This window comes from Corylus avellana, chromosome ca3, assembly GCF_901000735.1.
Source record: "Corylus avellana chromosome ca3, CavTom2PMs-1.0".
NCBI lineage: Eukaryota > Viridiplantae > Streptophyta > Magnoliopsida > Fagales > Betulaceae > Corylus > Corylus avellana.
Window position 1 is genome coordinate 2,339,044 of NC_081543.1, and position 114,168 is coordinate 2,453,211.

General features: G+C 35.3%; 16 protein-coding genes and 3 non-coding genes across 19 annotated transcripts; 8 read left to right on the forward strand and 11 right to left on the reverse strand.

The window, feature by feature from the left end:
* Positions 1-1,493: 1,493 nt before the first annotated feature.
* Positions 1,494-1,567, forward strand: LOC132176790 (small nucleolar RNA Z267). Its single transcript, XR_009439649.1, has one exon. It is a non-coding gene; the product is annotated as a small nucleolar RNA Z267 (small nucleolar RNA).
* Positions 1,568-1,985: 418 nt separating this feature from the next.
* LOC132176793 (small nucleolar RNA R44/J54/Z268 family) lies at positions 1,986-2,070 on the forward strand. The gene has a single exon (XR_009439653.1). It is a non-coding gene; the product is annotated as a small nucleolar RNA R44/J54/Z268 family (small nucleolar RNA).
* A 539-nt stretch (positions 2,071-2,609) lies between these two features.
* Positions 2,610-2,685, forward strand: LOC132176816 (small nucleolar RNA snoR122). Its single transcript, XR_009439677.1, has one exon. It is a non-coding gene; the product is annotated as a small nucleolar RNA snoR122 (small nucleolar RNA).
* A 4,638-nt stretch (positions 2,686-7,323) lies between these two features.
* Positions 7,324-9,129, reverse strand: LOC132175051 (thioredoxin-like 1-2, chloroplastic). The gene is made up of 4 exons (XM_059586858.1): positions 8,603-9,129; positions 8,322-8,507; positions 8,022-8,186; positions 7,324-7,933 (listed from the first exon to the last, which is right to left on the reverse strand). The coding sequence occupies exons 1-4, from the start codon at positions 8,831-8,833 to the stop codon at positions 7,688-7,690; spliced, it is 828 nt and encodes a 275-aa protein (XP_059442841.1). The 5' UTR covers positions 8,834-9,129; the 3' UTR covers positions 7,324-7,687.
* Positions 9,130-11,968: 2,839 nt separating this feature from the next.
* Positions 11,969-15,475, reverse strand: LOC132174996 (uncharacterized). The gene is made up of 4 exons (XM_059586784.1): positions 15,251-15,475; positions 14,268-14,506; positions 13,068-13,216; positions 11,969-12,404 (listed from the first exon to the last, which is right to left on the reverse strand). Exons 1-4 carry the CDS (start codon positions 15,427-15,429, stop codon positions 12,159-12,161), a joined length of 813 nt encoding a protein of 270 aa, XP_059442767.1. The 5' UTR covers positions 15,430-15,475; the 3' UTR covers positions 11,969-12,158.
* Positions 15,476-17,363: 1,888 nt separating this feature from the next.
* Positions 17,364-17,939, reverse strand: LOC132173511 (probable calcium-binding protein CML46). Its single transcript, XM_059585026.1, has one exon. It carries the CDS (start codon positions 17,937-17,939, stop codon positions 17,364-17,366), a length of 576 nt encoding a protein of 191 aa, XP_059441009.1.
* Positions 17,940-22,481: 4,542 nt separating this feature from the next.
* Positions 22,482-27,341, forward strand: LOC132173358 (uncharacterized). The gene is made up of 4 exons (XM_059584832.1): positions 22,482-22,938; positions 24,706-24,744; positions 26,815-26,899; positions 27,001-27,341. The coding sequence occupies exons 1-4, from the start codon at positions 22,546-22,548 to the stop codon at positions 27,081-27,083; spliced, it is 600 nt and encodes a 199-aa protein (XP_059440815.1). The 5' UTR covers positions 22,482-22,545; the 3' UTR covers positions 27,084-27,341.
* A 4,152-nt stretch (positions 27,342-31,493) lies between these two features.
* Positions 31,494-34,490, reverse strand: LOC132176100 (cyclic dof factor 3). Its single transcript, XM_059588225.1, has 2 exons — positions 34,191-34,490; positions 31,494-33,036 (listed from the first exon to the last, which is right to left on the reverse strand). The coding sequence occupies exons 1-2, from the start codon at positions 34,440-34,442 to the stop codon at positions 31,798-31,800; spliced, it is 1,491 nt and encodes a 496-aa protein (XP_059444208.1). The 5' UTR covers positions 34,443-34,490; the 3' UTR covers positions 31,494-31,797.
* An 8,110-nt stretch (positions 34,491-42,600) lies between these two features.
* LOC132175779 (uncharacterized) lies at positions 42,601-43,673 on the forward strand. The gene is made up of 3 exons (XM_059587831.1): positions 42,601-42,904; positions 43,015-43,073; positions 43,190-43,673. Exons 1-3 carry the CDS (start codon positions 42,808-42,810, stop codon positions 43,331-43,333), a joined length of 300 nt encoding a protein of 99 aa, XP_059443814.1. The 5' UTR covers positions 42,601-42,807; the 3' UTR covers positions 43,334-43,673.
* Positions 43,674-47,067: 3,394 nt separating this feature from the next.
* Positions 47,068-49,161, reverse strand: LOC132175896 (GDSL esterase/lipase At1g74460). The gene is made up of 5 exons (XM_059587988.1): positions 48,893-49,161; positions 48,567-48,697; positions 48,212-48,451; positions 47,865-48,114; positions 47,068-47,481 (listed from the first exon to the last, which is right to left on the reverse strand). Exons 1-5 carry the CDS (start codon positions 49,128-49,130, stop codon positions 47,216-47,218), a joined length of 1,125 nt encoding a protein of 374 aa, XP_059443971.1. The 5' UTR covers positions 49,131-49,161; the 3' UTR covers positions 47,068-47,215.
* A 2,344-nt stretch (positions 49,162-51,505) lies between these two features.
* Positions 51,506-53,895, forward strand: LOC132176034 (geranylgeranyl diphosphate reductase, chloroplastic). Its single transcript, XM_059588146.1, has 2 exons — positions 51,506-52,312; positions 53,029-53,895. Exons 1-2 carry the CDS (start codon positions 51,620-51,622, stop codon positions 53,728-53,730), a joined length of 1,395 nt encoding a protein of 464 aa, XP_059444129.1. The 5' UTR covers positions 51,506-51,619; the 3' UTR covers positions 53,731-53,895.
* Positions 53,896-55,180: 1,285 nt separating this feature from the next.
* LOC132175571 (malate dehydrogenase, chloroplastic) lies at positions 55,181-58,074 on the forward strand. The gene is made up of 2 exons (XM_059587546.1): positions 55,181-55,313; positions 56,546-58,074. Exon 2 carries the CDS (start codon positions 56,554-56,556, stop codon positions 57,790-57,792), a length of 1,239 nt encoding a protein of 412 aa, XP_059443529.1. The 5' UTR covers positions 55,181-55,313; positions 56,546-56,553; the 3' UTR covers positions 57,793-58,074.
* Positions 58,075-58,326: 252 nt separating this feature from the next.
* LOC132173516 (pentatricopeptide repeat-containing protein At3g47530) lies at positions 58,327-60,993 on the reverse strand. Its single transcript, XM_059585029.1, has one exon. It carries the CDS (start codon positions 60,991-60,993, stop codon positions 59,101-59,103), a length of 1,893 nt encoding a protein of 630 aa, XP_059441012.1. The 3' UTR covers positions 58,327-59,100.
* Positions 60,994-62,337: 1,344 nt separating this feature from the next.
* LOC132175285 (protein RKD2-like) lies at positions 62,338-65,812 on the reverse strand. Its single transcript, XM_059587171.1, has 5 exons — positions 65,809-65,812; positions 63,468-63,559; positions 63,244-63,386; positions 62,819-63,141; positions 62,338-62,719 (listed from the first exon to the last, which is right to left on the reverse strand). Exons 2-5 carry the CDS (start codon positions 63,485-63,487, stop codon positions 62,405-62,407), a joined length of 801 nt encoding a protein of 266 aa, XP_059443154.1. The 5' UTR covers positions 63,488-63,559; positions 65,809-65,812; the 3' UTR covers positions 62,338-62,404.
* Positions 65,795-68,947, reverse strand: LOC132175286 (protein EMBRYO DEFECTIVE 514). Its single transcript, XM_059587172.1, has 2 exons — positions 68,467-68,947; positions 65,795-66,455 (listed from the first exon to the last, which is right to left on the reverse strand). The coding sequence occupies exons 1-2, from the start codon at positions 68,857-68,859 to the stop codon at positions 66,120-66,122; spliced, it is 729 nt and encodes a 242-aa protein (XP_059443155.1). The 5' UTR covers positions 68,860-68,947; the 3' UTR covers positions 65,795-66,119.
* Positions 68,948-76,366: 7,419 nt separating this feature from the next.
* On the forward strand, positions 76,367-80,870 carry LOC132175645 (uncharacterized). Its single transcript, XM_059587653.1, has 8 exons — positions 76,367-76,505; positions 77,310-77,602; positions 78,359-78,430; positions 79,028-79,095; positions 79,208-79,364; positions 79,764-79,844; positions 79,921-80,010; positions 80,463-80,870. Exons 2-8 carry the CDS (start codon positions 77,330-77,332, stop codon positions 80,583-80,585), a joined length of 864 nt encoding a protein of 287 aa, XP_059443636.1. The 5' UTR covers positions 76,367-76,505; positions 77,310-77,329; the 3' UTR covers positions 80,586-80,870.
* A 4,124-nt stretch (positions 80,871-84,994) lies between these two features.
* Positions 84,995-88,743, reverse strand: LOC132176659 (probable arabinosyltransferase ARAD1). Its single transcript, XM_059588928.1, has 3 exons — positions 88,499-88,743; positions 86,919-88,296; positions 84,995-85,671 (listed from the first exon to the last, which is right to left on the reverse strand). The coding sequence occupies exons 2-3, from the start codon at positions 87,894-87,896 to the stop codon at positions 85,150-85,152; spliced, it is 1,500 nt and encodes a 499-aa protein (XP_059444911.1). The 5' UTR covers positions 87,897-88,296; positions 88,499-88,743; the 3' UTR covers positions 84,995-85,149.
* Positions 88,744-91,733: 2,990 nt separating this feature from the next.
* On the reverse strand, positions 91,734-92,825 carry LOC132175824 (gibberellin-regulated protein 6). The gene is made up of 4 exons (XM_059587884.1): positions 92,616-92,825; positions 92,478-92,513; positions 92,356-92,389; positions 91,734-92,208 (listed from the first exon to the last, which is right to left on the reverse strand). The coding sequence occupies exons 1-4, from the start codon at positions 92,694-92,696 to the stop codon at positions 92,027-92,029; spliced, it is 333 nt and encodes a 110-aa protein (XP_059443867.1). The 5' UTR covers positions 92,697-92,825; the 3' UTR covers positions 91,734-92,026.
* A 5,758-nt stretch (positions 92,826-98,583) lies between these two features.
* Positions 98,584-98,874, reverse strand: LOC132173518 (mini zinc finger protein 3-like). The gene has a single exon (XM_059585033.1). The coding sequence runs from the start codon at positions 98,872-98,874 to the stop codon at positions 98,584-98,586; it is 291 nt and encodes a 96-aa protein (XP_059441016.1).
* Between the last annotated feature and the right edge of the window lie 15,294 nt (positions 98,875-114,168).

Genomic DNA, 114,168 nt, shown 5'->3' on the forward strand with positions numbered 1-114,168 from the left:
AAAAAAAAAAAAAAAAAAAAAAAAAAAAACTCAACACATCCTCATGCGTTTCACGTATACACCACCACCACTAGCTAGCCAGGCGCAGCTAGAAATCACACTGAGGACCATTGAAACACACTCTGGTCAATCTACGGTGAATGCGGGAAAAAGGAGGGGAAATGAGAAAGGGGGCGAAGAGGAGAGAGTCATTACTCAAAATTTGGCCCTAATATAGATATTATAAGATCACTTTATGTTTCTTTAGCAAGAAGAAAGCAATCGTAAGCCGATAATAAAAATGTGATTTTTTTTAAAAAAAATGTAGTTAAATGTTTAGTAAACTTACATATGACCATTAAAATTGTGCGTCTTTTAAAAATACATCTCCTTACCTATGGTTTAGAAACATGACTTTTTTTTTTTTTTTTTTTTTGTAACGTTTCTTAATCGTCATTCTTTTTCAAATAAAACTTTTTTTTTTTTTTTTACAATTTTGTTTAAAAATACGCGTTTGACCTCCAAAATCATTGGACCAAATGAACTCTAAGTTCTGTAATTAAGGAAAATTAAGTTTTTAATTTGTATTTTATTTTTATTTTCACCTATAATGATTAGTTTTTAATTTCAACGTTGTACCTTACTTTTACTTCTCTTGCTATTTGTGCCCTAAAAAAGAAAACCCAAAGAAACCATATCCAGGCCTTTATCAATGAAACCATGGGTTGGTTGTTGAATGGGCCGGTTTGCCATATCCTGTAAGACAAACATCCCATCCCATCCCATACGAATAAATAATCGAAGATTATGGGCTAAACGGAAAAGGCAAAGAATATATATATATATATATATTGGGTTGTAAATTTGTAATAGAGCGGATAACATTTTACACGACTTGAGATTTCAACACGAAATTAAAGATGAGTGATTATGTTAGGCACAATTAATAAACAAGTTAAATTTGTGTCAATCCCGCTTCATATGCATAATCCATATAATTAAATTAAAAATTGATTATTAATTTTAATTATAAATAATGATTATCAAATTGATTTGGTCAGGAATGAATGTGTATAATTATAATAGATTTAATTTTATGAACCTAAATGGCAAGAAGCTTGGGCCCTAATAAGAAAGAGCCAGAACCTTCCATTACCAAGTCGAACATTCCCACGTGTCATCTGAGCCCATGAGTTTTCACGTGCCAATATTTGAATGCGGCGCCGTATCAGTCTTTGGCTTTCTTTTGCTAAAAATCGACGGTTCTGATTTCGTATTGTCTCCGTTTTGCCCTAATAGCTGCGTCTCTCGCTCTATATAAACACCATAAACCCAACTCCAAACCCTAACCCTAGTTCATTTTCATCACCAAGGAGAAGTGCTCAGTGGCCGTAAATCGAGTTTGATATCTCAAGCCTTAGATTAAACTTTCAATTTCATTTCATTGCTTCCTATTTGTTTATCGTGATTTTCCTTTTTGGTGTTTTATGTGAAGGATTCCGTGAAGGAATATGCCTGTGCCTGTGATGGTGTTAAATATACTATGAGAGAGTATTCTCTGTGAAATTATTTTAATCTGAGGCTTAGGCTTTTATATTGTCTGAGTTTTACACTTGTTTGGCTGCCTAGAAAGTTCGGTAAAGGACTTATCACTTGTCATTACCCAACATTTTTTCAGCAACCAAGCTTCTGTCAATGATAAACAATTTTCTAATGCTCAAAGATTAGTTTTTTTTTTTTTTTTTATAGGGCACATTGGTCTATTGTTATCATCAAATGGTAGTTTCTCTATATGCTCTGAAGATTTATTTTTTGTTCAGTAATTCTGTGTTTGTCCCATAGGCTTGCAATTTTAGGCACCGTAGTAATTTGGGTTTTTGATATATTGGTTTTTTACTTGAAGATATGATAATAGTACTCACCCTTTTATAGGTCTCTTATTGAAATCATGTTCCTTGAAAACATTTTTGCTACTCCGATCGTGTGAAAAAATTAGAACTACTTACACTGCAAGTGATGATAGAACAGACAGGGACATCAGCACTCCTTTGGAGAATGTTGACTCGTCTTTGGGAATCTCTCTGATGCATTGTATACGATTACTTTCATATGTTAATCTTTAGCTCTTTCTCAAGTTGTAATGCTGCACGCACTTCCACTCCTAATTTCCATTGGATATATGTATTTTGATTTATTCATGATTTTAAAAGCCATGTAAGATAGCATGACAGTGTGAGTGAAAGTGTGATTGCGTATATTAAAATTTCCAAACAATATTATATGTATCCATATCTATTTCTTTCATTCTGTGTTCTCTATTTTCAAATCTGCATATATTGTATTATATGTATAATGGTTTTACTTTTTTATTGGATTCCTATTCCTTTTAATGAAATTATTCTGTTTTTTGGTTTTTCTTTCCTCTTTTCATTTATAATCCTATCATAGCTGTGCAAAAAAAGGATTGGTATCCATTACTTAACAGGTCCTACTTGGTACTGTATAGGTGCATGAGCATCCACTTGATAGAGATAGAGTGAGTGTACTTGTGCCCTTATATGTACAAGTTTGGATCTATTCGCTGGTGGATTGCATTATTTATTTAAGTATGATACAAACATTCTACTGTTTGCCAATGATGCATTTAAATGCACGTATTATCAGATACAAGTATGATGATATGTGATTGTCACTACCTCTGAGGCAACATACTCTGGAAATGAAATGTTTTTTGATATTTTTTCTATGTTTACTTCTCTTGCTATTTGTGCACTTTTAAAGTTTAAACTTAGGAAAACCTGTCCGGACCCTTTTTCAAAGAAACCATGCTTTGTTTGTTGAATTGTTCGGTTTTGCCATATCCAGTTGGACAAACATCCCATCGCATATGAATAATTGAAGATTATGGGCTAAAGAGAGAAGGCAAGATTGATTTAGTTAAAGTTTTTTTGTAAACTCGGTTAGAATTGCACGCTATGTTTGGCATGACTTTGAGAATTTGACCTGAAATTAGAGGGAGGGTTAGAGTTACTCCGAATAGAATTGATTAATGAAGGTGTTCATTTGTGTCAACCCTCCCCATAACTGGGTATTAAGACAATTTGGTTGTCACTACCTCTGACATGGACAATGGATTGTAGATGACTTTAGGTTTCCTTTCTTTAATTTACAGTATGTTCCTATTTAAACAAGTTCATATAAAAGCAGAAGTTGGACAAACAAACTAAATTAGTGGAGAATGAAGGTAAAGTAGATAATAATTTTTGAGCTACTTAAAGAGAAGAAAAAGATATTGTAAAATTATTTCTTGTGAAGCAGCGTTATGTTTAAAATACATGATTGCCTTATTAAAAATCTTAGTCTTGAGTTTCTTCTTTTGTTATAAGTTCTATTGATTGCATAGTCTATTTGTGGTTTTAGCTTGTATGTAGGAACTTTTGCATTCTATGGTGGACTTGAATTTTGTTTATTGTCTGCAAATTGCCTCGTAGCCTGATGATTGTTACAAAAGAACGGAGATTTGAATGTTGCTTTTGTAGAAGCCTGAGGACAAATTGGGCTCCAGAAGCATCTCATGTGATAGCTTCTTCCAGTTGGTAACTTGGTATATGAAGGCTGTGGAGCAATTTTACATTCTCTTCGTGCTTAACATCTAACTGAAAAAAAAGCACTTGGGTTGAGACTTAATTTGTAGGTCTTTTTGATACACATTGCTCTCTAATTTATAAATGGAAAAAATCTTTTGAAATTTAATATTAGGCCAATTCTCTGTGCAATTCGTTTGCCTCAGCAATTGAATTTTGTGTAAAGAGTTCCTGAGAGCATGGGCCATGAGAAGTTCTTGGGCTTGAGCAATTGTGTGAACAGGTGGGTTTGACTGGATTAAGAGGGGCCTTTTAACTTTCAGGACTGGCTTTTTTGTATAGGATTTTGAACATAACTACATAGAGAAACAGAAGACAATACAAGACACCACATGTTCTGGTTTACGGCGAAGCACAATGGTAAAAATCTACAATCAAAATGCGAAAGGTTGCAACTGATACTAATTATAAAAATAAAAAAATTCTAAATTTTTTTAATAATCGAATAGGGGTTTCAAACATTCACTTTGGGTTGGAGTGGAATACAAGGTATATTCATCTATGTTGATTCGTTCAATCGTTATAGTTTTATTTGGGAAATTCTTTTTCTTGTTAGGGCTTAATAAAAACTATAACAACTTATCCAAGAAAAACCCATTTTGATTTTATGAAGTTACATAGATCAATTTAAGACAAAGCCCTATGGATATTAAAAGGTACAAATAATTCAAAAAAAATTTTAAAAAAATCACAGAATGTTGTCAATTACTTTATGGTACATCATAATATTGTTTTAAAAAACTAAAAATAAAAAGCACTCTTTAAAAAGCATCAACAAACGAAATTGAGATTAACAACAATAGTTGCTGTGTAATGTGGACATTTATAATAAGAAAGCCCATAAAAAACTAACAGGCCCAGACAAATTTTAGACTGTTAAATTGCTCCAAATTCTAACCCCCCAACAAACAGAATTAACTCAACATGGGAACATTTTACTCCTGATCTTTTATCACTTTTGTAATCATAGCTTTAAACTTTAAAAATGGTCACTTTAGGATTACCATCTTTCATAAGTTTGCAATATCAACCCATTTGTCTAAATTCAACTTTAAATCCTTACGAAGGATGTTAAATTCTCAACATACCTCTGTCCAAATTCAAGATATTTTTATAATTTTATAAACATTTTCAGGGTATTTTGAGGATTTCACTCATGAATAATTTGATTTTACCCCTTAATTTTGACGGAATTGTTGACATTACAAACTTCTGAAAGATGATAACTTTAAATTGACACTTTTTAAAGTTTAAGAATATGATTATAAATATGATAAAATAATATAAGTGACTTTTTTCCCTTAAAAAAAATAAAAATAAAAAAAATGATAAAAAAACTTTATCCATTACATTTATTAGATTGCGATCTCAGCTGGGTTTCCAAAAGAAGGTCTCTTCTAATAGGGTAGAGGAAAAATGATTAGAACTTGAAATCATTTTATGACCCATTGCGAACTGTTTGCATGTATATATTGCACAGTAATTTTCTTTTGGGTCTTTTGTGGGAGAACCCATCCTTTTTTTAGTGTTTTAATCCCTGTACCTTTCTCTTAGTTGCTCATCAAAAAAAAAAAAAATCATTTTCTGTGTGGAAGTGGAACCCATTTTGGTAAGAATCAAAATCATCCACGTCGATGCCATTCAATCTGGCCATGTAAAGCCATGTTTATACTTTATTTCTAGACCCACTTTTCTTTGGGACTTTGTGGGGTGGGGGGGGAGGAATGAGTGTTCATCACGTGTGGGGGCGAGTGATGATAAACATCACACCGGCGTGCAACAGTCATGCATGCCCAGAGTGATGTATATCATCACTAGGATAGGGTAGAGGAAAAATGATTAGAACTTGAAATCATTTTTTGTGGAAGTTGAACCCATTTTGGTAAGAATCAAAATGATCCACGTCGAGTCATCGATGCCACTCAATCTGACCATGTAAAGCCATGTTTATATTTGATTTCTAGACCCACTTTTCTTTGGGACTTTGGGGTGGAAAATGAGTGTTCATCACGTGTGGGGACATGTTGCATTTTTTATTGGACTCGTAGACATTGTGTGGTGCCTTGGTGGGGGCTATTAGGTTAGGGGCCAAATTTAGAACTTGAAATCATTTTCTGTGGAAGTGGAACCCATTTTGGTAAGAACCAAACTAATCCACGTCGATGCCACTCAATCTTGCCAAGCAAAGCCATGTTTGTATTTGATTTCTAGACCCACTTTTCTTTGGGACTTTGGGGGCTGGGGGGTGGGGTAATGAGTGTTCATCACGTGTGGGGACATGCTGCTTTTTTTATTGTGCTCGTGGACATTGTGGTGCCTTGCAAGCATTGGTGGGGCTATTAGGTTACGTGCCAAATTTAATATGTATTTTTTTTTCAAGATGAGTCTAAAAAAAAAAAAACTATTAAATTGATATATAATTTATTAAAAAACCATATGTTTTATGGGGCAAATGTCATAATAATTGAGTGAGTTGAAGGAAAGAAAACTTTGTCGTTAATATAATGTGGATTTATTTGTCATTATCATCATTAACATTAGTTTTATTAGGCACACATGGGTAAATTAGAGCTTGTCTCCCCAAATTATTAGTTAAAAAAAACATGCAAACATCATATCCTTAGATAATTGAAGTAAATTAAGATTTCAACTTTATTAAAGGAAAGCGACGAACAGGAACAATAATATTTCAGATTTAAAAAGTTGGCCCAACAAATTACATTGATTTCTGAAAGCAGAGATGTCTCAAGTCCAGCAAGGTCCCATGTCATCTAAGATCCAAAAGCTATTATCCAAAATGTAAAATTACTTATTTAGACTTGCACTTTCTAGTTATACCCATTTAATTTTTGGGGTATTATAAAAGCATGACGAAGATCTTTGGAGTACAGCCAAATGCCCAAAGTTGTCACTGACGTCGGCCATTTGACATGAACAGCTACATGTACCATGTGAATTCACATCACAACTAATCGTCTATTAATACGTTCACATCACAATCAATCGTCTATTGATACGTGATATAGTTGATGAGTCATACATTTGGAGAATTACAGTTTTATCTCCAATTCAAAAAAAAAGAAAAAAAAAAAAAAAATAGGTCACTCCTCAAGGGCAACTAACCCCCTCTATCGAGGGGCACCAGTCCTCTGCTCATGTAAAGGTAGTCAAACGCCTCTCATATGGTGAGAGGAAGAGAAAGCCGCCCATTACCAAGTAGGGGGTTGCTTGCCTCCTCCATATGAGAGGAGGCTACATGAAGAGTGGCCTCTCTATTTTGGTTTTAAAAAAATTAGAATGAAACTATAATTTTACCCACCAAGTCACAGCCATGCGACATGTGACACGACAATTGGTGTTTCTGTTAAATGGTCGACTTCATACGGAGAATTTACCCGAGGAGATCTCTAAATTACTTACTTTCAAGATCTTAAAGATCAATTTGATTCAACCGCAAACCAAATGCTGTTTGGATTGAATTGTGTACACACTGCTTTACCTTTTCAAATTACTTGACTTTGTCATGCCATGGGACGTGGAAAACTCTCACTGCCTGGCCTTATTAGGCGGTGGTGATATGATAGATACCAAAGAACAATATTCAAGGGTGAGAAATGCATGTGGGTAAAGGATGGTTGACATTAGAAGACCAACTCACCACTTTGGGTTGCAATTACAATCATTGTTGAATAATTCCAAATAATCTGAAAGACACTTCTTCTGAATTTATTTGCATTATAGGACATAAAACATTACATGAGAATTATACCATTTTCTTCCTGCAATAAGACAAAATATTGATCAAGCTGGATCTGCATTAAACTTCTATAGCAGATCATAATATCCAATGGACCAACTCAATAACAGATCAACCAAACTGGCAGGGCTCAATTCAAAAAAACCCAGAAGCCCTGCTTATGGAAAACCCAATAAATATAAATATATATATATAAATATATATATATATACAGCTAAAAAGCAGAAGCAGCAATTCAAAAATATGGAGCTGCTTTGCTGCTGCATAACTTGTCTCTAATAAGTTGTTTTACTTGATATCTTCATCGTCAACAAAGCATCTCCTTTTTGAGTTCCATCTTATTGCCTGCTTTACTCAAGACACCAGAAAAACCTATGCTTTCCATAACCAAATCCTCCACACTTTCTTCCCTGGAGGATGGAAATGGTGAATGCATTGAAATCTCATGGATTGATGCTAAACTCATTAGCTCAGATTCATCTAGACCTTTTGCAGGACCAAAACTTGATCGCTCAGTCCCATGCTTTGCCAATGCATCTTTGAATTTCTTGATCTGTAATACAAGAATTTGGACTTAGCATTTGAAATACAAACAACCCTTTTAAAGTTATGAGAAATCCAGCAATAAAAAGTAATCTTACAGTGGCATTGGTGCAGCTGAAGCTACATACACAGCCCTCTGCACCTCTATAGAACCTAAAGAATGGTAGGACATGAATGTGGAGACTGTAGCACATAGTTTTGAGCTCCTCACAGTTAACTTTAAGAAAAATTGCATTGGGGTTCAGTTCAGCCAGCTGACAGATCTGACAAAAAAATTCCAATATAATGTTTAATAATCAAACTAGATGTATATAAATTTGTGATAGGCTTCTTCTGTGAAAAAGTACTTTGATAAATTTCTATCTAGAAAACGATTCAAAAATTAAATATTTATTTACCTTAGGATGGAGAGTTTTGCAACCTCCACAACCAGGTGAGTAGAAGTCAACTATGACCAATCTATCACCAGCATTATTCAAGGAATCCACAAGTTCTTGAGCCGAATGAATCTCCACCATGTTGGTTGTTAGAGTCTTATCCCACCATCTCAGAGCTCGGCTCACACAGATTGATGATGCTTGTGCCTGAAATAAGATATTGAGCATTAGTCCCCAAAATGCAGCAAGGGACGGCAAATTCGTTCAAAATATAAAACAGTAAAAGCAAAGTATTCACATACACGAACAGAGAAATTTCTGGGGGATTTGGGACTCCAGTCCCGTAGACGCTTTTGATCTGCCATAAGCAGGGGCTTTCCCATAAAATCGACACCTAAAACGGGTAAAGCTCTTGATTTTGAAGAACCAAAAGGGGGACAAAACCCACAAATCCTTCTGGATTTCGAGCCAAGAATAGTCTCATTCATATTCAACCCGTCAAAGTAAAGACAACTCTTCATCGAACAAGCCATCGTAATAATGTAAAATCAGGAACCTTTTTGGCGCTTTCAGCATGAAACAAGCAGAACCCACTTCACCTTTTGGATCAAACACCAACTTTTGGAATCAAAAGTATCTGGGGTATGAAAAGTTTTGGAGACCCTTGAAACCCAAGACCCACTTCAAAAATTCAACCAAATGTACGGGATTTGAACAGAAAATACGCACTTTCAAAGCTTCAGAGGAAGAGAAGGAAAGAAGGAAGAAGTGGGGGTTATTGTTTAAAAAGAAAAAGAGAAAGAAGGTGGGGTTGGTGGGGGATCTTTTTGGTTTGGATTTTACTTTTATCCAAATTTTCAAATTATTATTATTTTTAATTTCGTTTTGGATAATGAAACACCGAATTTAAGCAGTTGGCCATGTTTCCTTGATTTTCTATATTACCGCAACATGTTTTGGCAGTTGGCCTTGTTGTCCCATGAAACGGTTAAACCGCGAAGCGGACTCTGTTTTTTTTTTTTTTTTGCCTCTTCAGCTCTCCAAGATGTGGATAAGGCAACAGTTTTTTGCGCCAAAAAGGGAAGAGACTAATTAAAGTACTAATTTACACTTATTTTATATTGGTTTACCGTGTTTTAAGTAATTTTATGTGAACCATTTAAAATTTTTTTTTATTATAAAAAATTCACTTAAAACATGTCACACTAGTACACTACAGATGTAAAATGAGTATGATAAATAGGCGTAAATAATAACATCATATTTTCATCCTATCATTGTCTTATCCTATTGACGCGACAGTATGGGCACGTCAGTAGGATGAGATAATAGCGAATAAAAATGTGATTTTTATCCTTACTAAAAAATAATAGTGTGTTTTTCTTTTTCTTTTTGGGTCAAGCAATATTGCATTTGAATCTGCAATTTTAAATGGTATTTTTAAACAAACTCACGAATTTTGTTTTGTTTGAGAATATATTTAAAAAATAGTGATAGGATGGCGTGCAAACATTTTGGTTTGGTCAAAGCATGCAAGAAGGTGTATTTTTTAAAATGCATGATTTTAAAAACCAAACCACGTTAGCGATTTCAACAAACGTTCAACAACATTTTAAAATTACTATTTTTTTAAACCATGGTTTAAAAACCGCTAAATCAACACAATATTAAAAAGTATTTGGCTGTACTTGCTGAAATATTCTCCAATGATGACTTGATTATGTCAATTTTACCCACAAGTTGTAAAAGTTACAATGGGCGGCCAATTTTACTTTAGAAAAATGCTCTGCTTAATTTCTGTTGTCTATTTTGAATACATGTTTACTTAATTGGCATACTACATGTATTATTATTATTATTATTATTAATTAACCATAGTTGAAGCATGTCAACCCAACATAAATATATGTGAGATAAACACCATATTAAAAAAAAAAAGCATCCTTCTTTACCTTGTGAACTAACAGTATATTTAGGGATGCATAATCAAAATAAAATATTTAAATTGAGATAATTTTTTAATACTTTGTTTGACTCTCTTTCGATTAATTTAGTTATTTCGAGGAAAAAAAAAAAACAAAAACAAATGAGGCAGAAGATGCTTGGTACCGGATTAGAGCTTAATTAATGACAAATCTTGAACGAATCTCTACAAGATAAGTTAGTTAGGTGGCCCCTCAACCATATAATTATTATTTGGAAAATGCTAATTTTTTTTCCTTGGTTTTTTTTTTTTTTTACCCATTCTATTATTTATTAAAATTACCTTTGATAAGATGAGTAATACTGTAAGGTTATTATAGCTTTTATAATAAGTTTTTTTTTTTTTTTTTTTAAAAAAAAATGATAATAAGTCACGACTACTAAAATGTAGATTATTATGTGACCGTTTATGTGATATTTATACATAACTTTGTAATGAAATTATATTAAAAGTTGTAATATCTCAAGTATTTTTCTAATTATATATTAAGATATTTCTTAGAGTTTAGTATTTCTAATCAAATTTTCAGATGTATATAGACTTTTGGTTTTACTCAAATTACGTCTCTTATCTATACTTTTTTTTTTTTTTTTCCGGATAAAGAGATGATTCATTATTTCATTTGGATAAAGAGATAAAGTTGGATAATTATATAAATGATAGTACATGATAAATATATTGACACCTTATTCTAAAACAAATTAAATAATATAACACTATATGCAATTAGATATAATAATATTAAAGTCTTATTTCAGTTATCCGGTGGGAGTACCTGTGCTCCTGTGCAGCAGATAATGTAAGCTCTTGAGCTTCTGTATGTCAGTTCCACTTGTCCTTTTATTTTTTTTATTTTTTATTTTATGGGATTCGCATATCACAGATGAACTGGCGGAGTTTGCAAAAGGTAGCCCACGGGTTTTGAATTTTGTGTTCTTTGGATAGATCGCCCATTGTTTTTTTTTTTTTTTTTTTATGAATGATAGCCCATTGTTATATATATATTATCTCATGATTCATGAATGATAGCCCATTGTTTGTTTTGCGAAAACCAAGGGCAAAAGCCATCTTTCTAGAACGAGTACACAAATATGATTGGGTGAATGAATTTGTTGTCATCATCTTTTCTTTTCACAAGAAAGTAAATATTTTTTAAACGTGCAAATGCAATGCATTTATAAGTTGTGAGGAATGAGGATCCACATCAGGTGTAATGAGACAATACAGATGGTATCATTTAAGAGGGCAGACATCCTCCTGACCTACTTGCTGTCTGGACACCTTGCTGAACAGTTGATCCTTTAAACAAAATTTTTTTTTTTTTTCTTTAAATTATGAAGAATCACACTTTAAAATAAGATATATCCATTTTCCAAATAAAATAATGGGATGTAAAATGTTTTTCATAAGTGATTCTTCAAAATAGAAGTAGGATCATTCTTCATAAGTGTTCTTTAAAATGCTAGTTCCTCATCTTTTACCAAAAGTTCAGGCAGCTCTTCCACCTATGCAGGTTTAAAGTAAAATACTAATATTGCTCCTGCAAATGATTTTATCATGGCATGATTCTGGTAACTCTGCTAATTATCTTTCTCAATGTTTTAGAAAAAGGGGAAAATGCTTCATAGAAAGATTTTCTCAGCTTTCATGCATAATAAATATGCTGACATGTGGGTTTCTGAGGAAAAGTTATAACATTAAGATGGATTTTTCTTTATTTGTATAGCAGTATATTTTTGTCATTACACTTGATTGCATCTTGAATTGGGGAAAAAAAGGGGGGGAAAGGACAGAAAAGAAAAGAAGTAGAATTGTTACAAAAGTCAGAGGTGACATTGCATCAAGACCTCTAGCAACATTAGCACTTGTTATTGCTATGAAAATGACTCAGCCAGAGAACCCTCAGAGGAAGAAGCCAAAGCTGCTGCTGCCTCCAATTCCCGCATTGTCAATAGCCTGGTTGAGTGACAAAATTTTGCATTTGAAGGAGTCTCAATGGCTTCTGACTCTGTTAGTCTAAGGGAAAACTCCGTTTTAGTTGCCTCTACAGTTTTGTCGATAAATATTGATCTTGGCATATAGTCCTTCATGCCACATATAAATTCCAAATGGCCCCTTGCCTGAACAGATAATAGATAGCATACTCATCAGTAGAGGTGGCTAATAATGGAAAAGGACTATTTCCAAGGTGACATTGCATCACAAAACAACTATTTCCAAGGTGAAAATTACTTTCTAGTTCTCAGTTTCATTCTATACTTGTCCAATTAATTATTTTCCAATATTTACTTACTTATCCGAACAACATTGAAGTTCAAACAATTCTAATTTTGAATAATCTTAAGTCTCAAATTAATCAATGAACTGAACCCAAGACCAAGGGTTGATGTTTGAGAACAAATAATGAAAAGTTCCTCCATTTTCCCCTTTGTTATGCCTCCTCAAAATAGTGCTACATTAGTAGTCACTATATATGCTATATATGCAAACAATATCCTGGTGAATATCCTCACCAGACAAGTAAAATAGATAAAAACCTCTAATCAAATGTCAAAGATCAAATAAAAGCCAAACTATATTTTTCAACATCACATGTTTTACTTTTACCTGTTCTTTTGACTCATTGCTGGCTATGTTTACTAGCGATCTTTTTTCCAATGACGGTGTGACCACGTGTTATATTTAGAACGGATATAAATAAAGATACTGGCATGAGAACAAATGCAATAAAAAGAAATAAAAAAGGAAAAAATACATATAATCAGAGAAGTCATTAACATTACCAGTCTATATTCAGGAGCCCTTGCAGGAAGTTTCAGGTAAGCCATGTTCCTGACCTCGTACTCCCATAAAAAAGAGGTGTGGTGGATCCACCGGTTTTTAGTAATGGATTGAGCATTTCCACCAAACTTGCGGTTACCAAAAACATAATCTGAAATCAGATGAGAAAAAATGTATTACAGCTTCCTTACTCCTCCATATGAATTCCTTAGGTCATATATAAAACCTAAAGGAAAAATATGAAGTAAGCGTCATACAGCAATTTCATCAACAACTATAAAATTGTGAACAAAAAAATAATCATGAAACTTCTACTGCATTACAAAATGATTAAAAAAAAAAAAACAGATTTCATGGATGTCATTATAGTTAAGAAATTGGTATTTACAATGTAGTTACTACATTTTAACCACACTATATTTGTTAAAATCAGTGAATGAAAAGCCTTTTGTTTTTTAATTATTATTGAAGTTAGAAATATGGGATTTTAAATCCTGGACTCATGGCTGGTGGGTTGTCATATCCTTCAAATTCCCGCACTATGTTCTAGGAAAAATTAGGTGAAATGCCTCACTCATTAAAATCTATAATGAACTGAATTTTGAAAAATGATTTAAGAAAAGTATTTCCACACCCATGTTGTCCATTCAAATATGCATTTTAACATATGTAGGAAGAATTAAAAAGTGAAATGTAATTTTGACATATGCATACATGTGCGTACACGTACACAAACACATTACATCCACATCCACCTTAAAACACAGATATAGTAGTTATTAATATTACTAGCCTCTTTCAAAATGGGATTGGGAGATTCATACATTGTGAAGGACTAGTTTCAGAATAAATGGGATAAGTGCCATGGTAGTCAGCATAACAACAATACATTTGGTAGCTCATATTAAAGAAAACCCTCCGGTCAGAACATTCTGGCTACTATTGTATCATGACTTCAAAAGTTATATAAGCTAGACCCTCTATGAATAACAAGTAGTCCAGTGAGTTCAGGAGAAAAGAGAAAGCAGTTCCATATCCATGAAAAGAAGCATAAATCAATTTCAATTCAAAACAGAACACGTCTGTAAGATCAACAGAATCAAAGAATCAAATTTGAAAATATCCACTTGAAACATCATACACCAGAAGTTCTCTACACCAGTAAAAACACTATTACTAAGTGAAGGTTTCAATGCAAGTACCATTTTCACGAAGGTGGAAATCCCCAATTCCTCGGAAAACTTTGTTGTACAAAACGCTACTCCAAGACATAATAGGTTTAGGATATGGTTGTAAGTCAGCAACAGCATCTTTGTTGCATATGAAAGTGACAAATACTGTGCCAGGATCGACAACTACAGTACCTCCACCGGTAAACCTTCTAATGACTGGAATCTGATCACATAACACAGATTCAATTTCGAGAAGTTCTGCAGGCTTCCTAAGAAAAATATTCATGAAGTCCTCTGCGAGTCAGTCATGTCCGATTTAAAAGAATATATAGAACCACAACCCCAAGAATAGAACATGTCCACAGAAATTTGGGAGTGCAGACACACTACATAACCAGGAAATAGTCTTCACATACATGACAAAATTAGAGAAATGTGACAATTAAAGTTAATCATATAATTCAAAGGCATATAAAGATTGAATGCACCCTGATCAAGCAATCATTAACATGCTGAGCAGTAATATTTCTTTCTAGCTAGTCCTTCAAAAACCCAAATTACATAAACTCAACTCGACTTAACTCAACTAAGCCTTCAACCCAATGGGTCAGATCAGCTCTTTCAAATATATACTTTAGCCTATTCTGTTGTATCTAAGATCAAACACTCCATAACCTCTTCATTTATCATATCCTTATCCACTACTAGTACCCACATTATCAGAGTCGCTATGTTAACTCACAAAGGTAGGTTTGTGATTTGTGAACCCAATTCTAAAACTTTCCAAGCAAAGTAAACAAGCATAGAGTTCAAACATCGCATTGAACTTGAATTAGTCCATTTGGGTTTCTGCAACAACTTCAGTCCACCTAATTTCTTAACTTTTATTTCAATATATGGCCTTTCAGCTAATAACTTATATCAAATTCCTCCACTTTGACAAATTAACAAGCAGAAAAATACATAGAAGTAAAATCCCATTTGAAAGTGAATAAAAAAGTTTGTGTTTTTACCCTGAGACGCCCATGACAATAGCGGGTTGATCGGTTCCATCGTTGATGATGCACCAATTCTCCGACGACGTGCGAAGCAGCCGCTCCTCCAAATGCAATTGCTGCAGAATAGGCAGTCCTTTGAACTTTACAAGATTCATCAGAGGAAGCCCGAGTTTATGGGCTTGAGGTACAGCCATGGCGAAGCCAGTATAAGGCCAGACCCTTCGCAATTCTTGCAAAACGAAATTAAACCCTCATATATTTTAGACATTTGTACAGCAGGAAGGAAGGGTATCAACCCATTCAGATCATCCCACGTCTGGATGTGATGGGTCCCGCGTAGGTGATTCATCCAACGGTATACGGAATAAGTGATTTATTTGATGAGCTTCATTTTATTTTGTTACATTTAAGGTAATACAACATTTAATAAAATATATACTACATTTGATTAGTGAAATATAATCTAAATCAAAAAATGAATCTTCTCAAAAAAATATGATTTCCCATTATTTAAAAATTTTAAATGTCATGACAACAATATCACCATATAATTCCGGTAGGATTGAAGGGTCTCGATGTTATACAAATAGGGAAAAATACAGAAAATGAAAATGCTCTTAAGGTGTGTTAGAAAGTCACTTTCTTTAAGAAAATATTTGCCCTACCAAAATTGGTATAGAACAGGGTTACAACAAATTTTTCAATCTTCATTCAATGTTCTTTAAAGCCTTCCATTTAAAACATTTCTAAGACACAAAATAATATATATATTGAAAATATTTCAACACTCGAAACGGTCATGTCCTTACCTATTGTTTCTACTTTTGTGCCTAAACCGCTTTTTGTAGCCTTTATTGAGAGAACCAAGTCATTTTATGATCCATTTTCTACTTTTTGTTTGTATGTTTTGCACCGTATATATATATTTTTTTTTTTGTATATTGTTGGAGAGCTCACCTATTATAAGTGTTTTAATTCTGGTACCTCTTTTCTTATTTGTTTAGGAAAAAAAAAAAAAAACTGAGGAATACGATCAATTTGGCCTGAGCTCTCTGGCAAACTTGGCTAATTCCTTTATGAATACCGTTTGCACAAATTATTTTTCTTGAAAGGAGTTTAATTTTCTTAAATTGTATACTGATAGTGACAATATATATCAATCTTTTGTATTTTAGTTATGAACTTGCTATATTATTGCGAATAATTAAATTATCAATTATATTCTAAACAACCAATCAGCAGCTGTGGATTTACTACTTGTTGCACTGAAGGTTGGATAAAAGCCTTTGCTAGATTAATAGCTTTGGAGATTTGATGCTAGGAATTGAGTTTACTATGAATAGAGAGTTTAATATTGCAAAAGCAATAGAAATTATCAATCAATATGGTTCGAATAATTTGGTTTAGCTATTTATTGTTTGTGCTAAGAAATCATATATGGATGATATGAATGTAGAGATTTGTAGTAAATAGGTTATAGCACATAATGTCTTGTATTAAGGATAAGATTGTAAGTTGCTCTGTTTTGGCTAGTTTGAGTTGCTCTGTTTTTGTTAGTTTGCTGTTAGATGCTCTTTTTGTTGTTCCATCTTGGTTGCTGGAGTGTCGTGTAATCCTTGGTTTTGTGCTCATACAAATTCTTTCACCCAAATACAAATTTATTCATAACAATAATAATAATGAGCTCATACTTATTGGTGTTTGTTGGTTCCTTGAATTATTGCTTCAATACCAAATCAAAGCTTTTTAGGCTTGCGGGAGAAAACGCATTTATACAAGAAAATCAAGGAAAACAAAAACAAAAACAAAACAACCCCGGACAGCAGAACAGATCCAGCAGACACGGTGCTAACTGATATTCGCCTAAAGCACCCAACGCCAAAGAATTAGCCGGGCCGCTGACCAGAGCCAAAGAGGAGATACTCCTTACTCTTTAGTGGATAGGCTTCAGTTGTTAAATCACCACTTTTCTTAAAAGTATAAGCTTATAAGTAGAGGTAAATTTATCGTACTTTTAACTTCGGTCCGAGTTGGCCAATAGGTAGGCTGGGGTATCGCGGCGTACCTGGCTAGAACAAACAAAAAAAAAAAAAAAAAAATGAAGAGAGAGAGAGAAGGAAAAAGGAAATCAGCAGAAGCTGTGCTCCACAAGTTTGACAAATTCTTTGAAGTCTATCCGTCCATCTCCATTGTCATCAAAGACTCTGATCATCCTTTGGCATTCCACTTCCAAAGGTTCCATGAGGCCCAATGTGCATAGGACTTTTCCCAACTCCCCTGCATCGATGAACCCATCACTGTTCTCATCAAACATATCAAAAGCTTCTTTCAGTTCTTCTGGGCTTGGCTGATCCTCCTCGAACAGCCTTGCAATCTCATGTGAATCCAGCCTCTCTTCATAGTTTTCATTTCCCAGTTTCTCCATCACCATCTTCACTTCTCCCATAGAAAGCTTGTTATCATCTAGATAACTTTCACAAACTTGAAGCTTCTGCTTCTGGGATTCTCTCTTCTTATCATCCATGTTTTCATCTGCACAATTACAAAGTCTCTGGAATCGAGCCTCTTTGCTTTCAATCCAAATCTTCCTTGCATGGTGAAGAAGGCATATGAACATGTGGAGTATGTTAATCACGTTAAGAGCTAAGAGAATGCCAACAATTGCAATGGTGCTGGCAGATTTATCTTCCCCTGTCTTCTCCATTTAGATGACAAGGACAAAATATATGTATCAATACAAACGACTAACTGTCCTGTTTTTTTTTTTGTTTTACTCTGTTTCGTTTAGTGAAGGTTGCACTTGCTTGTATTCGTATAAATAAGGTGAAAAGGCCTGTTGGAAAGGTTGGCGAAACTTTGTGTGAACACCCATTCAGTTTCCACAAATAATTAGGGGGTGAAAGTTTCCAAGTAATGCACTATTCACACTTATTATATCATATTCATTTTACGACAGAATGATAAATGTGTGTTAAAAGTATTTATCGTAGAGTCTATATAGTAGAGTCTAACTTTGGTATGGACTTGGCTTAAAAGTGGTATTTTACAACATCCGATAATATGCTGACGCCTTAGATAATGCAAAAAAATTTGCACAAACATACCCTACAACAAATACACCGAATCAAACCAAGACTTAGTTTGATTGCAGGTCTTCTTTGAAGACCAGAGAAGGAGGCTTGGCTTCAAAACCCATGTGGGTCTAAGTTTAGCTTACGTGTCAAAAATGTATTGAGTGCTGCAAAATGAGTCTTTTACGCTTGGTCCGGACCATAGGGGCTCTCTTTATCGTATGGCCTTGAACATTGAATATGTAAGTGAAATGTGGTGAATTGACTGAGAAAATGCATGAACTCAAGACTTTTGCTATAATATTACGTTAAATTATTACTTATTCATAAAGCTTAAATGATAAAAAATGATATACGTAATCATTTAAATTAATATTATAACACTTATCATCATATGTGGGTTCAAGTTCTCTTTCAATGAGTAAGGGTTTATTTGGATTTGTGCTTTTAAAATAGCAATTTTGAAATGTGAGTTTGGGTTTGTAATTTATAAAAACGCAGTTAAGTGTTTAGCAAAATCAAATCACAGTTTAACCTTTTAAAATTATGCGTTTTTTAAAAAAAAACACTTCCTTACCTGCTATCACAATTTCTTTTAAACGCAATCCCAACTAGTCCATATTCTGTGATTTGGTTTAAAATCACACTTTTTTATTTACAAAATTGCAACGTCAAATGTACCCTAAGACGTAACTTGGAAGAAACAAAATTTGAACGCACGACTTCTTATCAGATATCATGTACCAAAAATAGCATTATTCCTTTCAAATTAATTCACACCGACCATTGTTAAAAAAAAGTAGCATTAGTTCACTCTTTTACATAGTCTAAGGTAGATCGCAGCTTCCAGGTTATTGCAAAGGGAGAAATGCAGCTTGACTTTGGACAAAAATAGGTTCGACAAGTCGTTGGAGTTGGCATGGGTGAAGGGTTAACACGAAACTTGTAATTGCAGAGAAATTTCGGAGGAACGTAGGGGGACGACTTGTGCAGTAAGTTAAACGACAGGATAATGATCACTTTCATTTCATTAATGGGAAACGTGATCAAAACTTATCCAAACGTTATTCACGCAATTAAGCAACCCCATCATAAAAATAAAACAAAACAAAATAAAATAAATTATTCATTTTTTACCTTTTTTCTCTTTACCAAAGAGAGATATGAGAAGAGAAATATATATAGTAATTTTTTTATAAAAAAAAAAAAAAAAAAAAAAAACAACAACATCAAAATATTATCACTTTTATATCACATCATTTAATATGAACAGTGCCGTGTAATGTTGTTGTTGGTTGCCAAACGACACCGAAGTGTCGGTCGGTGCTTAGATGGTGTCGGTCGGTTCCCATCTAAGCAGATGGGCCAACTAACTAGTCTAGTCTGTGTCTAGCCGACAAGGCAGGGGAGAGAATGGGATCAAGATCCCCTCCCAACAACAATTACTTAGTAAATTTCTTTGTTTCTTCTTTGAAATATTTCTTGTTCAAACCGATGATGATACCATTACAAAAATTACTTAGTAAATTTCTTTGTTTCTTCTTTGAATGGTAGAATATGTTGGGTGACATCACTGACATGGGTTCAAACGACGTCACATTAGAATGGAGGTATTATTATAAAGAAAATTCCCAATTGCATCCCACATCTTCTTTAGTATGGATTTAAATATTGTGTCACATTTTGGGAATCAGGATCCCTTTCCATTATTGGAAGAATTGGAGAATTTTCAATTTTCAATTTTCAATCCTAGCCATTCATTTTTATCCAACAGCCCATACGATGCCACGTGTCTCACTTAAATTAAATAATAAAGTATTAATAATTTTTTTAAAAAATATATATTAAAATTAAAATAATAAAAAAATTAAAATCAAATAAAAAAAACCGGAGTGGCCGGCCACCTCCGTTTTTTATTTTTTATTTGATTTTAATTTTAATTTTCTTTTTAAAAATTAATTAATATTTTATTATTTAATTTAAGTGGCACACATAACATTGTATGCGCTGTTTGATAAAAATAGATGACCAGGATTGAAATTTTGAGAATCTCCGATTCTCTCAATAATGAAAAAGGATCCTGATCCCCATAATGTGACACAATATTTAAATTCATACTAAAGAAGATGTGGGATCCAATTGGGGATTTTCTTTTAATAATACCTCTTTTCTAATGTGACGTCTTTTGAACCCACGTCACCCAACATATTCTACTATTCAAAGAAGAAACAAAGAAATTTACAAAGAAATTTTTGTAATGGTACCATCATCGGTTTGAACAAGAAATATTACAATATAAAAAAAACAAATAAGACTAAAATGAAAATATTTAAAATTTAGAGATCAAATTAGGTATAGGAATTGAGAAAATTATAGGGTTTTGTGGCAATAGAGCATTGGGTCACAAGGTTTGTGTGAGTGGGTAGTAGTTGCCAGTAGATATGAAAGTGTTCGATTACCCTCATTGAGCTTTTGAGAGTGGTTGCACTACTCTTAATAGACCAGATATGATAGTCGGTGTCATCTCTCGCACGGTGGTTAGAGGTGGCGCAAAACCAATTAATCATATGCTTTTGTAAGTTTGTTTATTAACTGATGGAAGCACTCCCAGATCGGCCCATAAGTTAAAGTCACATGCGAATAGAATTACTCTTTTCAACGACCTGCACCCGTCGACCCAGTTGTTAAAAATTGTTCAAAGAGATTGATGCCCAACTTTATTTGAAGTGGACATCATAGCTCCCTTAACACTATAATAAGTGGTTGTGTTAATATGCAATACATAGCTTTTAAAGTCATCATTAAATTTAACTTAACAATAAATATTAAATTTTGATATGGTTGTGTTTATATCAAAATTTATAGGTCATCATATGGCTGTGTTAATATCCATCTCAAATAAATTTATTTTGACTTAACAATAAATATTAGCAGAAGATATATAATTTGTTCAAATTGAAGTCCCATGACTAAATTAACACTATGGGCTGCATTTATAATATTTCTAAAAGATTTCACTCTTCACCTAAATTTATCAATTAAGCTTGCTGTCCAATAGACATAGCTATTCTTTAAATTGGATTGGAAACTTAATTTATTAAATTAACACATGTTCTTAAAACGTGCAATTTCTCACATATACATATATTTTTAAAATGCATATACATATTCTAAAATTATATGTCAATTTATATAAAAAATGGGTTAACTACATATATATCCCTCTATACATCACCATTTTTGCAGCGTTTCACTAATAACAATGTCCTAATTTAATCTACCATTAAGATTGCAACGTCTTTCTTTTGCCATTCAAAATGACAAAAATATATTTCATAAGATAAAAAAGATAGTACAATCACAATAGTAAATTAAGAGAATATTGTAAAATTTGAAATAATGAGAGAATGTGAAAAAAGATGGTAATTAATTAAAAATAGAATGATCTATGTCCCTCCGTTAGACCCACCTCGACACGAGCTCATCCTCTGCGTGCACCAGCCCTGCACTTTCCAACGGCACCTGCCGCTTCTGATTTTGGCCCCCCAGATTGTGACTCGCACGCGCTTGTGCATGGTTTTTTCACTTTGGCCAAAATCTTCAGGTGGCCTTTGTTGGTGTTTGTGGGCTTTTGTGATTTTTCTTTATTTTCCCTGTATTTTTTGTTTTCCCAGTATGTTATGGTCCTGGCCTTTTGGGTTGAGGATGTGAATAATTTCCTAGCTGGCTTGCAAGTCGAGGAGGATGAGTTTCGATATAGGATTTCTGCTCCTAGGGCGGAGGATTATGAGCTACCTATGCATTGAGTTGAGCTTGTCTTGAACAGATCTGTTGTTACAATTGAACATTAGTCATGGGTTAGCGAAAGATTAGTCATCGATAGGTCTTAAATGTTAGATTGTTATGTATGTATTTATGACTTGTAACCTCGTAGCTTCAACTATGATTTTTTCAAAACTTTTGTTATGTGATGTAAGAACGTTTCTGCTCATGATCCTTCTTCTATTAATGAGACCGATTTTTTTTTCCCCTTAAAAAAATAAAAATAAAAATAGAATGATAGATTTAATAGTTTAAGTGACTTTTCGATATTAATTATTACTAAAAATATGATAATTTGTTATCTTTGCCAAAATGAACACTAATCTGTAATTTGTGAGCCAAGATCTTTTGGCTTCCTCTCTCTCTCTCTCTCTCTCTCTCTCTCTCTCTGTGTCTGTCTCTCATTTGTGAGCCAAGATGAGGCCAACCAAAGAACCAAAGAGAAGCCGAAGCCGAGGCCGTAGCTCCCCATCATCACCAATCGGAGACCGGACCAGACGCTCCCTCTCCGCACCGGGGTCACGCCAAACTAGACCCGCACTCACTCCCTCTACCTCTCTCCTGGACCGCGAGCTCGTCACCGAAGATGCCACCACTCTCTTCGAAGACCTTCGAATCTCCTCAGACGCCAACCCTCGGAGCTTCCCGTACAGCGTGAAGCAGCAGTGCTGGGACAAGGCCGAGAAGGTCCGAGGCCGAGACCCTGAGCGCTGGCGCCGAGACGCGCTCGGCAACCTCCTGTTTCGGAAGCTCGTGGGTTGCCCGGGATGTCTCTGTCATGATTATGATCACATTGTTCCTTACTCTAAGGTCCTCAAATTTCCCTCTCTCTCTTTTTCTTTATTTCGCGGTTGGAATTTTGTGAAGTGGGTTTGCTTTGGTTCTGGCAATTGAGGGTCTGCTTAGGGTGCATTTGCTTTATACATGCCTAAATTTGATACTTTTGTCGTAATTTTTTCTTTTTGTGTATTGTTAGTTTGCTTTATACTCCTAGCCTGCATTCCATTTCAGAGATTCTAAGAGACCTTGAAGTAAATTTTAAACCTTTGCATAATTGCATGTCTCTTATCTGCACCATTAGTGAGCTTGATGGGCATGTGATATAATGCCATGTTAGATTGTAACACCACAGTCCCAAGTTGAAAATGAATAGCTCACATGGAGTGACTGGATTATAAAGGAGTTCGTGGATGTTAAGTCTCATATTAGTTTCCTATTAGGTAAGATTGAGCTTTATAAGTAATTATAGGGAGCTTTAGTTGTAACTTGATTAGTAGTGATAGGCAGATATGACTAGCACTTTTTCCTTGGATTGTTACATAAATGGTGTTAGAGTATAGACTTGTTAGTTTGAGCTGAGGAGTGAATAGTAGCCACAATGTAGGCTTGAGCTTTTGGGTTGGTGGTGGTCCAACATGTTATATCAAGGTCTCACTGAGGAGACTTCCCTAAGTGTTCATCTCCCCCAAAGACAGTGACTGTGAAGGCTAAGATGGATTCTGCTACTGGTGCCTGGTCTTGACTTTCATCTTTGAGAGTCCAAAAGATATTCCAGAAAACTTGCTAGGGCTCAAGAGAGAAAGGTGGGGTAAGAGCATATATCTCTTGTAGGGATTGATATAGATGGATGATTGGCACTGTCAGACACCGGTATTTGCTGGCCGAATAATCAGTTTTTAGTATAGTTAGGAAGAAACTCGCTTTTCAAGCTTCTCTTGAGCAAGCAAGGGCCCGATTGGAAGAGGGCTGCGTGCCCCACAGTTTGGATGATTATGATGTGTTGCGTTGCAATTCTTAGAAATATTTGATACTTCTATTTTCAGGAAGTTGGGCTGCTTTGAAAGAGGAGGAGAACAAATTAAAAGCTTAATAAATTTAAAGGCAAACTTAGGCATGGAGAGACCAGAGAAGATGCTGAAGCCAAAAAGCATACAATGGAAAGGGGGGATATGGGAATACAATATTATTTCACTAGATTTCTAATGCCAAAAGGAGATTGGATTCGCGTTTACTGTAATGATGGAGGGTGTAATATTCAAAGAGGACCACATGCTGGGAATGCAAATTTCAACTATCTAATTATCTTGCCTAGAAAAGGTTTTATGGTTAAAACTTACCAAAAAGAAAAATGTAGTTATCTTTCTTAAGAGAAGAACTTTTGTTGGAGGGCTCTTCAAGGATGAAGTGCTCTAACTATGGTCATACTATAATATAACAAAATTCTTTCTCAAGGAAGAATTTTTGTTATACTATAGTTTATTTTCTGCTATCAATTGACCTTTTTTCCCCTCATTGTATGGCAGGAAATGTTTTTGCTCAAATATGCATATTTTATCAATTCATTATTACTTGGTAGTTCTACATTTTGATTTTAATTATAGATTAGAAAGAGTATACTCATTGTCTAAATTTTGTTCATGATTCCAGTTTTCAGTTTGACCCATTCTGTTTATGTTTTTTGTTTGGAAGGGTTCTTTAGGGAAATTTATAACAAAACTACTTTTCTATCCAATTTATTTATTTTTTATTTTTCTCAACTGCTGCCTGATGCTTGATTTGGCTATTTTCAAAATTCAGGGAGGACAAAGCACGCTCGAAAATTGTCAGGTTTTGCAGGTACGTGGCTTGTCTCCTTTTAGCATCTATTACTATCAAATGATTCAAATTTATACGGAATCTTTTTTTTCTGTGCTTCAATATTGTGTACATTTTCTCACATTCTGCAAATTTGGGTATTTCATTTTCGCAAGTTTGTGCTGCAGAAATGTTGCATTAGAATGTTATTCCGTTACTCTGATGGAGCATGCTAACTAAGTTTTTATTTTTTATTTTTTATTTTTATGTATTTAAGCATTATGAAAATTGAGTTGTGGATGTACATGGAAATCCTTCAATCAACATAAGCCTAACAGGCTAACACAATCCAAAAAACAGTGGTTAAAAAGAAAGAAAGAAGGGAGACATCAACCTAGTGATGTTATTTGGACATGATGTTAAAAAAATTGTCAAGGTTTTCATGGTAGCCCACCTCTCCATTGACCAATCTTCTCTTTTCCATCTTGGTGGTAATCATCTGCAGAAAGTTCTAAACTAGAAGCAACCAATTCTATAAGCCAAGGTGATTGCAAAAGCTCAATGTGTTCAGCCTTCGCATTGGATTTGAATTCCTCCCATTTACAAAGCAATGAACTTAAAATAGAAGCTGCAAAATACCAACATTATTGTTTGATATAAAGGAATATCAACCAAATCAGCAAGGGTAGTAAGTAGGTATCAACTAATTTGGTGCATAATCTATTATATTTCTCAAGGATTTTTCTAACTGCAATTGCATTCACTGAACATATTCAATCAGCATCCGTCCTTCTAGTGAGTGGCTTGTTGATCATTCTTGAAATAATGACTCAAGTGCAATAAACATCTCTGCATCCTGGTAGCAACATGAAGATGGAGATGCCAGACTCTTGATGCACCAATGCAGATATATATCATTGCTCCCTAGGATTCCAAATCTAATCGCTCTAGCCCATTAAGCAATTAAAAGGATCTAGTAGACTGAATGCAATATAACCCTTGATTAATGAACTGTGGACACATGGAGTACCAAAAAAATAGAAGAAAAACAAAAGGAATTCACTATCAAAGTATGTGAAAGAAGAAAAAACCAACTAACCTGGATGCCTTTGGGTGATTTAAGAAAAAAAATTAAAAATTCAATTCAAAAGGAGACAAAAAAACCTGGATACTATAACAATATTAACACTGTTCGATACTTTGAACGTTCAATTGCAGTTGCCTCTGTTTAAAGACCATAGTTCTTGTGGCAACCAAAATTTTTCAGATGATGACCACCAAGATGAACTAGAAAAGAGAAGGAAATTAGAAGATTGATAAATGGAGGTAGACTACTGTGAAAAGATTGATAATTTGCCCAAATAATGTTGGTAGATTAACCTCTGCAGGTTTTTTTTAACCACTGTTTAGGGTTATGTTAATAGATTGACGACATGACAAGATCTTAACATTTTATTCTAAAAGACATGTGATTTAAAAAATTCTATTAGAACTCTAGAAGATCTTGACCCAGAAGTACATTTTTTACTCGAATCTAATAATTAGAGTGAACATTCAAAAAAAATAGTTTCAAACCTAGTCAGCTTTACGACAATTTTTAAACATCATTAGTTCAAGCCAAACAAGTCTTCTCCTCTGAGCTTTCCTTGTGCCACTGTACTGGCCAATTTGGTAAACTGCTTCTTGCAATTTTTTCATTAATCCAACTGTTGCACTAGAAGTTAAAATCTTTTCCTTTTACATCCAGGAAGTGCCGTTGAAAATAAAAGGTAGTTTTTGTAAAGCTAGATGGAAAGTTGACTACCTTATATCTGGAGAGCTTCAAAAGGGTTGACAATGCTTACCCTACTAATCAAACCAATTTGGAAATTCACCATCTAGCACAAGGAGTCCTTTATGCGTGCATGTGTGTATGTTTGTTGGCAAGGGCTTTGTTTTTAGGAAGTAAACATTTTGTGATTGCTTGTTCTTTCAAATGTCTTTCAATTTATTTGTACACTGAAGTCCGCTTTGAGCACATATAAGTATTTGATGCAATTTATTAGCTCAGAGGGTGTTCTCTTATTTGCTTTACTTATTCAAGTCAGTCAACCTTTATCTCTCAAATTGCAGACAGCTGTTAATCGTTCAAAGGGAAATCGGACCGAGATGTCAAGAACTGAGCTCATTCAGAAAAGTTCTTATTGCCGGGTTGCAGGTACAACCAAGCCCTATAGACCTCCATAGGCATCTCAAAGTTCATGGATCTACTAGAATTACTAATTGAAAATTCTGAATGGGTTATCCAATTAATTGCAGGTCGTGACATGGATCTTCTCGAACTGTCTGCCTACGGCAATGTCCGTCGCGGGCAAGACTCTGGGGGATGTAGAATCCAATAGAAATACTAGCTGTGGTAACTTCTTGTGAAGTTGAGTAGGATATGAATATATATACACTAACATTTGCATTAAACTGCACAACATGTGCTTGATTACCTTCTGTTGGTCATGTAAAGCATTTGAGTGGGCTTTCTCTTCCCATCGCCCAAAAAATGTTTTTGTTAGCTTAGGTCTCTTCATTAAATGTACACTGAACAGATGGTGTCAAAGGCAATCCAGTTTCATGACAAGTGCTTATTTGACTGCTAGATATTTCCTGGTGCCATTTGTTTGAGTGCTTCTTGTTAGCTGTTTAGTGAGATATTCTAATCAATCCTCAGAGAGAGGACTTAAGCAATGCTCAGTATTATTTGGTGAATATACTCGGTATATGAATGTAGGCTTAAAACAGCTGCAAAAGAACTTTGGCTTCACAATCATTGTTTCTCATAATCTCTAAGCTTGTTTAGGACCATTGGTTTCTATCAAAACAGAAATATTAATAACTCAAACACAAAATACTCCTAAAAAATAAAATAAATTTTATCTGCATGTCATCAAAACATTTTATTAAAATTAAAACATATTAGCAGTAAGTAAAACAGTACATGCAAATTGTAAATAGCTGACTTATCTCTTTAAAGTTGGAGTAGTTATGAGTCTCCACTGTCGGAGAGAAAGAATTAACAAACAACAAAAGAAAATAATTGCCTGTTTCTTTTTTTCTTTTTCTTCTCTCTTTTTGCTAGAGCTTTGTGTGGGAAAGTAGCTTCAGGTCGACGGCTACTTTTCTAAGATGCTTATCATCTTTCCAACACTTTTTCTTATTTTCCTTTCTGTTTGAGGTACTACGTTTTTCTCATTGGAAGCTGTATTGGGTGCCTTACACGTGTCCCAACTAACTCATACATACAGAAGACCTGTTTTATGCTGAATTCTTAGAGGAAACCAGCTTAATATCCAATCTTTTTTTTTTTTTTTTTTTGTTCAATCCAATTTATTAGATTGACATCACGTGATAAATTGAATTGAAGTAATTTTTTTCGACCCACTTTAAAATATAACTTTGTTCTTGAAAATCACTTTAAAATATAACCGTGTTCTTGAAAATTGATTTGATTTTCTTTCAACACAAAACCAATGCTTCAAAACAAACAAAAGGTTTTAAGAAAGAAAAAAAAAAAAACACACTTACACTCAAAGTTTTGTTCTGATGATGGTTGAGATCAGTGATTAAGAGGGCAATGGCATGGCAACTCCAAATAACAAAAAGAAGAAACGATGACTGGAAAATAATGTGTCTTATGATCCACCATTTTCAGTCTTTCTTCTTTTCTTAATGATCTGCCACTTGTCTATAATTTGAATAACATAAAAAGGGCACTAGACCAATGGGATAAGTTATAGTGGGAGGTTGACTCTGAGTCCCAATGATTCTCAGTGTTCTCTTTTCTCAACAAAGTCTGCTTTAATAAGTGGCCATTGTTTTTGCAAGTGGCTCAGTAAAAGGAAAAACATATTTCTTCCAAGTGCATCTTACCCAGACCACCTTTGATTAATAATGGTAATGGAGGCCATGGAAAAAAGTGGTAAAATAAAATAAAGGCTCACCAAGTTTGATTTCATTTATGCACTATGTTACTGATTTTTCGTTTAGCTTAACTGTTTTAAAAATAACGATTTTAAAAATGAAAATGGGTGTTTTTACTTTTTATAAACGCACCTACAAATTTATGTTTTCAAAAGCACTTCTCCCAATGGTGCATTTTTTTTTCTTACTATTTTCTTTAAAAACACGCGTTTAGTCTGCGAAATTGCGGGATCAAATAGATTTTAAAAGAAAAGTAGCCTAAATTTGTTGACATAAAGCACTGTCATTAACCTTCCAAGTGCGGATTAGCTTTGGTGAGGTCCCTATCCATCGAAAATGGGGCATATTTTAACATTTTACATCAGCTGTTGGGCTGTCACCAAACTGGTTCAGTTTGGAATATGCTTTTCTGGAACCAATTAGCCATAATGAGTTTTTAGTAGTATGAAAAGCACAACATAGACAAGATTGACATTTTAAGACTAAAATGTTTGCAGTGTCACGTTAATCACAATTAAATTTAATTATGTAGTGATTGAAGTGATAAATGCCATGTAAACTTTTAAATTGACAATTCACGTGGCATTGTCACATTAGTCACTATCAAATTTAATTGTAAGTAGATACAAACAACAGAACGTGGTAAGACTACTTGAACTTAGGCCAGTTTATTATTATCATTATTATTTTTTTTTTTTAATTTTTAATTTTTTTTTTTCTGTTCCCTGCTAAGATATGTACATGGCCCTGCCATTGGAGCCCCCATGACTTAAAACAAGGTGACAGTCAAAAGAAATTATTGAATAACAGAGTAGAATTGATATGACTGCTATGGATGGTCACATTAAGGTTTGTCGTGTTGAAGGGTCATTAAGTTGATTCACAAGCAGATTATCCAACCAAATGGCTAGAAATTGATGATGGTGATGATGATGATGATGCATACTTGACTTATGGGCTGAATCTAGGCATATGGATGAAGAGCAATTGGCAATTGCTTTCCCACAAAAAAGAAAAAAGCATAAAGAAAAGAAAGCAAAAGCAAGAGAGAATGCCAAAAGGGTTTATATATGGGCATTAAGTGCATTTGGGTCCCATAACAACTCATTTTATACATAAAATGTGGCCTCTATTTGCTTGTAGCAGCAAAATATCTGACTCTTCTTTGTCCTCGCTCATTTTTTAGTGACACATACCTGTTTATTGATGCATCCACCAAGTGTTATAAAGAAAGTTTGATAGATACATCTAGAGAGTAATCCAAATATCCATGAAATTCTTTGTCAAAAGAGAAAAAGACCATTCCGCGTTTTTGTCACTACTGAGAAGAGCTGACCACCTCTCCATCTAACTCTCTCACCTGATCTTCCATCAGTCTGATGAAAATATTCGATTAAGAGTTTGTTTTTCTTGCGATTTCGCATATCAAAATTATAATTTTAAGCAAAATCACGGAAAAATTGCAGTTTAAGGAGTATATTTTTAAAAATACACAATTTTAAAGGCTAAACTACGATTTTAAAGACCAAATCACGATTTTACCAAGCTTTTAATTGTATTTTCCTCCTACTAATATAGTAAGGTGTCGAGCATAAATAAAGTGTTTTTATTTATTTCTCCTTCCCTGAGCCTAATGGAAATGGACCATAAATTAAAGTTGCATAGGCTAAGAGATATCTAACAAAATTTGCCAATTATGTTGGCCCTATTCCTAGTGGAAGCATCATAGAAGTAAATGATTGGTGGGATATTGGGGTCTTTCAAGTTTCAACTAATGTAACTTGTTGGACCCATGAGAGTAGTTATCTTTATTGTATTCTTTACTTCTTTTCTTAATAAATTTCTTATCCATGAAAAAAATGGAAAACAAAAACCATCATAAAATTTTCAGTAAGGAGAATAAAACTAGGGGAAAGAGGGAAGGAGAGCAGGGAAAATATCAGAGAACTTTGTTCCAGCATTTCACCTTTTTGTGCAAGTTGCTTTGGCCCTTGAGCTTGAAAAGGACAGAAGCTTGGCTCTTTTTGAACCTAATTCAAGTTTATCCTCAGAAAGAACTTCAGTTTTGTTGTTTTTGTCACCGTCTTTGCTTTGGCCCCCCACCACCAAGACCCCCCCATGTATTTATGTCTTGCACAAACTGCATAGCTAGCTGTAAGGAATCTTTTGCATTATCCAAGCACACACACACATATATATATATATATATATATATAATTGCATTCTATTTCTTTGTGCAAGAGTAGTCTTCAGTCCTGTCAACTTCTTCTGTTGCTTGTGATTCATTCTTGAATCTTACTAGCTTTTCTTTTTCTTATTCCAGATTAAGAAGATACTCCTTTCTGAAATTTTTAGTCACTCTGTAATTCAAGAATAACAATACCCTTCTTTTATTTTGATTGAATTTTATTATTACTCTCAATCACAAAAGCAAGAAAAAGCCGAGGGAAAAGATTCATTGTTAGTGATAAATCACTAGTTATCTAAAAAAGCACTGAATTTTAAGCAATATTTTGTTACCTTCTACCACTGTTACGCCAAAAAGAAAGGTTTCACACGGGCAGCATGGTCTGATAAGGTATTGGCTCTGGGTGTAAATAGGGTAAAATCTATTTCTTCCTCACTTTTCCTGCCTTCTTTATCGTTCGATGGATTGAGATATGTATTACAACTCCAAAGTTCTCAATGGGAACTCAATAAAAATATGTAAAATATTTAATTGAAATGAAAAGTGAATGGCGGAAACAAGATTTGAACTCATAATATTAAATTATCAGTTATTCCAAAAAGTTAAGCTAAATGGTGAATTTAATCATTAGTTAATATTCTACCACTCGAACTGTATGAAAATTTTAGCCCCATACACTTGGATTTATATACATATACATGTACACGAACTGAACAAACTAAGTACATCAAAAGGCACCAAAAGGCACCTGCTCATTACTGTTACAAGAAGACAAAATTAGTTCCTACTTAATTGCCTAGCATTGTGAGAAAACCCCTGGCCTCCAGTTTTGTTGGAATTTGTCTGCAAAGTGAAGTATGCTGGATGGCTGTCAGTGCTTCAAACTCGCTCCAAACTAAGTTGAATCCAACGTCATGCTTTATACCTGAATCAAAGTTACATCATAAGCTACCACTTCACGAGTTCTCATGAAAGTTGAGGGATCTAGACAAGGCTGCAGGGTTTGCCAGCAACACTGCAGAAGTTTCAGCTATGCGATGCTTCTCATCACCCTTCGATTGAAAGGCCTTAAACATGCCTCCCCCACAGATGGATTCATTCTTGATCCCCAGCGTTGCCCATATAGAACTCTTTGCAGCTTCACTTGGGTCATCAATCCTCAAAGTTTTTGGAACCAAAATACATCCGTTTTTCTGTTTTGGCGGCTCCTCTCTCTCCAAATTGTCTGGTTTAAGCATGTCTCCATCTCTTGGGTGCTTCCCCAACGTTGGAGAATGTGGAGCCGAGCTTGGAGACTTTTGGTTTGGAGAAGGTTGTGGAGACAGCCAAGGAACGTTCCAAGTGCCTGGAACACCACAGTTCCAATAAGCTGTCGGATAGAATGGCATAGGAAACCCAGGAGGGCAGAGAGCTGGTGGAGGTACTGCAGAATTCCATTGATAAGGCCAGGGAACACCAGGGAGACATGGGATTTGAGGAGGGAAGCCATTAATGTTTTGAGCAAATGGTTCTGGAGGGCAATGTTTCCCTCCCTCCATTGAATTTGAAACTGTGATATTAGAAGATCCGCTTGAGCAATCGTCACCATTTTCTCTACCTTTACCAGGAACTGGAATTCTTTGCTCCTCAAAGCTATGAAATCCATTCCGGGCACCATTCAAAACCTTCTTGTCTGCAAGACTTAAAACAGAAGCCATGGAATCACATATGGGTACATCTAATCCAAAGCTGAGGACTCTGCCATTGCTTTTCAATGTGGGGTAGTGAGTTCCATTTGAAGCATCCATTCTAGCCGCTTGAAGAGCATCAGAGATGGTGATTTGGCGATAATGTGAGGCGGAGTTCTTGTTCTTACGGCGTCCAGCTCCGACCGGCACATTCCTCATGGTACCGCCTGCAGTCCAGTATCTTTGGCAGGCTTTACAGAAATGACGCGGCTGATGGACATTGTAGTTATTATAGTAACAGAATTTTGTGTCCATGCTGTTGCAGCGAGGGCATGGAAGAATTTTATCCGGCTTCTTCAGGGTTTTCTCTTGTGAGTTGGTTGTATCACTCTGTTCTTTCTCAGTCTTGGCAGTATTTGCGTTTGCTTTCTCTTCCTCTATAGAGGGTGTTTTAGGATTCACATTAGCACCAGGCAATGTTTCCAAATCTGTAGGCTCTTCTGTATTCGGATATGCTGCAGGTGGATCCTGCATATTGAACATAGTTTTCCTAATCAGCATAATAGCACCGACATCAGAGGACAAACAACAAAAGACAGTAAAATAACTTTAGGATTCATAATTAGGTTTCTTCTCTTATCTATAAAAAAGGGTTTGTCATAACTCTCTTGTTGTATCTGTATAATTCTTTGACACAATCAAAGCAACATTAAAACTAAACAATTTCATTGAGACTTCTAACAAATTTAGAGAAGCCAGTTGCCCTGGTGCTTGGGATTAAAGTATGGTAGGAAACTTCTATAAAATCAAACAAAAGCCCTTTTTTTTTTCCTTTTTCTTTTTTGGAAGGGGGAGGGGTTCAGAAACGAAAGTTGAATTCAGAAAATAACAGATTCAGAAACTCAACAGGAAGCACTTTCAATATGTCAAACAAAAAAACTCAAGCAACAAACCCAATAAGTAGATTGTAAATTGGTTAGTAAAAATAAAAATTCGAACTTTATAACAAACCCAAATCTCAGCAGGGTTTGTAGAATTATGTAAAATAAAACAAGTTCTTTGAAAAAATTAGTTCAGATCATCCAGAAACTGGTTTAAAACTCAGTTCTTAAAGGAAAAACTAATCAATAGAAATTTGAGTAGTATCAAGACCAGGTAACAAATTTTTGAAAAGATATAAAACATAGTAAGTAATCATGGGTAAAAACTGTACTCCCATTGAGTGCATGAGAATTGAGGGAAAAAAAAAACTTTAGAATCTTACGCTAGAAATTTGTTAGCTTTTCGAAAAAAAAAAAAGAAAAAAAAAAGTAAACTCAACCAAGCTCAATTCAGTGGGAATTTAGCTTTTCCTAGCCCCGTTTTACCTTTTATCAGCTTCAAAACACTAAATATAATCCCAAAAAAAAAAAAAAAAAACACCAAGATCAAATAAAAACACAATAAATTTCTGTAACAATGAAAGAAACTTTTAAAAGGAAAATCTCAAAATCCCAATTAACACTCAAACCCACAAAAATGCCCAAAAAAAAGAAGAAGCGCAGAGCAACTGTACCAATAAAAGTGGAAAAAGTATAAACGACCCACCAGCTCTTTTAACATTCTAACAAATGGGTCGTCCTCAAATTTCCAAATAACGCACTGTAAAACCCTCTCACTCTCACTCACTGTATGGACAATACCTTCTCTGTTTCTTCTTCTTCTTCCTCCTCCTCTGCTCCTCTTACTCTGCCGCACTTTTCCTTTTCCGAAGTATTCACCGAGAAGTCGTCTCCGGAGACGGTCGGATTATCTCCGTCGGAAGGCAAGGAGATTTTCTTGCCGAAGAGCCTGATGGCGGGGTCTTTATTTTCTTGCATTTTCTGGGCAACCAAACAGAGGAAGAAATAAAAACGCGCGAGGTTTTTCTTTGGGTTTGAGGACTCCGTTGGCATTCACGTACGTCGTCTACGATTTTGATCCGTTTAAACGAGGAATGGATGCCAGGTCAGCATTAGAGTTTGATTCTCAGCCACAAGTTCTTGTGGCCTCTAGATTTTCTATTCTTCTTTCCCATTTTTTTATTCTCCCGCTGCACACAGCCTTGGTGCACCAAGTCATGTCCTTTTCCTTTTTTAAATCTTAACATATCCCTCTTGACCTTTAACAATCTCTCTTAAAGCTACGTTTCACGACTCAAACTCATAAGTTTGGTTTTGATATCATTTGTTGGATCGAGTTTATAATCATTTTATTTAAAAATTAATTGGTATTTAACGAGAGAATTCAAAATTTTTTATGGCATTCGAAATCACATTCTGTAAAACATGTTGTAAGCGCTATTCACATAAGCAGAGCAACACTGTTAAATATCAACAATATGTCACATTTTTATTTCATATTGAGATTGTCACGTCAATATAATTATAAAATAAAATATGATAAATAACATTATTCTTAACATAATGTTAGAATAAAATAAATGTATTCAAACTCTCTCCCTTTGAGATTACTTGCTGAAGGAAAATGTAAATAAAATAATAAAATATATTATTGTTTTATTTTTTAACCTTTTTAAGAGTTAGAGAAATGGTTATCGAAGATAGAGTTATCCGATTTATTAGCAAAGTTGTCTCATGAGGAAATCGACAATTAGGTAGCCGCCGGGATGGTGGGATGGTGGGATTGGTGGAGGTTCTTGTTGCACAAAGACTTGGGGCACCGAGTTGTGCTTTGTAGTCAGCAAATTATGAAGTCTGTGAGGTAGTACGGGAATTTGGCTGCATCTATGGACGTGGCAGTGTGAAATTGGTGGAAACATGGATAGAAACTAAAGGTCCTGCGATAGTTCTTTAATGGCCTCTAATGTTCATAGCCTGTGACTCGTGTCATGTTTTCCTTGACTTGGAATATCGACCAGGCCACCCAACTTTTGACATTAATAATTGACTTTTCTTTTTTTTTTTTCTTTTAAAGGAATGATATTAAATTTCATAACAAAATTTTATTTGTAAATAATTTAATACCATGTACTTCATTAAAAACTATAAAATCTAATATAAACTAATTGAAGAAGACTTTAATTTGTTCTTGCCAAGGATTTGAAATTTGTTAACCCGAGTGTACATAATTTAGACAATTTCGACACAAAATGAGAAAAAGGCAGGTATAGAGTCTCCCAACTTGAGTAGTTTGGAACGTGGCTCATCTGTCTGGATAACGCGCATTACTTTTTCTTATTCCCTACTTGAATTATGTGTAATTAAAATAGAAAATTTGAAGAGAATTCAATCCGCCCTTTCTCTCTACACTAGTGTTATTATTATTATTATTATTTTCAACCTTTTTGGTCACATTAACAATTAATTATCGACTTACTAATATTTGTAAGTCTCGCTAATATATGTACATCTAAAGAACACTCAAACTATTCTTGTTAAACTCTTTATTCTTTAGTTAAAATTTGGATAAAAAAACTCACATTTTTAAGTTTAACTATCAAATTTTCAAAAGCACCACATAATAAATCTCACTCTATTCTATTTAAATATAGTTTTTATTTTATCTTTATTCTTTTTTATTCTCAGAAGCACCCATGTGGGGAGAGAGAGAGAGGGGGGAATTATTCCAAAAGTTTTTGAGTTTTGCCAATTTGATAATAATGACTCGAGTTTTTAATTTTGACAATTAAAGTTTTTAGTTTTAGTTAAGTGATAAATAGGTTTGTCTCTTAGATTTTTTGTCTAGTTTAACGAAAAACTTGTTATTTATCATATTATTTATATCAAACAAGTAAAAGTGTGACCATGTCGAGAGTGGAGATCTACTTTATTGTCACATTCCACCCCACAGAGAAACACAGTAGAGGGTGGCTCCAATCCCATAAAGGGGCAAAGTCCCAGAGGGGGTGGCTCTAGCCACACCCACCTCATAGAGGGGGTAGTGTGAGTGGAGATCGACTCCAATAGAATGGTTGATGAGGTGACTCTACCCTAACCTACTTTTGCGTGATTGGAGAACCATCCTTAAAAAAGAAGTGGCGAGAGTGGCTTCACTGCCACCCACCTCCACAGGTGTGGAGATCCATCTCATAGAGGTGAGCCGAAGTGGAACCACCCTCCACCACCTCCCTTTGTGTAGTGGATTCCCCCCCCCCCCCTTTTCCTTTTTTAGCCTTTTTATGTTTTTCTTTTTAAGTTTTTTAGCGTAATTGCCTATTTCGTAGGTTGACATATCACGTTTTCATTTGTGTGACGTAGACAATATGATAAGCAGCGTCAAGTTTTTCAATAAAGACTGGACTTAAAATTTGACAGAGTGACATATTTGCCACCTAAGCAAAACTTAACAATTACCCTTAATTTTTACTCATAATACTTTTAATACCATTAATGTTAAGTTATGTCATCAAAGTGAATTGATGTAAACCTTCCCTTTGATAAGATATGTATAACGAAATTCAAGACATAGACATAATAACAGTAATATCCCATTTGGATGTCTTTCAGGTTGCGTCATAATTTACAAACATGTTTCACAAATAAAAGGTATTGGCTAAGTGACATTTGAGACATGTTGAAAACCCTAATTAGCAAGTAATTAGGAGTTGATAAAGAAATAGAAAGAAATATTTCATAATGGCTTCTTGCCACATCATCCCCATACATTTTTCTAACTGGGACCCACCCATGAGACAAAAGTTGGAAAGAAAGGCTTTCTCAGCTTCTTCATCTGAGCCCTAGAAAGCAGACACGTGTAGGCCATCTGGAAACCTTGCTTTCCAAAAATTATCTCTAACTCCAAGTATGACACATAATCCCATAATCTAGACGTTTTTTTAGGCATGGAAGATTAATAAATTGGTGCACGCAGGGATTAAAGGTGCCCAACATTATCTTCTCGAGCTTTCGGTGTAAAAGGGTCAACCAATTTGGTATTAATTTAATCACATAGATTAAGGTAAGGAATTAAAAAAAATGTGTCACACATCTAATTCATAAGTTACTTTCTGATTAAATATTAATTTATTAATTAAGGATGGCTCGTGGGAGGTTAGCTGGTTAACAACATGCTTAATAAAAATAACAATTATGATTTGGACAGGTTAAACTAATTGGATTTGAATGGATTAGGATGAATTTTTGGCAAATATTGGGAACTCTAAGGATAAAGAGGCTAGCCAAATGATTGGTTAATACATTTTAACGAATCATACTTTATGCTCAAAGTAAAAGGAATAACTTCCTCTTAATTTCAACTGACATGGAGATGATTCATTATACGATTAATGTTATATTTTGTTGCATTTAATAATATATATGATAAAAATCTGATGTGCATATTGCCACATTATTTAAAACTTTTACGATGTGACAAAATATATACACCTTAGATAACACATGAAAACATGTTAAAATAAGTATTATGATACATATATTTTTATATTTGGGGATAATTTCTGATTTGGAAGAATGAGTTGTGTAGCATTTATAGACTTTTTTATTTTTTTTAGTAGGGTGTTTTACATTACCACATCAGTAAAGTGAGATACTAATGAGATAAAACTGTAGTTTCTAACATGAAAAATATTTGGTTTCATTCTCCTACATATCTCTTGTCTATTTTCGTACAAGCGATGTGTAAATCTACCGTTGAATATATAAAACCCATATGTAAGTCTCACATATTCGATGATGAATTTTAAAGAAAGATAAACAAAAAACGTGCAAGTAAATGACACCAAACACATCTTTTCTAGCATACTCTTTTCTATGTCATTTTTTTTTTTTTTTTTGTATTTTTTTTGGGGAGGGGAAAGAGGGGTTTAAGTTGTCTTGGGCTTGATGTGGCAGATATTTTTGATGGGCCAGAAACTAGCCTAACATTAGGCTGCAAATTTCATTTAGGCTAGGCTTAGCCTAATTCCCTCAAAGTGTATATTTTGCAAATTGCTTCCAATTCTTCTGTATTTGACCGTGGGCTTCATTGGCTAAAAGAGCATGTGATTCAAAATCAGTTTAATTAATTAAATTTTAAAAAGAAAACTTTATTCCATATGGAATTGCAGTTTGATTTTCATTTTATGGTATTGTGGTCCGCCCAAACCGAAATTGCATTAGTCCAGACCAAGAAGGGCCCATTAATCCATTAGGCCCAACCCGGCATGCCACCAGCTCTAGTCATTACTACCACTTGGATCTCTAAATGCTCAAGTAAAATGCAGGTTTTTTTGTTTTTTTGTTTTTGGGGACTAATGTTAGAAACAATTTTTATTTTATGGGGTAATTACCTTCTGTCCCCATAAACTACAGCGTCTTAGCACTTTTTTCCTATGAACTACCAACTATAACACCTGACCCCATCAAACTACCATCTTGTGACAAAAACCCTCATTCCATTAGTCAAAGTGGTTAAAATTGACGATCAACAGTCATGTGCAAGTCATGTGCCATTTTAATTTCTTTTCTTCCACCTTTGCCCTCATTTTAAATTGTTTTCATGTGTTGGATTAGGGTTTAGGAGGGTATAAGCGTCATTATCTTGGTCTGAAGTGAGGCCAAAAGTGGAAGAAAAAAATTTAAAATGACACATGACTTGCACATGATTGTTGACCGTCAATTTTAACCCCTTTGACTGACGGAAGATGGCTTTTTGTCATAAGATGGTAGTTTGATGGAATCAGGTGTCATAATTGGTAGTTCATGGGAAAAAAAGTGCCAAACCGCTGTAGTTCATGGGGACAAAAAGTAATTACCCCTTATTTTATTATTACTTTATTTCATTGATGTGGTAGTCCCAAACAGTCTTTGAATTAGTCATTGTTAAAAATCAAAAACAAAAAAAATTTAAAAACCGATTAGTATTATCACATCAATATAATATAATAGTCGTGAAATAGAAAGTGTGAATTATAGTATTATAATTCTCTCAAATAGGTAGAGATTGGTGTGTTTCTCTTGTTTGGTAGGAAGAACAACACTCTAGCTTGTATTGCACGTTGAACGACCATAATGCATTATTGCCCAGTAAAATATAGATGATTGTGTTGTAGAATATCAGAGAGAGACTCCAATCAGTGGTTGACAAGTGGATAGGCTTCCAAGGGATGACTATGGGAAAGATTCACATTCATATTATAACAAGAAAAGTTTCTTATAGTGATAGGATGGTCCAAAATCAATTAAGTTCTTTATCTCATTTCTTAGATGAGAAGGAAGAAAAAGAGATTGTAAGGAATTCCTTTCCACGGTCAAGAGGAAAGATCATGTGAACGCAAAAATTAACACCGAAAAAGAGATGTGCTTTCCAACAACCGATTCAAAAAGAAAATTACAGTGCAAGAAATATAAAGAAAAAGTAAAAAATAAGTCATAAAATGACTCAGTCCTCTCAATAAAGGCCACAAAAAGCAGTTTAAGCACCAAAACAAAAAACGCAGGTAGGGGCATGACCGTTTTGAGACCCTTCAACCTTACCCAAATCGCTAGAAAGTGACGCATACATAATTGTTTATTCGAGTTATGAGCTTAATGATTATGTGCTTCATTTTTTTTTTTAAAAAAAGTTTAATCCGATAGAAAAGTATGAATTTAACTATTTAATTAATATTTTAACTATTTCTTACGCTTGAGTTCAAACTCAAAATTATTATTTTAATATCATGTTAAATCATAAATTATTTTAAAAAATTATGCTAATAAAAAATAAGAAATCTAATTATTTAATTAATATTCTCGCATAAAAAACAGAAGGGTTGAGAAAGAAAAAAAAGAAAGAAGATACAATTATCTCTATTGCCTACCTACAAAAGCAAAACAATATTTATGAGGTTTCCATGACATCATTTTTTTTTAATTTTTAATTTCTTCTTTTTAGGTAAAGCATTTGTCAATTTCCTTCCAAATGCAAAAGTTGACGTGCGTTGGGCGTGCACCATTCTCCATGTGCTAACCTAACTTCCTTGCAATTTCCACGGGTTGACAGTTGACTATTGATTTCACTTCAAAGCTATTATAATGAATCCGGGAAAGTGGCAGAAAGCCAGAAAGTAATGGAGTTTTTTCAAAGTAATGTTGTGGACTTTTCTGTTTTGCTTTTGCTTCAGCTTTTTGCCACAATATTCTTTTAATTAAACATCCTTTAAGCATGTATATATAATTTTTTCGGCATCTTTCTTCTTGTAAGTCCGTCAATTTTTTAGGGTAAGTTTTATTTGAGATTTGTTTCCTTTGGTATCAAAGTTATTCACAAGTCATGAGTTTAAGTTACAAAGAGGATAGCCTATAGAATAGGGTGAGCTGCAATGGACGTCGAATTCAAAAGCGTCCAACGTGACAAAACCAATTTTCAAAAATGAGTTATACTTTGAAATTTGTATCACTTTTTTTTTTTTTTTTAACTTGCATGCATAATCTTTACTAATTAATGGAATGGGACAGCTTAAAAACAAGCACTCAGAAGTCAGAAAGAAGCAGGGAAACTTCATCAATATGTTGATTTATTTTAAGGTCAGCGGATCTTTTGGATTGATTAGAAAACGTAAAGACAAATCAATTTCAAGTGTGAAAGCCAAGACTCAAGAGTTTTTAAACTTAACAATTAAAGGCAAACAAATTTGCCCTGTCAGACAGGACAAGACAACACATGTTCCAAGCAATTTTGCTGTTTCACAAGGCCATCATGCCGACACCCCCGGCCGATTTAGAAGACAAGAACAGTTGAACCATTTTTGTTTTTTTTTTTTTATTTATTTATTTAAAGAAGAGTAGATCGAATAGAACAATTGTGATTATTTTATTTAGGCGTGATTATAGTTGCATATATTCGCCGAGAGTTGTACTAAAAAAGTTTAGACGGTAAGAATCGCAGGCACTTCTTTAATTCAGATTAAACCATAACTTGACCCCTTCTCTCCATAGCATCAAAGAACAGTTGAACCATGGGTACAGTGAGAGCACTGTAAAACATCAATTGCCTGCTCAACTGTTTGGACTATTAAAGGTAGGTAGAAGAAGATAAAGGAGAGCACTATGTTAGTGGAGAAATGTCTTGTTGCTTGCACTATTATGTTGTAGCCTTAGGCTGATCATAATCTTGATATGTTGTAGCCGTGTAGGCACATGTTCATTGATACGGACAAAGAGTGAAAAAGAGTGACCATAATCTTGTCATCCTTGAATCTTGGTTCCCCACTAATTTGTTTTTCTTGTTCAATACTTATTTTTTTGCATTTAACCAATCAAATGACTAAATTTATTATTATTTTGTATCAGTTTAAGGTTTTGAGATAAGTGTTTAACATCGTATTGGTAAAGTAATTTTTTATACGACTAGACCTATAATGGGTTATCTGCAAAATAAAAAAATAGTCCCAAGAGCTTTTGGGAGGCCAAGCATCCTCCTTTACAGCCACAATCACCCTATAATTGCTCTACGCTCATGCTGTGATTGAGAAATAATTTGAAAAATCTATGTGTGGGTCGTCTTATAGATTCAATTGTTGATTTTCAAAATAAGAGGGTAAGAGAATGACCCAAATGTACTAAATAGCATATCTATCTTTATAAGGATATAGTTGTTATCCATCTAGTCGAACATTTACCAAAATATTAGATTTTGACTGGGACCTATTAGTATCAAAGTAAATATTCTAAGCTCGAATAATTTACTATGCCCCGTCCTACCCTTTTTTATCAAGTAAAAACAAAAACAAAAAAACTACAAAATTCAAGGTAAATAGACTTAAAATGTGTTCATCAGAGATCATACTTGCATGGAAAATTTAATACCACATTTGGTGGCAATAATTTGTTTGATGCTGAGGGAAAAAAGTATGGGTGCCCTAGGTTTTAGTGAGTTTCTTGGATTTGAGGCTTTCATGCCATATCAATTCATTGAATATCTTCAATCTTTTTCCCACTAAGCCTTGACTTAAAACCATGCATGAGCTCAGCTGCTGCCTTACCATCATTTGTCGTCACCCTCCACTAGCACTAGTGTTTTCCCATCTTCTCTCACCTTCTGAAATATAAATTTCACGATGTCCCCCACTTAAAATTCCCCGTGGCCTCAGAGAATTGAGCCCTTCCACATCTATGGTTCACATTGAGAGAGAGAAAGAAAAAGAATGAAAGAGAGGTCTCTAAATTAGCCCCCACAAAATGTGGTGTTCCTATCACCTTTTTGACTTCAGAAAATATGGTCATTTTTCATCCCCCCATAATCCCAAACGTCCAGAAAAATCCGAAAGTAAATGTATAAATTGAGTACAAAGCTTTTACGAGATACAACATTGGTAGAAGACTAGAAGTTGTCACTTGGATGGCTGTTATAGGAATGGCAAACACTCTCTCTCCTCTACTTGTATTCTTATTGGTGTTCTCTCACCATATCTGCTTGAATGCTGTCCCAGTCACAAGTAAATCTTCAATAACTTCTAACTTGATCTTCATCATCATCATCATCATCATCATCATCACCATCATCTTCTTTTTCCTCTTCTAATGAAATCTTCTGTTGTATTTGCAGGAATTGGAAGCCTAAAGCACGGGCTGCAAGCTCATCAAGTTTCACAGATTACCCACATGGTAGTAATTAACAAATTTCTCCAACATTTACTATAAATTTTCTGACATCTCTTATGCTATGGCTCAATAACTTCTATTTCAATGTAGTAATGGAATTTTCTTATCTTCACACACAGGTAGCTACAGGGGAAAAATGGGAGGAACAAACCATTGCTGGAAGAATGGATGTTGAGCTACATGATTACCCCGGATCAGGAGCCAATAACCGCCATACTCCTAAGCCGCCTGCACAATATGGGAGAATCTGTAGTGATTGTTAGTTTCTCTAGGCAGTAGGTGTGTTCTTCATTATATTATATATTTTATGAGATGTATAGCTTTAGTAAAGAATCTGCTCCTTAATTACTGATCTGGACAGATCAAGACTCAAGAGCTTTCTTTTCTTTTGGGGGAAGGGGGTACAAAGGTGAATTTAGATAGCAAATAATATGTAGAATGAGAGCTACTGAGCAAGAGAGGAAAAAGAACTACAGTAGAATTCAGTTATGTGAATGTGAGAGCCTTTAAGCAACTAGATCTGCTTGGCCATTTGTATGAAGTTGAACTTTCAACTATTAGTTACCTACAAGCTTGATGCATAATATACCAATTGTTATGTTATGTTATCATTTCCCATCAAATATATTGTGGATCACTAAGCAGGAACAAGCAGCTTTTCTCTATGTTGAGATTTGAGTCAGCGGCTGCAAATTCTCTCATTGTTGGTGTGTTCACCATGAAAATGCTCTAATTGTTGTCAGGAAGAAAACATTGTCCTTGTTTTAGTTCTTTCTTGTAAATCTTTATAGTGTATTGGGATTTATTTATCATTTTATCTTGGCTTGAAGATATGGAAATATATAAGAAAACAGGACAAAAGAAACTAAAGCAAGAAAGCCTCGAAGTTAGTAAAGAAGAAATTAAAGTGAATCAGGAAAGAAATCCTTGTTTTAGTTTTGAAGTAATGAGAATGGGGTGCACACACCCTTTGTGAGTCCTCAACTGTTATCATACAGAACAACAACAACCAAAGCACACAGCAGATAAGATAAGATCAGCCAAAGACAAATCTGGAAGATAGCAGTTGTATTTTCAAATGTAAATTAGTTTCATTGTATATCTACAATTCTGCTGTGATTATCTTCAAGTGTATACAACTCTATCTCTGTAATAAACTCATCTATATATACAGCAAGCCTTCACCAAGTTTAGATAAGGCAGAATCATCATTCAAAACATTTCTAAGTTGCATAGATATTAGTTAGATGATCAAATTCACAATTCTCTATCAACTAAGCTTTTGAGACAACTAAAGATTTCTGTAATTTAGTCAAGTGCTGTACCTAACAGTGTTTTTTCCTATCACAAGAATCAAGCTCTACTCTTTCTGAGAACACACTTCTGAGAGGGCAGAGAAGGTGACTTTCCCTCCTCTTTGATATTTTTCTGAAGTATCTGTGCGTTGGTGCCAGCCCTATACATGAAATGGCTTCGGACAAATGCCAAGCTATATTTTCAAAGCTGATTTTAATCTGAGCAAGAAATTTCAGAATTATGAATGATATGCTTCTTTTGGGGGATTATATTGTGATCGCATTTGGTTTACTCATGAACTATGCTTGAGATTGCTTCTGTTTCCTCTTCTTCTGTTTTTTTTCTTCATTTCTTTCAGTAGTAATCAATCACACATTATTTTATGACATAGACTATAAAAAAACGTATGAGATACGTCTCTTCATTCTATTGATGCACTCAAAGATTGCTTCCACCTTTGCAGCTTGCAGCAAAACACCTCAAAATTGCTTGCCTTTTTAAACCTTGTTTGGCAAGAAAAGAGATGGAATTAAATACTGAAAAATAGTTCGAATGGGCTTAGGAAGTGTATTCTAGTAACAAATCTAAATTCTTTAAGGAAGCATGTTAGGTAAAAGCACTAAAGAGCCTGTGTATAAATATCACAAAGCATTTGTACGTGGCCTTGTGTTAAGTGGAGAGAGTGGATTGTGGAAGTGGTAGACATCCACTTTCTTGTCACTTCCTGCTGTGTCCGGGGCCTCTTTGAACTTCCACCCGAAACTGGACAATAACTTATTGGTCATAATGGCATTTGAAGGTGCAAATGCACCATTGAAAATAGACCACAGAGTAAATTTGGAAACACAGAATCTCATTAAATTATAGAAACTATACCTATACTTACAACAAAAGTTGTATATAATTTATAAATATAGCAAATCAAGAGCAGAAATGCCAAGGAAAAGTTCATGCACATCAGGACTAAATGGAAAAAGGTAGTTCCAGCTAGCAAGAAATGCTAGAAATTGGATGATGAATTGGACACCCTTGTTGGGGAGAAAATCAATAAACAAGAGCTTTTTTCTTTAATTAACCCAATGGCGAGCCGCGAACCTCGAATCAGAAGCAAACCCATTTAGAGGCTCCCACTGAGATCACACCTGTCAATACAGTACGTATCATTATGACGAACCATCCTGTTGGGGGTTGTCCATTATGACCAACCTAATTAGGCTCGCCTACCAAACCCCTAACTCAAACAAAAGCATGCGTCTCATCAAGAGAGGCGTATGTCCTATCACAACAGTAAAGCATCCAATCAACCCAATCCATGCTGCAGAAAGTATGGGAGCCACCTCTCCTAGCATGACCAGTGGGCTAGCCCCTGCAGAAGCCATGCTAGGTCAATCTCGACAACCCACGTGTCATCGCCCTGGTGACGAACAAGCGGCCCAAATGCCCAAACAGATGGACGATGGGCGAGAGAACATTATTCATAACCCTTTTTCTAGAATCAGAAGGACCATCTCCTTAAATTGTATTTAGGACCTTGAAATAGACTAAAGTTTTTGAATTAATGCTTGACATGGTGTCTGCTCTATCATAAACTAAAGTTAGATTAGTGTTCATGAATGTTGAAGATAATTTCATAGATTTAGTAAACAATAAATATCTAAGCCCATGAACCATAAGATAATTTCATGTGGCGCTATTACTACTACCATAAATAACGTTGCCTTATATATATTTTTTCAAACCACAAACTGTAAATAGGACATCACAGCTCTAATACAAACACAACTTGATTTATATATAATTGTCATGTCCATTACACTGCTCCTTAAACTGCTAGTCTGCTACTACTCCATACATAGTCAAAAGGGCACCACTAAAAGCAAATCCCTAGAGCCCCTTTTTACCTTTAAAATTGATCTCTTTTGTTTGTAAAAGTCATTTAAAATACAGGTTGGTTCTCAAAATTAAAGTAAACTTTTCTGTAAAGGAAATGCAAGGTTTTCAGAGAACTATTGCGATAATACACCTTTCAAGAAACGTGTGTAAAACTTATTTCTAAATGTCAAACTGAGAGAGACTTTTCTTCCATAGTGGATTGTAAAATTGGAAATTCTTAGCTTTTTTTTTTTCCAAAATCATATAATAGTATACATATTCAATTCATTTGCTTGGCAAATAATAATGAGAAACATGATTGGAATCCAAAACATGTTCATGATGCATACTCACAATCTGAAACATATTCTTTACTTTACTAGTTTAATTATAATTTCGTTAAGCGTATTTCTCCACTTAATATTGGGTTGGCAAGCGTAATCTTCCACTTAACACTGGGTCGTTAAGCGTATTCTCTCATTTAATATTGGGTCATTAGGCGTATTCTCCCACCTCACACTAGGTCGTCAAGCGTACACCCCCACTTGACATTGGGTTATTAGGCGTATTCCCTCAACTAACACTGAGTTGTTTACGGTTGACAACTTTTTACACAGCCCGCAAATTCAATACGAACCTAACACAAAAATAGTTGGTTGTAGATGACTGGTTTAACCAATTTAAATGGGGCAGGTTATAATTGACCTATACTTATGTTTCAACATGTGAACCCGTAATCTTAGCATAGCTTACAAGTTTGTTTCAAAGGCTACCATAATATGAACAGAGTAACGAAAAAGTAATCAAATTAAAAATCTTCCTTGTGCAAAATATTTTATAGAAAGAGGGCATACATGTAATATAATTGAATTCAAAAACCATAGCAGTAATTATTTATTGTATATCACTAACTCTTGGAAAATCACAAATAAAATTAGATATGTGGAGCAACAAAACACCATCAACTAGTACAATTGTTATCCCTCAGGGGATGGGGCAACAACAGGGGCAGGGGGAAGAACAGGGGATGGGGAAGGGGGATTGGGTTTGCCGTCCACTTGCGTGAATCCGAATTTCTTGATGAGCTCATTGGCAATCAACTCGTTGGCACTATCGGTTGGGTGGTATTCATCCCAAAACACATATTTGCTTCTGTCTCCACACAATGTTGATGCAGGAGTACATGTCAGAGCAGGTCGAATGTTATAGAGGGAGCAACATGGTGAGTCCGAGTTATTGAACCCTGCAACCATCAAATTCATTACAATATCTATGTTAATATGCATAAAAGGGTAAATTTTGATGTTTTTTGTTTTAGTATTGTGTTCCAAGCTGAAGTGGCAGCTCTCCATTGGAGGGTGTCACACAAATTTTGATAAACTAACATTTTGCATGTTTTAAACATTAATAATGTCAATGTTAATCAGAGTAATGTTACAAGTCTCTCTTGTGTCACTTTTGTATTCTTTTGAGAATGATGTTGCTCTTAAAATTACCAGTGGACTTGTGATTGGTTACTATTAAATTTTGATCAAATGATGATTTTAAAAGCCACCTTATTTTTTAAGTGACACAAGAATGACACAAGAGGAACTTCTAGAATTACTTATGGTAATCATTACGTACCATATTTGTAGGGATTGCTGATCACGTCATTGACGACGTCGTAAGCATCTCCAAATTTGAAACTTGCATTGGGAAGTTTGGCTGATAGATCATCTAACAGCGTGCTTGAAGCTTGATTGAAGCTGAGAGCCAGTTTGTTTGCTCTATCCTGACAATCCCCAGATGTGCTCAGCACCCTTTGGAGTGGAATGCAGCCCATTGGCCCTAGCCCAAACACAATCAGCTGCCGTGCCCCTAAGCTGTGCAATATCTATATATACCCAAAACAATAAGAAATGTTGGGATAAATGGCGATTTAACTTTCAAAGTGAGAGAAGAAAAAGATTGATAATTGGAGATTAGTTAACCTTAAGCTGTGCTTCTAGAGTCTCCATTAAGTAGGTGATGAATCCCTCATCATTGTATGTCCATGAATCGGTATAAAGTGGCATCAAGTAATTGTTAATGAAATCATTGCTGCCTAAAGCAACCACATAACTAGATCCTTGGAAAAACTTGTCTGCTTCCTTTTTGCCAACTTTGCTTCTTATCAGTTCTATTGTCCCTTGAAAAAGCTCAATTTGCTTGTAAAGAGAAAACCTTTGAATCTGCAAGACACCCAAAAAAAAAAACACTTTCAGTACTCTTAAATGAAGCTTCTTCCACACACATATATATATATATATATATTTTCTTGATGCCACCTTTGAATCTGCAACTTACAAAGTAGCTACCAGTTTCATTCAGAATCCCACCACCTCCGGAGGCATAATTGACTCCATTTTCCAGAATTATGTCTTCTGTCAAAGATGGGTCCAGAAAGGCTGGTGGCCTTGGGAGGCCCGTCCGGTCACCTGAATATGTACAAGCAGGGCTGTCAATTTTGACACGACTTGCAAATTTGATACGAATCTAATACAAAATTAACAGGCTATGGTTATGGGGTCCAACAGGGACGTTAAAATGCACGACCAAAACCGAATATGCACGCGACATTATGGAAAGGAAAACCTGTAAATGTATACTAGCAATGTGCAGGCATGGAGTACCTATTATATCAGAGACTGTACGCCCATTGGTGAACCTCCCATTAGGCAAGCCATTGCCAAAATCAATGCCATACCATGGCAGGCTGGCCTGAGCCAGGCTCCGGCCGAGGTACTTGTTGTTTCCGACGTCGGAGAGGGAGTCGCCGAATATGAACTGCACCACCTTGCAATTGTATCCATCCATGGCAATTCCTAGGATGGCCACCATTATTGTTAGCACACCGTGGAAGTTCTTCATGTTTGATAAGAAGCTCCTCTGTTTCAGGCCCTCCAAGTTTTCTCAGTGAATTGTCGTTTAATTAAGGAGATTTGGGTTGCATTTAAACATGCCAGTCATGCAACGTATGGGTGGATAAAGTAGCTAGAGCTAGGCACAAACAGGAGGATGTTTTTGAGAGACAGAGACACAGAAAGTAGTTGTTTGATAAACCAACTGTTGATGATTCTAACCTACTGCAACCACCCTGATTTTGCCCAATGTCCCAAACAATTTGACATTATATATGTATGTATGAATAAAATATACAACGGAGATAAGAAAAATATCATAATGTTGCATGTCCCAACTCCCAAGTAATTTAACACCGACAAAGTTCCCTCCAAACTGGGTTAAAAGAACATGTGTCTAACCACAAAGACGAAATTAGAAATTTAACTCTAGGGAGTCGGACTGAAAAATATTATATCTCTTCTTATTCTCCCTTCAGTGTGTTACTGTCTGAAGATATATGTCAATTTAATAGACTGACATAGATTATGAATTTTTTTTTATTTTTTTATTTTTTTATTTTTTTTAGCATTAAGCATTTAATTAGGGTTGGGTCTTGTGAGTTTACCTACCAATGATATAATTTAAATTACACGGTATTGGCTCAACATGGGGGCAACAATGTTTGACTATGGAACGTTGTCAACATGTATAGACAAGGAAATTTGCTCACCCGTAGGATGTTTGCTTTTGTGGTTTAAATGTTGGTAAGCTAGCTGTATGATTGAAGAATTCACACCAGGGCGATTGGGTGAGACATCTAGGCTAGCGTACATATATATACATATATGTCTTGATTTCTTCTAGCTAGGGAAGTCCCATTTGGTTGGTAATATTCGGAGAAAGACTTTCTTTTGCTTCTACTTGTATGATATTTGAGAATATTTTCAGATTTCAAGCAATTTGTTGGCCGCCAATTGCTTACTAATGCCAGCAAGAAATAAATTAAAGTTTTTATAAAGCCTGTCTGTCCAAACAAATTAACAAACAATTCAAAACTTATTTTGGCAGGTGTGTTTCTTATTAGTTTTATCGTTTTTGTGTCCGGCCATATTGCCAGCAATTCGGCCAGTAAAATTACTAGAGATTTCTTCTAAGAATGAAGCCAAATAATTGGCGTGACTATAATAATTTCTTAACACACAATCGAAGAAAGGGACCACTAAAAACAAAACAAAACAAAACAAAAATTAGGGTGAAATTGTTCCTTTTGGGTTGGGCTTGACTGCTCTGAGCTTTAGATATAGGTTGAACTCTACTCTCATACAAATATGGGACTCTGCTAATGGGCCGGGTCAAAGTTTGATTTCAATCTGATCAAACAAAGATCAGATGGGTCTCTGCTAATTGGGTTGAACTCTACAATCCAATTTGTAGCTCTTCCTTTTTTAATATATATATATATATATATAAAGATTTTCGATAAACTAGATGGAGTGTTGATTTGGCACAGTGTGATGATTTGACAATGCTTTTGTGGAGATAGTACACGTCGTGGTCGTTTTTTCAATACACCTAACCTAACAAATGAATAATTGAAAGAAGCGGACGAGATGATTGATTTTATATTTAATGATCAATTCTATTATTTTTGAAAATACAAAACTGATTTTTTCTTTCAATTATTAGATCTTATGATTTAAAGAAGACAAATGAGAAAAATGAAAGAAGCTTCGAGAATTAACGTGGTTTGACTTATAGCTTATATTCACACATCAAAGTTTTTTTATGATTACATTTTTTTTTTTTTGATATTTTTGATTGTGTACAATACTCTATTTATAGAGAAATAATATAAACGATACAAATCTTTTATATTTTTCTATTAACAATAATAACTTTAATTTATTATTTATAATTCTTACCTCTTAAATTTTTGTAACTAAAAGAACTCTAAACTCTTAAATTTTTTATTTCTTGAATTATTGTAACTCTCGTAACAATATCAATGAGCATTATGAAGCACAAGGACTTGTTGTAGATTTAACCCTTTTATTATTCTTGTCTTGTTAATTATATTAGTGAAAATTGAGATTAAATACAAAGAATAAGAATTTTCTTATTAGATTGAGACTTATTTGGATTTGCAATCTTTAATTCAATGCAACAACCACTTTTTAGACTGATTTGAGTGGTGCAACGTGGATTAGTGCCTGCCAAAAACACAAGGGCTTCTTACACCATACACGTGTCAAACTACTATTGGTTGCATGTAAGATATCTGACTTCCCCCTTTGAGAACCTAACACTTCCAAAACAACGTGGCATACATGTCAGCCATTTAGAAAACAAACCAAAAAATCCATGCCATTATCCACATGAAATCCCATACGTCCATTTCCTACATCCAACGGGCCACACCCTCTCATATCCCAAACCATATCCACCGCTAGAACAAAACTCACTCTTTACTGAAGTCTGAATCACTCTCACACTCTCAGCACCAACTCCGACCAACGATGGCCTCCATTGCCCTCAAATCCTTCATCGGACTCCGCCAGAACACGGCGGAGAAACCCCACCTCATGACCGCCCAAACCAAACCCAGCTCCTTAAACCCCCGAAAGCTCAGAGTCGTGGCTTCGAAATCCAGTCCAAGACTGACCAACAGGAACCTCCGGGTGGCTGTGATCGGCGGCGGACCAGCCGGCGGCGCCGCCGCAGAGACCCTCGCGAAGGGCGGGGTCGAGACCTACCTGATCGAGCGCAAGCTCGACAACGCCAAGCCCTGCGGCGGTGCTATACCGCTGTGCATGGTGGGCGAGTTCGACCTCCCGCTGGACATCATCGACCGGAGGGTCACGAGGATGAAGATGATTTCGCCGTCGAACGTGGCGGTGGACATCGGGCAGACCCTGAAGCCCCACGAGTACATCGGCATGGTGCGGCGCGAGGTCCTGGACGCGTATCTTCGGGACCGAGCCCAGGCGAGCGGCGCCGAGATCATCAACGGGCTGTTTCTCAAAATGGACATGCCCAGAGACGGGGAGTCTCCGTACGTGCTGCATTACACTGGGTACGGCGGAAAGGCCGGCGCGGTTGGGGAAAAGCGGACCTTGGAGGTGGACGCGGTGATTGGCGCCGATGGGGCTAACTCGCGTGTCGCCAAGGCCATTGGTGCTGGTGACTATGACTACGCCATTGCGTTTCAGGTAATTTGACTTGTACAAAAATTGCTTCATTTAAGATTGAGATTTAAAATTCAAAAATAGTATTGAGTAAATTGAACTGCAGCTGAATTAAGATGAATTGACCTTGAAAATTAGTTTGTATTTTAATTTTACCTTTTTATTTGAAAATCATCATGATGTATGATAGTAATATATTTACTAAATAACTTGTTCTTTAATAGCGATTTGAAAACATATGTTTTGCTAATTACGATATAGCTTTTAATATCGTATTTTTGTATGATTTTTAAAACATATCCCTCCATACATTTTCATAGCAATTTTGTTTAAAATCACGCTTTTTGCCTACAAAATCGCAATGCTAAATGGAATTTGATTAGGACAATGTAAAGGTTGTAACTAGGGGTATACAAGCGGTTGCAGTTAGCGGTTATTGGCTAAAACTGCAATCGCCAAGGCAGTTATTGAATATTAATAACCGAATATTAATAACCGCTACCGCTTAAGTGGTCAGCGGTTATTTTAAAACTGGTGGTTAATGATTATTCAAACGTTATTGGTGGTTAACTATTTGTACACTCCTAGTTGTAACATTGCAATCCCTTGTTTGCAAGTTCGTAATTGGAGGTTTTTAGGACTGGAATTGTGATGATGTGGTGATTTGTGTCTTTGATTGCAGTTGGAGGTTTTTAGGACTGGAATTGTGATGATGTGGTGATTTGTGTCTTTGATTGCAGGAGAGAATCAAGATTCCTGATGATAAAATGGCTTACTACCAGAACCTTGCGGAGATGTATGTTGGCGATGATGTGTCTCCCGACTTCTATGGTTGGGTTTTCCCAAAGTGTGATCATGTGGCTGTTGGCACAGGCACGGTGACCCACAAAGGGGACATCAAGAAGTTCCAGCTTGCAACGAGGAACAGAGCCAAGGACAAGATATTGGGCGGTCAGATCATACGGGTTGAGGCACACCCAATACCAGAACACCCTCGGCCACGGAGGTTGTCGGGAAGAGTGGCATTGGTGGGGGATGCAGCAGGGTACGTGACAAAGTGCTCGGGCGAAGGTATCTATTTTGCGGCAAAGAGCGGGAGGATGTGCGCCGAGGCGGTGGTGGAAGGGTCGGAGAATGGGAAGAGGATGGTGAATGAGGGGGACTTGAGGAAGTACTTGGAGAAGTGGGACAAGACTTACTGGCCAACATACAAGGTGTTAGATGTGTTGCAGAAGGTGTTCTATCGGTCGAATCCGGCAAGGGAAGCGTTTGTGGAGATGTGCGCAGATGAGTATGTGCAGAAGATGACATTTGACAGCTACTTGTACAAGACTGTGGTGCCTGGGAATCCTTGGGAGGATTTGAAGTTGGCCGTGAATACCATTGGGAGCTTGGTGAGGGCTAATGCACTTAGAAGGGAGATGGACAAGCTTAGTGTATGAGAGGAAGGAAGCCTTTTCTTTTCTTTTCTTTTCCTTTTGTGTAATGTCTAGCTTTCATTCTTTTGTGATTCCGTATGATCTTTGTACCCTGGAGATTAATCTGCATTATTGTTTTACTAATTATGATGCGGTGATAGTAATATAGAAAGTGCATTGTTTTACTTATCTTTGATGCTGGAAAACAGGTAGTATAAGAAAGCATGCTGTTGATTATTGGAAGCTTTGGAAATTTCTGTGTAAATCTCATTATAATTGTGGGCGATTCTCTCCCGAGAGTATTTGGGAGAGGTTTTCTGATTGTTTTTAATGCAGGAGTATTTTGATGCATCATAAATATAAAAAATATTTAATAATTGTGTTTAAAAAAGCCATGCACAAACAATAGTGAGCGTTCAGGGGCTGTATAGGCATAAAGGAAAAGGAAAATGGTCAATTTATATTCTACTATTTACTTTTAAATGCCACCCTCGTTACTTGCTCAACTAAATTCACCTATTTTCCACCAACAAAGCGTTGACAATGGCAAAGAAGCAAGGAGTTGGTGGAAGGTTGCAGAGTCTAGAGTTTACAGTTACAGGTGTCAAGGGTTTTTTTTTTTTTTTTCCTAATATTTTACGAAATAGGTCAATGGATTAAGAGCTGACTTTCGACAAAATAAATATTAAAATATTAACTAATAATATTTTAAAATTTTAGAATAAAAAATAATTTAATATACTATCATAACCGAGTCCAAAATTTAAACCTTAAACCTTACAACTTATCTCTCATTTCAATTAAATGTGTTGAATCTTAACGAATGAGATTTTGAGCCCAGATGTGAAGGGCAATGTTAAAATAGTAATTTGTGCATAATTCATTTTCAAAAAATCTCAGATTCTTGTCTTTAAAAGGTAGTTCACTTGGTTGGGAATCACATCTCATGGAGTGATGGTCACTGGTTCAAATCCCCTCTTCCCCTCCCCCTTTTGTGTGGACAAACCCACCATTAATTTTGTTAGCTAAGATCTCTCCTTTCTTCTTGTTCTTGGCAAGTAAGTTATTAGTTTTGTAGCAAAGATCCAACGAGACTATCTCAATTAATTATTTTTCAAGGGAAAAAAATGTTACCCAAAAAAGAAAAATCATTGAAATGAAATTATCTCACCAACTTTTAGAGCCTAATCATCATTTAAAAAAGAAGAAAAAACCTCGATTTTTTGCTAATATTATGTGAAATTATCTTACTTACAAGTGAATCAAAGAATAAGAAACAAGAAAAAGGGTTTTACATGTACTCATAATTATTTTTTAAAGAATTATAGTTTTTATTACAAATTTCTTAAAAAAAAAAAAAAAAATGGAAAACAAAGAATAAGGAAAGAGAGAGAGAGAAGATTTAATCAGAGCCGTTAAAATGGGATGGAGGGAATATGCCAGAGATTTGGTTTCATATTTAAGATGCGTGGCGCAGTCGCAGGTGCCGAAAAGCAGCGATTTGTACGAGGCCCATAGGCGGAGCTCCCAAACGAGAAGCCTTTATTAAAGAAGCGCCTAACCGAAGCCTCTCATTTCACTTCCACTCTTCGCGTCGAGATCTCGAGGTTCGGTGTACCCAATCTTTTGTTCATCTCATTTTCCTGAATTTTTTATTGCCTAAAGATTTAGTATTTGCTAGCTGCTGTAGCTTGTCAATTTCTTATCTTTTTGTTTATTTATTGTTTGTTTGTATGAGCATGAGCTCCTCTCTTCTGGGAACTTCTTGAGATTGTGTAGTATGAGATTGCTTGTGATATTGACGGATCTGCTCGGTTTGTTTTCATCTGGGTATCTCCGGATCTGGGTCATGTTTTGGAAGCGTGTTTGTTGTTGTTGTTTGTGAAAGCATAAGTTCCATTGCGTTGAAACTGTATTGAAGAACATACATGCATGTTCTACTATTTTTGCTTTTCGGAAAAACAAGAAAAATCTTTGAGCGTTGTTTTTGGTGGTTAATTTGGTAGCGTAAAACTTCTGATTAGATGGAATAGATGTCTGTATATAGAATAAAAGGGAAAATGTGTAGAAATTGTAGGAAAAGAAAGATTTTAAATCCCAAAAAAAAAACATAAAGATGTGATTTTCAACTGTTTTAGTGATGGGTTTTCTTCATTTAAGTGATATTAGGAAGTTTTGAAGTCGTAGTGTCCTCTCCCATTCATTTTAAAGCAACTCCAGTCTACAGTTGGTCTTCCCACTATTGAAATTTCTGGAACAGAAAGAATTTCAGCCTTGATTGATTATGAGTTTATGTGATCTTATTTTCTGATTCATTATTAATGTGTATTTGTCGAATCCGGGAGTTGCAGGTCCATGTTGATAGCCTTACAATCGGTAGATTTACTTCTAATTGCAGAAGTTTATATATTTTCCCTATTTTGAAAATTTTATAACACTTGTTACAGCTTTTCTGTGAACTTAATACTTGGACATAGCAAAAGCTGGACTTATCATATTTTAACGTTTTCTTTTGTGACTCTGAAATACAGTGTTCATGGATTTGCTAAGTTTAACATCCATAGTTTTGATTGACTACATTTACATGTTGAACTGGTGTCAACAATGCTCATCGAAAAAAATTTATGGGATTGGAACTACACTTTTATTGGCTGCAGATTGTGTATAAATTTCTTTCATTGGAAGCTTTTGGTGTATTTCAGCCCAATAGGAAGTACTGTAGCTTTAAGTTTAGATTAGATCAACCTAAGCAATAAGGATATTATTTTCTAGATTAAGTAATTTAAGTGGTCTGGTTTGTTGTCAATGGATAAAGCCCTGATACTTTCTTGTTCTACAGAGTGTGAAATGGCAGCAACATCAGCAACTACCTTTTCAATTGGAACAAATGTTTCCCTTGGCTGTAAAGTGCGCTCACTTCCTCAATCAAAGCCTTTTGGTGTGAGGTTTAACTCCCAGAACCCGCTAAAGAGTTTCAGTGGCCTCAAGGCTGCAATATCTGTGAGTTGTGAATCAGAGTCATCCTTCTTAAGCAAGGAGACTAGTGCAGCTCTTCGGGCATCTTTTGCCACAAAAGCTCAAAAGGAAAATCAGAGTTATCAGTATCACCTGCAGCCCCAGGCAACTTTCAAAGTGGCAGTTCTTGGAGCTGCTGGAGGGATAGGTCAACCACTGGCACTTCTTATCAAGATGTCCCCATTAGTTTCTTCCTTGCATCTCTATGATATAGCAAATGTAAAGGGAGTTGCTGCTGATCTCAGTCACTGCAACACTCCTTCCCAAGTTCTGGATTTCACTGGACCTTCTGAGTTAGCCAATTGTTTGAAGGGTGTGAATGTTGTTGTTATACCTGCTGGAGTTCCAAGAAAGCCCGGTATGACTCGTGATGACCTCTTCAACATCAATGCTGGCATAGTTAAGAACTTGATTGAGGCTGTTGCTGATAACTGCCCTGATGCCTTCATCCACATTATCAGCAATCCAGTTAACTCAACAGTGCCAATTGCAGCAGAAATTCTGAAGCAGAAGGGTGTTTATGATCCAAAGAAGCTCTTTGGTGTTACGACACTGGATGTTGTTAGGGCAAACACATTTGTTGCTCAGAAGAAGAACCTAAAACTGATTGATGTTGATGTCCCTGTTGTTGGAGGACATGCCGGGATCACTATTCTACCTCTGCTCTCAAGGACAAAACCATCAGTTAACTTTTCTGATGAAGAAATTCAAGAGTTAACTGTTAGGATCCAAAATGCCGGGACTGAAGTTGTGGAGGCAAAAGCTGGTACTGGTTCTGCTACATTATCAATGGCATATGCAGCAGCCAGATTTGTTGAGTCATCTCTTCGTGCACTTGACGGAGATGGGGATGTATATGAGTGCACGTATGTTCAGTCAGATCTGACTGATCTTCCATTCTTTGCATCAAGGGTTAAGCTTGGAAGGAATGGGGTTGAGGCTCTGATTTCTTCTGACCTCCAAGGGTTGACCGAATATGAGCAGAAGGCTCTGGAAGCCCTTAAGCCAGAATTGAAGGCCAGCATTGAGAAGGGGATTGCGTTTACTCAGAAGCAAACTGTTGCCACATAGAATTCAAGTATTTGGAGCCCTTGCCTCGTTATAATGTCTACTTAAGAGATGTGACAATGTCTGGTTTTTTTGGCGGATTTATCATTGAATCAGTACTTTCAGTTTTGTAGAATGATTTATTTTTTTCTCTTTTCACTATCTTGAGGCCCTTCCAGTAAGAAGTTTTAGAGGTGGCTATATTGTTGTAGATTCTAAACATATAATTAATAATTTCCTTACTGGGAGCATGTAGTAGTAAATTAGTAATTGACAGTTTTGGAATAACACATGGCTGTTACAATATACTTATGTCCAGTGGATGTGTATCATCCCAGATGTTTGTGTTTTATTTTTTTCGTATGCCAAAGAAGCATAACTTTATCTTTTGTTTGAACCATGAACTGTTTCTGTTATTGATAGCTCTATTGTTGAATTTCTTTTTGTTCGAATTGTGATTTAAACCTCTTGACTGGGATAAGAAATATCTGCTATTGGTGATGAAGGGTGTCATATCGTTATTCTGATGTTAGAATGTGTCATATGAAAGCATTGATGGAATAGATTAGCGACCTCTGATTGGTATTCTTTGTGGATTCATCATTGCATGGAAGAATATAATTTATATGATTTGTGTTGAAACACCTCTTTGTTATGGAAAGGCTTGTGTACAAATTGCCGAAAATACAAGCTGGGATGCTACATCAGTAATTGGGAGCACATGGCTTCTCAAGTCCTCTTCCCTGTGCCTTCTGATTGAGCATGAGCTTCTCCTTTTTCTTTTGCAAACAAAACAATGAAGCCCCATGGTATCTCAACAAAGTCTAGTTCCTTGAAAAATATTTTGGTAATGATTCAAAGATCAAGAACAAATTATCCATATCAAATACATCAGCACAAAATTGTGTAGTTCAGATTTCACTGCTTTGGCAATTGATGTTTATGTAGTAAAAAGTACAAACTTGTCGGTGCAGGACTGGATCTGCCGTTCAACATTTGCAATCCAAATCAGAACACTAGGGTTAGAAACAAGGCTGAACCTGGCATTTCATAGACTGAGATAACAAAATTTGAGAAATTGGTGATGGAAGCAGCCATCCAAGAGTTTGCGTTGAAACCGAAATCGTTCTCTGTTGTGACATAAACGGCCCGTTGTTATCATTTTAGCCCTTGAAATGCTAAGTGAATATGCCCGGGTAAACACATATGCTTCTCTGCCCCGAACTCATACATCAGGACTAGTGTAACACACAAGCCTGCCCTTGCATCTCTAGCAAAAACAGTTGCCTCACAGTAAATTTGTGTAATGTGTTTCTCCAACCCCAGATATCCTTACCAATAATCATTGCAGGAGCATCGTCCTTCTTTGAAATGATGAAACCGGGTGCGATCTCTAACAATCACTTCTCGGTCATAAACCCCTGAGAGAACCTTCGCAAAATTGTGGCAATCAACACAGGTCCGAAGATTCTTGGCCACCCTGATTGTTGTGCAAGGTGGAGTTGCAAGAACCCCGAAAGCAATAGCCAATTTCTCACTGTGATAAGAGAGCTCAATCCCTTTTTCTTCGGCACCCAAATTGTGCAATTCCGAGTAAATATCAGCAACATAACCAGCTATCTTCAGCTGCTGATTAATCTCATCTAGCATCTCATAAATCTCATGCTTCCGTGGATGTGAAACATCATCCACAACAAACTCATGTACTACTCCTTGCAATACAATCGTGCTACAGCCAGGTGTAGTTTGGATTGCTTTCTCCTGCATAAATTTCCTAACTTCCACTACCTTCTCCCAGTTGCCAGCCGAGGAATAAATGTTCAACAACAGAGCATAATCCCCAGCTTCTTGAGCCTTAAGTTCAATTAAATGTCCAATCACTCGTTCCCCAAGGGTAACATGGCCATGAATTCTGCAAGCGCCAAGTAAGGTCCTCCATATTGTCGGATCTGGCTTGAATCCCATTGACATTATGAGCTGGTAGGCCTGATCGAGCAAACCAGCACGACTCAAGAGATCTACCATACACCCATAATGATGAATATTTGGCAATATCCCAAACTCTTGGCTCATACTATCAAAAAACTTCATTCCCTCATCAACCAAACCACAGTGACTGCAAGCAGAAAGAACTCCAGTAAAAGTCTGATCATCGGGCTGAACACCCATTTTCTGCATCTCCCAAAATGCTTCGATAGCTTCTCTCCCATGCCCATTCATGGCTAAACCAGAAATCATTGCACTCCACGACACCACATTCTTAATGCGCATTCCCTTAAACACCCCATAAGCCTTATCCAAACATCCACACCGCGAATACATCGCTACAAGAGAGTTACACAAATTGGAAGCATTTCCATAACCATGCTCTTCAATGTAACTATGAATCCTTTCACCAAATTCCAACGCATTCAAGCGGGCGCACGCTTGCAAAAGAAGTAAACACGTAACATCATCAGGGTCACATCCATCACCGCCACTCTGCATGATATCAAACAAACCCAACGCGTCCCTGGTCCTGTTGTTACGTATACAACAAGAAATCAACACATTCCAAGCAACAGTATCTCTTTCAGGTATCTCATCAAACACTTTACATGCTTCATCACACTTCTCGCAACACGAATACAGGTCCATCAAAGTAGTGAGCAATAGGCTATCTGATTGATGCCCATCTCTCAAAATCGCAGCATGAACCTGAGCTCCCCCTAAAAGTGAAGAAAGTTTGATACAAGACTTGAGAGCGAACGAAGACGACAAGGGGTTCACCCGCAGGCCTTGACGTTTCATTTCTCGGTACATGAAAACCCCCTCCAGGGGTGAATTGCTCACAGAGTAGGCTCTGATCATGGTGTTGTAGTGAGATACCAATGGGTTTGAGATTTGAGTAAAGAACTGGCGGGAATAGTCCGCGTCTCGTACGGGAGAGAGAGCCAGACGGGACAAGAAGTTGAGGGAAATGGTGGGGTCTTGAAGGAGACTTGTACGGACAATGTGGGCGTGGATTTGGAGCAGATGGGTCTTCTGGGTGCATGATTTTATGAGAGAAAGCAGTCGGTTTTGTTGTTGTTCATGTCTCTGGGCGGCTTGAGTAGTGTCAGAGATGGGTTTTGTCTGGTTTTCTTGTGGGAGTGGTTTTGCAGGGATTTTCAGTGGATTTTGAGGCTGTTGAGAGGCATGAAATGCAACAGTAGTCAGCGAGCGGCGGTGCGGAATTGTTGCCATCAATGGACTTGTTTTCATTCTTTGCCTTAAAAGATTGGTTATATAATTTGAGTTCATGTCTCTTTTCACTGAGATAGTTAGAAGCTTTCTCACTGCCATAAGATTAGGATTAATTCAATGAGTCATCCCAAATGCGGTTTTTAAAATTATCAATAAATTAAAATTTAATGATAATTTTGAAAGGTATATTACATTTAGGAGAACTTTAATCCTAGTTCTCATTATGCAAAGATTTGATTCATGTATGTTTGGGAATAATATTGTGGTAAGTGGAGCGGGTGAAGTCTAGTATTTGTCACGTTCATTTCACATGGACTAATATAACAGGTTTTATATAGCGTTTTTGTTTTTGCAAGTAATTGGTATAAAAAGCCATTTAAAATATATCGTATGAAATGAATATGATAAATGAGCGTAAAAAATAGCATTACTACCGATTACATTTTTATTATATTGCTTTCAATATAGAGAAATGTTATAGGTACCAAAGTTTTTATCAAAAAATATTCATTAATACCCATCTCTTGATAAAAAATTTAGTATTCCTATCATTTTTCTCCTCTATAGATAATAGTTAATACATTACAAGAAACCCCTATTTAAATAGATTTTTTAGAAATAAAAATTAAACTATCAATTTATTAGATTTGATTATTGAATCAATGTAATTAATTATTGCAATAATGAGATCTACTTTTAATAACCAATCTCTTTATGGCGTGGAAAGCGAACCATATTTCAACATATACCCTGAAAAACCATCTTACAATTTGCATTATGAGTCCAAAAAATCATTTTACTAAGAATGCTTTGGAATTTCACTTCTATATCAAGAAAATCACAAACCATAAATCCCAAACTTGACTGGATGATATCATGATCTTCATTCATAAATCATGTACAAAAAGTCTCTGCAAAAAAGCAGAAGATTAAAAAATAAAAATAAAAAGAGGAAGCAAATTACTGGAAGCTTGCTAGCAACAACCAACAACGTATATACGTTACAAACAATGGAAATGTTTTTTGAAATTACAGGGCAAAGGGAAAAGATGAGGCCAAATATTTATAGAGGAATTCCCTCCAAGCTGCTAGGTAGCCATACAAATGGGATTTGCTGTCTACATCAATGGCTCTGCTAATTAGGTGATCATATTACTGTCAAATGGTTCATATGATTAAAGAACACATGTATAGTTAGATTGTCATTTGGTTTGGATCCCACTTGTTTGGCGGAAAATTCTTCAAAAAGACTAGTGCATATATATATGCATGTAGCAACATCCAATATAAAGTTTTTTGGTGCAAAAAACTTCTGGAAACCTTCATTCATAACATCTATAGAACATGTTTAGGCAAGTTAACCAATCCAAGATTGGTGTTTTTTCTTTTCTGCTTGAAGAAACTTTCATGATCAGAACATTATGCAACTAGAAGAAAAGGAGTCCAACAGCAGAGATTTCTCTTCTTCTTCTTCATTCATTCTCTGATCATTAGCCATGACATCATCCACACTTCCTAGATTGCTGCTAGAGCATGACACTGAATCCATAGCCATCAGCCTTCTCCTCTTATAGTTAGCTTTAAAGCAAGCTTGTCTAAGCCTCTTGGTATTATCCTCAAGTTGCAAATCTGGGATTTCCTCCAACATCTTCTTCTCCATCTCCAACATCTCCAAGGCAATTCTCAACTTTGTTTCACTCTCTTCTCCTTCCTCTTTACCCGACTCCTGCATATATAACAACCCACATACATGCATTATTATGCATACATCATCCATGCTACATGCATGCATAGAGAGAGAGAGAGAGAGGGAGAGATGGTATACCTTTACATTCCTGATTAGGGTTTGGAGGCTCATGAGCTTCCTATGAGGCCACCTACGAATACCCAATTCCCTACACCTTTTCTTCAAAAGTGTCAAGCCCACATTAAGCTCTTTTGCAGCCTGCGTTATAGGCATGTAAAAGTACTGAGAAATGGCTTTCTTAGATAACATGTTGGAACTGCTGCACCTCTTCATCTTCCTCTCTACTCTATCTTCCTTCGTGCCTTTCTTCCCATTGTTACACAACACTAAAGCCTGGCTCTGATCAGTTTCAATCCCACCACCTATCTCATTCCAAACTCCATAACCGCAGAAAATGTCATCTGCAATAGAATATTGGAAAGACTATTATAGTTCAAATATTGAATGAAAAAAAAAAAAAAAAAAGCAAGGCATACACGTATATATATATTTAGATTTATCACCTTGAATTATGCTTGTGGTTGGCTCAAGAATATCCACTGGTGCAGAAAAAGGGTCAGTTGGGAAGACCTCTGTCAAAGGAGCAGCATCAAGAAAGCTCTCTTGTATTGGCAAGGCATACTGCCAATCCAATGAAGAATACCCACTACCACATAAAATATTAGTTCAAATGAGAAAAGGGAAATTAATCTTTTTGAAAAAAAGAAGAAAATAAGAAAAATGTTACCTTAAGTCTAGAGAAGGCATTTGGGTTGGAAAGAGGAAGGGGTCGTCATCTTTGTAGACCAGTTCATGCGTAGACCACCAACCATTGAGTGTCTGACTCGCCATTTTTGAGAGAGACAGAGAGGAAAACAGAGAGGATAATGAGGAGGCAGGGGAATGGATTTTTCTTGTTTTCAGGTGTGAGAGTAATGGCATTAGTATCGGATGAGACGCAAATATGAATGGGAGGCCGCCAGGAGCTATATATATATATATGAATCATGATCATGATGAACTCTATTAATGCTAATTAATCAATGCAAAACTAAGATTAAATATTTGGGGAACGTGCAGCAGCGGCCATGCATGAATCAGTGGCCGCCCGTGTGTGCGTGTGTGAGTTACAATGTGGGAAATAAATGACCACATAACATATGGAGGAGAGGGAGAAAGAAACATAAAAGATTTCCAACACCTATTCAAGCAAATGGGATCCGAGTGAGTAAAATCTCAAATGAGATTATCGCATTGCAGTGTAATTAGATGTGTTAATTTGTGTTCGTACGTATAACATGTTCAGATCGTATTTAATTTAACGAGTCAAGCCCGTCAATCTTAATCTATGTGATGGATGCTACTGGTCTACTAGAGCCACTAACCTCGTAATGTTTTTGGGGCAATTTATATATATTTTTTGAGTGGATTATTAAGCAACTAATATTAATAATTTAAAATGGATTTCAAGAGTCTCAATGGCTGGCACGTTTACTCATTCTTCAAGGATATAGAGGTTGGAGATGAGAGTGGTAGGGTGCAAGCGTGCGTGATGAGAGGAGTTTTTATCTTTGAAGCACAATCATTATCTTATCCCCCACCAGCCGACTTTTCCTGACCCTGTTCAATTATTACACTGCGATAAATGTGTAGCCGTGATCAAATTTCAGTTTTTTTCTTTTGTTTTTTCCTTGGAATTTCTGTGTTTTATGTTGATACTCTCAGGATCTCCCTGTAACGTACGTGCATAGTGTTCAATCAATGATACAAGGGCGGCCATAATCATTTTTCCCATTTGATTAGAGTTAAAAGAAAGGCTTAATGGCTGAGTTTTACAGTTCAAAAACGTTCTCTCTAATGGCTGCGTTCCAAAATTTACTTTGTATTTACTTATTTCTCGTAAATGCAAATGAGTGGTGGATGATTGCCCACTATTTTGTTAAGTTATTAGCTTTAAATGAGAGAAGAGCTGCTCAGGGTTCATGGTTTAAAAGTTTCATAGATGACATTCTAGGCACACAATTATGTTGATGATTGCATGCATATTAAACTTAGAACAAATGGGTGTCGGGCTTAATTTTCATATAGTTTTTTTTACCTTAACTTTTGGATCTGTATTTGATTTTAAAATCAAGATATAAAGAAAGGGAAAATTACTTATGTAGATGGTTGGTTAGAGAGAGAGATGGCTTGCAAGCTTGAGGCAAACACTACAAATCTCTCCTTATGGCAAGAGGTTTTAAACATCTTCTCTTGTATTCAAATCTGGTTCATCCCTCCATTTTTATTAACCCGAGTTTTAGGCTTATTGAGAAAAGTGGCATAGTTGAACATAAAAAGACAGAAAAATGCCTTGAGTTCCAATAGGGGGGCATAATAATCAAAGAGTCGATGTGAAGAAATGTTAAGGGTACTAACTCTTTTACTACGAGATAAGAGTACTAACATGATATGGAGTTTATTTATTGGTATTCATAGCATTTTTCTTTATTAATTGTTTTGATCATCTCTAATGAATAAGCTCAACATCATGTTATTACCTATATATTAGTAAAAAAATTATTACCCCTACCTAGCATTTCTCAAAGACAAAGAGCAATGCATTCCTTACTTTAACTAACCACCTTTGAAGAGTGGTTCGGCCACTCCCAATGACTGGGTTGGGGGTGGCCTAATCACCTCTTTGATTACAGTAGTGGTTTGGCCACCATTAAAAAGTGGTTCAAACACCCTATTGGCCGGTTTTGGAGTAACCAAACTACCTCTTTGGCTAAAAGGGAAGTTCGGCCACCTTTCATAATTGGTTTGGAAGTGACCAAACCACTCTAGTGGTAGTGGCCAAAGGAAGTGATTCAGCCATTCTCATGACTTCCATACCACCTCTTCTCTCTCTCCTATGTACTTTCACATTCTGCACCGTTCATTTAAAATGAACGGTTTAGATTAGAGGCATTGCATTGCACCCCGAATCTCAATCCAGGCTACAACTTGGTCCAGGCACAGCAGTGAATCAATGATGTTCTTCAATTGTATCACTCCTATGCAGCATCAAAGAAGTAGAATTCTTTTACCGAGTTTATAGTTTATACCACCATCCGGCATCCATAGCATAGAAAGTGAATATCCAGGGACCAGAAAATCCACAGCATTGTTGCAACTTGCAAAGCAAGAGCTATGCAGCATATGTACGTATCTTGCAATCTTAAAACTCCATAAAACACCCTTTCAGCATCTAGAGTAAAAACCAAATATATAATTAAAAAAAAAACTCACTTTAAATATCAATATCAACTAGAATAGAGTAAACAGTACTATAAAGATAAAACTGAAGAAATTAGATGTTTCTTCTACAAACTCTTCCCGCCATGAAACCCAACTCTTGTAAATTAAACATGATACCTCAGTACCTTGGCTTACCCCCTCTTCCACGGCCACGCCCCCCACCTCTTCCACCATGCCCACCACCTCTTCCACCATGACCCTTACCACCTCTGCCACCTGACGCCTTATTGACATCGGATTTTATCTTCATGTCTTCTGGCAGGGGAAGTATATGATCGACACACTTCCTGAAGCTAAAATCGTCAACAGATTCATCAACCCTAATGAGGAAGAAGCACCTACTTTTCCACAAAGGATGGTATCGCACTTGAAAAGCATCAATCCCTCCCCCGATCTTTTTATCTGGCTCTTGATGACCCTTCTTAAGCAAGTCCATCAACACCATGTGCTCATACTGAAATACAAAATGAACATGGATATAAATTTTACAGAAATTAATCCCAATCCAATGCATTATACAATTCAAGTATGGCAATTACCCTTCTCTATGTTTAAACTTACAAATGTAAAGCCACAGGCTTGGGGTGCCAATTATTAGTGAATTGTCTGGTTAGCATTTTAGAATAACTTTCCTTCCTTTTGAAGCAAAAATTAAAACATGCACGCACACACACACACACACACATAAATGGACAGAGATGGCGAGCAGAAAGGGTGGATGGCAGGGGCTAAAATAGTTAAGCAGTATATTCTGTTAATGACTAAATCTGTATGCAATGCAGCCTTTAGCTTTTCATTCGTGGACCTCAGAAGTTTGAGGCCACATTATTTACAGCCTCATTTTGAAACAGCACGAAATTTTGCAACATTTGTTATGGGACCAGTAATCAAAGAAATTATGACCAAATAACCCAATAATGCAACTAAACAAAACGTGCAACATTCAATGTGCAAAGCAAGATTTCATATATTGACACAATTTCACGAGCTTTTCTACAGTGAGGAATAGCAATAAAGGAGATTAACAGAAAAGTCAGTTGATGGATTCTTGTTCTACATCACAAAATAGAGGGCGATTCTCTGATATACAAAGATAATGAACCCTCTAAATATCAGATGAGACTCCTAAGTAAAAGCCAAGAGATTCTTCATCCATTGAGTTCCAGAAAGTATATGATTCTACAGATGCCATGCAAGTCATCTATAGAATCTTGCATAAAGATGCAGACAATGCCAAACTGGAATCCGCTACAAAGGACACAAATCAACAAGAGTTGTTCAACATGCCAAAGATCTCTCACAACTTGCAATATGAATCCAAAATATAACCCTGCCACTTTGATGACGATACATGGAATTATACACGAGAAGCCCATAACTAACTGAGTCGAACTACAGTTGAATGGACTATGTTCATCTTCATTACTCTTGCTTGCCCGTAATCTAAATTAGTACCCAAAATTCCACATCATTAGACTCATAACACATCAAATAGAAGCTTCAACACTTCCTATTTGGAACAAACAGAAATCTACAGCTATCCCTACTCCAAAACACAGAATTTCACACCTAGGTTACTAATTAACCAGAACCTAAACCCGTACAATCCTAATGTAATGAATTCAGAACCACCCATCTATTAAACATCCAACTTTAATTCCACAAGAACAAATGCATGAATAGGTTGTACAAATAGTCATGCATAGTATTGCTACGATTAAATTGAGGAACAAAATAATAAAATGATTCAAATATCCACCAATCATGTGAGAGAATAAAAACCACAAAACGGGGGACTGAAAAGAACCACAAAATCAATCCACACCAGTTTTTTTTTTTTATAAAAAAAAAAAAATGCTAATTATACAACAACGACTAACCAATATAATAATGCTCCCGTATAAAATTCACTTAGAATAATGACAGAGTACTTGCAGATTTTCCTTTTTTTCATTCTTTTCACTCTGTTGAGGAACAGAGGATTTTATTAGTTAAGCACACGAAAAATACACATCAAACTATCAAAAGTTTGAAACTTTGATAAAAAGGGAAAATAAAAAAAAATTAACCCTGTTTGGTTGCTACGAAAACCATATAAAACACAATAAATACTTGAATTTCAGCTCTTTTTTATTAAAAAAAAAAAACCCACAGAACCACCCCAAAGTAAAGCCCAAAAACATCAATGTCCCTTTTCTTAACTCTTCCTCCAGTTTCTGAGCAACCAAAAGCAAATAATACATAACAAATAAAAATCAAACTTTTTACAATGTTCCCTTCAGCTCTATCCAACACATCCAAATTTTCTCAAAAATAGTAACTTCAATTCAATTTTTATTGTTCTTAACCGACGACCCACAAAAAAAAAACACAAAACCTCAACTTTCCCTTCCCTTCACTTCCTCAGCAATCAAACATAATTTTAAACAAAGAAGGAAAAAAAAAAAAAGGTAAGGTATTATTACCTTGTTGACATTGAGGTTTGGAGGCCAGTAATGGAGAAACTTGTAGAAGTAATCGAACATCTCCACCGACGACCCGAACTCTTTCGGACCCAAGTAGACCCGACCCGCATCCTCCTCTCCTCCCCCGAGCTTCTCCAACCGCTCTTCTTCCACGGACGTCTCCACCCTCTGCTTCTTCCTCGAAGAAGCGTCGTCTTCTCCTCCTTCCTCTTCCTCTTCTTCAGCCCCTTCCTCTCTCGCTCGCTTCGAGTCCGCGTCGCCGTTCGGCGCCGCCGAGTCGACCTCTTTGTCGTCACCATCCTTGGGATCCCGTTCGGGTCCCACGGCCTCGAGGTCCATGTCTTGGGCGGCCACGTTGGCTTCGGCGAGCTCTGGTGCTGTCTCTTCGGCCATGACTCTATGAGCAAACAACACACAGCCTAAAACCCTAATTGAGTTTGGTTTAAAAGGTTGTGAATCACCGGGTCTAAAAACCCATGTTTACTTCGGTCCCAACCGGTTTTTCCCGAATCCTTGTCGGCCTCGGCTTTGTTTTTCTTTTTCTCATTTAAATTTGGATAGGTGGTTAATATTTCTTAGAGAATTTTTTTTTTTTTTTTTTTATCGGTCTTTTTCCGTTAAATTTTTGTTAATTTATCATTGAATTTGTGAGACCCAAATAAAAAATATATATATATATATTTAAAAACCAATAACATGTCTTTATTTCTTAATTGTTTTGAAAGTGTTTTTTTTTTTTTTTGGTGTTTAATTTCAAATTTTTTTATAGGGTTTGTATTTAAGAAAATAATTTTTGTGGAGTCTACATAAACTTTCTGAAAGTTCTTAAAATGAGGAAAAATATTGTTGTTACCGCACACAATAATGATGAATAATATAGAATCGAAAAGAGAGATTAAGAGAGAGTAGAGACACAGATTTAACGTGGTTCGGCAATGTGTCTGCCTACGTCTACAGAGAGAACTGTATTTTGCTATTAATGATTCATGGTTACATCATAATATATATATAAGAAAAACTCTAAATCCTAATTATACAGACTTATTTTAAAAAATTTCAAAATACCTCGTACCGTATCGCGGGGATCACGACGTTCACTCTGCTCCTATCTACTTGACCTTCCACTGGTGTTAATATGAGCCACTAATTTCAACAAATGTTTATATACTCAACATTTTCATTCATTACACACTGATTTTTTGAAATTGTTTTGAGAACCGCGAGACAAAAGACATAAGCCTCTTAAGAGACAAAATGCGGTTGCAGTTAGTGCTTATAGTTTTAAAATTTTCCCCCTCAATGTTTTATCCTCAACAACAAAGGTTCAAGGTTTGGTGGTTACAACAAATTAAAAAATTAGAGCAGCAAAATGCGACATAAGTTTTCTAGATTTCTAAGAAGTATTGTTCCAAACAACGTTCTTTCTACCATGCAATATTTATTGGAAATCACTAGCACAATTTATTTAAGTAAGACAATTAATAATCACTCTCTCATTTGTTTTTGTCTCTTGTATTCTCATTGTATCTCTGTGTGTGGCACCCTTGATCCCTTGGCCTCTGGGGTTTGTGTCGGCTCGCGAGCTTGCAGTGACACTTCTTCTTAATGCATACTCCATCAGCTGCGCCCTCTATTTTGGAAGCAATTACACACCTAATTGAGTTACATTTTTCTCTGTATGTTCTGCTTAATCTAGTATTTTCACCTTCTACAATGGGAGAGAGATTTGAAGCCAATTAGATAGAGAAATAAAGAGAAAAAGTTAATTTGCTCAATATTCTTGTGGCTATTGAAGTGACACTTTGAGTTATAAAATCATGTTAATTTTATAAATAGAATTTCTAAAACATCGATACATATAACATTATTATTTTTTTCTGTAACATTTTTAAAGGAAAATTTTATTGATTTTAATACGGGTTGATCGAGCAGATTTGTCTAGAAATTACCAAAGGTTTAGATCGAGCTACTCAAAATTCGATGTTGTAGGTGAAATATCAATGAGTGAGAATTTAAGAATGAGAAGGGTTGAAATATAAATTATCAAGATTTTTAAATCACAAGTGAGACCCGACGATTGAAAATTTTAATTGAAATGAAAGTTGACAAATGCATGGTTCGAACTCATAACCTCTAGTCTGATAACATGTTTAAGCTAATAGAAAAACTTAATTTAATCATTTAATTTATATTATAACACTCACCCAACATGTGGAATAATGAATTGAAAATGGATAAACCATAAAGTGAGAGTTTGAATTTAGGCCTACTGCTCTTATACAATGTTAAATTATTATTTATCCCAAAAGTTTAAGCTCATAATAAATGAGTGATTTAATCATTTACTTAATATACTAACAATAATAATAATAATAATAATAAAACCTTTATATAATAAGGCAAATAATAATACGATATACTTTTGGCTTGACAAATTCAAAGTTAAAGGTTATACCAGATTCTAAATAGGAGCATAATAAAGACCAAAAAAAAAATATTACTGACCACCGTTCCAAGGAAATGCGAAGATGAAGAGAATAGCAAAGATAAAAATGAATATATTTTTTTTTAGCCATATTTCTTCTCCCTTGTGCCAAATACAATGGTGAAAATGGGGAATTTATAGCAAAAGTAACTTTGTTTTGGGCTTGAATTATGCTAATACTACATCAAGCTATAAATGGACCATCGACCGTTAGATATTTCAAAGGGCTATTAGATTTGAACAAAGAAAAAAATTAAGAACAAATGTCTTACTAACCAATTGTGTTACTACATGCATGGACAAAAAGGAATTATAGCAATGGTGAAAATGAGGTATTTATAGCAAAAGTAACTTCGTTTCGGGCTTGAATTATGCTAGTACTACATCAAGCTATGAATGGGCCATCGATCGTTACATATTTCAAAGGGCTATTAGATTTGAACAAATAAAAAAAAAAAAAGAACAAATGCCTTACTAACCAATTGTGTTACTACATCGACAAAAAGAATTATATATAGCAAAAGTCATTTTGTTTCAGGCTTGGATTATGCTAATATTGCATCAAGTTGTGAATGGGCCCTCAATCGTTCGATATTTCAAAGGATTATTAGATTTGAGCCAATAATAATAAAAAAAAAATTAACAAATTACTTATTAACCTTTTGTGCCACTATATCGATAATTAGAGATTCCAAAATATTTCTTCCTTTTTTGCTTTTGAGTTTAACAATTTGGAAAAAACTTCACCCACCACCCATAATCGTTCATCACTTTTGCAATCATACCTTAAACATTAAAAAATGTAAATTTATGGTTAACATCTTTCAAAAATTTGTAATGTCAGCCCTCTTGTCAAAATTTAGCGTTAAATCAAACCGTTGATGAGGAAAATTCCCAAAATACCCTTAATATGTTTATAAATTACAAAAATACTTTGAATTTGGGCATGGGTATTTTGGGGATATCACTTCCTCCGTTAAGATTTAACATTGAATTTTGATGAAATGGTTGACATTGCTTTGAACGTTCAACTAACTTTGTTGTGTTCACAATATCTTAATATTTTCATTATAATGCTTGAGATAAATTATATGTAATCCCCAAAACACTTTTCATCAAACGTAAATTGAAAATAAATTAAAAAGTTTGAAACAAATTACCCTTAATATGTTTATAAATTACAAAAATACTTTGAATTTGGGCATATCACGTCCTCCGTTAAGATTTAACATTGAATTTTGATGGAATGGTTGACATTGCTTTGAAAGTTCAACTAACTTCGTTGTTCACGATATCTTAATATTTTCATTATAATGCTTGAGATAATTTATATGTAATCCCCAAAACACTTTTCATTAAACGTAAATTGAAAATAAATTAAAAAATTTTGAAACAAATTAATTAAGATATTTGTCTTGGGCCTCTCTCAACCTCAAAAGCTAGTTCAAGAGGTGAGACTTTCCTTCACACTTATAAAGTGACAACAAGCCCATTCCACAACCGATGTGGGATATAACCCCAACACCAATCACATTGATGACACACGAAAATTAACAAGTGCACCATAATGAGAACTATAATGCATATCTCAAAGTCTATTTAGATTCATTTATTGATTCAAGCCGCAACAAGTAGGAATTTCATTATTTTATAGTGCTTCCACAATTTCAACAACTTATTTTTCACGAAGTATGTCACGATATTTTTATGATGCTCCAGCAACTTTAAAATCACCATTAATCAACTTTAAAAAAAAAGTTATAATTTGGATGTGATTCTTAGCAACACAACTATTGTTCTCGAAGCGGATGTGTAGAATAATAAACATAATAGATATGAATTTTAAGTTCATTCAACTCACCAACATACTATTAACTTCATCCAATCTCTTCCCTACAATCTGATGATATTTAACCCATTCTTACCAAGGCAACCAGTATGAATTTTCCCCCCAGAAATTATGGAAAGCCAAGCCGAGCCTCATGATTCATTATCTTGGCACGACCTAATAATCCTTGATATTTAAAAAATAAATAAATAAATAAATTATTATGCATGTATTTGTGTTCGTAATTTGGTTAAAAAAACAAAACTAATAAAAGCTTAAGCTTTATTTTAGGGAAAATTATATTTTATCCCCCAAAGTTTGGGGCGATTTGCAATTCGACGTCCAAAGTTTCAATTTTAGCAATCCATCCCGCCAAAGTTTCAAATTTTTGCAACTTGACCAATTGTATCCAAAACTTCTCATATTGCCCACAATTTTTTTTTTAAAAAAAAAAATTCGGGGTGGCAGTAGCCACTCCTTTGGCCATCTGGCCATTTTTGTACCCCAAAATTTTTATTTTATTTTTATATAAAAAAATAAAAATTATGGGCAATATGAGAATTTTGGGATAATTTTGGTCAAATTGCAAATTGCTCCAAACTTTGGGGGGATAAAATATAATTTTCCCTTTATTTTAACATATTTAATGGTTTATAGGTGAATATGTTGTTCCGTTATTTAAAAAATTGAACCTTTAATGATTAATTGGGTTAACAGTTTCAAAACATACGGTTTAAAAAAGATAATTTTAAAATATAGTTAATAAAAAATAATTTTTAAGAACGTAATTAAGTGTTTGATAAAGTCTGCCATTTGAGAAAATGATGTCTTAAACTATCTTTTGAATACTAAGCTTTATTTGTTAATGTGTTTTATGGGTGTTTTTTGTTTTTGATTTGAAAAAGTGTTATGATATATGTAACGTAAATGTGAAAGCTATTTTTGTGTTTTTGAATTGTTTGTAATACTTTTGTTTAAAAAAGATAAAATAATTTGGTTAACAAAAATGAGAATATTTGTTTGAAGTACTCTCAAGCTGGATGCTTCCCCAATTTTATTTTAAAATTTATTAGAAGCACCAACCTTCCCATAATAGAATCAAAATATATAGTGAAGACTTTATTAGCTGGGTTGCCAAGCCAATGCTGCTTGAGGGAAAAGTTGTATTTATTTGGATTGGGGTAGAGTTCTTATTTTATATGCAATCAAACTGGTTGGTCCACTTGTTCCAGCAACTCATCATAATCCAAAAAAATCTAGGGGTAATTTGAGTTGTGACCTACCAAAAAGGTTTATGGTTAATTTGACTATAAATGATTATAAAAAACTTTAATTATAATTTGACGACGTTTTTTAAAGTGACAGTACATATGAACTTTATCAATCATGCGCTTACAGTGAGATTTTATTTTTCTAATATATGACTAACTTTTTAGAATGTCGTAACTTGAGTAGTTTCTTAAGTGCTCCATGAATATAAGTTGTCGGTTTAGTTTCGCGGTTTTAAAACATATGGCTAAAAAAAATAATTCTTTTAACTCGCCAAATTGCGGGAACAAATGGATATTGCTACTATGATGGAGCTAATGAGCTATATATATATATATATTTGTTTGCAAGTGTTATCATGTCGAAATGAAACATTATTGTGGAAGGTAGGGATTGGGGTGAGTGTGAGCAAAGATAATCAACTAATTTTTCAAATGAAAGTTTCTAGTCCAAGCAACAATAGGCTGAGAGAGCATTTACGTGAGGTTTGACAAATTTGTTCATAGTATGAACATATTGGTTCATAATCCATTGAAAAATTGAGTAACGTTAGAAATTACATTTATATATATATATATATATATATATTTGTTTGCAAGTGTTATCATGTCAAAATGAAACATTATTGTGGAAGGTAGGGATTGGGGTGAGCGTGAGCAAAGATAATCAACTAATTTTTCAAGTGAAAGTTTCTAGTCCAAGCAATAATAGGCTGAGAGAGCATTTATGTGGTGTTTGACAAATTTGTTCACAATATGAACATATTGGTTCATAATACGTTGAAAAATTGAGTAATGTTAGAAATTACATTTTTATCTCATTATTACCCTACTAGGTATGTTGAAGTGATAGTGTCAATCAACCCTTATTAAAAAAAAAGAAAAGAAAAAGTAATACCATATATTATACTCTAATTTTATTAGGCTAATGTTGCAATACTCATCAATCATTGGATTAGCCCTTAAAAAAAAATTCAAGGGTTGGTGAAGATTTCCATATTAGTTCTGTATGATGGGTGTGGAACGAGAATGTAGTATATAACATTTCTAAAAAAAATAAAAGACTGATTGATATTAGCTGTTACGATCCTATTGTCCCACATGGGTTAAGTCTATAAGCTTTTGGACACCATTCTCTTACAAGCCAATTTTCAATAGTGAATTATACCCAAAGTTTATAACATTAACACATTAGTTAATAATATGATAAAACTATGGTTTATAAGAAACACATCAGCAAAGTGGAATAATAATATGATAAAAATGTTGTTTATAAGATTAAAGGAATCATTTCTCAAAAATATAATCAAGCTGAATAAAAAATGTAGTTAACAACCAAATCAATTTAAAAGTAAAAGTTGATTTTTTTTTTTTTTTTTTTTCTAATATGTTCACACGAAAAAAAGAGAAAAAGAAATTTGAATAGTAACCTTCGCTTCGCTTGATGAAGTTTTATTTACGGAACAAAAGAATCACAATTTGATGACTTCACAACATTTTGCCGGACCTAACTACAAGGGCAGGTGGGGATAAAAGCACCAGCCTGTTACCTAAAATTTAATGAAGCCCTATAGGATGGGTTCGACCAGGACCATGGCACGGTGGCAGATCCTCCGGCATACGTTTCTACGATATTTTATTTTTCGACTGTTTAAAATAGAAAAAAAAAAAATTTCACAAAATTAACTAATTAAGATATTTATATCTATAAATTTCTAGGTTATATTATATATTAAATATTTTTTGAATATGTTCATCTGAAAATGTTTCAAAAAGAGTGTTGGTATAATTAAAATGCATATATTTCATAATATTTTTTATTTATTTATTATGACTCGGATAAAATAGTTAATTAAATCATAGCATTGTAATTAAAATGTAATTATATTAAAAGAATGGTTACCTGGTTGGTGATTAAGAGTTTTAACAAAATTGATATGGGAAAGACAAAGAGACTTTCTGTTTTCCTCAAATTATTATATTTTTCTAATGAAGCGAAAATTATTAATTTAAATTTTCTTTCTCATTTTCTTGTGAGGACATGTTAAAAGAAAAAAAAAATTATTTATTTAAAAAAAAGTATTAGACTTATAAATTATAATTTATTGACATGTGTCAGCTTATGGTTAAATGGAATTAATTAAATTTTTTTTTAAAAAAAATATTAGACATAATTTCAATACGATGGACAAGTGAAGGGAGTTCACACACGGACAAAATCGTAATTTTACATTTCGCTTTGGACGAACGTTACCCAAGCCTAGAGGAACACCAGCTTCGTCTACACCGAACCTGATTGACACGAGCGTTCTCCATATAAAACAATCGCTCTCTCTCTCTCTCTTTCTCTCTCTTATTTCATAATTTCAAAGAGAAAGCAAAGAGGGCGTGTTAGACTTTTTTCCATAGAAAGCTCAAAATTCAGGTCCAAACAGCGCAAATTTGACGAAATCTTCAGGTAATTTTCTCGTTTGGGTTTTGTTAATTTAGCTTGGTCTTGATGAAATGATCCTGATTTAGGTGAAATTTGATCGGGATTGTTGGTTCTTGGGTTTTGTGTTGAATCGTTCTGGTAAGTTGTTGATCTTTCTGTTCGCGTTTTAGGGGTTTTGAAGAAAAGTTTGGGATTTTAGGTTGGTGTTGGGGTTGCGGTTGTTTGAGAAAAGAAGGGAAAATTAGAACTTTTGAGTTTCGTTTCGATTAGGTTTTTTACCCTCCCAATGTCTTATTGATTTTCTTGTTGTTAATTGGAATGGGTTTTTGCTGGGATAGATGGCGTTTTCCTGCATTTTCTGATCAGCCAAACAGAGAGCTGAAATGGGTTGACTTTGTTGGGAATTTGAAGTTCTTGATATGTAAATGTTTTCCTTTGGTTTTAGTTTATTGTGATGTTGTTGGAAGCTTGGTGGACCCTCTGCAAAAAGCAAAGAAAAATGTGGAATTTCCAGATTGCAGCTGCAGTTCCCAATTGAAATTGTCACAAATTCCTTTTTTTTTGTGTGTGTGCCTGCTGATAAAACTAAGAAAGTAGAAGCGAAATGAATATTTTTTCAAGTATGATATTTTGTGTTTCTATGAGGAGAAATGAAACCCAGCATGAATATTTTTGAAACTGTAACTTTATCTGTGAACTATTGAATGGATTTCATTGCTTGTCAGCAGCAAATTGTTTGGAATTAAATGGAATTTTAGTTTTTGGGGAATTAGATGCCTGCTCACAACTTTGGAGCTCAATGATTTTAGTTATGTTATGGTGAATTAGGAGCTTCAGTTTGAGTAAGAATGGGAGACCATGTGGTTTTGTGTGTTGACCATCCCGTTACGCCTGAAAATTTGCAATCGCTGCAAGGGGCTGAGGCAGCCCCGGGATCTTCTGGAGAGGGTTCTACACAAACTGCTGATCCACCCAATTGTGCCATTGATATTGAGGGGGTTGGGGAACATGGTGCATCTGAAGAAGAGCCACTGATTCAGTCGGTGGAATGTCGCATTTGCCAGGAGGAAGACAGCATTAAGAATTTGGAGATCCCCTGTGCTTGCAGTGGTAGTTTGAAGGTTTTGTTTTTAAGACAACACTCTCCTTTCTGAATGTGAAATGTTTGAATATCTGAGGGTTTAATTTCTTCTTGCTTCTCACATACTTTTAGTTCATATTCAGAGGCTTGGGCTTGTCAAAAATATTTCTCTTTAGTGTATCTAATTGGTCTAAATGGTCTGGTGGCTGGCCTATAATACAATCAAAAGGTAAATTGGGGTATGCAATTGTGTAGCCTCTCCACTTGGAATGGTAGACCTTTCCTTCATCAGATGGGGACAGGTACTACCACTTGGCTGCAACGGCCAGTGGTCATTTTTTCTATTAGAAAAAGTATGAATAATGACAGATATTTCCACTAACACAAGGGTCAGCGGTTATTTTTTCTAATAGAAAAGAATGCAACTTTCAAGTAATATATGACACCATGTTTTAGATAAGAAATCTTCATGTTAAGGACCTATTGCTCTAATCAAGCTAGACAGTAGTATTAGGCCATGCATTAATGGTCTGACAGTGGTACGTGTCATGCTTATCAGCTGTCATGCGCCTGCACACGCAGACACAAACATAGATGCAGACCCACACACACACTGACACACACACACATAGATGTATCTGACATGTTAAAAGCTTGTTCCCCACAATCAGTACTTGGATATATTGCTCTGTTCCCTTCTTTCTTTTTATATTCCAATGTCTTGTTGTAATAATGTTATATATCACCAAAACTTACAACTTATTCTCCCCTCCCCATGCCCCTTCTGTTTATACAGTTTGCTCATAGGAAATGTGTTCAGCGTTGGTGCAATGAGAAGGGAGATATTACTTGTGAGATATGCCATCAGGTAAGCCCTCACCTTCTTAGTATCTAGAATAGTTGCTATCTTCACCCCCGTTCAGTAAGGAATCTATATAGATGATTTCTATATGATGGATTTATAATATATGAAATTTGCCAATATTCATGGAGACATGGACGTAAAACTTGTTTTATTTCAGAAACTGGCCATGGTGATAATTTTCCATTTCTTGGTGAATTTGAATTGTGAGTACGAAATAGTTTGTTGTATCATGAGCAATTGTATCTGGTGTTGCATAGGTACCAAGTGGGATTATGTGTTATATCCTGTATTCGAGAGAACTTGATACCTTCTGAAGTTTGATCTCTCTCTCTCTCTCTCTCTCTCTCTCTCTCTCTAAATATTGAGGATAATTGTTTTTTTCAATGTGATATATGCACATTGAGAGGTGTTGAATTCTTGGGGTCATTTTGATATGGGTAAGGGTGGACTTCCAATAACATGGTCTCATATTTGAATGCGTGTTAGTGTGAAATTGCTTGAAAAACTTATGATCATATGTTCTTCATTAGCTAATTCCACTTATGAATTGAGAAGTCAAATCAGTTTATCAACTTTCACATAATATTTTTCTCTCTGCAGCCTTATCAACCTGGTTATACTGCCCCACCTCCTCCACCTCACTCTGAAGATACTGCAATTGATATAAGGCAAGTTTGTATTCTGTCCCTACTCTTAGGGGTCACTGTGCATGGACTTGTATCTTACATGCTCATCTATTCAAAACTTTTATTCTTTTTGTTTTGTGGAAGTGTCTCACAGTGAGGGTTGGACAATTTCTGGTGCCCCTTTGGATTTGCATGACCCTCGACTATTGGCAATGGCAGCGGCGGAACGACATCTTTTGGAGGCCGAGTATGATGACTATGCTAATACTAGTGCTAGTGGAGCTGCATTTTGCCGCTCTGCAGCTCTAATTGTAAGCCAGGAAAACCACTTCTTAACTTGAATCTATACATTAGATGTCTAAATATTTGGTATATAGGAATCAAATGTCTTGGTGAGCCTGTCATTTTCATTGAGAACTTATGTTGTTAGATATATCTGAAGATGAGCAAGAATTGACACCTGCATGATTTATGGAATTTTACATTCCTTTTGAGCTGGTTTATACTGGTCGGCAGCATGTAGACCTTATTTCACATTGTGATCTGGGTCCCTTTTGAGGACAACACCTTGGATACACTTGTTCTCAATTGAAAAGGAGAAATTTATTGTTGTGCTCTCTATTGACTCTTTTTATGTGATAGTATAGTATCAATTTACATGAAGATGCTGTGTGGTTATAGTTTGGATCTACTCTCTTGTTTCTTGGCAGTTAATGGCTCTTCTACTGTTGAGGCATGCTCTATCCCTTACCAATGCTGATGGTGAAGATGATGCTTCCACTTTTTTTTCTGTAAGTAAGATTTCGGTGTTTGAGTTCAAAAGTGCAACTTGTTGCACTGCTTAACTAAATTGTTAATGCTTTACAGCTTTTCTTACTTCGGGCTGCTGGTTTTCTTCTGCCATGTTACATAATGGCCTGGGCCATCAGTATATTGCAGCGACGAAGGCAAAGACAGGTTAGCATTTGGTTCTGCTATTTTGGAGGAAATAATTTTTTTACCAAAATATATTTCTTGATTATAGTCCAGTAGTGTAGCAATGACTTTGATTATGCAAGTCAAGTTAATTGGAATTTGGCTTGCTTCTCATGCACTGGAAAATATTGTTGGAATCGTGCTTTGCTGGTCATTTAAGAGAACTTTTCCCTTGATGTAATTGGGATTGAATTATGGCTAGTTCCGTTCCTTCAGCTGGGAAATGCTGTCTATATCAACAAATGGGTCTTGATTTTCTTTCTCTTTCTTACTTCTCATACATATGTCATCTTCAAATTCTATCATTTCTTGTCTGGCATACTCAAGAGTTGCTGACTTGTTTGGTTGGTAATGCAATAATTTCGAAATTGTTGTACATTATTTTGTTTAGTACTTTTTCATTAATTTGTTCATAAATGTTTCTTTTGAATCAGGAAGCAGCAGCACTTGCAGCCGCAGAAGTTGCTTTTATGCTGCAGGCTGGACAACGTAGGGGCCTGCAATTCGCCATAGCACCAGGACCTGCAGTGACTCCCCATCAGGAACCACTCCAATGATATGGTGTTCATAACGGTGGTAAGATTCTGCATTAGTGGAGCAGAAAAGCTGGAACTGGAAATGTGAGCATGTTGTTTAAAATTTGCTACTGGCAGTGAGAAAATTGGAAGGCTGTTTGAGTTGTATCTTTAATTGGGTATTCTATCACCCCCTCCCCCCTCTTTTATTTTTTTGAATGTTGCTATTTCTCAATATTTTTGTACATATATCCTGGATCTTACTGCAGCAGTTGCTGCCTGGGAAACTTGTCAACTTAGTAGAAGAGCTGGCTTCACAGATTATTATATTGCAAACTATCCTGATATTAGAATTTTGTGGGAAATGATGAGCCTGTCGTAAAGTGTGCCTACCATCAAAGCAGCACAACACATTTCAATTGTATTTGCTAAAAGGCATGCTATTGGTCCTCCCATACAATTCTTGCAAATCCCCCGTTAGGATTTGCAAGAATTGTATAGGGAGAGGACCAATGAGAATAAAAAGAATCATTTTTCTTTCGCCAATAATGATCCTTCGGTTTTCAAGTTTGCTGTTACTATTTGACACACCATGCCATGTGGCAAGACTGGAGCTCGCATGCTTTTTCTTGGCAAAGAAATGCTAGGGTCTATTTTTTTTTTCTTCATATTTGGTCAATTTCATCTTACAAATCAACCATTAGATTTGTGGACTTATGTGAATCCCACATAAGTTAATGATAGACCCTGCAAATCTAATGGTTGATTTATTGAATTTATTAGAAAATATGAGTCGAATATGGAGAACTTATTGGTCCTTAACATTTCTTGTTTTTGGCATGACATCATTGCTTTGTTAACATACTTTTGGGGATTCTCGTAATCTTGTACGAGTGTTGTTAAGGGTTCTACCATTTTTATAAAGTTATTTACAGACCGATTTGCCAACCCATAATTAGTAAAATGCGTAAGCAAAAAATTTGACTTTTAAACATAATTAATTATCTCTTGAGTTAACGAATTATTATTATTATTATTATTATTATTATTATACTGTTACTTTGTAGCACCCATAGGTATTCTTTTTCTCATTCTCACCCTTTCATTTATCTGCATTTTTATGGTTTTATAAATTAATATGATAAGCAATGATTGAAATGTTAATTATCCTCTACTTGTACCATACTTATGCTTTACACATTTTTTTATTGTCATTTGGCAAGAAAGGCGTCAAGGTTTTTGTTGCTGGTTCTATCTTGATTGCGGACCCAAAAGGAATTTGATGACACTTCTTATACTGCCTCATCCAATTTAGATTTCTTATCTTGTATCACTTTAGGTTAACAAAACCTTGAGGTTCTGGAATCCTATTACTTTAGTAGGACCATTCTTGAGAATCTGCAAAGACACCCCGCTTTGATTTGTGATATATCATTTCTAATTCTAATTTAATGTCTGTTATTTTTGTTAGATGTAAATTCAGTACTCTTGCAATCTCCACCGTTTATTTCTGCATAAAAAATCTCCGGTGATTACCGGAGGTAAGCCAAACTCTACAAGCAGAATGATACCCGCATGCCACGAAACAAACGATCTATACTTGTATATAAGCAAGAAACTCTGCCGGGAGGGGGGGTCTTAAAGTGAAATGTGATGGTGAAGGAAGATTTTTGGAAAGCAACAGTTCATTGATTCTTTTGCTTTAATACAGTACTTAAAGCAGAGGCCCACATTGTTAAGAGTATCTAAGGGATACTTGGTTTGGACCATGACCACTCCCCCCCATTCTTCCTTCTTAGCCTACCTTTCTCACTCTCACACAATGAATTTAAATTGGGAAGAAGCCTGTGCTTTTAGCATATTTTGTTGTTTGTGGGATTTTATAACTTCAAGTTGTTGAAAGAAGCTGGGGGAAAAAAAAACAAAAAAGAAGATGGGGGAGGGAGGGGGGAGAAGAGAAAGATGGTCTTCATGGATAAGCGAGAACAAAATAAAGAAAGAAAAGAAGACAAGGCCAGATATTGAAGCCGAATGAGAGTTTCCTTTGAAACTTTGAATGGAGGATTTAGGCCTGAGATATCCCAAGAGAGAGCAAAGAAAAGCATAAAGGAATTCCATTTAGCACAAGAAACCAAGATTGTGATTTTGGTTGCATGGAGGGAAGAGCTTGGAATTCTAAAGTGAGTTAGCTTAAAGCAAGTCTTGGTGCATAAAGCAAGTATTTGGGTTTTTTTGGGAGGGGTTACTATTCCCTACCCATTTCCCCAACATCTCTACTTTTGATGTCTTTCTTGCTACTATAGCATTCTCAACATCTCATTGTAGCAAATTTTTCATTTTTCAATTATTATTATTATTTTTTTTTTATAGATATTAATATTCTTCTTTTGTGTGATATTGTTATTATATGCGTAAAGGTAAGAGATGAGAATGCTTCCTAAAAAAGATTGGGAGGTGACCTATTTTGTCGCATTGTGAGCCATACATTTTTTGTCTTAAATCTTCTTTCTAACTTCCCCCATAACCTAACTAATTGGAGAATGAGGAAAATGAAATTAGGTTAAACGATACAGTCATACCTATATTACATATGATGTTTCGTGTCAATAAAAACACACTTTAAAATTTTTTGATTTTACATTTGGTGAGTGAACAGTACTCATCGAATATAGCTCATCAAATGTTTTTTCAAATTGTTAGCTGAATGTAGCTCATTTTGCTTCCATTTTAGCATCTTGGCCAGCCAAAATAACATTTGGCTAGCCGAATGAGGATGCTATTAAATATTGTTTCTAACTTCCTCATACCTTAACTAAATTGAAATTGGAAGATGGGGAGAATGAAATTGGGAATGAGGATGCTATTAAATATTGTTTCTAACTTCCTCATACCTTAACTAAATTGAAATTGGAAGATGGGGAGAATGAAATTGGGTTAAACGTTACAGTAATGCCTATGACTATATTACATATGATGTTTCGTGTGGTAAAAAAATGAGATATGTTTGATCTGCATCAGTTCAGTTGAAGCCCTGCATGTAAAGCATGAAACATGTCTTAAGGACATGTCAGTATGGTGGGATTACGTGGGGCAGTTAAGTTAAGAGTTCCAAGAGTCAGTTCTTGGTCTTGGTTTGGTAAAAAAGAACTAGGCAAATGATAAGAGAGATGTGGAATCGAAATGCAAAGATACTTGGCTTCCCAAGGATAGTGTTCCAAACTAACTTTTTATTCAAACCTGTCAGAGTCTTCTAAAACAGCCTTTTATTGCTTCTGTGACAGGCTTATGATTGAGTTGAATCTAAAACTTCCCTACATGTTCTGGGGCCTCCTTGGTGCTTTTGTGCTTTTAGCCTTCCAAATCCCATAAAAAGATAAAACCCCAGGCGTATTCTTATAGGAATAAGGCATAAGAGTCTGAGACATACCACATATTCTCTAGTTTTTCTGCAGAGTACAAGCATGGGTCCTTTGGCTTATAGAGCAGTCATTCTTCTTGCTTGTATAGGGCTTTTAGCTCTTCAACCACAGGAGGTTTCTGGCCTGAGAAGCATTGATCTTGCTCTGAAATGGGGCAAAGGGCAATCTCCATTTCTTAAGCATCTGCGAGTTCTAGAGGTTGTTGCAGAGGAGGATGTGCATATGAAGCTGAATTTGGCACCTTCGCCTTCAATAATGTTTGATCCCAATCAGTCGAACAAAAGAAGTGTTCGAAAAGGATCAGACCCCATTCACAACAGGGGTTGACATGCTCCAGCCTCTCCTTTTTTTATTTTTTATTTTTCCCTTTCTTTTTTTTTTTTGCTGTGGAGGGAGCTACTCTAAAGGAAGAGACGGCTAAAGGCTATTAACTGATGCAAAGAGAAACACATGGGTGGCTGGCATTGTGCTTCCTCGACAATTTCTTGAAGCGGAGTGGTTGAATTTCATTATTTCTATTTGTTTCAGTTGAAGCTTTCTGTCAAGCTGAAGAGTTGCAGCTAAAACCAATCTGTGAGCCAGCACTATCTCTGTATCTTGTAATCTTAGGTTCCAACAGCTGAATACTAAAAAATGCATGACAATGCTGGCTAATGCATACAATATATATATATATATATATAGTGAATTTTCCAATTTTTCTATATGAAAAAAACACAAGAATTTCAATATTTTTGCATTGGTGACTCTTCTTCATGGATACAGTTAATCAATAGAATGTATTTTTTTTTTTTTTTTTTTTTTTTTGTCTTTTTTCAGCTATAGCCAATTCCTCATGTTGTTTTGATTCATTCCTTGTTCATCTGTATGCTTGTTTCACTTGAAATTTGATGCAGCAATTTCCAATCATAAACTCAGAGGCCATCTTCATTGAATAATACTTTATTAATTTGTTCAGTTTTTATGCTGGGCTGAGTGTCTAGAAGGAGGAAGAGAGTAGTAAAAAGAGGTTTATACAAGTGCTCCATGATCAGCACAGCAAATGCAATTGTTATTATAATAAAAAAACTGAATCAATGAACATTACAAGAAGTGTGGATAAACATAGGTGAAGAAATGCCCTAACAGATCTTTAAAATGATTATGCTTGTCCCTTCAATGGCTCTTTCAAGTAGGCGTTTGTCATTTCAATTATTATGTACGAGAGACTGAGATCTTTTATATCTGTTCCCCCTATGGAGTATAATTCGTAATGAAGATATCTTACGTGAAACTGCTTCCCAAATCATATCCACAGCATCATCAGGCTGGGAAGGATAGTGATAGTCAAAATGATGAGCAATCTCCTTCAATTTTTCCCACATTCTGGTCCAGCTGTCTTGCTTGATTCCTCGAAGAAGATTCAGTAGGTAACCCTTCTTTACCGCGTCGGATGCACGGACAAATAAGCAAAACTGTGAGTAATCCAAGACATCCTCAAATGGTAGCTCAATCTGATCGCTAATAATCACAGGAACACAATGACTCGCAATGGCATCAAAGAGGCGATTTGAGGAAGGGGTGTCTCCGGCAATATTGAGGCAGAACTTGGATGATGCCATCCCTTGGCCTGCGCTGCTAATTCCCTTCCCTTGTATGCTGCCAAATGTGAAGTGTATGTCTTTCTCATCTTTGAGAAGGTAATACAGTTCTTGGCGAATGAATCCTCCCTGAAAATAAATTTAAAATCAAGATCAGGTTGATCTACATGGAGTAAGATATCATGATGTAATTCAAAAGAAAAAAAAATATTGTTGTCAAAATTATATGGATAACCATGAAAAAAAGAGAGGAAGAAAGCAATGATGACAAAAAAGGCCATCATAACCACCATAAAGAACTAGCATTAGAAACTTATTGTGTCAATCATATCCACTTGATATTAATTGACAGCATTCTTCATATACATTACATAAATTGGGTAAGTTTTTGGTTTTGCGACACTGAAACTAAGTATTTAAATCAAATCTTGCCATTGCCCTATACATTTTGAATATTTCCCATATGATGAAGTGTAAGCCAATTACAAACTGTTGTTTGCTTGGGAACCCGGAAAGATAGATTACTACAAAACTGGTACAGCTTGGAGGACCGGAAATCTATATCTATAGTACCCTTCCTCTGTTTTGGCTAGGAAGTACCCATCCTATATGAGCGGTAATAATGGTACATTTGATGGCATATCCAATACAATACGGATTTGGCTTTGATGCTGTAGAAAAAACTACAGCATAACAGTCCAGCTTTAATTCCAAGTTTTTCATGAGAGAGAGTGAAATTAAATCTGGACCGTCGAAAAAACTACAACACATATGTTGTAGTTTTTTTAAGGCACCTAAGCCAAATCCGACGGAACATTCTTGTGGACAGACCAAGAACCATTGTAATGGTGTTTATTTTATGCGGTTATAACCAAGTTGATCTCCAGAGCGATCAGTAATAACAAAAATCCCTTGCCCCACTCATTTTTGGTATTTCTACAACAATCAGAACCAGCCATGACAAAAGTGTAGATCAGTGATACCTCCAAAGTAAATCAACAATCACATTTGTTACTCTTCCTTTCAACTTATTATTGAAGTTTGCGACTTTGCTATTACTGTGTAGTGAAGGATAAGATAATCTAAGTTTTCTCCTTTATGCAGTACTTATTATGGAGTCCTCAATTCACATCTAAAGTCATTTCGATATTAAATTCAGGGTGCTAATCACAAAGCATTTCATTATACCTTCTTCATTCTTATCAACCAATTCCACAAGAATAAAAATACTTTAAAGCATGGGGTGATTAATTCCAAAATTGGGGGATAGAATAAGTCACCATACAAAGAAGAGAGATGTCGAGATGAAGCAGTAACAGATCAAAGAACGAACACTTGAATGATTCATTGTAAAAGGGAAAAGAAGAACAACTCACATCTTTCCTATATATTGCACCTTGGAAGTACGCCAATATAGGACGTTTGTCAAATGGTGCAGATTCACCATTGGAAATGGTCCTCACTAAATGCCGGTAAGGAGCAATTATATCTTTCCCAAGATTTGCAATTTCAACTGGGTATCTTCCAAAATCTGCGAGTACAAACCTGGCTGACCCCAACTTGCTTCTTGCATCTAACATGCTATTTGGATGGTGGGCAATAATTAAATGATCCTTCCCACCCAATCGCTTCCATTCCTCCCGACCCCTCAAAAACTGAACCAATTTTCTCTGCAACATCTGATTAACACTAACTTTCTCCTTCCCATGAAGCTTAGAATGTTTGTTGTAACTCAGAGATGAGAAGAATGGCACAAAAATGACATCGGCTTGACTTGAATTCTTCACTCTTATGGCACTGCAAGGTCTAAGAACATTTGGGGTGTTGGACGACAGAAGATCAAGGGTGAGCCAGTACTCTATACTGTGTTGTAAATTCAGCCCACCTGGGTATGATGGGATTCGATTTGGATTACTGACATTTGGCCATGTTTGATTCACCCTTCCCTTCCAACCCAATAATCCAAAGTGAAATTCAGGAGGCAAGTCATACATAAACACCCTCAAGTGAGCCTGAGAAGGGTCACAGTCCATCTTTCTGTGCTTTCCTGGAGAAGGCATTTTCCTACTCGAATTGTTTACTTGACATGCCAATTTTCCACTTCTCACAGGCCTTTCGACATTTATTTGTGTATCCCCAGAAGGGGTGAAAGGACTAGTAATTTGTTCACTTCTGACATTGGGTTTGAAGTAAACTGATGTGCTATTAACAAGAATACGCTCAAATACTGATCTAGGTATGATAGAATTATTGCTAAATTCAAGAAGGAACACAGATGAAAGGATCAAGAGGAACATAGAAATGGTTACTAGGTAGAAAAAAAGCCTCGAGGAAAACATGTTTTTCTCCGACATTGGTGAAATTCAGGAAAAACTGTTCTGAATTCAGAAAGTTAAACGAGAGAGCAAGAGCTGCTAGACTACAAAAAAATGTTTAGCCAATGGCTGAGAAAAAAATATAAATCCAAGCCAAAGAGTTTTTAGCTTCTAATTGCACCAATTTAAAGGGACATAAAGGAAGACGACTTAACCCCTACCCAGTAACAAGATCACCTTAATTTCCAAAAGCACAGAAAGGAAACCCAATTTTCATTGTGAAAAGTAACTCATTTTCTGCCTTTAAACCCTAAGGGGTTTTGAAGAAGATCACAAGGCCTTCTTTTTTGCCCAAAAGATAGTCATGGACTACATCTGTGGTAAACTTGCCAACAAAAAGCTTCCCTTTTTGGATTCGTCATCAACGCAAGTGATCAATCTGTACACAAAGTTTGAGGAATGCTTGATTTTGAGTTTTTTTTTTTTTTTCAGCTGAAACAAGCGTTTATCTTTCTTGTGGGATTTAATTTAGAAAACTAAAAAGAGCAACATTACACTGAAAAATCAAGATTTTATCATCTGGGTTGTCAAAGATATACAAATCGACAAACTGGGTTGATGCGAAGTTGCAAGATGAGTACCTGATCGATCATTTTGGGATTCCAAGAAGACCCCATGGACCTGAAAATACCACCTCTCGAGAATGCACAGGGACGAAGTGAGAGACACGTCTGGTACAAAAGGTCTTTTGACCCTGTATATATTATCCTATTTTCTTCATCTTTCTTGTGGGATTTAATTATCAAAGAAAATTAGACGATCAATTTATTTACGCTTTTCTCTTGGCTTTTCATGAAATTTAGACATGGAAACAGAGAGAGAGAGAGAGTAGATACAACGGACCTTTCACGTGTCCATTGTTCAATTTTCATGTCATATATTTTATTGATTTTTTTTCCTTTCTTGAAGCAATTGTCTCATCAGTTTGCCGTAAAAGTAAACTCATTTGGGATTTTTATATTATATATGATTTTACAAAATGCAATAATAATATCCTAAGACGGTCTCATGCAGCAGCGGTGGGCCTGAGAGAGAGAGAGATTGGCAAAGCTTCATTGATGGGTTCTGTACTTTTGGTGCAGAGAATCAATCTGGTGGGTTAGCTAATTTTGAAAAAATTTCATGCAGAAGATGGACTTGCCACGTGTAAAAGGATATAGATGTAAAGGGTAACATCGAGAATCTCTTTTCTAAAGAAGATGCGCCATTTTCAGCCCAACAACTACGAATACAAGGGTGGAATTTGACTCTTTTTTATTTTTATTTTTATTTTTTTATGTAATTTAATAAGCACATAAATATATAATCTTTTTGGCGTGTTTATGAAAAATAAAAATAGACAAATTTTTAATTTAGTCATAATTGTGTACAAAAGTTACATATCTATAAAATTTTCTTAAAAGAAAACTTTCCTTTGAATACAAAAGTTTCTTAATTTGCTATATATATATTTTAAATTACAAAGATTTGATATAAGAGTAGATATGTCATATGGGGTGGAAAATTAAACATTTAACGGGCCACGATATAAAAAATAGCATTTTTATGAGAAATGCTATTTTTCCTTGTTTTGTCCAATTCTATTCATTTTTTTTTAATCAAATCTATTATTGAATATGTAGAATCCAATGATAAATTTGGACGAGAGTTGAAAGAATAACAAGTGTCATTTTTATAGGAGTTTTAAAAAAAATTTTGGGGTTGTTGAAAACCCTCCAAAGCCCTATGTAGGTTCGCCCCATGTATGGATGGATAAAGATTTCTCATAGCTTTACTTTCAAATTGATTAATAGTAATTTAGACAATAAATGTAATTAAATTTTTATAGGACTTATCTACGGGAGTAAGTCTCGAGCAACTCATCTTCATACTCAAATATGTTAGTAGCTTCATAAGAACTCATTTACATTTGTTGGGAATTCAAATCCAAAATATACTAACAAAAATGATAAGGTGCTTGTTTGAATCATCTTTCTCTTTCATAATCACATAGGGATATATATGAGGTTTGGACAAAAAGAGAGGATTAATTTATGGTTTAAATTAGATTCTATAGACTTAGTAATGTAAAAAAAAAAAAAATTGGGCTATGAAATGAAAAGAATTATATTTTGAAGGAAAAAGAGGATGTATAATTCGGGTTGAGGATAGATTTGTTGTCCTGACTTTTGGGTTGAGGATGAAATAGATCGGTATGAGAGCTTAACTCTCACGACCGAATTTTTAGTTTCTAGTCGTTTTTATTTTTATTTTGTATTTGGGCTATCCATGTCCTAGATCTAGTCTGCACGAAACAGATCTGTTCCTTAAATGTAATTGTACATAGGTTAGCGGAAGCTTGAAGTTATTTTTATGACTTCGTAGCCTTCATAGCTTTTGGCTATGATTTTTCAGAGCTGTATGCTCGGTGATGTAAGAGCTTTACGCTCATGAAATTTCATCGATGAAAGTTGCATATTTTTCAGAGGAAAAAAAAAAAATTAATGCCTTTTAAAGGGTTTTTTTTATAATATTTTTTTAAATGTTTTCTAACGTGACACAAAAATGAAAATAGTTTGAGCATTTAGTATTTTGAGTTATTTATTAATTTTTTCTTGACATCGTTCAAAAATAAGAAAGAAATTATAATGAAAAAAAGTTTTGCATGAAAGAAACTAGAACTAATGGGCCTATCTTTCTTCAATTTTTTTGTATGTAAACAACGGGCTTCAGACTATGGGACGATGTTTGTTGTGGGCTTTCATTCAGTTGAGCTTCGAGCCAACCCACTTTTCCCAGTTGAATCTTTTAGGTTGGGCATGGTGGCCCAAGTTTCATCAATGGTTCAAGATAGCCCAAAAGATGTTAATAGAATTTTATTTTTTATTTTTAATTTCATTTAATAGTAGAATTTATCATACGGTCTAAATTTTATTTTGTTGCATTTAACTGTTTACGTATTATTATATTATTATTTTTTTAAATAATTATTATATTATTTTTAAAGGAAAATGTTAAAGTCATAACACAAATCCAACTTATGGCCAACTTCTCTCTTACGTGTCATCTAAAAAAAAAAAAAAAATTGAGAGAGGATTTTGAGATTATGAAAATTTTGAAAAAAGGACAATTTGTTTGGTTTAAAATTCAATTTTTTTTTTACATGTAGGAGAAAAGTTGGCTATGAGTTGGATTTGTGTTGTGTCCGTATCAAACCTCATTTTTAAATAACACAACAATATATTCACCATCTTACAATAAATACACCACTAAATATGTAAAATATAATCTACACCTTGAAATTCAATCTCTCCCTTGGGCTTTTGAAATGGAGAGGATTGACCTTCTCCATGCTGACATTGAAAAAGTACAAATATTTATAGGTTAAAATAGTGGCTTTGTACGTTAAATCATTATTATTATTATTATTTTTTTTTTTTTTTTTTCATTTTCAAAACAAAAATATTAACAAACAACCTAAAACACATATTCATCTGGCAGCATTCCTACTGCTCCGCCGCCTCCTCCATTTGTTCGGATTGTTGGTGGAAAGGATCTAATTTGTTAATTTTAAGCTTGTTTAGTTACTTAGTTGTTTAGTTGGTTTGCTTTGTTCCTGTACTTGGAAAAAAAAAAAAAACACAGAATACTCAAAATTGATTTCACCTTTATTTCACATCAAAATCATGAACGGAACTAGAAAATTAACTTTAGGCGTCAGACTACATTAAAATGTTTTTGAGGCTAAAAAAAAAAAAAACTTCTAGCTCTTACAATACTTTTTCAAAAAAAAAACCCCCCAAACGTATTAACAATCTATTTCTGCATCTATATGTTCCATGAATTATACATTATTATTAAAAACTAATACAAGTTTTATTCATAGAAGAAATGAAGATGATTACATATGACAGTGACTGAATTTGGTTACTCTGATCTCATAACAGAGGACAAAACCCTGAGGAGCACTAGTAGAGTAGTAGTGAAATTAATTCCCATTTGGGTAGCTAGAACATTAACTGGTCATTAAATTGATGACCAGATTAATCATACATAGAACCAACAATAAATAAAAATGAATTAGATCTAAATCCCTGTTTGGATTCCAGGAAAGAAAGCATTTTCAACTTTCAAGGGCATTTGGGTCCTCCACGCTTGGTCTTCCAGTTGTTGTAGCAAGGGCAAACAGCCTTGTTCCCATAGTACCCAGGAGGCACACAGAGGCACTTGGCACAGCACTTTTGGCAGAAGAACATGCAGGGTTTGTGGTACTGCGTCTGGCTGCATCTTCTGGTGCACTGTGATGGGCATTCTGCTCGTTTTATATTATAAAAAAAAAAAAAAAAAACAATAAAGATCATTAATTGTGTTAGAATATTTATGTTTACTTGTGCAGTAAACAATCAAGATAATAAGAACACAATGTAGTCTTATGGGCTATTCAGAGTAGTGGACGTACGGGAACTCTTAAGACTTCCAGGCCCATATCTCCCCTGAAAAAAGGTAAATATTTTGTCAAACTACTAGGAAGATTTGCAGAAGAAGAAATCAATATTTGTCATAGCAGAAGAAGAAACTTACACTATCCAGGTGGTACTGGGCTTCTTTTGCCATGACCTACAAAAGAGAGAAAAAGACATTAACTTTTTTTTTTTTTTTTTGTTCACATGGAGCCCATTGCAGTGATGAGTAGAGAGGAGAAAGAAGTTAATTAATTACCTGGGTTTCAGCAGCCATGGAAATGCCAAGGAGAGCTAGAAGCAGAATGCAGATAAGCTTGGGCATGGCCATCATCATCATTACAGGGCAAAAAGAGAGAGATCTGGATGAAGTTGGGTGGGTAGTGTGGGGCTTAATTCAGAGTGCAAAGTAGAAGTGGCTATAAATAGACCATTTTTGAAGGGGCTGGACAGCAGATGGGAGTACTTATCTAATCTATTAAAGAGACACCTTATTTGATCCATGTGGGGGACATATTCCTTCCCACATTGTCCATTTAGCTTATGGATTTGGGTGAGGTGCAGTAAAATTTGGACCTTTGGAGAGAGTGAATTATGGAGTCATCGTTCGAACTCATTATTTTTTGCTCTAATATCATATTAAATCATCGTTTATCTCAAAAGCTTAAACCGATATGATAGGGTAAATTTAATTGTCTACTTTATATTGTAACACTCACGTATGAATTCAAACTTCTCCTTAATAAATGAAGTAAAACACATAAAACATTTAATTGAAACAAAAGGTAAACTTTGAAGTTATGGTTCGAATTCAAAACTATTGGCTCTGATATCATTTTACTCAAAGTTCTGATATTCAGAATTAGAGAATTAGAGGGATATAGATTTTTTTTTTGTTTGTTTATAATTTGGTTCAAAATATGCCAACTCAAACCCACATAATTTTCTGAGCTGGGATCAAATATCCAACTCAGTAACACCAAAAAAAATAAAAAATAAAATCATGCTAAGATAGTAAATTAAGTAACAAAAGTTAGATATAGTAGGGATTTGAAACTAAAAAAAGTTATGAACTAGCTTTAAAAAAGTTCAGATTGACAGATCCACTTACAAAATAGTTGGATAACCCTTTAATGGCTCCATTAAATGAACATCTAAATAATTTATTTTTGAATTAATTCAAATATGGATAGGCAGGTTCAGCTGCCAGGCCTGGTAGTTCATCAATAATGCATAACACAATCACAATCACAATCTCTTTTGGTTTTAGTATTATAATTTTATAACAAATTTACCTGATAATTCACTTCTTATAGAATTTGGGTGCTCATAAACTATCTTGTTAGCTTGTAAACGTGGTAAGTAATGTGTGAACTATCTTTTACAATTTTCAATAAAATTTTGACACATCAGGCAAAAACATCAAATACAATAGAGATAAGAACACTGTATCTTTAATTCAAATCAATTCCATAGACTTTTCTATTCATTTTAACCTAACGTTCACCATCCATCTTCAAAGTCTCCAAAACCAAATTAAGATGGTGGTTTTATCGATTAATATTTTGTTTATGAAGTAATTTGTCAATAAAAGAGAAATTATTTGGTATGAATGATTATATTATTTTTTGATATTTTAAGTTGCGGGCATCTGCTTTTTATTGAAAGGTACAAAACACCTAATTGCAATTTAAAAAGGGTAAATTTGTAACAGAAAGGCCAAACTGATAGTGAAATAGCAACATGGAGAGTTAGTTATGTGTAACAGAAAGGTCCCATGAACAGAAAAAGTCAAGCAAATCAATCATTAAAAAAAAAACAGTATTTATCATCAAATAAAATAAGATGAAAAATAGTTGTGCTACTAGCAATCTCACCAGTCACCCCCATCAAGCCTCAACAACAATCAAATGGAACACACGTGGAGATGGTATGAAGAGAGGCAGGTGACGTGGCAAAATCATAGAGTGCCTGAGCAGGAAGGTGTATAGAGACTCAAAGTAGTGGAAAGTTTGGGCAATGGGACAATAATTTATCATCCATGTGCACATATCTGAAGCCTGAAGAGAGCACATGGAGGTAAAGATGCGCCAAAACGACAGCGGTGCGAACCTTTCGCTGTAACCCATCCGCTCTTTGTCTATTTGTGTTTCCCATGGCCCATCACAACCCAGGCTAGTCTCTGTTGGGCTCACTCCTCTTTAATGGTGGGCCTCTCTCTCTCTCTCTCTAAAGAAAAACCAGGTTTATATATAATTTTTAAATATTTTGGTATCAAACAATCATATGAAACAAACATAAAGATATTTTGAAAAGCATTAATAATTTCTACCGGCAGGGACAAAAAAACTACATACATGGGCCCCCCTTGTATGTTTCTAGTTGATGACGTCATTGAGTTGTATTTGAATTAAAAACAAGACGCTTTTCTGTTTGGGGGGATGGGCTTGTCTTCGGGCTCAATACAGTAAGGCCCGATATGTGGGCCGGGTCAATCCACTTCCCTCCCCCATGAGGTGGGCCGGATCAAACATGGGAGGGGCCACTGAAATCGGGGCCCAAGGAGTGGAACAAAAAACGAGGTACAATAGAAAGCGGACAATCCTAGTACATCCACGTGTTGGGGTTAATTGCAGGCTGTATTTTTTGGTCTATCTGCTCAGACGTGACATTGCAAGGACATCATTCTATTATGGTTTATGGACTTTGTACCAAAAAAACAGATTTTTCTTCTTTATTTTCCTATTTTCTTTTGCAGCCCACGGCCAGGCTGGAATGGGTCGGGATTTTTTGAAATTTTCTGTTTGAATTTTATGGAATCCGGACAAAAATTAAGAGAAGGAGGAAAAATTAAGAGAAAAGGGGAGGGGGGAGCTCCGCACTCTAAGTTGATCGAGATACCTAGGTGGGGTGGCAATGTCGTGTCGTATCGATGCATGCCAATAATCATTTAAATTAAGCGATTCAAACTTCTCAATCTTATCCCCTCAATTTTTGTGTTGAGTTTGTAGGTTGTGTCAAAAATTGTAACTTTTATGTCGCATCGTCTTGAGGCATAGGTATAAGACTATATAAATTAATCCTAACTCAACCCATATAATTAAATAAGTAAAACCCTTAAAACTTAATTTGTTATTTTTGTGTTAAAATTTGTATTAATTCGTTGATTATGTTAAAAATTACCGACCTTACTGCGCCAACCCTCCTCTTTCATTTCATGAAATTGGGAAAAAAAAAAAAAAATTAATTAATTGAGGAGATTCCCTTTTACATGGAAGAGTGCACTTTTGAGGAGGTACACCCTTTCACTCATTAATTGATAGACCCTTTTGGCTTTTGGTGATGCCTTGGGTGCCAATTATGTGTGATGGGGTTCGTCTTCTTTGTTGCTTTTCATATGTTCCAACTTACAAGGGGCTTCACGCCGCGGCCCTACTAACTCTCTATAGTGGGCCGACTTATCCATATTCTTCCTTTTCATATATATATATATATATATATATATATATATATTTGACATGTTTATACAAGAGGGAAATGTGAGATTTAAATTAGTGATCTCCGCTTTATAAGAAGTGTGATTCTCAGCCGATTGAGCTATCCCTTGAAAACTCATTTTCATATTTCAACTAGGTCCAGTTGTCCTTTTCTTGTTCTTTATTTCTATGGGCGCTTTTTTTTTTTTATCTGTATTAATTATTTGATACGAAATTAATAGGTTATAGTCGAAGAATTTAATCCGTTTAATTAAATAATTTAAATTAAAGTTGACCTATATATTTATATACCCTTGACTAGCCACGCAAACATGATAATACTCGGCCAACGGTCTGGCTTTGTTAACTACTTTTTCATTTTCTTTAATTTTTTGGTTTCTGTTTTTAAAACAACCACACTAATAAACAATCAAAAAAATGTTAAAAAGAAAAATAATAATAAAATATCAAAAACACAAAACATTCAAAATTATTAGCACTTATATGTCACATCACAATACTTTTTTCAAACAAAAATAAAAAGACACCGTTTAAAAAACATTAACAAACGGTGCCAATAATGTCTAAATCTTTAGGCCCTTGGTTTTCAGAAAACCCATTACTCCCTGCAGATTTTTTCACAAAAGAAAATGTTGGAGCCAGCTGGTTTAACCATGACTATTTACTTGACTAACCAGCTGGGAAGTTTACTCCTCCACCAACCCTGGTGGCCCTTTAGGCTTATAATTAATTTGTAGTGCCGTTTAGACCACGGGTGTTCAAAGTCACGAGATCTTTGGGAAAAATACCAACAGATAATTATTATTATCATATCATGTGGATATATAATATTCTGGTTTCAACAAAAGATTAAAAAAGGAAAAAAGAATGATAAATTATGGTTCATGAAGCAGATTCATGAAGTGATCATCGACATTTTTGGTAAGATTATTCCCTCTTACATTCTAGAAACATAAGTATATTGCTTTCTGATTCACCATTGCATATGTTCATCATATAGTAAAAGGACCAGCAGACAAGAAGGCAATATACTGCTAATAATCTCTAAAAACAGACATGTGCAACTTTGACATATATACTGGATGTTTCTTGCTGTATGTCAATAGGATCTGGAGGTGGGTCACCAAATATATTTGGATAGTACATACACGAGTAAATTTAATAAATTCAGTTGGTTGAAATAAATCCATGCCAACATGCATATTTTGACTCGTTAAAAAAAGGGGGACCAAAAAAAAAAAAAAAAAAAAAAGTTTGCTTATAATCTTGATATATATATATATATATAGCTAGACACAAGAAATAAGAAAGATATCTTTACAAGTACTCCAAATGTTGGCTGTGAGTCAACTAATACATCTATTCAGCAGCACTGTTAACAACTCATTCACTAGCTTGATGCAACATATCACCTTTTTTTTTTTTGTCCAAATGCATGCTTTCTTCTCTAGCTGCTATCAAGCATTTTCAGATTTTATATCTATCCCAGGAGAATAATGTAGATTTTTTCAACAAATAAAGTAAATTTATAGATGTGCAAAAGTAGTCCAGACATGTCAAGGAAAAAATATATAATATTGTTTATGATAATGCTATTTAGTAGATTGGTATAAGACTCGATATGTGTCAATAAAATTAATGCAGATCTTAAATCATAGTTTATTAAAAAACATTATTTGTGTTGTTTAATATTGTTTGTTGTTTTCTGAGAAATTTGAGTGAGCACCCAACACAAACAAGGGTGAGTAGTTGTACCGTTGTTCTACGATGTTAACTACTGTGTGGGCTATTATAAGTTGGGTTTGAGTAACTTGTGGTTGTGGGCCTTTCTGGATATGATATTCCAAAATCGAAATGATTGTTGCAAAGAGAAACTATATTTTATAAGGAAAGATTCCAATCTCTGGCTTCCAGAGAAAAAAAAAATGACAACTTACCCAAGTGCCTCATTCGAGCCTTTCATTGCAGCACATTTCTTCCAACTCAAACTAACTACCTTTTGCTTTGTTCAAGTGAAGTGAAGAAGATTCTAATTGTTTAATTATTGTATCTAGAACATGTATTCATAAACACTTCAATTCCTTTTGTTTCAATGATGAAGTAATGGTCTATCAGTTTATATATAGGAGTTGAAGTTTCTCCTTAATTTCCTCTCTCTCTCTCTCTCTCTCTCTCTCTCTCTCTCTCTATATATATATATATATATATATTGCATTCAAAGAACAATGGTACCATTATTAGATAACTTTAAAAAAGAAGAAGAGAAGAAGAACAAATTGGGCAATTCATGGTTTAGGTGTAATAAATGAATAAGAATATTAATCCATAAAGGCTCTAGGATATTCCTTTTGCAATTCATGCATTAGATGAAATAAAAGAATAAGAAATAATCCATAAAACGGCCTCTAGGATCGGCTATATATATAGTTTGCAAATCGCTCATCGATTTGGTTGCAAATTCTTAACAATACTTGTATTTGCAGCAAAATGAAAATCTACATCTCTTTTTTCTTTCATTTTCTTATGTTATAAGAGAAGTAAGATTGAAGAGAAATGACAATGAAGTACTTGATGAAGTTTGATTTCTGAATATCTTAAACATCGATCAAAATCACAATACTTTAAAAAGTATGATTTTTTCTCTTACAAAAAGAGAGCCATATGATGATCTGTTGATGAAAATTTACAATTTCACACAAAATAATATTCACACATGAAAAAGGGTATTCATCAAGGATTGGAAGTAGGTGGAGAGTATTCACAAACTACCTCGGTTTCCACTTCCCTTCTGTGGAAATTCCGGTGGCAGCCGCAGGCGGCGCACATAAGCGCGCCATTCGTCCCCTCCTCGCCGCTTGCCATGAACTCTCTGCACCCATCCACAGCATACCCTCCAATGTTTGCAGCATGATTCTTTTGGCACTCGGCGTACCGTACAGTTCTAACCACTGAAGATGATGTACTAGATGATGAGCTTCTCCCTGAGCAATCTTTCTTCACCACCACTTGACGTTTCTTCATCCTTCAAAACCCTAATTCAGAAACTCCCCCCCAATTCGTTGATGATGATCTTAATGTTAGATGGGAAATGAATGCTTGGAATTTTTTTTGACCACTTTATTCATCCAAAACAGTAAGTAGAAGAAAAAGGGTAGCTTTTTTTTTTTTTTTGGGTGCCTAACCCTAACCCTAGCTAGCATGTATATTTATATGGGGGAGTGGTATACCACGAGAAGTTATTTTACCAATTTTTCCCATATCCCATGTTCCACTAAGAGCGCAAAGATTGACCCTAAATTTATTTTGTCCACCAATGAGGGTCACCTTCAACCATTCTCTCAACAAAGTAGCAGAAAGTAGGTCTCATAGGATCACAAATTTCTTTTACAAAGCACAAACAAAAGCATCCATCCCCTCCATGCTGCGACGTGGCACGGTTTGATCGTTAACACGACAGCCAAAACACAAATTATTTAGCTGCTGACGTGGTGAGTGTTACGTTGGTTTCTAGAGAAAACCCGAAATAGTCCTTGGAAGTGATATTTCAACTGCCTCGGATAAAACAAAACCAATAAGAAAAATGGAGATTTTGCAAAGTTAATTATTATTAAGGACACAACTTTAGTGTTAATCCAATTATGCAAATCAGTGATTAAACATGAGCACAGGGTGACCATCAAAGCTGGATTCTCATTATAAATTCATGTGGGTCCAATCTGATACTTAAAGGCAGGTTTGTTGTGGCCCCTTGGAACTGTGACAACAACTCTTGTCTAATTTACATAAGATTCTAATAATTAAGAGCACAAGAAATTTCAACATAAATGTTGAGATGCTCTTCAAGTCGAGTAGCTGAAATTAGAAAATCAATGAGCTGCCAAGATGAGATTTGTCCACGGTGGTACTTCTCATGAAGTTTCAGCATCAAGAGGTAGAAGATGTTTTTCTGACTCAATGGGGGCAGGGTGGATGGTACTCATATGTCAAAATCAGCTGCCATTTTTGTGTAAGCTGGTGTGGGCTTAATTAGCTCCTGGATCGAAGGTGGAGTAATATACATATATATATGTACATCAATGATGGATCCCTAGCGTGATCAAGAACTCCATCCAAACCTTTCAACATCAAAAGAAATTTGCAATCTAGGCGAAAAAAGTATGTGTAAAGTGGATTTTTTTTGTTTTGGTGAATGTGAGTTTAATAGATGAGAAAACTAATAAAAAAATGCCACTTTTCACAGACTTTTTTCCCATGCAAATTTGTTTTGAGGTTGAAAGGTTTGGATGGAGTTGGATGATCTTGAAGGGAGCCATCAGTAATGGAGGATGGCAATTAAAGCAGGCATGAGAAGCTAGCCTAGCCTCCACCATATCAAAGTGAGGAACAAGGAAGGGACAAAGCACAAAATGGGGCAGTAACATGTGCACATATTTGCCACCTTATGAAAAGTGATGAGGGACAAAGACACATGTGGTTGTCAATCGGAAAACGTGCGCATAAATTGTCATTACTTCAATATAAAATCTTCCAATTTCTGCCCAAATCGTCATCTAAAGCAATCCCTTTAATAATCATTCCTTTGTGTAACAATAACAAGTTAACAAGAATGGACATGCAGAAATTGACATCGATCTTTTAAAGCAAAGCTGAAACTCACCAAATTATACTAATTAAGCACTTTTTTTCTTTTCTTTTTTTCCCATGAAATACTAATCACTTTCGTGCACTCTATGCAGTCTAAAACTTAATTATTTGAGCATGTCATGTAGCAAATAGCTACAATATTTCCGAATGATACAAGATGGTGTTTTGGGGTTGGGGTGGGGGCGGTGGCGGGACGTGGGTTTGGGGGAATAATAGATCTCCCTTAATTAGCCGCGTTTTTGGTCATGCTACTTTTGGTGTGGCTAATTTGGCAATAGTAATATTACACACACTCTCACTTCTCTATACTTATAAATAGTAATATGGCAATTGTTATACTTGAGTCCATCAAACTACTATTTTGTTGCATCTAAGCCACATCTTTAGAGGCTTTCGTCTGTTTAAATGGAAAAGTGGTCACTTGCCATGCACATGACTACTATTTTATCATCCTTCCTATGATGCCCTTCAATTTTTTTTTTTAAACCAAAATAATAAAAACTTTGAAAAATAATTTTTCTTTTTTTTTTTAAAAAAAAGTAAACCCAAAGGGTGGCCGAACCACTCCATATAGGCAGAGGGTGGCTGTGAACCACCCCTATGGTGGCTAGCGGACACCCTAGCCCATGGGGGAAGCTCACGAGCGATGCACCCCCATTTCCAATATATATATATATATATATATATATATATATATATATTTGTTTTTCAAAATTTTAATATTTTTTGTTGATTAATAATTATAAGGGGTAAATATGGGTTTTTAAGTGTCAAAACAAGGAAATTTTCAGAAGACATTGGTCAAATATGACTTTCCATCTCAAGTATCACAATTATCAATTCGTGGGATTGTTTATAATTGTGAAATGGTCATTGTCTTATGCATTTGTTGATATAGCTTATGGAAACAAGTGATCAATGTGATTGTTCAATTGTATGATATAGATATTAAATGGTTATATATAGAATATGCATATCATATGGTTACCCCAAGTCTTAAATATACTTTTTTGTCAGAAAATATGTTAATTGTTTGGCTTAGCCTCTAAACTACTATATGCATATTCTATAACCATTTAATATCTATATCATACAATTGAACAATCACATTCATCATTTGTTTCCATTAGCTATCAACAAATGCATATGACACTGATTAATCATCCACAGTCTATATCCAGTACTTTTTTGTTTCGAAAGACATTCTATAACCACTTAATAACTATATCTAGGATACAACTAAACTATTACATCCTATAATTATTGGTTTCCATGAGTTAAATTAACAATTATAAAAAAAAATAAAAAAATTCATAATCATATTCACATCATCCATATATGATCATCACCTTTAATAACTATAACATTCAAGTCAGAAATCATATTCTATATTTTTTTTTTTGTTTCCCCTGAGCACAAATTTATAATCAACACAAGAAAATAACTAATTAAAGCAACAATATATTGAATATGATTTAATTTTAGCTTCTAATATTGAAGCTGATTAATTACTAAGCAAATTAACACTCTCAACAGTGCAAGGCATGCACCTATCTTTTCACCGATGGGGACTCCTTTTATCATCTATCTTTGCACCGACAAATTAATTAGCCATCTTGACCTCTACCACATTTCGATGATCCCCAAGTGTCAATTTTGGAGTCACATTAATTGTCATTTCTGCAGCTGTGATCGATGATTGCTAAAAATTCCCATTTACAGAAGTTTTTTTCTGATTATAAATTTTCCATAGATATATTGTAATGACCAGCACTTTCATAATATCATGTCAAATCATTAACTGTACGTTCCAATAATTTAATTATTTAATTAATATTAATCTATCAAGCATATATATCTCAATAACACGTACACACAGCTTGGTTTGAAAAAGTTGTAAAGAAGAGCTAGTAATTGTTCATTTGCCTTGATTTCTAGCTAGCAAATCATAGTTATTAATTTGATCTGCTTACTATGTAACAAGATAAAGAAAGCCAAGAAGATTATACAAGATTAATTAGTTAATTTTTGCCCAAGAAAATTGAAAACCCCTATAGAGATGGCATGGGGAGAAAAAAATGGTGGGCAAGTTTGGATTTGGAGCTTCCAATAATTAGCTCATTCAGAACCTTTTTGTTCCCAACAAAAGGAATATCCCCATTCAGGCCTGATACAAAATGTAAGAGGGCCAAGAAACTGGTTTCCAACATACATAATTACCAAACCACAAACTTGTGAAAACTATCCATGCAAAGAGCCAAGAGGGGGGGCTTGCATTTTTCTTCTCCACCCATCAAATTATGCATACTTATGTTATACATGAAGAAGTGAAAAACATGATTTGTTTTCTCATTTGTTGCTGTGTTCTTGGCTTCCATTCCAATGAGAAGCTGATGATCTTCTGTTCCTTGGACACAATCGGGTCCACATTTCAGCTCAAGAAAAAATAAAAGATAAAAAGATATGAAAAGCATTTTTTGCAATCAAAGAAGTTGTAGACAGATAGCATCTTCCTCTTAATTATATTGGGTGGTGGAAGGCTCAAATGCCCATCAATCATTCCAATGCCATCACTCGAAGCCCGTCCTTTAGCTTTATGCATCAGACAATTCAGGTTCTTATGATGGGCTAAGATTTTGGCTATGGCCCCCAGTTCAAATTTGCTTATAATCTTTTCTCTCCTCATTGAGAGGACTATACACCCACCCCACTAATCATAATTCTTTTCCTTTTCATTTTCTTTTCATATGACCCACAAGAGCCCGACCATGAACTGCGCTCTTATGGGTCCAGTTTGGGGTAGCTAGCTAGCTTATGGGTCATGGTCATCAAGGCCAGATGACACCAGAAATCTCTTTGCTTGGTTTCCTGGAAAATGAAGGCCCCACATGAAGAAAAAAATGGCATCTCCAATTCATCAAATTAATACAATTCAATGCCTATCAAAATTAAATTAATATAATTTTTAAGATATATATGTACAATAAGGATTTGGTTTGGGTGTAATTTGCATGCAATACCAAGAGTCAATTACACCCGATTTTAGTCTCTACAATCAAATATGATAAGTTATCACCTTATCGAAACAGTCAGAGGTACTGTTAGATTATATTTGATTATCCTATATTATGGAATTTGATTGTAATTAGATTTGATGGTAATCAAATATGATATTATGGGATTTGATTGTATTAATTTCAAAGATTTGATTACAATCAGATTGGTCCTTCGCAAGTTCGCTCTGCAAGCAATGTACATCTTTCTAAGATGAGAAAACACAGACGCAGTAGTGTCTCAACAAATAAGCAAGCATGGTCTTATTATAGGTTAGACGATGCCACCTCCTACTTTACTTTAGTCCACCCCGCATAACCGCAACCAACCGACCTAACGTTGGAAATGATAACCTATGATTTGATTTGCTAACTTGAATGCTGGGATCATGCCAAGAAGAGAAGGTGAAGAAAAGATTGTTGGAACTGATCAGAGGACTCTTTTAGAGTCCATCCCCGCCTTTATTGAGAAGAAAGAGATATAAAGGTTGGACATCCATCACTGCTGTGATGATACAATACAATCAATCTCATAATAGAGGATAATCAAATATATTATAATATTCTCCCTTAAACTTAAGGTAGAAGATTCTTTAAGCTTGAGTTTGAAAATAATATATATATATATATATATATATATATATATATATATATATTTTGACATGACAACGGTTGGCGGCAGATTCCGAAGATGATGGCCAGAAACTTGCTAGAGTTGGTGGCGGTGATTAGAGATTCACCTTAAATAATAATATGTCAATAATGGTCAATTGTGGAGAAAAATGAAAACCAACAAAATGACTGAAAATTGGGTCAACTATGGGCTGAAAAAAAAAAAGAAGCCAACTGTGAGTTGAGCTATGAGCCATAAATGAGGCCAATTATGGGTATAGATCTTCAAATAATACCATAAAGGTGGAGCTTAAAAGGCCAAAAGATAGGCGTAGGTCAACAATTGGACCAACAATGACCAAAATAATGGGCTAACAATGAGCCAAAATAATATGAGCAAGTTCCCCCGGCCCCCCTTTTTTTGTCTTTTATTTCAACCGAATTTTCTCTCTATGCAAGATGAATGGTGATCTAACAAGGTACAACTCACAATGGGCCAAAAAGCATATATAAACTTCATGGAGTGGTGAAAAAATATTTTTAAAAAGTCTTGATGGCCATATCATTATAATGCTTCTTTCTTGACTTATTGATCCAATGCTTCTTTCTTGACTTATCTTTTTGAAATATTTGATGTATGCCTAGCCCAAGCTATGAAGCACAAGCAAGAAAGTCCACTCGTTACTCAAGCCCACCTACCAATAGACATCTAGGAAGAAGGTACCAGGACAGGCTACGCTCTAAAAAACCTACGACCTTAATTCATCGTGCACGTGTCCACAACTTTTATGGTTCGCTTTTCTTTGTTGATAGCTATTGGATTTATGAGTTTTACATTAACGAGAATAACCCATCTCCTCTCTTATGTTTTCATAAATATATTTTTATTTAGATAAGTTTACATTGAGTGCCATGCGACATAATATAGGTGAAAAAAGTACACAATAATATTTGATAAGAATGTCAAGTCAACTTCACATGAGTTTGTAAGGAGCTATTACCTCTATCAACACTCTTTTTAATTTAACTAAAGAATTCTATGTGAGTTTGTCAATTCGGACCCACTGATTGTATATGTAACTTAAAAATAGAAAAGGGAAAAAAAAAAAAAAAAACCCAATAGCCAAAGAAATCTCTCCTCTTTCTTGTCCCAAGCTTAGCCGAACAAGCTTGAGGAGGAGGGCAAACCTTTTGATTTCCTTCCTCCTCCCACCCCCTTTTTCATGTTTCTTGCTCATTTTCTCTTTGAGTTTCTCTCTTCATGAGAGAACTCATTTTTCTTTAGAGTTTTTTTTAGATCTATCTATCGTCTATGACGATTTAGCTCTGACCCTCACGAAACAACAGCCGCAATGGATCGTCTCTTCTCGCTTCACCCCTGCCATGGATCGTCTCCTCCATCGCTTCGCTGGCTGGCTCTGTGTAGGCTTAAAGATTGGCTTTTTCAAAGTCCAATATCTTTCTCTCCATTAGCCCTAACCAATAACACGTCTCTCCTCCATCATCACCAGTGTTCTAGCTTTCCGGCGAAGCTCTCTACGACCCCATATGACAGCCTCGCGTCGGCACGTTTACCATACGCTCCTGCAAGTGGATCTAACGCGCCGGCACGTGGGTCCCACGCACCGTGCAGCTTTCGCTGAAGCCTTCCTCCATCACAGCCTATGTTTTTTGAGTTTTTTCTTCTTCTTTTTTTTTTTTGTGTAACTTTCTGTAATTTTCTGTTGGTTTGTTGTTTAGTGTTTAACCCGATTCGGTTGGGTTTCAGACTCTCTGTCTGTGAAGTGGATCTTTATTTTCTTTTTGGCTTCTTTCAAGTTCTTTGAGGTGTTAGTGGTCTATCTGGATAGAGTTTTTGTTAACCCTAACCGATTGGGCTTTAGATTCATTGTCTATGAAGGAAACTTTTTTTCATTGTTCATTTTCATCTAAATCTCCATTGCTTTCTAGAAAGCCTGTTTAGATGTTTGATAGAAATATTCGTACTCCCGATGATAGTATCCATCAGATTGCGCCGCGGCTTTCATTGGCTGCATTCACAGATGACCTCCACTTTTACCTTCATTGAGGTGCTAGTACTGGTCTGTCTGGAATGGGTTATTCTGTCTAAGCTTGTTTTTAGCTTCTTTTCTAAGCTAGTTTTAGCTTTATGAATGTCTTGTAATTTTCTTTTTATTTTATGAATGCTAGTTTGTTTCCAAAAAAAAAAAAAAAATAGAAAAGGGTGTAAATGAGTTAATGTAAAGACTGCTTAAGTGTACTCTCTATTCAAATAAACTCCACAATAGCTTTCCTTATCCTTTCCTATACCATTTTAATATTCTTTAAATAAGATTTTAGGGGAAAGAGAGAAGATAGAGAAAGCTATTTAAATATTCTTTCAAATATTGCTAGAGAAAATAGAGATGAAAGAGAAATCATTTTTATATTAAAATATGATAAGGAAACTTGGTTTAGGAAACATCAAGGAAGCCTGTTCAATGCGAGGTTTTTTTAGGAGTTTTCTCATTAGAGAATGAAATGAGATTTAGAAAAGGTACTAGTATCTAAGCCTATCTCACCCCAAATCCGTGGTTCATGCATTGTGGTCTTGTCTTGCTACACAAGATGTGTGGGGTCGTTGTAATCCCAGAATCCAAAAAAGTTTAACCATGGGGAGGGATTTTGAGTCCATTGTCGAAATGCTTTTGGAACGCTGCAACAGGGAGGATGCTGAGCTATGTGCAGTTGTGGCTAGGGGCATCTGGAAACGACGGAATGCAGTGGTACATGGGGAAGATTTCGCCCATCCCAATACCATTGTAAGTGTTAGTTCTTGTGTTGGCTTAATTCAGTTCTAAAATGCAGATGCTACTGTTCACGGGCTCAAACACTGATATAGAATGCTCAGAATCCAATCTCCACCGTTCATAATGTAGATTCATGTGTTATGAACGTCCCTGCAAAATTTCAGCTCAATCGGACTACAAACGCCCATCGATCGGAGCTGTTGATCAAGACTGGACAGGCTGGGTCCGGACCGCAATTCCCCGGGTCCGGACCTCATTTCCAAAAACTAAAATCTTGCTCTGCAAAGCCGTGTTCGGACCGCCCATTAACATGTCCGGACACCCCGTAAGTTTTAGGCCCAAAAACGTGATTTGAAGTGGGTTAGGTCTAGGGTTTTGTCGGGGGTATATATACATCATTATAGAAGAGAGAAGTACGAATTTTCACCCCCAGAGAGTTCGTCGGAGGCTGTGCTAAGAGAGATCATATGTGGTGAGCGTTAAATTAAATCTCTTAGAGTTTTAGTTATTCCTTTGATAAATCTACGGTTGAGAAGTCTATCGGAAGGGTCCGGTAAAGGAGAATCACGTTGAAGAAGATTGTGAGCAAGGAGACGAGTTGTAGGCTTGTCGATCTTACAGAGCCAAGGTCTTGCAAAGGGTTGTAAGTGTTCCTAGTGTCTGTAATCTCTGGATAATCTTTTGATAGTGATTTCCTGGGTTTGGCTGCCCCGGAGAGGTTTTACTTTTAGATCGGTTTCTAAAAGGTTTCATTTTCGTCACCAAAATATCTGTGTGTGATTGTTCATATTTTGGTGAATGTTTGTTTTGATAAATATCTGTTAATTCCACATAAAATTGTGATATTTATTTGTTTAGAGTTTTTCAATTGGTATCAGAGCGGGTTCACTCTGTTTGGATTAAATTCTTGAGTGAGATCTGTTGACTCCTGTTTGCTATGAATACTTCTCAAGCGGAATATGATCTTATAAACTCCTTCAACAATTTGTTGGAAAAATTCACTCTTTTGAGACATCAGTACACAAATTGTTTGGGGGAGTTTCAAGATCTTAAACATGTGAATGAATCTATTGTTATTAAATTGTCTGAATCACATGCTTTAATTGATTCTTTAAAATCTGAAAATTCTGTTTTATGTTCTAAAGTTGATTTGTTAGAGAATAAATTAAAAGAGTCAAAAACTCAATTAGAAAAATTCTCTAGCAATTCCCTTGAGAATATGTTACATACTCAGAATTCTGATTGTGATAAATCTGAGTTAAGTTTTGATTGTCATGTTGCTTTGTCTTCTAATAATGATTTTACTTCCGAGATAATATTTGTTAAATCAGAAAAAGTAGAAGACTCTGTGGTTAAAAGAAAAATAGCAGCTGCCTCGACCTCACAAGGTAAGAAAGTTAAGAAAATTCATATTGAACCTTATGTATCTTACCCCAAATATAGAGTCGTCCATCCTCCTAGGAATCTACCTCCTAAAAGGTTTATCCCTACTTGTCATCATTGTGGAAAAGTTGGTTACATTCGACCCAACTGTTTTAAATTGAAACCTCATGTGCATAAAAATAAAAATTCTGTTTCTAGGAAAAATTATGAGGGTTTGGTAATGATGATGTGAGGTGTGTCTAGAGTAGACAAGTTTGAAAATGTTCATGTCTCTACACCTTTATTGAAGAAGGTTTGGGTTCGGAAGGATTATACCATTCACCCATTGAGGGGGAGTGGTAGTGATCTCACCTAAAGTTAGGTGAGTCAATAACATGCCTAGGATTGATTGTTTTGCTTATTTTTGAATATCCTAGAGCGTGTTATTTTTCTTTGCTTTGCATTTTTTTTGTTTTTGCTTTATTGTTTATGCACTGCATTGTTTTTGTTGTTACACTTTTTGTATGAAGAGTATATACATGATTGTTTTGAGATTCATGTTTTGAGGCATATTTATAAAGGATTTTTCAAGAAATTCATATATCATGATCTTTGAAAAGCTTATAGATGAGATGTTGTGTGCGGACCACCAATATTTTTGTCTACTTGCTAATCAAATGTTCAGGAATGAGTAATGTCTTGTGAAGACCTAGAAGTAGTTATTAAACCAAATCATTATTTTGTAGTGGGACCTATAAGATGTGATGAAAGTTTAATGCTAAAGGACATTCATGTATTGCCTGTTGTAATCTCAATTCAAGCATGTTGTTTTGTTTTGCATTGCATTTTTCTTTGTTTTGCATTTGTTTTTCTTTTGTGTACATTTCTTTTGTGAAAAATTTCAAAAAGACAAAAATATGTTACTTTGATTGTTTCCTTTTATTTTATTTTTGTCTTATGCACCTAGATAGTCCATTAATTTCTCATATTGCTTTTTATGGATTTAATTCCTTACGTCTTAGAATGTTCTTAATATGCATGAGATGAAAATTTGTGTCAATGAACTTGTTTTTGTGGTTACCTAAAGCCTGAGCTTATGTGGTACTTTTTGCCTATGCTTTATTTCTTGTGCACAGTTAAGCTTAAATTGAGGTTTTGTTTCACTTTATTTATGAGGTCTGTTAGGTAACCATATGAGGTTTTTGACTAGTCATATTTTTCAAATTGACCATATGCTAGTTGAACCTAGGGCTTAAAAATTTCTACTTTCTCTTTTGTGATAAGTACCAAAAGTTTAAGGACACTTTCTCAAAGAGAAAAATAAACAAAATAGTGAAACAAATAAAATCAAAAGATCATATTCCAAAAGGAATTTATTTCACTGTGTCAAACTTGTGCAAAATATTTTACAAAGAGAAATGTATAGGATGAGAGTGGCTAGGCCCTAGTATGATAAGGTTTGACTTTTGATTTGATATACTTGTCAAAATCTCATGGTGGTGAAACTTTCTCCTCATTTTGTAAATTGAAAATTTTTCTCTTTGGATGGCTTACCCACATATCACACAAGCATAAGTTGAATGGAACATTTTCTTAGCTTGGGTTAAGCAATATGAGTTTCTAGCTATTTCTAGTCTCATATATATTTTGCATATTTGGAGCATGTTTGGATATTCATTGTGCAATACATGAGTCATTGATGTGTTATCATGTGTGTTCATTTAACTTTTAAGGGGGAGAAACATGCTTTGCATTTCCAGTTTCCTGTTGTTAATTGAGTCATACATTGAGGGGGAGTTTTGCTGATGTTTCTTTATGATCACGCATTCTACGTCATTTTTTTATCATGAGTTTTATTTATGTCTTCTTGTTCCACATATGCCTTGATGTATTTTGTGAAGTGTTTCAGGAAACATGAAGATCTTTTGTCATTCTGTGACAAAAAGGGGGAGTAAATATGGGGAGATGATGGGATTGGCTCGACATTTTGGTTTTGTCACTGAATTGCCAAAGGGGGAGTTTGTTAGTTCTTGTGTTGGCTTAATTCAGTTTCAAAATGCAGATGCTACTGTTCACGGCTCAAACACTGATATAGAATGCTCAGAATCCAATCTCCACCGTTCATAATGTAGATTCATGTGTTATGAACGTCCCTGCAAAATTTCAGCTCAATCGGACCACAAACGCCCATCGATCGGAGCTGTTGATCAAGACTGGACAGGCCGGGTCCGGACCGCAATTCCCCGGGTCCGGACCTCATTTCCAGAAACTAAAATCTTGCTCCGCAAAGCCGTGTCCGGACCGCCCATTAACATGTCCGGACACCCCGTAAGTTTTAGGCCCAAAAACGTGATTTTAAGTGGGTTAGGTCTAGGGTTTTGTCGGGGGTATATATACATCATTATAGAAGAGAGAAGTACGAATTTTCACCCCCAGAGAGTTCGTCGGAGGCTGTGCTAAGAGAGATCATATGTGGTGAGCGTTAAATTAAATCTCTTAGAGTTTTAGTTATTCCTTTGATAAATCTACGGTTGAGAAGTCTATCGGAAGGGTCCGGTAAAAGAGAATCACGTTGAAGAAGATTGTGAGCAAGGAGACGAGTTGTAGGCTTGTCGATCTTACAGAGCCAAGGTCTTGCAAAGGGTTGTAAGTGTTCCTAGTGTCTGTAATATCTAGATAATCTTTTGATAGTGATTTCCTGGGTTTGGCTGCCCCAGAGAGGTTTTACTTTTAGATCGGTTTCTAAAAGGTTTCCTCTTCGTCATCAAAATCTTTGTGTGTGATTGTTCATATTTTGGTGAATGTTTGTTTTGATAAATATCTGTTAATTCCGCATAAAATTGTGATATTTATCTGTTTAGAGTTTTTCAGTAAGCACGGCAATCGAAAGCTTAACTTATTTTCGTTCGCTACAGGTTGATGGAAGGATTAATGATAATGGCTTGGTTCAAGCGGTGGAGGAGAAATGGACGACTTCCCCGACTGGTAGATTTAAGACCAACTGGGACATTGCGATAGACCCAAAACAAAACCGGATGGGTCTTGGAGTAATAATAAGAGACGATAGGGGACGGGTCATGGTAGCTTTGAGTAGAACGTTGGACTCTATCCAAGAACCAGTTATTGGCGAAGCAATGGGGGCACTAGAAGCAGCGAAATTTAGTAGAGACATTGGGTTATTTGATATCATTCTCGAAGGGGGCTTCAAGCAAGTTGTAGAGGCCATCACCAACACAGGGCCTTTATGGTGCAAATATGGGCATATTGTGGGTGACATTCAGGAAGTATTGAAGGCCTTTAGAAAGTGGGAAATTAAACATGTAAAAAGAACTGCGAATGAGGCTGCTCATGGCTTAGCTAAGGCTGCAATAAGGGAGATAGGTGAGAGAATATGGTTGGAAGATATCCCCAATGCCATTTTTGATGTTGTTACCCTAGAGCAATTTGCTCTTTCTGTTTAGAGCTGTCCAGCTCTAGATTTTTCCACTATAGTGAATAAATTGAGTTACTATTGATTAAAAAAAAAAAGATATATATATATATATATATATATATATTAAAAGGCTGAAGTCATTTAATTCATGAGTTGGTTTCTCTAGCTAATATATGATCCAATTAATGCTAGCTGTTAGAATATTTCAACACTAGCTATGACCCAATCCTCATTATTATAGTGCTGCTTTACTCAGAAGCCACCCAATGAAGTTTAGTTACTTATATTATCCTTGCATCTGCATATAATTAGGTCTGTTGGTCATTGTATGGTGATCAATATAACATGCAATTGGATGCTTAAGACCCTACTGTATTAACGCAAAGAATACTGTCATTAATTAAGGGCATGGTCTCCATTTGGGACCAGCCAACTTGTGTTGTCTTGTGAAAATGTGCTTTGTGGAACTTTCTGCCACATGATTTACATAACTCAAGATTTGCTGGGATATCAAGGGCCTGCCTGAGATGCACATGGTTCTGTTTATTAGTATGATAGAGAAGTTTATTTGAATCTTTTTCTCACCCTCCTAATTGATTGAGATATTTGGAAAATGATATATTGAAAGGAAAAAGGGGGAAAGTGTACTCTAATTACCTGCTCCAGGACACCTCAAAACCCAATTATTAATCTACCATGCATATATATATATATATACACCCTTAAATTTGGCTTTCTTCATATATGTATAGGAAGCTTCCTTTCAAGATAGGGATTATAATGACTTTCCTTCTCTGTGAAAGAAAGAAGCAGGCTGCTTGTGACTTTAAGTATTGAAGCAGTTCATCAAGCAGAAAAAGTAGCATACTTCAATAAATTTTTTGGCAGTGCTTTGACAATTCAAAAGGCAAGGAGACTGAGAGCAGAGTGTTTGTCTAGATTGTGCAATATTCATGAGGGGAGGTAAATGGCTCCTCCAGCCTCCGGTGCCTGCAAACTGCAAAGGGTAGGCTGCACGGATGTTTAAGTAACTCCATCTAGTGTATAAAAATCTTGTACAAAGTCAAACCTTCACTTAATGCATTTATTATATATCCCACTTGCCTGTTCCCAAGGCAACTCCTATATTATCCTCAATAATTTTAGGAATATATGTTAAGAAGGTTGCAAGGGTTGAGAAATAAGATTGGGATGAATTAAGAACTTTTTCAATCCTTAAATACTGGAAAAGAAAAAGACAAAAATACTTTTCAAATATAATGAATTGGAGAAAATTATGTTCTATCAACTGGAGGATTAGAATGCACACTAATTAGTTGTTCAAATTTTTAGTAATTTAGATAATAATAGTTGTCTAAATTGTTAGTAATTAAATAATTATTATAAATTAATTTATGTGAAACCTTATTAATTTTAATAGGTGGCCGAACAATTTAAAATTAAATTAATTAATAAAAGAGAATTGAGACCACAACACTTCATTGTTAAAGAGAAAAAAACTAAATTCTGGTAGCTTCTCACATGGGGTTTGTTGATAAGAAACATTAAGGGGAAACTTCACTAAGGCCCCCTGAACTTCCGGCCGATTTTACAGACCCCCCCTGAACTTCAAAAACTCTCATTTTGGACCCTTAAACTTCTATTTTCTCTCACTTTGAACCCTTTAAACTTTTTATACCCATTTTACCCTCGACTAAAACTACGCCGTTTTGGACTTAAACAAAACTACGTCGTTTTTACTCCAAAACTATACCGTTTTGAGCTTCAGAACTACATCACCACCCAACCCAAAACGACGTCGTTTTGGTCATTAATATTAAAAAAATAATAATAAATAAAATAAATTAAAAAAAATAATTTAAAAAAAAAAAGAAAAAAAAGAAAAAGAAAAAGAAATCGGGAAGCCACCCCCTTGGCCAAAATGGGGTGGCCGGACCACCCCATTTTTGGCCAAGGGGGTCGCTCAGCCACCCCTGGCTGGTCTGGGGGTGGCCGGACCACCCCCTTGGCCATGGGGTGTCCGGCCACCCCAAAGGCCAACTTGTGGGGATGCGTTAGGGGGTGGCGGGATACCACCCCCTGAAATTTTGGGGGTGGTTTTAAATACCATTCTGACCCGGTATGCCGGTTGGCCAGGCCTCCCTACGACCACTGAAATCCCGGCTCCACCAAAGCACCCGATTTTCTTTTCTTTTTTTTTTGGGCCCGCGAGATTTGTGAACCACCCCCCTTGGCCATGGGGGTGGTCGAACCACCCCCAGATCGGCCAGGGGGTGGCTCCAGCCACCCCCTTGGCCACCCCATTTTGGTCAAGGGGGTGGCTTCAGCCACCCCCGATTTCTTTTTCTTTTTTTTTTTCTTTTTTTTAATTTATTTATTTTGCTTTTCTTTTTAAAAAAATAATAATAAAAAAAAAATTAAT

Bases quoted from the DNA above. Each gene is read 5' to 3' on its own strand.
- LOC132175051 (XM_059586858.1), bottom strand. From the start codon at position 8,833: ATGGCTTGTTCGATGAAGAGTTGTCTTTACTTTGACGGGTTGAATATG. The intron at 8,508-8,602 runs GTATGTGAATAC...ATCTTATTTCAG, and splicing joins CCAGAAATTTCTCTGTTCGT to GCACAAGCATCATCAATCTG. The intron at 8,187-8,321 runs GTAAATAAATAT...TTTTTTTGTCAG, and splicing joins GCAAAACTCTCCATCCTAAG to ATCTGTCAGCTGGCTGAACT.
- LOC132174996 (XM_059586784.1), bottom strand. From the start codon at position 15,429: ATGGCTGTACCTCAAGCCCATAAACTCGGGCTTCCTCTGATGAATCTT. The intron at 13,217-14,267 runs GTACTTGCATTG...ATCTGATTTCAG, and splicing joins TTTCCACCTTCGTGAAAATG to ATTATGTTTTTGGTAACCGC. The intron at 12,405-13,067 runs GTAATGTTAATG...TTATCTGTTCAG, and splicing joins GGGCTCCTGAATATAGACTG to GCAAGGGGCCATTTGGAATT.
- LOC132173511 (XM_059585026.1), bottom strand. From the start codon at position 17,939: ATGGAGAAGACAGGGGAAGATAAATCTGCCAGCACCATTGCAATTGTT.
- LOC132173358 (XM_059584832.1), top strand. From the start codon at position 22,546: ATGAGGCCAACCAAAGAACCAAAGAGAAGCCGAAGCCGAGGCCGTAGC. The intron at 24,745-26,814 runs GTACGTGGCTTG...CTCAAATTGCAG, and splicing joins AAAATTGTCAGGTTTTGCAG to ACAGCTGTTAATCGTTCAAA. The intron at 26,900-27,000 runs GTACAACCAAGC...AATTAATTGCAG, and splicing joins TTCTTATTGCCGGGTTGCAG to GTCGTGACATGGATCTTCTC.
- LOC132176100 (XM_059588225.1), bottom strand. From the start codon at position 34,442: ATGCCAACGGAGTCCTCAAACCCAAAGAAAAACCTCGCGCGTTTTTAT. The intron at 33,037-34,190 runs GTATTGTCCATA...TTCAATATGCAG, and splicing joins AAGAAGAAGAAACAGAGAAG to GATCCACCTGCAGCATATCC.
- LOC132175779 (XM_059587831.1), top strand. From the start codon at position 42,808: ATGGCTGTTATAGGAATGGCAAACACTCTCTCTCCTCTACTTGTATTC. The intron at 42,905-43,014 runs GTAAATCTTCAA...TTGTATTTGCAG, and splicing joins GAATGCTGTCCCAGTCACAA to GAATTGGAAGCCTAAAGCAC. The intron at 43,074-43,189 runs GTAGTAATTAAC...CTTCACACACAG, and splicing joins TTTCACAGATTACCCACATG to GTAGCTACAGGGGAAAAATG.
- LOC132175896 (XM_059587988.1), bottom strand. From the start codon at position 49,130: ATGAAGAACTTCCACGGTGTGCTAACAATAATGGTGGCCATCCTAGGA. The intron at 48,698-48,892 runs GTACTCCATGCC...GTACATATTCAG, and splicing joins TACAGTCTCTGATATAATAG to GTGACCGGACGGGCCTCCCA. The intron at 48,452-48,566 runs GTAAGTTGCAGA...GGTGTCTTGCAG, and splicing joins ATGAAACTGGTAGCTACTTT to ATTCAAAGGTTTTCTCTTTA.
- LOC132176034 (XM_059588146.1), top strand. From the start codon at position 51,620: ATGGCCTCCATTGCCCTCAAATCCTTCATCGGACTCCGCCAGAACACG. The intron at 52,313-53,028 runs GTAATTTGACTT...CTTTGATTGCAG, and splicing joins ACTACGCCATTGCGTTTCAG to GAGAGAATCAAGATTCCTGA.
- LOC132175571 (XM_059587546.1), top strand. From the start codon at position 56,554: ATGGCAGCAACATCAGCAACTACCTTTTCAATTGGAACAAATGTTTCC.
- LOC132173516 (XM_059585029.1), bottom strand. From the start codon at position 60,993: ATGGCAACAATTCCGCACCGCCGCTCGCTGACTACTGTTGCATTTCAT.
- LOC132175285 (XM_059587171.1), bottom strand. From the start codon at position 63,487: ATGCCTTCTCTAGACTTAAG. The intron at 63,387-63,467 runs GTAACATTTTTC...TTTATGTGGTAG, and splicing joins ATGCCTTCTCTAGACTTAAG to TGGGTATTCTTCATTGGATT. The intron at 63,142-63,243 runs GTGATAAATCTA...ATTCTATTGCAG, and splicing joins AACCACAAGCATAATTCAAG to ATGACATTTTCTGCGGTTAT.
- LOC132175286 (XM_059587172.1), bottom strand. From the start codon at position 68,859: ATGGCCGAAGAGACAGCACCAGAGCTCGCCGAAGCCAACGTGGCCGCC. The intron at 66,456-68,466 runs GTAATAATACCT...TTTGTATTTCAG, and splicing joins CAAACCTCAATGTCAACAAG to TATGAGCACATGGTGTTGAT.
- LOC132175645 (XM_059587653.1), top strand. From the start codon at position 77,330: ATGGGAGACCATGTGGTTTTGTGTGTTGACCATCCCGTTACGCCTGAA. The intron at 77,603-78,358 runs GTTTTGTTTTTA...CTGTTTATACAG, and splicing joins CTTGCAGTGGTAGTTTGAAG to TTTGCTCATAGGAAATGTGT. The intron at 80,011-80,462 runs GTTAGCATTTGG...CTTTTGAATCAG, and splicing joins AGCGACGAAGGCAAAGACAG to GAAGCAGCAGCACTTGCAGC.
- LOC132176659 (XM_059588928.1), bottom strand. From the start codon at position 87,896: ATGTCGGAGAAAAACATGTTTTCCTCGAGGCTTTTTTTCTACCTAGTA. The intron at 85,672-86,918 runs GTGAGTTGTTCT...ATTTATTTTCAG, and splicing joins GTGCAATATATAGGAAAGAT to GGAGGATTCATTCGCCAAGA.
- LOC132175824 (XM_059587884.1), bottom strand. From the start codon at position 92,696: ATGATGATGATGGCCATGCCCAAGCTTATCTGCATTCTGCTTCTAGCT. The intron at 92,514-92,615 runs GTAATTAATTAA...TCTCTTTTGTAG, and splicing joins CCATGGCTGCTGAAACCCAG to GTCATGGCAAAAGAAGCCCA. The intron at 92,390-92,477 runs GTAAGTTTCTTC...ACCTTTTTTCAG, and splicing joins CCCAGTACCACCTGGATAGT to GGGAGATATGGGCCTGGAAG.
- LOC132173518 (XM_059585033.1), bottom strand. From the start codon at position 98,874: ATGAAGAAACGTCAAGTGGTGGTGAAGAAAGATTGCTCAGGGAGAAGC.